General features: G+C 39.3%; 5 protein-coding genes and 1 long non-coding RNA gene across 9 annotated transcripts in view; 1 reads left to right on the top strand and 5 right to left on the bottom strand.

Annotated features, from left to right (window-relative positions):
• ECB2 (Tetratricopeptide repeat (TPR)-like superfamily protein) overlaps positions 1–1,461 on the top strand; it is a 3,258-nt gene extending 1,797 nt beyond the window's left edge. Inside the window, exon 1 of the mRNA XM_089167498.1 lies at positions 1–1,461. This exon is cut by the window's left edge and continues 1,797 nt beyond it. Within this exon, the coding sequence (XP_089023624.1) occupies positions 1–876 (876 nt within the window). The 3' untranslated portion in view covers positions 877–1,461.
• A 4,380-nt stretch (positions 1,462–5,841) lies between these two features.
• On the bottom strand, positions 5,842–9,276 carry LOC149007399 (uncharacterized). The gene is made up of 7 exons (XM_089167470.1): positions 8,999–9,276; positions 8,575–8,690; positions 8,340–8,458; positions 8,081–8,243; positions 7,741–7,967; positions 7,282–7,648; positions 5,842–7,194 (listed from the first exon to the last, which is right to left on the bottom strand). Exons 1-7 carry the CDS (start codon positions 9,155–9,157, stop codon positions 6,072–6,074), a joined length of 2,274 nt encoding a protein of 757 aa, XP_089023596.1. The 5' UTR covers positions 9,158–9,276; the 3' UTR covers positions 5,842–6,071.
• Positions 9,277–58,935: 49,659 nt separating this feature from the next.
• On the bottom strand, positions 58,936–60,707 carry LOC149007400 (molybdate transporter 2-like). The gene has a single exon (XM_089166302.1). The coding sequence runs from the start codon at positions 60,587–60,589 to the stop codon at positions 59,183–59,185; it is 1,407 nt and encodes a 468-aa protein (XP_089022428.1). The 5' UTR covers positions 60,590–60,707; the 3' UTR covers positions 58,936–59,182.
• Positions 60,708–66,686: 5,979 nt separating this feature from the next.
• LOC149007401 (uncharacterized) lies at positions 66,687–70,551 on the bottom strand. 4 transcript variants are annotated; one of them, XR_016175305.1, is made up of 4 exons: positions 69,852–70,551; positions 68,998–69,081; positions 68,299–68,582; positions 66,687–68,015 (listed from the first exon to the last, which is right to left on the bottom strand). It is a non-coding gene; the product is annotated as an uncharacterized LOC149007401 (long non-coding RNA). The 4 variants fall into 4 exon arrangements; XR_016175307.1 differs by lacking the exon at positions 66,687–68,015 and having other exon boundaries at positions 68,156–68,582; positions 70,010–70,551; XR_016175306.1 differs by lacking the exon at positions 66,687–68,015 and having other exon boundaries at positions 68,156–68,392.
• A 1,824-nt stretch (positions 70,552–72,375) lies between these two features.
• Positions 72,376–72,819, bottom strand: LOC149007402 (uncharacterized). Its single transcript, XM_089167055.1, has one exon. It carries the CDS (start codon positions 72,817–72,819, stop codon positions 72,376–72,378), a length of 444 nt encoding a protein of 147 aa, XP_089023181.1.
• A 10,187-nt stretch (positions 72,820–83,006) lies between these two features.
• LOC149007403 (protein argonaute PNH1-like) lies at positions 83,007–92,417 on the bottom strand. Its single transcript, XM_089165535.1, is given in 23 exon segments — positions 83,007–83,331; positions 83,657–83,688; positions 83,763–83,857; positions 83,990–84,063; positions 84,137–84,272; positions 84,348–84,411; positions 84,577–84,639; positions 85,318–85,460; positions 85,540–85,677; positions 85,794–85,915; positions 86,041–86,200; positions 86,439–86,561; positions 86,663–86,734; positions 86,846–86,953; positions 88,043–88,159; positions 88,246–88,384; positions 88,485–88,591; positions 89,462–89,571; positions 89,687–89,820; positions 89,928–90,074; positions 90,213–90,421; positions 90,544–91,051; positions 92,180–92,417. Coding segments are annotated over 22 exon segments (2,811 nt in total). The 5' UTR covers positions 90,892–91,051; positions 92,180–92,417; the 3' UTR covers positions 83,007–83,161.
• Positions 92,418–144,179: the final 51,762 nt, after the last annotated feature.

Genomic DNA, 144,179 nt, shown 5'->3' on the forward strand with positions numbered 1-144,179 from the left:
GATCTGTTTCATAGAATGATAGATGAAGGGGAGCATCCTGATGAAATCACATTTGTTGCCCTCCTATGTGCTTGTAGTAGATCTGGAATGGTGAGTGCAGGCTTGGAGTATTTTAACATCATGGAACAGCGGTATGGTATCACACCTAATCTGAAGCACTACGCTTGCATGGTGGATTTACTTGGCCGTGCTGGGCGTTTGAAAGATGCCTATGAATTTATAGAAAACATGCCCTTGGAGCCAGACGCTGCTGTCTGGGGAGCCTTGTTGAATGCATGCAGGATACATCGACAGGTTGAGCTTGGTGAACTTGCTGCTCGCTTCATATTCAAATTGGATTCAGAGAGTATTGGTTATTATGCTCTATTATGTAACCTCTACGCTGACAGTGGTCGATGGGATGAAGTTTTGAGAGTGAGAAGGACAATGAGAGAAAGAGGGGTTGTGTTTGATCCTGGCTGCAGTTGGGTGGAGGTTAAGGGAAAAGTTCACGCATTCCTTAGTGGTGATAGTTCTCATCCACAAATTAAAGAGATTAATACAGTTCTTAATGGCTTGTATGAGAGAATAAAAACTATTGATCTTAATATGTTTGAGAGAAGTTCTGTAGATGATACTGGAACATCAAAGGCGGATATCTTTTGTGGACACAGCGAAAGACTTGCCATTGCTTTTGGGCTCATCAATACTTTGCCGGGGGTGCCTATTTGGGTCACTAAGAATCTTTACATGTGTACGAGCTGCCATAATACAGTCAAGTTAATCTCTAGGATTGTTCGCCGGGAGATAACTGTTAGGGATACTGAGCAATTTCATCATTTCAAAGATGGAATCTGCTCATGTGGAGACAAGGATTGTTGGGGGCTGCAGAACTAAAAAAATTAGATGAAATCTGGAACCTCTGTTCTCTCCTCTCCAATGTTATCAAGGTTGTGAAGCAAACAGAAAATTGTAAAACAGGAAAAAGGGGGAATCCCAATATTTTTCCTTTAGCCTAGTGAGAGATTACTGGATTTTAACACAATTCCTATGACTCAGTTGAGAAAAATGTGAGATATTATTATGCCTGGCATTGGTAAACTGTGATACCTGGTTCACTTTCTGTTAGTGTGATTGGTGAGACTGGTAAGGAAAGGTTGCCGGTTCCTTATCTCATGTAAACTGCATTGTGTTGTATGATTCTGCCTGAACTTCACTCCCTTTTTGGACACGTGATGAAGGCCATCTTCAAATTACTGCTAGTTAATCTCTGTTCCTGTTGTAAATTGGTATTGTCTTTGGAGGAGAATAAAAGGAAAACAGTACCTATTGTCGGGATGATAGGTTTACTTGTATATGGGAGAAATGAATATACTGATTGACTTTTACTCAGACAATTCTGAAGTCAGCAAGCAGGTAGTTTTGTTATCTCCGCTAATCCTTCTATGATCACAAGTTTGAGAGAAATATTTATCCATGTGAAGACCCATGGGCATTGTTGTGTGCTAAAATATCTCTGAACAAAACTCCTTCCCCTTGTCGACATAGTCTCTGTCATGTTCAACTGGTTATGACCGCATGACCAAACCGGTGGTCTTGCTTGTCAAACACCATTTTTGGTACTCCACAAGTAGTTATTGCTTCCCATCATGAAGGATTTGTGCAATTTTCTACATCCTGTGATGTGTTCTCACTACCTAAACCCTGCAGGCTCTTTACTGGCAAAGAGTAAGTGTTTTCTCACGGATGTTCTACAGTTCTTCTTGGCACAGCTGCAGAGACCCGAGCAATGCTTGGATTGGCTGATCACTTCGAACTATTGAGTAGTCATGATGCAATAAAATGATAAATTACAAGATTATTGGCTATGAAATTAGGTGGTGTGCCTGAGATAGGAGATCCAAGGGTCAATGAAATACTACATATGGTATTTGTAGGCGGGTGGGTTTATGCATGGTTTTATGAATGAGCCATGTTATTGAACAAAATTTACTATAACGCCCCAATCTCCATGTAAGGAGAAAGTCGTCATTGATCAAGGATCGACGTTGCTTAGATAGTGAACCAAAATACACTAAGAGGGTTTCCACAGATAAGGAGAAAGTCGTCATTGATCAAGGATCGACGTTGCTTAGATAGTGAACCAAAATACACTAAGAGGGTTTCCACAGATAATGTGAATAATAAAATCCACCAAAACTATAAATGATTGCAGCGGAAAATTTTCAAATATAAATCAAAATGCTTCCATGAATTGTCTCATAATTTTAATGAAATCCAAGTAAAGGTCTAAAATTCAAGATTTACAACTAATAGGAAATTTCAATATTTATCTATCCTTAGAGATGTAGTAGACATGATCTTGATCTTCATCCTCTGAATATTCATCATCCCTTTGATCAAGTCCATCATCTGTAGAAATTAACTTTCGGGAAGAAACTTAGCAAGTACAACCTAACACATATCAACAGTTTCCTTTCTTTTTATATTTAATATTTAATTAAACATAATCTTATACAAATAAAATTAACTAACATATATAAATGAGAAAATAAAGTCATGACATGCCCAATGATATAGATGAGACTCAATGATTCTAAGAAGATATAAATAAACCATACATACCCTCATTGGTCTAGAGTCGATAGGATGCCCAATGTTGTTACATGGCCTACACGCGTTACACAACCCAACATCCATCTACCCTAACCCAAATGTTTCCAAACTCAATGTATGTTCCATGTTATTACATGGCCTGCGTGCGTTACACAGCCTTAACATACATTCTCATCTAAAATACACAACTACCATCTCACATGCATACATGGTCTAATGTCGATCAGATGTCCCATGCCGTTACATGGCATGCACACGTTACACAGCCCAACATCCATCTACCTTAACAAAATGTTTTGGAATCAATGTATGTTCCATGCCGTTACATGACCTACGCGTATTACATAGCCTTAACATACATTCTCATCCAAAACATCTACTAACTCAATATCACACATAATGCTAATATGATCATGACATGTCTTGATGAATCATATGCAAACAATGCAAGATCATATGAAAATGATGAATTTTGTATATAGTCCATTATAAAATCGATGCATAATACAATAATAAATAATTCAATAAAACACAAATCTAAAGATACATTCATGTTTATAGAAAAATATTAATAAATTCAAGGGAGAGATTAATTATTGGTAGATCATAATAATTTCATAAAACATAATCTAAAAGAATACATATTTATATACTCAAAGACAAGATACTAATAAATCAAGATAGACAAAATCTAAAATGTATTCATACTCAAAAACAAATTATTAAATCAAAGGAATAAATCATATACTAATAAACTATGTAAATCAAGCATCATCTAAAACGTATTCATAATCAAGATAAGTAATAAATTCAACAAAAGAATCAATCACTAAAAAGTCATGTAAACTACAAATCTAATCGTAGAAAAAGAAAACAATAATATGTTGAAAGTATGAAGATTGTACTTTACTGTGGAGAAATCACAAAAAGAATAATCACCCTTAGATAGAGGGCCTTCAACGCTTTAAATTATCTTCTTATTTTCTTTTCTATTGTTGCTTGACCAATATAGACTCTCAATTCTCTTGTTTAATATACTCACCATTAACTCCACATTCTCATCATCTTTCTTCTCTCCCCTCAATATTCCTCAAGATTCCTCAATATTGTCTCTTCCTAAACTGTTGTATTATTTTTAATATAATAAAATAATAAACGTTTCATTTAAAATTGGATTTATAAGTGCGGAAACTTTCCTTTTTGTTTATTTTAGGAAAGTGTGTTATATAGTCCCACATTGGAAACCGAGATGTCGGAATCCAGGTTAATTAATAGGTACTACCTATTAACTTTGATTTAATATCAAAAGACATGCCATTGCTCTCTCCGGGCTTCCTCAATATTCTGTTTGGCGTTTTGGCGCATGCACTTAGCACTTGTGTCCCTACAGAGAGGTGCACCCATACCAACAGAGTCATGAACTGTTCAGTAGAGACACCTCAATGCCTATAAATCCTCTCTAGTTTCTCAACAGCAGAAGATAAGAAAATCCGAAGTTTTCTCTTTCGAGAGTTTTGTCTGTGCTTTGCAAAACTCGGGAAACAACCTTGAGTTTGGGCTTCTTTGTCTCCCAGTTTGCTGGTACCTCATAGCACCTTCCGTGAGGGGCGAATTACGTCTTAAGGACAACGACATAGTAACGTGCCTAGAAGCTTCAGCTGTCATACTGTTATCTCGTGCTCCTGATTACACAAGGTTTACTTTTTCTAACATAAACTACACCTAAATCCTCCTAAACTCTATGTTTCTTTCACCATCAATTTCTCTATCCTCTCAATATTCCCTCCTCCTATCATCCATTTCTCTCTCCTCAATACTCCCTCCTCCTAACTCCACCAATTTATCTCTCCTCTCAATATTCCCTCCTCCTACCATCCATTTCTCTCTCCTCAATATTCCCTCCTCCTAACTCCACGATTCCATCAACCATCTCCTCCTAAATTCCCACGTTTTCCTTATATTCCCATACTTAGTTTCTCTCAATACTTGATTCCTCTTTTTATTTGGTTACATATTTTCTCTCTCATGCAATATTCAATTTCTCTCTCCTCTCAATATTCCCTCCTCCTATCATCCATTTCTCTCTCCTCAATATTCCCTCCTCCTAACTCCACAAATTTATCTCTCCTCTCAATATTCCCTCCTCCTACCATCCATTTCTCTCTCCTCAATATTCCCTCCTCCTAACTCCACGATTCCATCAACCATCTCCTCCTAAATTCCCACGTTTTCCTTATATTCCCATACTTAGTTTCTCTCAATACTTGATTCCTCTTTTTATTTGAGTACATATTTTCTCTCTCATGCAATATTTGATTTGTCTTTTATTCCCTATTTATGCATATCTCCCTATTTATGCAATATTTTCTTTATCCTTTAATCATTGTTTTATTTATGCAATGTTTTTGACTTCCACGCATGAAATCCCCCAAATTCTAAATTAGATCCGGGTGGGATTAAAACAATATAAAAACCTTAGTTGTCTCCTGGATGAACATAACCTGTCAATCCTCTTTCTAATTTTCTGATATATACCTGTATACTCTCCCTCTTTATCCTTTCTCTCACAGCATGAACAGAAAGCCTGGATCAGAATGATGTCTCCATCATCCATGCTGAAAGTTCTTGACTTTCTTTCTCTCTCTGTCTCTCATACACTTTTTTTTTTGGTAAACCTGTCTCTCATACACACACAAACGCACGTACGCACATAATTGTCCATTGCTGACTGTCCTTGCATATGTATTTCATGTCAACCTTAGCAATTAAATGATTTACCTGGTTTGATCCTTCAGTAATTTCCCTTGTTTGACTTCTGCATGAGTGTGTCATTCAAGTGGGCTATCTATTTGCTTTAATCAAGGTAAGCAACTGGGGTTTTATATCTGCATATTTACATTCTTCTGTTCATTTTTCTTTTTTATTAAAAGGACAATGTGTTGATTCTCTTTGGCAGAGATGTAGACATTGATTTCAGATATTCAGTATTTTCTAAATTAATCTTTTTGAGTTTGATTTAAGTAATTTCCTTTCAATTTTATTTGAAGTTCCATTTGCTAAATGGTGGAGTTTGACTTCAGTAGTTTCAGTACTTTCTGATTTCTCTTATGCTTAGTTAAATATGGAATTTTAGAAGGAGTAGAGCTTCTGAATTCGCAGAGAGAAGTAGAAATTGCTCAACTTTTATTTCAAAAAAAACATGCAGCCTCAGTGTATTTACCAAAAATCAGCAAGTACTTAACATTCTTCTTCATAAATATTATTAAAACAATGCAACATGTGTCTTTCAGGGAAAACTTGAATCAATTGATACAACAAAAATCTTTACTTGCAAATAAAAGATATGAACATCTAAGTTCACAAATAATTATTCAGCTACAGAAGTAATTGAAAAACAAAATGACTATCTACATTCAATACATTCATTTCCACCATATTTCCTGCTTGCTTAGTTGAAAGTAACAAATTCATTACTTTCACATCTTCACAGGCCTCTTCATTGTCTTGATTGATGATTTGATGAAACCATTAGTTGTGAGACCCTCGTCTCCACCTTCATCAAACCCAAATACAATTGGCTTCTTCCGCATACAATCTGTTCCCTTCTTCATTCCCAATGTCACAGAAGGCGAAGATGGAAATGGCCTGAAGGACCTGGCACTTTCACTCCTTACAAGCCCCCTCTCCTTACCACTCTTCTCTCTTCTTTCCTTCCCTTCAAAGCTCATTCTACCTCCAACACCTTTAAATACATTGTCCACTTCTCTAGCATTGGTTTTCACACTTAAGTTTCCATCATTTTCTTTGAAGGAAATCTGTTTTCTATCTCCATCTATTTTGTTTTCTGATGCTGGGAATTGTAAAACTTTTATCTGCTGCTTCTGGGGGTTCCTGAGGTTCAACTTTCTTATCAATTCCTCAGTCTGGGTTGTCCCATTTTCATCAACATTTTGAGGAGGTGAGTTCACGGCCGGTTCATGCTCAGTGTCGTCTAACAGCATTTGAAGCCACTTCTCTACATTCCCCTTTCCACGTTGCTTTCTGCATTCTTCATCCTCCTCTCTTTCAGGGCTCTGAAGATTTGAGATTCGCATGTTTTCCTTACTGTCATCTTTGATCTCTAATTTTCGAAGATTCTCCTCAATAGCTATCTCATCCTCCATGACAGGAATGGGTCTATTTGGATCCTCAGCCTTCTCTCTATTAATTCCTATAATCAGTTCATTTCTTTCCTCGACATCTTCTTGCTTTCTCTCTTCATTTAGTGATAACCCTGCCTCAGATGCCTTCTGCTCTTCCTCAAGGAACACCCGCAATTCCTTCTGTAAATGCTCTCTCCTGGAACTGATTTCAGGTAAATAAAGAAGGGGCTCATCATCCTTTTTGTAAAAGACACTGTCATCATCATCCATCCTCAATCGCTTCCTTGGTTGGTCCCATTGAGGCCTGATCTGTTCTTCAATCTCTCTTCTTTGCTTGAATTTAATGTGGAGTTCCTTCTCTGAAGAATCACATATTGCTTTCTGAGCTTCGAGTCTAGCCATCAGAGAACAAGTTGCAGCTTGGTTCAATCTAATCTGTTCCTTGTAAACAACACTCCTGCAAAACACAAAAAGGACCGTTAATTATTTAACACAAGTGAGAATTGTGATTCTTTTTAATACTGTTTGCCATAATGTATCTTACTGGTGCATAGCATCCCGAATCATCTTCTCTATTATAGCTCTGTACGATGACTGTGCTTCTGCAAGCCGCCTACACTTCTCAGCTCTCCTCCTACGCTTCATTAGCACCAACTCCAAGTCTTGTAAAGCAACCCTTTCTACTTCAGTTTTCTTCATCATCTCATCCAATTCCTCATCGAACGTTTGAATCTCTGCTTGCATACTCTCAGCCTCTTCCATCTGCCTTAGTGAATCCCTAGCCATGGCAATTGCCATATATGGATTAGCAGCCATGTTAGGATTCTCATTTTCCTTTGATATACTGGTTCTGTATTTCTGAATTGAGTAGCACTGCGCCTGATTGTTACCGGGTACAAAATTCCTTGAAGCTGTAATATTCAGAGAGAAGGAAACATAGAGGACATTCTCAGTCATTAACAAAACAAAATGTGGAAAAATTAGTCTTTTGTTCAATCAGTACCAGTTGCAGCGCATTTCGGCCTGAGTTTTCCATTGAGATCGAAAGATATTAATGCTGATGATGCTTCAGATGATTCTCTCCTAGATAAAACAATGGCAGCAGGAGCAAGGCCTATTTTTCGCTTTGCCTCAACAAAATGTTTTGGAAAAGTATGTGACTGTACCGTCTGCGAATCATTTAGCTCTTCACTCTCTCCCTCAGGGAATAAAAAGGAGAAAGCTCTATACCTGAACAACATTTTCATCTGCATTAGTGAATTCTTATGTTGGTCACTTCAAAGTGAAAAGGCATTGGGAGAAACCATACAAATGAAGAAACGAAAAAGCATGAAGAAGCATACCTGAAATTAGAATTCGAAGAAGCAAATATGTTAAGGAACTGGTTTACAGAGATCCCAAGCTGAAGATCCCACCAAGGAACGAGAAACTCCAACTTGTTATGCTTCTTTTTACATACTTGCCATTGAAGTATCCTCAGGTTACCAGGAACAGTCCGTCCTCCCCCTGCAATATCAACAGAAAAGAATGTCAAATCCTTCATAAAAGAGAGAAAGCACTTTGAAAAGTTAAGTTTAGGAAAAAGGTTCACTAAGCCCTTACTTGAGCAAGGAAACCAATGATCTATACTCCAAGAAAGGGGAGAACCCGAATCAGCATGATAATACAGAACATTGCCATACGGGTCTACTCGAAAAATTTCAGGATCGAACCCAGCATTCCTGGAAGAAAGAAAAAAATCCGAATTAGATTCAAAGTTCAGATTCAGTTCCATCTCAAGATTACTTTTTTTTTTCTTCCCCTTTTGAAACTATGGATAAAGAGTTCAGTATATTACCCGAGGTGGTGGAGTTGCTTCCAAAGAAGACTGGCATAATTTCTAGGCTTCGCTGTAGGTCTCGTTTCAGGGTAAACTATTGGGAACATCTCATCTAACTCCTTCGCTCTCAAATCCTAAACACATGAAACAAAATAAAATTAAATAAGTCAAAAAAAAAATCATTCTAGTTATTGAGTTAAACCCACGATTAAACTGATCTGCACCAAATCTATGTACAACTGAAACATCAAAGGCAAATTGACAATCGAAAAATGCACTATCATGATCCAATTTAAGTTTAATTTCCAAAGTAATTGTGCACTGAAATGCAATTCCAAGCAAAACCTAAGATCGATCCACCATTTGCACTTTACTCCATCGACAATTATCTCCTCCATGAATTTCGAAATGAAAATTAAAGAAAAAAGGGAGCTTTACTTACTTCTTGATGCTGACAACTATATGGAAAGAAAGTGAAGGGAGGGCCATGACAGTGTGGATTGAGAGTAGGGTCTTGACAGAGCTTGGCATATGACTTAGGGTATCCGATACCTTCATCGACCACCATTTCTTCTTCCGTAAACGCCGATCTGGCCGCCATGGTTTCTGGTGATCGATCAACTCTTCGTGGAAAGCCTAAAACTAACGAAATGGCAGAAAGAATATAGCTGAGCCAAGAGACGCGCTTGCTGTGTTGAGTAGCAGAAGATTGTAACGGTCGATTCGTCTTTTGAAGTTGAAGAGCAAATGATTTTTATTTTATTCATTTAGGCCAGGACAAGAGCATAGAGGTGTAACGGCTAGTCTGTAGACTACATTCATTGACCACATTTGTATTTGGAGTTGTATTCTATCACAAAAATGTATTCGGAGTTCAGGAGTTGTATACAAAAAAAATCCAACACACAAAAATCAACCTTGTATGCAAAGAGGTTGTTGGAATATAGTTGGGATTCTCTACCTTCTTGAGTTGAGGATTGTGTTCTTAGCTCTTCTATCACATCTTTAAAGGCAAGGTTTACTTTTGGTCTAACTTGTCAATGCTAAACTTCCACCCAAATTTATGATGAAAGAGTATATAAGAAGTATAATCCTCTACCTATTGAGAGGTAGAAGATCCAAACTCAATCGGGGTAGACCAAGTTTTTAAAAACGTCAAACTTCACCAAATCTCTCTATTTAAGGTCCAACTTTGATCATAATTCAAGGCTTGAAAAATCTAGTCATGAATAATATTTAAGATTTATGGATCAATCATTTGCACAATACAAAACCACTCTTCTCCTGCCATCAATATAAGCTAAAAAAGATTGGATTGGTTCGGTTTTCTATACCCAAGTTCCACCCTTAGTCCTACTATTAAGCTTGTAGATTCAATCCTGAATCAAGGCCTGGAAAATCCAACCTTGAACCCTATTCAGAAATAGGGTTACGTTGTCCCCGCTTGACCTTGACCAAGTATAGTGAATCCCTACCCTCATCCTCATGGGTGTAAGTTTGGACTTGGTAGCCCTGGCCCATCCTGAGTACGAACAAGGCCTAGGCTTAAAATTTTGGCCCTAAGGAAAGGTAAGGGGCCAGAATATTTTGGCATTGAATTATGGCCTAGGGTTGGCCTGGGATTAATGTTTGTCCCTCTAGACCCATTTCAATGTGTTCTTGATTTTGGCCTTGACTTTTCTTATTAACTCAATAATATGAATTTAATTTAATTATTTATTATTATTTATTATTTATTTTGATGTTGTTGTTGTATAGAACCTTTCTAGTTGTTGAACCAAACACTTTTTAGTGAAGAGGTCATGGGTTTGATTTTCGAGACATATTAATATTCTATCCCCCGGTTAGTAAAGCTCATTTGAAAAGAAGAAAAAAAATTAAAAGCAATATTGAATTTGACTTGTTTTATATTAAATTTTAAAACGCTATTAAACTTTAACGCATCTCTTTTGTTTTTTTTTTTAAATGCATTTCCATAAATATTTAGTGATAAAGACAATACTTTGTAGATTTGAAGGGTTTTATCATTTCGTAATAAATGGTTTATATGCTTTCTTTTTCTTTAAACAATTTTGTTTTTAATGAATTATGTGATAAATATTTTTTTTTAATATATTTTTCTTGTTTATCTTAGATATAGAGATCTAAGATGAAAAATTCATCAATTTAGGTTTTGTCAATTGTTTTTGTCATAGAAAGTTGTTTTTTTATTTATGAAAGTATAAAAAAATTTAATTAATTGAAAAATAATAATTTACTATTGATTTTCAAAGAGAAAAAACCCGCTTCCTCCCATATATTTTTTCTTTTGGTACTTATTAAATAAGTCGTATCAAAATATGTATTATACACGTAAAGTATGATTATCGTATATGACTTATTGAAAATGTATTATTTGTAGTATGTATACGTATGTATAGATTTTGTTTTTTTGTTAGGTTATTTTAGATTTTAATTTTGATATACTTAGAATTCAAATTAAAAAATAAATAAATAATAAAAAAACGAATCAAAATGAAAATGAAAAATAATAAATAATAAAACAGAAAACAAAAACCCCACCGTCAAAAAGAAAAGAAAAACTTTCTCCAATAAAATCTAGTGTAGAGCCAAAAAGGGATTCCACCATTTCATTTCCTTTTGGCTTCAAACCGGACTCGCATCATAAGATTTTGTGACCGCTAAAAGCTCCTTTTGGGGGGCGTTTGAATTATAAATGAAAATGGGACTCATCACGTAAAGGTGGGTCAGGGGCCGGCCCAACTTTGAAGCGGACCTGATTGGATTACTCGAGGAATAAGCAGCCTATTTTTGGAATTTCAAAAAAAAAACCGTTATAAAACAATACATGCAAGAACCGTGACCAAGCGATTCAAATGAAAATGTAGTCTGAAATCACATGCCACATATTATTCGCCCTAAAAACCATTTTAGAATCACTCCGAACACGGTTTAATGGATATTGTTCTAGTTCTGATCTTCTATACGCATTGGATAAGTATGCAGATGGGAAAAAGAAGTTTGGATCAACTCTCCAGTCAAGGCCTAAGACTCTTAAAACACACAGTATGAGGTTAGACATACATGGATTCCCTTGAGACTTATTTTTTGGGTAAATATCACTTACCTCCCCTCTTAACTGGACAAATAGCACTTACACCCCTCTTAGTTATATAATATCACTTACCTCCCTTCTTACCTAGCAAATATATCAAACACCTCCCCTCTTTTAACTTCTTGGTTAAATTTAACTTTTACCGTTAAATATTGTTCTAATACCCTAAACTACCCTTGACTACAAATATTTTTTATTTTAAATCCTAAATTACCGTTATCACCCTAAGAGTTAAACTACTAAATTGCCCTTAATTAAAATAATTATTAAAAACCAAAACACCATATTTAAAATCTAAATTATTTTTAATTATTAAATGTCCAACTGAAATAATGCAAAGAAAAACTCTGATTTTGATAAGTAGGTTGCTTACCTTGATGGGTAAGTCTTATGTATTTATAAATAAACATAGTTGTTGTACAAGATTCGTTTACAATATTTAAATTTGAATTCAAAATTAAAAACTTGAATTCAAAAATTGAATTCAAACCATAACAGATCCGTTATGGTCTTTCATCCCCCTTCAAACTCTGCATTGGCAGGTGCAAGAGTTTGTCTCTATGCTTAAAGAAAGCTTGTGATGTTAAGCCCTTAGTAAACACATCTGCAATTTGATCATTTGACTGAACAAAGTGCACTTTTATGGTGCTGTTCTGAACCACATCTCGGACAAAATGATAGTCCACTTCTATATGTTTTGTGCGAGCATGTAGCACTGGATTTGCAGCCATTTGTGTTGCAGACACATTATCACAATAAATGTCCATTCCTCTTGGAAGTTGTACTTGCAAATCACGTAGAACATAAGAAATCCATAGTAATTCAGATACTGTGATAGCAAGGGATTTGTACTTAGCTTCCGTACTTGATCTAGATACTGTAGGTTGTTTCTTGGAAGACCATGATAACAAATTATCCCCACAAAAAGTGCAAAACCCACTAGTTGATCGGCGTGTGTCTGGACATCCCGCCCAATCGCATCGGTGTAAGCGACTATGAAAGAAAGTTGGGTTGGTTTCAAGAGAACACCAAAGACCAATAGTGTGCTTGACATAACGTAAAATACGTTTTGCTGCTTGTAGATGATCTTCACGTGGGAGATTGCATGAACCGACACACTTGATTGACTGCATAGGAGATATCTGGTCTAGTGATCATCAGATATTGTAAGGCCCCTACTAATTGTCTGTATGGTGTTGGATCAGGTAGGGGATAACCTGTTGTTGATGATAACTTTGTTCCAACAGCAATTGGGGTTGTGCATGGCTTTGAAGTCTCCATTCCTGTAGACGTTAATAAATCAATGGAGTATTTACTTTGAGTGAATAAAAGACCATCTGAACTTCGATTAGCCTCAATTCCCAAGAAGTAATGCAAGTGTCCCAAATCTGTCATTGCAAATTCTTTGCTCAGGCTTTGAATAATCTCTTGAATTGCAGCTTCATTGGCTCCTGTTAATATTATATCATCTACATATAACAACAATACTATCATTGTACCTTGGGTTTTGCGTGTAAACATGGAAGAATCTGCCACACTTTGCTTGAAACCTTCTCCTTGTAGGTATGTTTTGAATCTGTGAAACCAAGCTCGTGGAGCTTGCTTGAGACCATAAATTGCTTTTCGTAGATGACAAACATGGGTTGGTTTAGATGTGGAAACATACCCCTGTGGTTGTTCCATGTAAACATCTTCTACTAAGTTGCCATTCAAGAAGGCATTTTCCACATCAAGCTGATGTACTGGCCATGACTTTGAGAGTGCAACGGTTAATATTGTCTGAATGGTGGCTGGCTTTACAACTGGACTAAATGTTTCATGAAAGTCCACTCCTGCCTGGTGGTTGAACCCCTTGGCAACTAAGCGTGCCTTGTATCTCTCAATGGAACCATCACTTTTTGTCTTGATCCTGTACACCCACTTACAGCCTACAATATTCATACCCTTGGAATAAGGCACCAAGTTCCAAGTCTGATTTTCTATCAAGGCTTTGTATTCTTTTTGCATTGCATCAATCCACTTTGGGTCTTTTGAGGCTAATTTGTAGGTTTTAGGTTCAGTTAGGATGTTGGAGATGGTGGTAAGAAAGGTTTGAGGTATTGGGTGTCTAATAGTGAGTAAAGAGAGAGGGGGTTTTGGTTTGGCGGAATTGGTTTTACTCCTAGTAATCATAGGATGAGATGGTTGGGGCTGTGGTTGGTCTATTGTTGGTGAGGATTTGGGTTGGATTTTCCATTGATATGGTTGGTGATGATGTTGTAGGGGTTGTTTGTGATGGTTGGTTGCTTGAAATAGGTGAAGAAGAATGTGAAGTGAGTGGAGGCACATTTGGTGGGGGTGTGTGGGATGAAAAAAGGTAGAGAAATAAGTTCGACTGGTGGTTTGTTTGATGATTGATGTGATGGGGGATTTGAAAAGGGAAATTCCTTTTCTTCAAAATAACATATCTGGATAAATATACATTGCCAGTGTCCTTATCTAAGCATCTATAATCCTTGTGATAGAGACTGTAACCAAGAAAAACACAAGCCTTAGACTTTGGCGATAATTTGTCTTCTCTATAGGGTGTCAAGTTGGGGTAACAAAGGCAGCCAAAAACTCTCAATAAACAATAATCTGGTTTGAAGCCAAACAGTGCTTCATGAGGAGATTTTCTCTGCAATACTGGTGTTGGTAACCGGTTTATTAAATAGACAGCAGCAGTAAAGGCTTCTAACCAATATGCTTTGGGCATGTGAGCTTGGAATAGAAGAGATAAACCCATCTCTGTAATATGTCTGTGTTTTCTTTCTAAAACTCCATTTTGTTTTGGAGTATGAGGACATGAAATCCTGGATACAATGCCACATTCATCAAGATAGTTTTTGAAAGCTCCCCTTGTTAACTCTAAGGCTCCATCACTTTGAAAAAATTTAATAGAAGTAGAAAGCAAGTTTTCAGCCATATTTTTAAAATGCTTAAAACAATGAATTGCATCAGATTTAAATCGCAGAGGATAAAACCAAGTAAATCGACTGAAATCATCAACAAAAATAATATATGAATTGAATCCACTAATTGACAAAGTTTTAGTGGGACCCCACAAATCACAATGAATAAGCTGTAATGGTTGAGTAGTTCTACTAACTGAAATACAAAAGGGTAATTTGTGATGTTTGCCAAGTTGGCAAGCGTCACAAATTTTATTGGATCTAAGTGTTTCAAAGGAATTAAATAAGACACTATTTCTCAAATGAGTAAGTACTGCAGAAGAAGGATGACCAAGCCGGCGATGCCAAATATCAGAAGGAGCTTTATTTCCATAAAGAGCCAAAGGAGGGACAGCATTGGTCGAGAAAGAATACAATTTATCTTTGACTGGACCCTTCAGTAGAGTGATGCCTGACTCCAAATCCTTAACACAGAAACCCCATGCAAAAATTCAACAGAACAATTATTGTCAGATGTAAGTTGAGAAATGGAAATTAAATTCTTTGACAATTGGGGAACTATTAGTATGTCATTAAGAGATAAATGATTTAAATTTGTTTTCAAAGTTGAGGAGCCTATATGAGTTATAGGGAGTTTCTTACCATCACCAACTGAAACCTGATCTTCTCCTTTGTAAGTGGCAGATTGCTGTAGCATGGCTGGATCAAATGACATATGGTTGGTAGCACCTGAATCCGGTATCCACTGTGCATCATTCTGTAGTGTAATGTGTTGGGTATTTTGGGTACCATGTAAGCCAGCATAAGGAATGTGAGGTAGTGGATTAGGATTATTTCGGCGCTGGGCATAACAGAAATAGCATCTATTGGCTGAATGGCCTTGCTTAGCACATATTTGACATTTGAAGGAATTAGTATTAAAGGTGTTTTGGTTTGGTCGGTTATAGGAATTTTGAGATCTTGGAGGGCCATTTGATGAATTTCGGAAATCAGATCTAGGTGGGTTTCGGTTGTTGGGTGGATAGGGATTAATACTATTATTAGGCCGATTAAATTTAGGTTGATCTGTAACAAGTAGTGCAGTAGGAGAATGGGAATCAGTTAAGATTGATTGGGTGTTCCCATAGCCACAGCGTAACCGTTGCTCATGAGTAAGTAGTTTGGCCCTTAGGTCGGTAAAGGTAACGGGTGGGGTAATATTTTCCACAGTAATGATGAAAGTGAGATAATCTGAACCAAGACCATTTAATGTATATGCTACCAAGTCAGAGTCATTTACCTTGTCATTGATTGCTGCTAAGGAATCAGCGATGGACTTAATTTTGTGAAGATAGTTCATAATTGTGCTTGTTCCTTTATTGATCATCTGCAATTCACTGCGAAGATAAGTCCTTTGAGCAGTGGACTGTTGTTGGAAAAGTTGTGCAAGAGAATCCCATACATCTTTCGTTGTTGGAAGACCAAGAATATGAGAAGAAAGAGACGGTGTGAGGGTGGCATTGATGCATGCTCGAACAAAATGATCATTCTTTCTCCAGGTTTGAAATGCTGGATTCGGCGTTTGAGTTTCTCCAGTAGTGATAGTTTGATTTGGCATTGATCCAGTACCATCAAGATGATGCATAAGATCACAGGTAATAAAAATGGATTCTAATTGTTCTCTCCACATAAGATAATTTGCTCCATCAAGCTTGACAGAAACAAGGTTGGAGAGATTGGTAATGGGGAATGGAGTGTTAGCAGTGGCCATTGAAAATGTAGTGTTTTGGGAAAAAAAATTTTTCTCAAAACCTTAGCTCTAATACCATGAAAGAATGCAAAGAAAAACTCTAATTTTGATAAGTAGGTTGCTTACCTTGATGGGTAAGTCTTATGTATTTATAAATAAACATGGCTGTTGTACAAGATTCGTTTACAATATTTAAATTTGAATTCAAAATAAATAGATAAGAATGTCATAGGGTTTAGATAAGAATGCTCTGTTTCGTTTGTCATCTTGCACCTTCCAGAAATCACCATGAAGACTAATTGCTCTGTTGACAACATCAATTGGTGTATGCTTACCAAAACTGAAGATGAGATCGTTTCTTGCAATCCAGATCTCCCAAATCAAGAAGCAAAAAAGGCTGAATGTCTTCCTAGCTTCCAGCTTATCCAGTGGAAGGATAGTCTTCAGATGGTCAAGCCAAGTTGCAAGCTGGAGAGGTTGCTGTATCTCTGGTGGTTTGTATGAGAAGGGGCTAGCGAACCATACTTTACGAGCAAAAGCACAATCTAGGAAGAGATGACCACCATCTTCCTCTTGGTTGCAGCCTCTTTGACACCCATAATCACCAAGCATTTTTCGTTTTTTCAGATTTTCCCCTATAGGCAAACCTTCAGCACAAATTCGCCACAATAGATTTTTTATTTTTGGGAGGGTGTGTGATTTCCAGATCGAGTTCCATGTATTACTTGAGATGGATTTCCACCGTGGTGTACTAGATGTAGAAGTCCTCTACTGTGCTGCATCTTCTATTTGATTTGTCAAGGCATGGTAGGAAGATTTGACAGAGAAGGTTCCATTCTTATCAGCTCCCTATACGAGTGTATCTGGCATTGGAAATAGACTAATTTGAATTCTTCTAATTTCATCTGCATTAGTTGAATGAAAGAACTCAGTTTGTAATTCTTCCTTCCAACATCTAGTGTCTTCTTCAATTAGATCTGCCACATAATTGATCTGACACCTAGCTGGTTTTTCATGTCTGATCATACCCCCCCCCTTCACATTGAATAGCCATTTATCTTCCCAAATTCGGATCTGATCACCTCTTCCCAGTTTCCATCGTAGGTTGTCTGTAAGGACTTGTTTACCTGCGAGGATGCTTCTCCAAGCCCAGCTTGAGTTGTGACATAACTTGGCATCCAATAGACTAGTATTCGGGAAGTAGATATCTTTAGTGAATCTTGCCCAGAGAGTATTTGGGTTGCTCCATAGTTTGTAGGCAACTTTTGTAAGAAGTGCTAAGTTATGGATTCTCGTGTCACGAAAACCCAGACCCCCTTTCTCTTTGGAACAACAGAGAAGTTTCCAGCTTATCTAGTGGGTCTTCTGTTTGCCTTCTTTGTTACCCCAAAAGAAATTTGCTGAGTTCTTCTTCAGATCATCATGGATACTCATCGGTAGCTTGAAATGTGCACTAGCAAACTGGGGGATTGCCATGGAAACTGATTTAAGCAACACTCTTTACCTGCTTGAGACGACAACCTCATTTTCCAGCTTTCAAATTTCCTGTTTACCTTCTCTTTCACAAAACCAAATATATTTACTTTGGAAATTCCAATATCAGGTGGTAAACCTAGATATTTGGTAGGCTCTTTTGTATAGGAAATCTTCAAGATCCGAGAAAACCAACATTTGAAACGAACAAGCGTATTGGGACTGAATACAAGGCTTGACTTGTCCATATTTATTTCTTGTCCACTTCCTTTGCAATAGACTTGTAATGCTGATTTGAAATTGTGTATTGCTCGCAGATTGAGCTCGGAAAAGAGTAGTGTGTCATTGGCAAACAACAAATGTGATATGGATGGAGCTCTATTTTTGACTGCTATGCCTTTGATGCAACCAACTTGTTCCTCTTTGGTTATGAGAGCACTGAATCCCTATGCACATAGTATAAATAAAGTCGGAGACAATGGATCACTTTGTCGGATTTCCCTAGTAGGTGTGATATGGCTATGTATATTTCCGTTGATTAGTAGTTTATAAGAGACAGAAGATATACATCTCATAACTAACGAGATCCAAGAAGAGGTGAAACCCAATCTAACCAATAATGCCTCAAGGTATGACCATTCCACTCTGTCATACGCCTTCTTCATATCTAGCTTGATCCCCACTAATTTCTTTTGTCCTTTTTTTTTCTTCTGTGCTTGATGTAGTGGAACAACTCATGAGCCATGAAGATGTTATCTGATATCTGCCGAGATGGTATAGAAGCTAACTGAAAAGGACTGATAATATTTGGTAAAGAACATTTGCAACCTTGAAGCCAGAAGCTTGGATACTATCTTTGATGCTACTCCACCCAAGCTAATAGGTCTGAATTTTTTTGCTGTATCAGGGAAAGACACCTTTGGAAGGAGGCAGATGTATGAAACATTCAGTTTTGGATCCATGACTTCTATAGAAAAACACTCAAGAACAAAATTAGTTAGAGTGGGGCCGGTGTCTTCCCATAGCTTCTGAAAATAAATGGGAGGAAGGCCATTAGGGCCAGGTGCTTTTAGTGGGCTCATGGCAAAGAGGGCTGATTTGATTTCTTCAGGGGAAGGGGGTTGACACAATTTCAAGTTCATCTCAAGAGTAATAAGAGGCTGTGTAGCAAGTAGAATTTTTTCCATGGCCGAAACATCTACAGGTTCTGATGTGAAAGTAGTGGTAAAATGTGAAGTTAGGATACCTTTGATCTCAAGAAGTTCGGTAGTCCACTCACCATTTGCTTTTTTAAGCTTGAGAATCTTGTTAAATTGTCTTCTCTGTAGTATGGTAGCATGAAAAAAAGACGTGTTGCAATCACCTTCCTTCAACCATGAGATCCTTGATTTTTGTAGCCATAGTTGTTCCTCTCTGGTAAGTTCCAATTACAGCAAGTCAGATAAGCTGTTTACTTTTACCTGTGAATAGGGCTGCTGGGAGCTTTTGAGCTATGGCTAAATCTGTTATAAACCTCTTTATGTTGTCCTGAATTTTGCCAAAAGTGCTCTTATTCCGTTGACTGAATTTTGCTTGTGTTGCTTGCATTTTCTTATGAATTTATGTTGCTGCAGATCCATGGTGAGTTTTTCCCCAAATTTCGGATGTCATTTTGTTGCTGTCCGGGTGACTCAGCCAGGCGTATTCAAAACGAAAGGGCCTCTTTCCATTGGTTATACCACCAGCAAAGTCTAAGAGAAGAGGTGCATGATTAGAGCAAAAAATCGGATGAGTAAATATATTTGCAGCAGGGTATAAAAGTCTCCACTGCAGATTGCATAGTCCACAATCAAGCCTGATTCTAATTGAAGCTGAACCCAAGCGTTTAATAATCCAAGTATAATTTGATTCTTTACATCCTAGATCTAAAAAACTACAGCAATTGAGCATCCTTTTAAAACGATCGCAGTCACTGGAGATTGTTCTTGATCCTCCTACTTTCTCTCTCCAGCCCAGATGAGCATTAAAGTCCCCAATGCAAAGCCATGGAGATGATCGACTTGCAGCTAATACTTCTAATTGTTCTCAGATAATGTCTTTTGGACTTGATTGGGTCGCCATAGACAAAAGTGGGAAAAAAAAAGGTTGTTCCTCCAATATGGAAATTTCGGTGTCAATAATCCGATTTGTTGCTGATAGGATATTCACCTTGAGATGAGACTGCCAGAAAAGTGATAGACCTCCTGCTGTCCTTACTGGTGAAACATGGCATGAAGATGAGAAGGAATTGGTGGCTGTCAGACTTTGCACATAAGCATTTGATTTTCGCGTTTCCATAAGGAAAACTAAATCAAGTTTATCTTTGATGATCATCTTCCTTAGAAAACTCCTGGTACCAGGGCTGCCCAAACCCTGCGCATTCCAAGTTAGAATTTTTGCAGGTGCCCGTGGGGTGCTTTGAGAGGCGCCATGGGTGTTTCCATTAAAAAATGCTGGGTCACTACATCATGATCCATAGGGGTATCGGGAGATGAAACTGGTGAAGAAGAGGAGGAGGGTATAGGTGAGGCGGCAGTTGCAGGAATGGTTGGAGACGATGAAGAAATGGATGTCTTCGGTGTGATGGAGATGTGCTGATCGAAGTCTGATTTGAACGAGCCCTTTTACCTTTTTTGTAATTTAGATCTTGTAGTTGGAGCTGGGAGGGAGAAATATTGGGCTGTGTGGGCTGTGTGGGTAGGGCTGCAGCAGTGAGTAGGGGTTCAAAGGTGGCTTGAATTTCTGTATGGGTATGTTTCTCTTGATGGGCCTGGGCTTCCATAAGTAAATTTGCAAATAACTCTTGACTTGGGGATGAGTTGTCGGTGGGCCTCAATTGTTGAATAGGCAGAGTGGGAGTGTCTTGGTTAATTTGGCAGCCAGCTAGATGGGGTAGCAATTGGAACATCTGTTGTTGCCACAAGACTAGGGGAGGTGGGTGTGTGTGTGGGTGAGGGGGGAAAGATGAGTCGAGTGATGGGTGGATCAGATTATCTGGATAGGGCTGAGCATCTCCATTAATCCACGGTGATATCTGAGGTGCATTGGATGGAATATGATATAGGTGTGGGTAGTACGGGTATGGTGGTATATGAAGAGGATGGAGTGACTGTTGTGATCCAGGTGGAGCTGTGGGAGGGTAAGCCGTTGTACTCCGTGTGGGGAGCAATTGGTAACCGCTCGGTACAATGGGCGTGGTTATGGACTGCTCATTTGGCCTGGAGAGTGGCTGTGCAGGGTGGTTGGCAGGTGCCGTACAGAACTGCCTCTCTTGCTGACAATGTTCATCTCCACCGGCTCCGTTTAGTTGCAGAGTTTTCATGGCGGTTTCTAAGAGCCTAGCCAGAGGTGGGATGCCTCGTATTTGATCACCAAAATGGATCAATTCAAACTCTTCACAAAAATCATGAATACCATAGCCGTGTTGTAGTTGATGTGCAGTTTGAGCTTCAAACAGGGTATTACATCTAGCATCTTTATGACCGATAAAACCACAATAGTCACAGTAAAGAGGAAGACGCTCATATTTAATCCTCACCTGCGATGTATCTCCATTTCGCCTTTGCACATTCAGGGAGCATTTTAGTTGGTGATTGATATTGATAGAAGTACAAACCCTCTGATATCTAAGTTGTTCACCAAATTGTAAGCCAGCAATGGACATCGCCTTCTGAGGATTGCCAATCATGCGTGCCAGTTTCAGGGCAAGGCTAGGTTTCGCGATTTCCTGCGGAATGTCATGTAGTTGTTTCCAAAAATCACAGCGAGTAAAATCGCAATGCTTCTCTGAATTCCACCGTTCTAGCAGGACGAGATTGCTAGCGACCGTCCACGGACTCTTGTTCAACACATTCTTCAAATCTAATTCATGTTCAAATTGAAACAGAAATATGGAAGAAGAGTATGGTATTACCTCAACATTAGCCACCGTGTTCCAGGCTTTTAGTAAACCCTCGGTAATGGTTTGACTGCAATACCATTTTCCTTCTAGGATCTTACCTGCTAGGGTATTATTTGCAGAGAAACCGAGTCTATCGTCTTCCTCATCATCAAGAATCAGAGTGTTATCCTTTCGATCATGTAACGGTGGTGGATCCCTTGAGGATGAAGCCATTTTTGCACACCGAGCGATTTCGCAACAAAATAGGAATGCCAGAAGTAACAAGGAAGGAAGGATGGTGATTCTCAGTTTCTCAGAGCAAGTAGTCTCTAGAAATCGAAACTAGCTCCACAAACAGGACTAAAGCACCGGAAAAAAAAAAAAAAAAAAAAACTCTCAGGTGAGAGGAGGAACACTCTCAGGGGAGAGGAGAGACACTCTCAGCGGAGAGGAGAGAAAACTAACTCAAAGACACTCTTCTAAGCAATAAATGGTTTCTAAGCTTTTTTTTTCCTTACACAATTTTGCTTTTGATGAATTATGTGATAAATATTTTTTTAATATATTTTTCTTGTTTATCTTAGATATAGAGATCTAAGAATATGAAAAATTCATCTCAATTTAGGTTTTTATCTATTGTTTTTGTCATAGAAAGTTTTTTATTTATTTATTTATGAAAGTATAAAAAATTTGAATTAATTGCAAAATAATAATTTACTATTGATTTTCAAAGAGAACAAACCCCTCTTCCTCCCATATATTTTTCTGTTGGTTCTTATTTAAATAAGTCATATTAAAATATGTATTATACATGTAAAGTATGATTATCATACATGACTTATTGAAAATGTACTATTTGTTGTATGACCTGATTATTTGACGTATGTATCCATACCCGAATTTTTTTGAAAAATATTATGACATATTTTATTTGATATATTGAGTCGAGGTAGATTATTTTATTTTCGTTAGGTTATTGTAGATTTTAATTTGATATATTATGTGGAATTCAAACTAAAAAATAATAATAATAAAAAAAACAAATCAAAATGAAAAATAATAAATAATAGAACAGAAAACAAAAACCCCACCATCAAGCATGATTCCCTTTGAAAAGGTTGAACAAAAAGAAAAGAAAAACTTTCTCCAAGAAAATCTAGTCCAGAGCCAATTCCAAAAAGGGATTCCAGCATTTTATTTCCTTTTGGCTTCAAACCGGACTCGCATCATAAGATTCTGTGACCGCTGAAAGCTTCTTTTGGGGGGGCGTTTGAATTATAAATGAAAATGGGCCCAACTTTGATGCGGACCTGATTGGTTTACTCGACCAATAAGCATCCTATTTTTGAAATTTCAAAAAAAAATAATATTCGTTATAGAACAATCCATGCAAGAACCGTTGAACCAAGCGATTCAAATGAAATTATAGTCGAAATCACTTGCCACATATTATTCGCTCTTAAAACCATTTTAGAATCACTCTGAACATGGTTTAATGCATATTGTTCTAGTTCTAGCCTTCTCTAGGCATTGGATAGGTATGCAGAAGAAGTTCGGATCAGCTTCCGGATCAAGGTAGAACAATGTGTTCTCCTAAACTCTTAAAACACACAATATGAGACATTCCTAAACTCTTAAAACACACAATATGAGGTGAGACATACATAGATTCCCCTGAGACTTATTTTTTATTATATTTTTTCAACATTTATAAGTGGGGCCCCACCACTTTTGTCTGACGGATAAGTTAGAAGAACTCATTGTTGTGATCCAAACCCAGGAAAAAGGAACAAGTGTGAGAGACTAAAGTTTGAATTTAAGACCAATTTGATCCTAATATCTTTATATAAGAGGATACCGTCACTATGCTAAAAATATATCTATAGATTTATTTAACCCAACCTAATCAGATTAGAACCTCCTCCTAATACAGACAAATTTATCATAGGTCATATTTTTTTATTATTTTTCATATTTTCCCTGACCCCACCAGTCCACCACTAACCACGCCATGATTTCCTGCCAAAAGATTAGAATGATGAAGACTAGAAACAAAAAGATATGCAGGCATCTCATTTATGATTTTGGTTTAAACTTCTCCATCATAATATCAGTGACCGTTAAAAGCTTTCATGGACGTAGATAGATTATGAAAGGACTCCTCAAGTCAAGGCTGGCTGGAGCCCAGCGGCTACAAAACAAATTTAATTACGGCCCGACCTTAGTTCTCACCTGAGTGGACTACTAGACCCCCAAAGGCCATTTTGAAATTTCAACGGCATATTCTTTTTTTGTGGTAAAATTTCAACAACATACTCGTTACAGAACAATTGATACAATTTTTTGGTAAAAGAATTCATTTGCTAACAAGAAACATGCGAATATGTAGTATTCAATGCTTTTTTTTTTACCCAACAACTATCAATCTTATATTAACATATCTTTGGTAATAAACCTGGGGAGAAGTCATTATTTATACATGGAAAACAAGGTGGGACAAACCACCAAAACCTAGAAAGAGCAAACAGAGGCTCCCCGACCAATAATATCTATAGCAGAGTTTAAAGACCCGCTGATAAAACCTGAAATCAACAAAAGATAATTTTGCAACAAGCTGTTGAATTTATCTAATAATACTCATACTTACCCAGTCAATGGGTTAATTACTACCATTTAAAATAGAAACAATAGACTGACAGTCTGAGAATAAAATCACTCTATCAATATAAGAGTTTAAAGCTAAATAAAGTCCATCTCTAATAGCTTGAGCCTCCACAGTAGTGGTTGATGAGCTATGACAAAACTTGGCCTGGACAGTTACAAAGCATCCAGCCAAATCCCCTAAGATAGCTTCACGACCTCCATGCTTAGTAGTTTTGTTCCAAGCCCCATTTGTATAAACCTATTGTATATCAAGAAAAGATAAATCATTAGGCTGATTGTTGCTCTGAAAATAGAAGTTTCTTGGTGTAGAAGAGACAATATTGTGTTGACATTCACCAATTTCATTAACCTCAGAGGAGAACCAATTCATAATATGTAGAATTGAAATGGCTTTACTAAAAAATAAAAATAAAAAATAAAAAAATAAAAATAAAAATTTGTTTCTAATATTCCAAATACACCAAGACAAGGTGGTCCAAAGAACATCTATAATATGCATCTCTTTGTAAGCATGAAACTTGTTGTAAATAAAATTGAATCAATCTATCATAGAAGAACCATGAAAATTAGTGGTATCAATTCTAAGGGGGGACAGACACTTTTTTGTATAAGGACATGAAAATAAAGAATGACATATAGTTTCATTAGAAGAAGCACATACAAGTAGGGGTGTCAACAGTGCGGTTTGGAGCGGTTTCGGGCTGGGCTTAACGGTTTTAGGCTAAGAAACCCCAGCCCAAACCAGTCCATTTAAAAGATAATGGTTTCGGTGCGATTTGGGTTCGGGTTGACTAACGGTTTGGACTAATGGTTTGGATTTGGTTTGGCTAACGGTTTGGACTAAATTAAAAATCAATATTGAAATTTATTTTTATTTTTCCTCAACTCCAAATCCTAGTTTTTCACACACAAAACTACAAAAGAGAGATGATGAAGACTCCAAGTAGATCCAGTGATGGTATTAGCTTGATCCAAACCACCCTCCTCCCTAAAAAATTAAAGGTAGAAAACAATCAAAACATCAATGGAGTTTTCAAAATCTTTAGAAGTAAGGTACCAAACCATCACAGATCTCAGAATTTCAGTGAACGACACAAACAGAATTATAAGTTAATATGAAAACTAAAATTCGCGTTCTCTATTTAAGGTTTATGACCCACAAGGCAACACTGACACACAAAGGTTCCCAATTTCCCATGATGGGTTGTGAATCTATGATCATCCGCAAGAAGAACCTTACCTGGAATAGTCGAAGAGATGAAGTGCGAGAGAAAAATGTTGAAGACTGAAGAGTAGTCAAGCACAATCGTTGCCGCTGCTGGAATCGTTGTTAATGGACAAGGAGATGAAGGGCGAGACAAACATAAATCAAGAAGATGTAGACTACCAAAGCAGTTGAGCACAGTTGTTGGCGCTGCTTGCTTGCTACTGCTGCTTACTTGCTGCTGTTGGAGTTGTTGTCGCTGAGAAGATGAACAAGAGAGAAGTAAAAGAAACAGGGAAAGTGAAATGCCCAGCCCTAGTGAAAGTGAAACGGTGAAAGTTGAAACCCTAATTTCATTTAGTGAAAAGTGAAATAATGAAACTGAAACACCCCGTTAACAGTTAAGACTTTAAAATAATAAAACAAAATGAAATTTGAAACTTACAAAGTTAAAACATAAAAACGTGTTAAACACTCAAAGTCTCAAACACCGATTGAATTCTGAAGTGACCTATTGTGTCAAATTCAATGGGTCATTAATTTCATTCAATATTTTAATTTAATTTATGTAAAAGACTAACGGGCTGTAGTTCGGGCTAGCTGGCCGCACACGGGCTGGCTCGGCCTAGCTCGAAACCCTCAGCCCAATTACGACACATTAAGGATCGGTTAGGGCTAGTTTGGGATATAATAGGCCGGTTCGGTCTGAGTTTAATGGTTCGGGTTGAAAATTGACACCCCTACATACAAGGCACATTGTGGATGGGGAGCAATTTTTATGAAATAAAGTATCACACACACCGATAAAGCTTCATGGGATGCTTTCCAGATAAAATGTTTTATTTTTGGGAGAATGGGGATGTTCCATATTTGTTTCCAATGAGAAGCTATTGTGGATGATGATGCAATGTTGCCATGATAATCATCAAAGGAGAGGCATAGAAAGTAAGCAGACTTAATACTAAATGTCCAATTTAAAGATAGACTCCAAATCCACTTGTCAGGTGTGTTTGGGGAAATGATATGTAAAGTTTTTATTTGGTCCACTTCATCATTGGAAAAGAAGGAAAGGAGGAGAGGAAAGTTCCATTGCAAAGATTACCACTCAATTAATTCATTGACTTTTGTTGGACCATTTACAAATGGGGTGGAAATGATTTTATGAAAGGGGAGCTAGGTAACTGTGAAATCCAGCTCTAAACCTAGCTTGGACACCCTATCTATTTTGGGATAAAGAAGAGACTTGTGGATATTAGATCTATAAGTGGGACCCAGAGTTTAGTGTGGATAGGTTTAGAAGACCCTAAAAAGTCATTTAAGACCTTTCCCTAAGTTGGCTATAGGCCCAAGTGTCGGATTTAGCCCCAGAGCCCCAAAATTCACATTTTTGAAGAAAGAAGACCCTTTGGTTGATCCTCCTTCGTCGATCCCATTGACCAAAGCATCGACCAAAGTTGCCCAGATTTGCTGAATCTCTTATTTTTGGAAGTTTTGATCTTAAGACTCTCTATATAATGCAACCTCGAGTTAAACCCTATTGTTTGGCCTCTCAATTGCTAGTGAACGTGGGAAGAATCCTAGAGCCTCCTCCTCAAGCCAAGGAAGATCCCCAAGCATTCTTCTTTCTTTCTAATTTGGTTTCTTCATCAACAAGGTTAGTAATCTATCTTCTTCTTCTTCTTACTATTCTAGCATGATGTTTTGATTATGGAGAAGGTGTTACACTACTGTAACTACCTATTCTCTTGCCTCCTTGTGTCTTAGAGTGAACCCCAATCACTCTATGCATTCCTTGAAGCCATATGGTGAATCTCCTCAATTCTTCATTCGTTTTTGATTGAGTTTTGGACAGCATGATCATCTTACTGTAGTTTCCTTTCTAATCAATGTCTAACATGTTTAATCTTAGTCTCTACTGCTATTCTAATGTATCTCATCCCTTTGAATGATTTCCCCTTTAATTCTAGTCATTCTAGCATGATATGTTGATCATTGATTTAGGAATTCTAGCAAGTTTCTATTTTTGATTCCTTTCATTCAAGGATTAGTATTCTTTTGATTTAGTAACTCTTGTTGTGATTAGGAAGATGGTATTGCATCCTTGCAAACACCTCTTCTACGATCTTCAAGGTTATGAATTCCATTCAATCCTAATGATGCTATAATCCCCTTCTTTGATTTTTACAAGGATCATGGATATCTTCATGGTGCATGTTTGATTTTACTTTTCTAGCATGATTGATCCATTCTTATGATGATTCTTATATCTGACATGTTATTGATATTCCATTAGAGTGAAGTGATTTTCCATTAGAGTGAAGCCTTGTTCCCTCTAATTCCCCTTTGAATCCATGGTGTGTTTTGCTATGAAAACCATGTTGTTTCTAATTTAGAAACTCATGTTCTCAAATTAGAAAGTGCTGATTTTTGACCATGGATGATATCCAATTCATGCTAGATAGTCTTAGTATGTTTGTGTGAGGTTCCCTTTCGAATTTCGGATCAATTGGACTTTAAACGAAGAAGTTATGACCGATTTAGTGTTTGTTGTTGAACATTGTTTCAGGTGGTCGATTGGACCAAGCTACCACCCAATCGACCAAGGCAGTCAGCAACTCCAATTTCGCTCTGTTTCGACTTCTATCTCTTGGATTTGCTTCTTATGACCTATACATGTTTTGTCAAGCTTGTTTAGGTGATTTTGTGTAAAACTCAGCCCTAACCTTGACCCGGAAACCTTGTTATTTGTAGGTCCGAAGTAAAGTAAGAAGTCAGCTTTGGGCCATCCCAGTGGAGGACTTGGTGTCTGGCTTTGAATCCATGAGAGTTGAAGATGAAGTTCTATTTATGGAAACTGAATCTTGATGAAGATCGGATTAGTTGATGGACTTGGAGTGCTCTCTATCATGGTTTGAAGGCATTTCTACCTATTAGGTAAGTCACTTGTTATGTGTGCAAAACCCCTTTAGGATTGGATTTGATCTGGGCCTTCAATTCCCTGTTTTGGAATTGCTATCTGCATTGGTCGACTGATTGGTCGACTGGACCAGTCAACCAATCCACTCGACCAATGGGTGCTGTCTTTGGCAATTAGGTCTTGCTTGCTCTATTTAAGTCCAATCTCGAGTCTACTTCGTATTTGTTGCCTCCAAACTCTTTGGAACGAACCAAAGACCTCTGCAAGTCATCTCCCTTGCATCCTTGGTGATTTTCTTGACGGATCTTCGTCAAAACTCTTCCTTTTGCATCAAAGGTATGTCTACACTCTCTTCTTCTCCTCCATCTCTGTTTTTCTTTCCTTTTTGAGTTAAGACAGTAGAGGAGATGCTGCATTCTCTGTTGCAAACATCTCTGGACTTGTCTCTCATGATCATCCTAAGGATTAATGGCTAAAACAATGATCTTAACCATGATCATTGCAAGCTTTTGAAGGAATCATGATCAAACCATGATCTAGTCTTTGTTTAAATTTTGATTTGAATTCTGATCTCCTTGGATCTTCTATATTGATCATGTTAGTAGTCAATTGCTGTGTTTTCTTTTCATGATCCATGATCTATCAATCTCTAGTTGTTTCTCTTCTACCATACCATGTTTTCTTCATGAATCATGATAGTTACATATATGGTAGGTTTTGTTTCCTTATTTAGATTTATGCTTTTAAGCCTATTTCCTTGAAGATCTAAGTATGCTTTTCATGATACCTTTACCCGAATCAATGATTCATTCTCCTATTGTTCTTGTCTTTGATTTCTATCTTGAATTCTTCAAGATCCATGATTGATCTAATTATGGTAACTTTTTGTTTCCTAATTTGGATCTTGATGGCTTGATTCGATTAGTGTTTTGAGGTCCCCTATATATTAGGATACTACCAATGTAGTTTACCCCTTGATTAGTACCCTTTTGAACCACCAAATTCGGATTTTATATCTCAAAACTCTAATTTTTAGGCTCTGTCTGCCTTGGTCGACTGACTGGTGGACCGACCAGTCGACCAATCCACTCGACCAATGAGTACAGCAACTCCAGAATTGGTCTGTGTTGGATGTTTTGGTATCTTTTCTGTTAGGGATCTTTCCTAATATGTTGTATACACTTGTTTAGGACCTTCTTCTCAAGTTTGCCAAGATCTTACTTGATTTCTTAGGATTCCTTTGCGAGTTATAAAAGGTAAGGATGGTTACTTCTTTAACAACATAAATTGCATATCTTAGTTTCTATATTTGAATCTTGTTAAGTTATTTCTTTAATTAGATTCTTATAATGTTATACTACTGTGGTACTGTCTTGATATCAGTAGCATTACTTATTCATATTGAATTGACTCATGTATGATTTACTTACCAAGTATATACAAAGTGATTGTAATTATTGATTTCTTTCCATATATGAAGTTACCATATATGTGATGATATGATTTGATGCATGTGTATGCTTAAGTATGGTTTGGAAAGGAGAGGTGTCCTTTTGACAATTCTGTCCTTCGACTACTACGGGAATATTATGGGATGTTTCCGGAGATGCCCTCTGGACACCTTCCTAAACTGTTGGGTGACATATTTAGGACTGTCTAGTAGTGTTTGGCTAGGATGTCCTGTTATGTCAGACCCTAATCGGAGGGGTATTGAGACCGAACGACCCGTGGTAGCAATGGGGATTCATGGGCGCTCAAGACCGGTAACCAACCCGTGAGAGGACAGGAATCACATTGTGGGGGCCATTTATTGGTAGGGTTGCATATGGATAGACTTGGGCTCATGGGCGCTTAAGACCGGTAACCAACCCGTGAGAGGACGTGAGAGCTTCCCGTTTACCATATGTGGATGACCAATAGGGTTGATGAGTCCGTAGTCAGGGACTATGAGGACTCTAGTGTGAAGGATACCGGAAAGGATCGTCAGGGACGAGGAATGGACGTATCTAGATCTGACTTGATGTAACTAAGTAGAAGACTTGCATTTGGCTAGGCTTTACCCTGACATGCGCCGGTACTTAGACCAATGGTGATGTGAGAGAGTGGTGACCTATACCCCCAGCCATGGAATGTCCCGAGGGATGCCGGACCCATTACCAACTGATGATGAGTGATTGAGACCTTCCTAAAGAAGTACGGTGCTATGACTTAAAGCATGTCTGCCAATAGAGACCAGCATACATAGAGTTAGATTCATTCATTCATTGTTTGTCTCATACCATATTGCATTTATGTTTGTTCTAAAATCCTGCCATTTATGTTATTATGGATTTAACTGCCTTACTGAGTTTCTTTGAAACTCATTCCTTTATTGTACAATGTTTGTTAGACTATTCTACAGTTACTGAATATTATGACGGCCCCTATGAAGAAGCGCAAGGAGAAGAGGCATATCTCCAGGAAGGTGATTGCGGTTACAACAATTACACTGAAGATCCCGCGAGTGGTTATGCTCCGTACGATGCTTAGTCCGACCATTGAGTGGAAGCGTCCTTGTGTTGTTTATGAGATCTATACTTATAGGGATGTTGTCTATAAAGTTGAGAACAATTTAGTTACCCATTGTACCTGCTACTGGGATTAGATTCTGTCTGGCTTATTCTCTTTTAGAACTACTTTTCCGCTGGTTGTAGAGTGGGATTTTGCCTCACTTTACTTATCTGTTTTAGACACTCTGATTATATCTAGTACTCTGATTTATATATGATTCATTCTTTCCTTATTTGGATCTATGGTTTATCTTCCGCACTTTTATTATTATTGTTCATGATTATGTTATTGTTTATGTGGGAGGTTGATTACTCGATACCTGATCTTCGCGCTGTGGATCACACTCTCGGGTATGCCAGATAGGGTACCGGCTGGGAGGATGTGACAAATTGCATTTTGGGGATTTTGGTCCAAAATGGGTCTTCCGGGGTTCGGATCGATCCGAAACTTGGAGGGATGATTAATAACAATGTAAGAACACTACCTAGCAAGTATTATCACAATCCAATGGTCCAAATGAAAACTCCCAAATTGAGGTCCTATGTTCTAAAGACAAGAATCCTAGCATTCATGAGAATTTGATGTAATTGAAAGGGAAGCTAGAGAATTAGTTGGGGAATAGGTTAGGAACATGATTACAATCATTTGCAAGGCAGAGAATAGACTAATCATACTCCACATCTCAGTTTAGTATAAGAAATCAAGTTGTTAAGCAAGGAATCATGGTAATGTATATGTAAGGATCAAGATGCAAGTGAGGCATAGCAAGAATGAAGGAAAAACAAGTATAAATGGGAAGAGACATTCATGGAAAGGTGTTTGCAAGGTTGCAGCATCTTGGCCATGGTCTCATCAGTAAAAAGAAGAAGAGAAGTGGGTAGGATAGAGAGCAAGAGAAGGAATCATACCTTGGAAGATGATAGTTGGAGAAAAGAGACAATGATTATTGTAGAAGATCATCACCCAAGCCAAAGAGGAGCCTAAGAGGAGCCTTCCCACGTTCTCAGGTGTTGAAATGAATAAAATATCGTTCTAGGTTCGAGGTTTCACTTAAATAGATGAAGGAATATCCAAAAAGCATCTCTTTCTCGATTCTGGGTAACTTGGTCAATGGTTTTGGTTGATGGCATCGACCAAAAGGATCGACCAAAACAGGTAACAGGTTTCAGCAGAAAATCCAGAAATAGTTCAGCAACTTCGAACAAGGATTCGGAGGGCTATACAAGGTCAAATTGAGTGAGGTTTTCTCCTACAAGTCAATCAAGAAGTCTAGTTTCCAGAAATACCTTTGGATCAAGCATGTGAGGTCATTAGATCCACAAAATAAGCTCACCTTCTTCAATGCGCAAGCAGGATTTGCCAGACATAGTTCAGCAACTTCGGACAGGGATTTGGAGGGCTATATGGGGTCAAATGGAGTGGGATTTTCTCCTAAAAATCCATAAAGAAGTCTAGTTTTGGGGAGTATAATCAGATTGAGCACAGGAGTTCATTTGGTATTTCAACTAATTCACCCCTCTTTGGTGCGTAGATTCAAAACTAACAATGACAATGCTCTCAAGTGAGGGGCATCATCATCAATGTTCATGGGCTTGGGTTCCGACACCAAATCATCAACAAAAAGGGTCCACAAGTCTCATTTCCCCCACTTCGGATTTTCGGACCTACAAACATAACAGGTTCTAGACCGGGCCAAGGTTAGGATAAGGCCAGATATTACAGGTCTACCCTAATGGAAAGGTCTGACATGGCTCCCTAAGGTTTTCAAAGATAATAATATTGAAATTAAGGTCCAACTTGTAAGGTCTAACATTGAACAAGTCTTTCTTTATCCTAAAATAAATAGGGTGTCCGGGCTAGGTTTGGGCTGGATGTTACATTCTCCCCCCTTAAAATAATTTCGTCCTCGAAATTGGGAGAGTACTAGGCTTCTAAAGAGATGGAGGACGTTGCTTTTATCTTGACCTTTCTTCTCCCAAAATCTTCGGAAAACAATTAACAATAATTCTTTTGTAAGAAAACAAGAAATAAATCTAACATGCTTTGAAATCAAATTGAAAGTATGATCATGGCTTCATGTAGACTTCACAAGGATCATGGCAAAGATCAATATGAAGATCATAAAACCTTAAGAATGACAGGAGATCATAGAAGAGATGGTTGCAAGGATGCAGCAACTTCTTCTAAATCTCAATCACAAAGAATAAAACATAGTAAGAGTAGATCAATACAACACAAGAGAGATTATTAACCTTTGATTGAGGAACAGGAGATGAAAAGCTTGAAGTTTTGAAACAATTAGAAGGGATAACAAATCATGAAGATCACACTTGATTTCTCTTAGAAATCATCATGTGGAGAGTTCACAAGGTTATAGGGTGTATGGAGGTCCACTCTACAATAGCAGGGGTAGAAGGGTCATTATAGGGTGCATGGAGATCCTCTATACAATAGCATGTATGGAAAATCAATCATGGGAATGACTTAAGATCACTCTCTCATCAAAGGGAAGAAATAGAAGGGGAAAAAGATCAGCTTCGAGATAAACTTCCACCAAATGAAACTAGGCAACTCATACAACAGAGAATAAATCTAATAATGCATATGGTAGGTATGGATTTGGCACAATAGCAAGGTTAGGATTAGGCGGGATTTCACAGGAAGGGTATTAAGACCGAACGACCGGTGGCAGCAATGGGGATTCATGGGTGCTCAAGACCGGTAACCAACCCGTGAGAGGACATGAGAGCTTCCCGTTTATTGTTTGTGGATGACTAATACGGTTGATGAGTCCGTAGTCCGGGACTATGTTGACTCTAGTGGAAAGGATACCGGAAAGGATCGCCCGGGGCTAGGAATGGACGTATCTGGACCTGATTTGATATAACTAAGTAGAAGACTTGCATTTGGCTAGGCTTTACCTTGACATGCGCCAATACTTAGACCAATGGTGATGTGAGAGAGCGGTGACCTAAACTCCAGCCATGGAATGTCCCGAGGGATGCCGGACCCACTACCAACCGATGTTGTGTGAATTGAGACCTTCCCAAAGAAGTATGGTGCTATGACTTAAAGCATGTCTGCCTTTAGAGACCAGCATACATATATAGAGTTAATTAACTGTCCTTACCTTCTAACTTGGATGGGATCTTAAAGAATCAAGTATGATCTTGACTAAACCTGAGAAGACAGTCCTAAACAAGTGCACACAACATGTTAGGAAAGATGCATAAAGGAAAAGATCATAAATCAATCGAAATAGACCAAGATTGAGGTTGCTGTACTCATTGGTCGATTGATTGGTCTGCTGGACCAATCGACCAATGAGTCGACCAATGCAGACAGTGGCCTGCAAGAATCCAAATTTTGGGAATCCAGAGCCGAATTAGATGGTTCAAAAGGGTACAAATCGAAGGGGAATTATTATGGTAGTATTCTAGGGTATAGAGGATATCAAATCATAAATCAAAACAAGTTCTCAAGTTACAACCTAGAAATCATGAGGTTAACCTATTTAGGTTGAAAAATAGGTTAGGAGGGAAAAATAGAAAAATTAAAGATAATGAACTAGGATATGAAAGAATTCAGATCTAGTAAAGAAAACATAATAATTGGGTTAACATGATCAACAAGGGGATTCCTGGGTTTGATCCAAGAAAATTAGGGTTTCACCCTTTTGGCTCCCTGGACAAATAATTGTGAGATCTGGATGAACAAAGACAAATCAAAACAGGAAAATATAGATGATTAAGTTTTAGGTTAACACAATGTCACCCAAAAAGGATTTCCCTTTCACAAGGTAGGTTACCAAAAGTTCTCCAGACAATCACACAGGTTAGGGTTTCAAAGGATTAGGGTTAGGTTTTCAAGAATTCAATAGGTAGGGTTTAAGAACATGATGATGATCATGAATCTTAAAGAATATGGTGAGATCAGAGAATTGATGATTACAAGAATGCTTCATCATCTTTCTGATCTCAATGAAAAACAGAATAAAAGAAAGAAATTCAGAGATAGAAGAGAGAGTGAGTGAAATCATACCTTTGTCGTAGAAAGATGAAGAATTCTTCAAGTCTTTGTAAGATATCACCAAAGAATGCAAGGGAATGGGTTAGATTAGGGTTCTAACTCGTTCCAGAGGCTTAGGAGGCAGAGGAGGCAGAGTATTCCCGAGATTAGACTTAAATAGAAGAGACAGGATTCAAATTTCAAAAACAGAATCAATTGGTCGATTGATTGGTCGATTGGTCCAATCGACCAATGAGTCGACCAATCAAGACAACAACTTCAAAATAGGGAATTGAAGGCTCAAATCAAGTCCAAACATCAAGGGGTTTTGCACACACCTAGAGTGACATACCTAGGAGTTAGAAATGCCTTAGAATCAATACAGAGACCACTCCAAAACCATCAACTAATCCAATCTTCATCCGGGTGCAGTTTCCACCATTGGGACACTAGCATCAACACTCATGGATTCCAATCCAGCCATCAAGTCTTCAACATAAATGGCCCAAAGATGACTTCTTGCCTTACTTCGGGTCACTGGACCTACAATTAACAGAGTTTCTGGATTAGGGTCAGGGCTGGGTTTCACATTCTCCCCCCCTTAAAAAATTTTGTCCCCAAAATTGAAAGCGTACCTGTGCTTCCAAAGAGGTGAGGAAACTTCTCCTTCATATCTTCTTCTTTCTCCCAAGAAGCTTCTTCAGGGGTATGGTCCTTCCAACGAATCTTTACCAAAGGGATGGTGCAATTCCGCAATTGCTTGTCCTTCTTATCCAAAATTTCAGTGGGCTCTTCATCATAGGTAAGATCAGCACTAAGTCCTTCAGGTGCCTGCTGTAAGACATGTTCCTGATTTTCAACATATTTCCGGAGCATCGAAATATGGAATACATTATGTACAGCAGCAATAGCCGGAGGTAATGCCAATCGATAAGCAACGAGTCCAACCTTTTCCAAAATCTCAAAAGGTCCAATGAAACGAGGGCTAAGCTTCCCTTTAACATTAAATCTCATCACGCCCTTCATTGGTGAAACCTTCAAGAAAACTTTCTCTCCAACTTGAAATTCCAGATCAGTCCTTCTCTTGTCAGCTTAGGATTTCTGTCTTGACTAAGCAGACTTAATCCTTTCTCTTATCATATCCACCATTGCGCTCGTAGCTTCAATCAATTCAGGACCTAAGACTTTTCTTTCACTCGTCTCAGTCCAATGCAATGGTGTTCTACAAGTGCAACCATACAATGCCTTAAACGGAGCCATGCCTATCATTGCTTGATAACTATTATTATAGGCAAACTCAACCAAAGCTAAGTGTTCATCCCAATTTCCACCCATATCCACCACGCAAGATCTGAGCCTGTCTTCCAAAGTTTGAATTGTCCACTCAGATTGTCCATCTGACTGTGGATGATGAGCTGTACTCAAGTTCAATTGGGTTCCCAAGGCTTTCTGTAGACTGTTCCAAAACCTTGAGGTGAACCTAGGATCACGATCGAACACAATACTCATCGGCACACCATGTAGACGAACCACATTATCCACATAAAGTCTAGCTAGCTTATCCAAAGTATGAGTGATCTTCATAGGAATAAAATGGGCTGATTTGGTCAACCTATCAACAATCACCCACACAATGTCATTGCCTTTACTTGTCCGGGGCAAGCTAGTCACGAAGTCCATGGAGATATCTTCCCACTTCCAATTAGGAACAGGAAGGGGCTGAAGCAATCCAAATGGAGGTTGATGAACGGCTTTCACACGCTGGCAAGTCTCACACTTGGCAACAAAGTCGTCAACATCGGCCTTTAAACCAATCCACCAAAAATGTTCCTTCAAGTCCTTGTACATCTTGGTGCTTCCAGGGTGTACTGTAAAGATTGATTGGTGTGCTTCCTTCAATATTTCCTTCTTAAGATCTTCATTTGCTGGCACACACAATCTACCTCTAAACAATAAAGCCCATCCAAAGATATACCAAAGTCGGGATCCGACTCAGGATTCGAAGAAATCTTCTCAACTTTGTCCTTAAGTTCTGGATCAGAACTCGCAAAGCAACAATCTTATCTCTAAGGCCGGACCTTGCCGTCATAGCGAAAAGAACAACAAGCAGAATTCTCGGGAACAACTTCCAAATCAAAACTCTCAATAGAAGACAACAAGGGTAGACTCAAAGCATTCAAATCCAAAACCTTCTTCCGAATCTTCCTACTAAGAGCATCAAGCAACAACGTTTGCCTTACCAGGGTGATACCGAATATCACAATCATAATCAGAGACTAGTTCCAACCATCTTCTTTGCCTCATGTTCAACTCTTTCTGAGTAAAGAAGTATTTCAAACTCTTATGGTCCGTGAATATGGCAATTTTCTCACCATAGAGGTAATGTCTCCAAATCTTCAAAGCAAAAACAACAGCGGCAAGCTCTAAATCATGAGTGGGGTAATTCCACTCATAATCCTTCAATTGCCGAGAGGCATAGGCTACAACCTTACCGTGCTGCATCAGTACACAACCCAAACCAATCTTCGACGCATCAGTATAGACTATCATACCACCAGAACTATCAGGTATAGTCAAAACCGGGGCACTTGTCAGTCTATCCTTCAATTCTTGGAAATTCTTCTCACAAGCGTCAGACCAAACAAACTTCTCTTCTTTCCGGGTTAACTTAGTCATAGGAGCAGCTAACCGAGAAAAGTTCTCAATAAACCTTCTGTAGTAACACTTTGCGGACCAAGGAAACTTCTTATTTTCGTTACAGTCTTCGGTCTTTCCCAATCAGCAACTGCTTGGACTTTCTCAAGATCAACACGAATACCTTCAGCAGAAACCACATGGCCGAGGAATACTACACTCTTTAGCCAGAAGTCACACTTGCTAAACTTAGCATAAAGTTTCTTTTCTCATAGTCTTTGCAAAGTGAAATTTAGATGCCTTTCATGCTCTTCTTCACTTTTTGAATAAATCAGAATATCATCAATGAAGACAATCACAAACTTATCGAGCACATCATGAAAGACTCGGTTCATGAGGTCCATGAACACAGCAGGAGCATTAGTCAATCCAAAAGGCATGACTCTAAACTCATAATGGTCGTACCTTGTTCGGAAAGCTGTCTTGAAGACATCACTTGACTTTACTTTCAACTGGTGATATCCCGACCTTAAGTCAATCTTTGAGAACACAGCTGCACCCTTCAATTGATTAAAGAGATCGTCAATCCAGGGTAGCGGATATCTATTCTTGATAGTCAACTTATTCAACTCACAGTAATCAATGCACAGACGCATACTACCATCTTTCTTCTTGACGAACAAGACCGGAGCTCCCCAAGGTGACACACTAGGTTGTATGAAACCTCTTTCAATGAGCTCATTTAACTGGTTTTGCAACTCTTTTAACTCAGTTGGAGCCATCCTATACAGAGCCTTAGATATCGGAGCGGCACCAGGGACGAGATCAATAGAAAACTCAACATCCCTATCTGGAGGCACCCCCGATAGATCATCAGGGAAGACATCAACAAAGTCATAGACAACCTTGACTTCGTCAACTCTTTTCTCCACTTTTCTCTTGCCTTCAGAAGAAGCATCATCACCTTGAAATTCAAAAACTGAACCTACGCAAGTATTGAATTGAATCTTTCTCGAGGAGCAAAGAAATACAGCTTTGTGGGCTGTTAACCAGTCAATTCCCAAAATAACATCGAAGTCTTTCATATCAAGAAGTACCAAATTAGCTTCCAAGTTTATCTTACCAACCAACACCGGACATTTAACTAATCCTTTATCTAGTTTCACAATAGGACCAATAGGTGTACTAATCAATAAACAACTAGACAATTTCTCAGGGATTAGGTCAGTCTTCTTAATGAATGCAGATGATATGAACGAATGAGATGCACCCGTATCAGATAAAACAAATGCAGGAAAAGAAGCGACTGACAATGTACCTGTGATCACATCATGGCTTCCATCTTGCTCAATACTGGAGATACTGAACACTCTACCAGAGGGAGGAGCAGGAGCACTCTTCACCACTGGAATAGGCTGTTGGACAGGCTTCTTCGGACAATCGCGAACAAAATGACCGGACTGCTTACAGTAGAAGCAAACAGGATTGCTCGGTCCTACCGAAACAGCTGCAACAGGAGACTTCTGAACAAAAGGCTTAGGATTCGCATTCACTGGCCTAGCACTTGCATTCACTGGTGGTCGATTCCCGCCATACTGAAACTGACCAGGCTGTCGAAAACCAGGGCTTTGACCTATACTCCTAGGCTGAAAAGCGGAGGTGGGATAGGGTGTAGGTCTCACAAAGCGCCGATCATTACGATCCACCAAACCAGGGTTTCTAGACTGCCAAGGCCTTTGCACGCGAGCATTCTCCTTTTCATTTTCTTTCAAGTTCTTCGAGTTTTGCACCACTTGGGCATAGTTCACTATAGGCTGGACAGTGAGATAGCCTTTAATGGCAGGGCGTAATCCCTTAAAGAACTTCTTCGCCTTAGCAATATCAGGCTTCAGAGAATCAGGAGCAAAGAAATGAAGTTCCTCAAACTTCGTTGGTACTCTAACACGAGACAAGGATCCTTGTGCGAGAACCATGAACTCGGCTTCCTTCGCATCCTTTACCGCCTCGGGAAATAATTCATGCAAAAAGCCTCTTTGAATAAATCCCAAGTTACAACACCTGCATGCAAACCTTCTAAAACAGGCCGAGTGGAAGTCCACCAAGCATCGGCTTCATGCTGCAACTTCTGCTCAGGAAACAAAATCTTTTGAGCTTCGGAGCATTGCAGATGACGAAAAGTCTTTTCCAACTCACGAATCCACTTGTTAGGGAACAAGAGATCCTTGGTAACACCCGATAAAGTTGGGCACCCGCATCTTCGTAAAAACTCTCCATCGAGGGAGTATGAGGAGTTCCAGCAAGGCCACCCGCATTCGGAACTGCGGCATGAGGATTCACATTAGCACCAGCACGAGTCTCATTATGCAGTGTCATGAAACCCGTCAACATCTGATTAAACTGAGCTGCTTGCTGTTGCATCATATTGCCCATGATGTTGGCAATATCATGAAAGCTTCCGACATTCGGGGCACCTGGTATGTCCTGGGTACCTTGGTCACCAGTCTGCTGATCATGACCGCCTTTAGGTATCTCACCACGACCACTTCCATGACCACTGGATTCGCCACGCCCACTTCTCAGAGTAACCATTCTGCAAGAACCGGAAACGTCAAAATACCAAATTTCGAAGTTTCAATGAAATCAATATGTCCAAATGATTTGAAATTTTTTTTATCATGCTCAAATACATCCATTTAGTCATCCAACAACAATTCATAGGACGAAAATCACATTTTCCAACATTTCAACCAAAATTGGAGCTATTGGGTCCATTGGTCGGTTGATTGGTCGATTGACCCAATCGACCAATGAGTCAACCAATGCTCACAGAATACGAAAATTCGCATTATAAGCCTCATTTTCACATTCAAACTTCATTTTAACTTCTTCCACAAGTGAGTGAGCTCTAGGGAAACATCTTCTAAGGTTCTTCCAAGCATCATTGGGTGATTCAAGTGCTTTAATAACAACACCACAACTCACATTCATCAAACACAAGGTAAGACTAACATTTTCTCTTTTACTTTCATCTTCTCATGCTTGCATTTCAATCAAAACCATGTTTTACTTGTATCCATTGTTAGAAATCATGTTTAGGAATACTTAGAAACATATTCCCTAGGTCTTAAACACAATGCCATACATAGACAACAAGTTCTAACACCTTCTTGCACTTCTCGCAAGGTTTTCGTAACGAAATCGTTATCTTTAGAAAAATTTTGAATTCTCACAAACCGCTTGGAGTTTTCGCATGAAATCAATTGCTACATGCTCAAAATGATACTGTAGATATGTCCTTATAGTTTGATTTAACCAATTTCAACTTTTCAAAATTTCAATTTTGACCTAGAATGCAAAATCCCCAAATTCTTTCTTGATGAATTTTTTTTTTTTTTTTTTTGCTTTAGATCAAGTTTTCGATCAAATTTCATCAAATGAATTTCATAGACATGCAATTCCAATATTATGCACATGCTAGTATCTTCAAATCAAATTTCCCCCAAATTTGAAATTTTCTGAAAAATTACGAAAATACCGTTTTGGCTTAAATCTTGAAATAGCACTTAACCAACAATGTCATTGTCTCTTCTACAGATATTCACTATGCCGAGAGGAGTACGCGGATGAGGCAGAGGTCGCATAGTAGGGGCACTCAGAGGTAGAGGTCAGGTTCCTTCAGAGCCTAGACAGTATGTCCGGAGACCAGATCACTTCGACACTCCACAGGCCGAGTTCCTATATGAGGCCTACTTCAGCTACTGCCAGATCGAGCTAGGACGTCTATTACACCTTCGCCAGCTCCGAGTCTTTAGGATACAGCAGAGGCTCGACACCTTGCAGTGGACTCATCTCTTCACAGATGATCTGCCTGTATATCCTGAGCTAGTGAGGTTGTTCTTCAGCAACCTTACTTACACCGAGGAGGCTAGAGGTCCAGGGCATCCACTTAGGCTTGTCCTCAGGAGCAGGGTCTTCCAGACTCAGATTCGCTTTTCCACTAGATCATTGGTTGAGATCTTGTGGGCCCCTCACTACCCAGATCAGTGCGTATGGATACCTGCAAGAGCAGCTATAGATAGCTACTTGATGCCATATGAGTTGCGCGAGATATGCAACACACTATGGGACAGCCGCCGGTGCTTCACTCCTAGGAACAGCGAACAGATGACAGATTCTGCACGAGTTATCGGTCGCATCGTCGGTCGAAACATCATGCCGAAGGCTGGACATCACCATAGGATTACAGTGATGGAGGCCATAGTCATCTATCAGATTTACATGGGCTTCGAGATTGACCTTTCCTACATCATACAACAGGTCATGCTGGATCTAGTTCTGCGGCCTAGCATGCGGAATCTTTGCTATGGGAGGTTACTGACTTTGATCTTCAGGCATTTCGGGGTCAGTTTCGAGGATACACCAATGGACACTGGTCCACGAGGATACGTCATGGGGACTAGGATGGTACGTCAGATGGGACTGACACAGACAGTGAGATCTCTTGGTCCAGAGGGTGAGGAGGATGATGAGACAGAGGATGAGCAGGAGTCAGAGGATGGTGGAGAGGATATCGGTCCTGACAGTGATGATGATCAGGCCGGAGATGATACTGAGATGCACGAGACAGTGCCGGAGCATCACGATTTCCCTTCCTCGCACTTCGAGACAGGTGGTCCTTCTCATGCGGTTCCAGAGACTTCGGATCTCAGTGTACAGATGAGATCGATGACTTCCATGCTGGAGAGGATGGAGGTTAGACAAGAGCAGCTATATGAGAGGATGGAGTCACGACAAGATAGGATAGAGTATCAGGTGACTCAGCTTTCAGAGGAGTTCCGAGCTTACAGAGATCAGGGGAGATCACCTAGATAGACTATACTAGGATTTTCATTTATGCTTTTCAGATGTAATAGTTGTAAAACTTTTCTTAAAATTAATGAAGTTCTCTTTGTTTCACTTTATTATTGTGTATTATGCACTTTTCTTTTATTGCATTAAGTGACAATTGTTTAAATATAATTATTGTGCATTATTCAAAAGTATCCATTTATGCTTCATTAATAGTTTCTAGTCCGAGTGTTCTATTATTCACTTCTAAGAGTAGATGAGTCACTTCTGGATCTATGACTCAGGAATGTTCTGTTACTGTTTTCTGTGGTTAGGATTTCCTTGAACTTTGGGCTTTGATACCATTCTGTCACATCCTCGCAGCCGGTACCCTAACTGGCATACCCGAGAGTGTGATCCACAGCCCTGAAGATCAAGTATCGAGGAAATCATCCTCCCACATATACAGTAACATAATCATAAACAGGAAATAAATCAAGTTTTAATATTATAAACAAGGTTCAAAACAAGAAATGAACAATCAGTATAATCAGAGTGCAGAAAGATACCAGATATCCAATGATATCAAAAAGGAATAAAGTGAGGCAGAAACTCACTTCACCAAAAATAGCGGAACGTAGTATGAAAATCAAAAGGGATTACAACTGGAACAAATGTACTAAGAAATAAACTAAGATCAAGCGTCTTCAAGTTTATAGATAACGTCTTCATAAGTATGGACTTCATCAATCCAATGAATCCGTTCTAACTCTATGCAGTTCTCAATAGTAGTGCGCAGCTTGATCCGCCGGGGAATCATCAAAGAAATCTTGATCGTTGCCAGCACTTTGCATGTGATACGCTTCATTGGCTTGCTCTTCACTGTACTGCTCGTCATAATATTCTGTACCTGCAGGATAATCTAACAAAAAGAAATATACAACAGGAATGAGTTTCGAAGAAACTCAGTAAGGTAGTTAATCCATAACATCATAGATAACATGTCGCAAAACATAACATGATGCAATGCAGTATGAAACAAGTAATGTATGTATGCATCTAACTCTATGTATGCTGGTCTCTATGGCAGTCATGCTTTAAGTCATAGCACCGTACTTCTTAGGGAAGGTTCGCTCACACCCTCAACCATATAAGATATCTTGGGTTCCCTCAACCATTTAAGGTATCTTGGGCAGCCGGTTGGTAATGGGTCCTGCATCCTTCAGGACAAACCATGGCAAGGGGTTTTTAGTCAACACACTCTCTCACAACCATTTGGCATAAGTACCGGCGCATGTCAGGGAAAAGCCTAGCCCAATGCAAGTCATCTACTTAGTTACATCAACTCAGGTCCAGATACTTCCATTCCTCGCCTCGGGCGATCCTTTCCGGTATCCTTTCCACTAGAGTCCTAATAGTCCCAGACTACGGACTCATCAACCCTATTGGTTATCCACATATGGTAAACGGGAAGCTCTCATGTCCTCTCACGGGTTGGTTACCGGTCTTGAGCGCCCATGAGCCCAAGTCTACCCATATGCAACCCTCCAATAAATGGCCCCCACAATGTGATTCCCGTCCTCTCACGGGTTGGTTACCGGTCTTGAGCGCCCATGAATCCCCATTGCTGCCACGGGTCATTCGGTCTCAATACCCTTCCGAATCGGGTCTGATATAACAGGGGTATATCCTAGCCAAACACTGCTAGACATCCCTAGGTATGACAATCATTGATTCGGGAAAGCGTCGATGGGCAACCCCGGTAACATCCCATACTATTTCCGATAGTGTCCAAGGACAGAAGTGTCAAAAGGACACCTCCCAATCCCAAACCAAACTTAATCAAACACATTCTCAGATTAGTCATGACATACACAACCAGTAGTTCATCATATAAAAGAGAATGTAAAAGCAACATCAGATTAAGCAGTAATAAGTAATTCATATAACATAAATAATGAAAAAGATGATATAAACAAGTGCTACTGTTCCCACAGTAGGAAATTAGAATTAAAGTACAACAACAGTAGGTAATCTCATAGTTTCATAAAGTAGAAACCAGAGAACAAGTAATCTATGTAGTTAAGGAATTAACTGTCCTTACCTTCTAACTTGGATGGGATCTTAAAGAATCAAGTATGATCTTGACTAAACCTGAGAAGACAGTCCTAAACAAGTGCACACAACATGTTAGGAAAGATGCATAAAGGAAAAGATCATAAATCAATCGAAATAGACCAAGATTGAGGTTGCTGTACTCATTGGTCGATTGATTGGTCTGCTGGACCAATCAACCAATGAGTCGACCAATGCAGACAGTGGCCTGCAAGAATCCAAATTTTGGGAATCCAGAGCTGAATTCGATGGTTCAAAAGGGTACAAATCAAAGGGGAATTATTATGGTAGTATTCTAGGGTATAGAGGATATCAAATCATAAATCAAAACAAGTTCTCAAGTTACAACCTAGAAATCATGAGGTTAACCTAATTAGGTTGAAAAATAGGTTAGGAGGGAAAAATAGAAAAATTAAAGATAATGAACTAGGATATGAAAGAATTCAGATCTAGTAAAGAAAACATAATAATTGGGTTAACATGATCAACAAGGGGATTCCTGGGTTTGATCCAAGAAAATTAGGGTTTCACCCTTTTGGCTCCCTGGACAAATAATTGTGAGATCTGGATGAACAAAGACAAATCAAAAAAGGAAAATATAGATGATTAAGTTTTAGGTTAACACAATGTCACCCAAAAAGGATTTCCCTTTCACAAGGTAGGTTACCAAAAGTTCTCCAAACAATCACACAGCTTAGGGTTTCAAAGGATTAGGGTTAGGTTTTCAAGAATTCAATAGGTAGGGTTTAAGAACATGATGATGATCATGAGTCTTAAAGAATATGGTGAGATCAGAGAATTGATGATTACAAGAATGCTTCATCATCTTTCTGATCTCAATGAAAAACAGAATAAAAGAAAGAAATTCAGAGATAGAAGAGAGAGTGAGTGAAATCATACCTTTGCCGTAGAAAGATGAAGAATTATCCAAGTCTTTGTAAGATATCACCAAAGAATGCAAGGGAATGGGTTATATTAGGGTTCTAACTCGTTCCAGAGGCTTAGGAGGTAGAGGAGGCGGAGTATTCCCGAGATTAGACTTAAATAGAAGAGATAGGATTCAAATTTCAAAAACAGAATCAATTGGTCGATTGATTGGTCGATTGGTCCAATCGACCAATGAGTCGACCAATCAAGACAGCAACTTCAAACAGGGAATTGAAGGCTCAAATCAAGTCCAAACATCAAGGGGTTTTGCACACACCTAGAGTGACATACCTAGGAGTTAGAAATGCCTTAGAATCAATACAGAGACCACTCCAAAACCATCAACTAATCCAATCTTCATCCGGGTGCAGTTTCCACCATTGGGACACTAGCATCAACACTCATGGATTCCAATCCAGCCATCAAGTCTTCAACAGAAATGGCCCAAAGATGACTTCTTGCCTTACTTCGGGTCACTGGACCTACAATTAACAAAGTTTCCGGATTAGGGTCAGGGCTGGGTTTCACAGATGGCTTAGTCAAACGGTGAAAAAATTAAGGTCTCGTGCAAGAGCTACACAAGACTATGTTCAGAATGTATTGGATGCTTAACGAAGGGGTGAATCCTTGCTTTTATACTGTATGTATTACCTTTTCTGGATTTGGTAAGTTTTCTCGACGAGGGTTGTTGTCTCTCCTGAGATTGTGCTTCCCTATCGTTGGTCCAGCACAATTATCCACTGAGTTGACCTTCCATCTTGAGTGTTGTTGCCAAATAAGTCTAGCGTATGTAACGCCCTTTCCTAGAAGGTCGGCAATTGTCCCGACCGAGTGTCAATCCATGGCTGGGGGTATAGGTCACCGCTCTCTCACATCACCATTGGTCTAAGTATTGGCGCATGTCAGGGTTAAGCCTAGCCAAATGCAAGTGTTCTACTTAGTCATATCAAGTTAGGTCCAGATACGTCCATTCCTCCCCTCTCGGGATCCTTTCCGGTATCCTTCACACTACAGTCCTCATAGTCCTGGACTAAGGACTCATCAACCTTATTAGTTATCCACATATGGTAAACGGGAAGCTCTCATGTCCCTTCACGGATTTGTTACCGGTCTTGAGCTCCCATGAGCCCAAGTCTATCCATATGCAATCCTCCCAATAAATGGCCCCACAATGTGATTCATATCCTCTCATGAGCGCTCATGAATCCCCATTGCTACCACAAGTCGTTCGGTCTCAATACCCTTCCGATTCGGGTCTGATATAACGGGGTATTCCTAACCAAATACTACTAGATAGTCCTAGGTATGAAATCAATAATTTGGGAAAGCGTCGATGGGCATCTTCGGAGAACATCCCATACTATTCCCTCCGATGTCCAAGGATAGAAGTGTCAAAAGGACACCTCTCAATCCCAAACCATACCTAATCAGTCACAATCATCAGTCAATCATATCATACACAATTCTAATAATTCCTCATATAGAAAGTATACAATAACACGATCCATCTCATATACAATTGACAACTAAAAGACATTCATAAACTAAAGAATACAAGTAACTAGTGCTACTGTAATTGAAGTAAGTGCATCAGTAGTGTATCCATAAAAGAATCTATTTATGGTAACAAATCCAAATGATTCTAATATAGAAACTAAGATCACACAATCTATGTAATTATAGAAATAACCCTCCTTACCTTATATAACTTGAAGAGAATCCCAAGAATCAAGGAGAATCTTTCTAAACTTGGCAAGAAGATCCTAAACAAGTATACATACCTTATTAGGAAAGAAGTCTAAAAGATAGAAGATCAAATGAATCAGAACAGACCAAGAAAAGGGCTATTGTCTTCATTGGTCAATTGATTGGTCTACTGACCCAGTCAACCAATCAGTCAGTAGACCAATCAGTCGACCAACTGAGTCAGTAACAAAAAAATAAAGAGGTTTCTGATCAGAAAATAGAATTTTGCGATCCGAAACACCACCATACAAAAAGGGAATTACTATGACAGTGTACTAGTACTAAAGAACAAGTCTAACACTATCATTGATCAAAACCTAAAGATACAAATAAGGAAACAAAACTTACCATAAAAGTAACAGTCAGGGTTTTTGAAGAAAACATGGAATGAGTGCGAAGGGAAAACCAGAGATTGATAGGTTACTAATCTAGTAAAGAAAACATAGAGATTTTACACTAATCTAATCAAGAAACAAATCTAAGAATATAAGAATTCGAATCAGAAGATGAATCAAAGAAGAAGATCAAAGAGAAGATCATGGTTCCTTCAAAAGCTTGCAATGATCATATTTAAGATCATTATACTAACCATCAATCCTTAGGAAACCATGAGAGATGAGTGGAGAGATGTTTGCAATAGAAGATGCAGCATCTACTCTACTGTCTCAGTCCAAAAAGAAAAGAAAAACAGAGATGGGGAAGAAGAAGAGAGTGTAGACATACCTTTGATGCAAGAGGAAGAAGATTACTTGAGTTCTTGCGAGAAATCAACCAAGGATGCAAGGAAATTGATTGGAAGGAGCTCGGACCGTTCCCAGAGGTTTAAGAGGTAGAGGAGACGGAATAACGTCGAGTGTGGACTTAAATAGAGCAGCCACAACATAATTAGAAAAACCCAATCTCATTGGTTGATTGATTGGTCTACTGGCCCCAATCGACCAATCAGTCGACCAATAGAGACAACAAGGCCAGAATGCATTGTTTTGATCATAACTTCTTCGTTTGAAGTCCGATTGATTCAAAATTCGAAAGGGAACCTCACACAAACATACCAAGACTATCTAGCATGAATTGGACATCATCCATGGTCAGAAATAAATACTTTATAATTTGGAAACATGAGTTTCTAAATTGGAAACAACATGGTTTTCGTAGCAAACTCACCATGGATTCAAGGGAAGAATTAGAGAGAACAAGGCTTCACTCTAATGGAATATCAAAAACATATCAGAGGCAAGAATTATCATAAGAATGGATCAATCATACAAGAGAAACAAGATTAAGCATGCATTCATGAAGATATCCATGATTCCTTGTAGAAAATCAAATAGGGGAATCATAGCATCATTAGAATTGAATGGATTCACAACTTTAAAGATCAAAGAAGAGGTGTTTGCAACGATGCAATACCATCTTCCTAATCACAGCAAGAATAACTAAATAGAAAATCAAAAGAATACTAATCCTAGAATGAGAGGAATCAAAAATAGAAACTTACTAGAATGCTTATATCAATGATCAACATATAAGGCTATAATGGCTAGAAAGAAAGGGGAATTGATTCAAAGAGATGAAATACATTAGAACAGCAATAAAGGCTAAGATCAAGCATGTTAAACATTAATTAGAAAAGAAGCTACAGTAGAATGATCATGCTTTTCAAAACTCAATCAAAATCAATGAAGAATTGAGGATATTCACCATGTGGTTTCAAGGAATGCATAAAATGATTGGGGGTTCACTCTGAGACATAAGGAGATTAGAGAATAGGTAGTTATAGTAGTGTAACACCTTCTTCACAATCAAAACATCAAGATAGAACAGTAAGAAGAGGAAAAGAGAGAAGAAGGAGATAGAACACTGAAATCAAGGTCTAACTTCAAGGTGTAACGTTAAACTAACCTTTCTTTACCCAAAACAGATAGGGTGTCCTAGATAGGTTTGGGCTGGATCTCACATGGAGACTGCTTCCATATGAACCTATCACTACCATTATCTTCTAAAGGGGGGAGGGGCACATGCTTTAATCTGTTGATAGATATTATCGGGCAGAAAGTTAATAAATTTTTTGTTCCACAACCTCTCACTAGTTTGCACATAGGACTATATATTCTCTTCTAACCAATCAACTAGAATAGGTTTCATAGCCATATCTACAAGAGCAAGATTAGTTCCTATCCAATTGTCACTCCTGAAAAGAATAGACATGCCATTCCCAACTACTGATTCACAATGTTTCTTGACCGTTACGACTTCTTTTGTTATTGCTTTGTGAAATCCAGCCCAAACCTAGCTAGGACACCCTATTTGTTTTGGGTGAAGAAGGACTTGTTTAATGTTAGAACTTGAAGTTGGACCTTGATAACAGTGTTGCCATCTTTGAAAGTCTTAGGAAGTCATGTCAGACCTTTCCCTTAGGGTAGATCTAATGTCCCGAAGTGAAGAAAGAAGTCTCTATGGGCCCTCTCAGTAGAAGACATGGTATTTGACCCGAAACCCATGGAAATTGATGATGGTGCTCCATACTTGGAAGCATTGTCAGTGTTTGATAAGAAACTACACCTTGATGAAGGGGAGATTAGTTGACATACCTAATGCACTTCCAGACTTGGTTCAAAGGTAGTTCTCTGACCTAGACTAGTTGATTGAGTTATAGGAGAAAGCCCAAGTGAATTTGAGTTGACCTGGCCTTCCATTTCCCTGTCTAAAGTTGCTATCACTGCTTGGTCGACTACTTGGTCGACTGGGCCAGTCGACCAGCTGATTATTAAATGCGAAAATTGTGATTTTTGGATTATTTTGTGACCTACATAATGGAACCTCGTAGTTAGAACCCTATTCTATTCCTATAGCCTCCTGAGAACATGGAGAGAGCCTCCTAAGACCTCTCCTTGGTAGTGGTGAAGTATTCTATCAAAAATCATTGTCTCTCTTCTCAAGTTTCTTCTACAAGGTATGTATTCTCTCATTCTCTCTTTAATCTACTCTCACCTCTTCTCTTTCTTGCTATTGAGATCATGAAGATGGTGCTGCAACCTTGCAACCACCTATTCTTGTGTTCTCTCCTTGCGTTTGTATAAACCCCTCTCATCCCACCAATGCTATGCTCCCTCTATTGATTCTTAACCTTACATTATCATGATTTTCTTCATAGCAACATGATTTCATCTCCTAAACTGATTTCTATAGTATGCTAAGTTTGATTTCTTATTAGTATATGATTCTAATCTATTGCTTGTCATTCCCTTAATTGATTCCCTAATGTTCCTTGCATTTACAATTGATTTCATTGAAGAACATGATGTTTAGCATTTAGAAGCTAGGGTTTCAAATTGGGAATTCTTTAGACCATTGATTGATGTTAAATCTTTGCTAGATAGTCTTCATTTACTGTTCCTAACATTCCTTTCAAATTTCTGAGTGATCCGAGTCCTGGAAGCTAGGTTTCGGATAAAAAATCCAAAATCTGTCCCGTTCTTGTTCACTTGGTCGACTGCCTAGTCGACTGAGTCAGTCAACCAAGCAGTCAACCAGCTGAAAATCAATTTTGACGCTTTGTCCTATTTGATCCGTTTGACCTCCGATTTGCTTGATTTCTCTTCTAATATTGCATCTATGATTGTCTAGGGTCTAAGTGCTAACCTTGGGACCATTCTAATTGATCTTTGGACTATCTTCAATTCGAATTAAGGTAATGACGGTTGTTACCATAGTTATATAGAATATGTGAATCTTACTTCGATGTTGAAAACTTAGTAGATTCACCTTCTTTATTGTATTTCTTACACTATATGACTGTTGTAAGTACTTCAAGTACAATAGTGTCATGTTTATACATTCTCTTGTGATCATGAATATTCATTTTGTTATTTACATATGCGATTGATCATGTTATATTATATATCTTTCTATATGATGAAATACCATATTGTGTATGATATGATGGAATTGGGAATGCGATTGAATAGGTTTTATTTGGGATTGGGGAATGTCCTTTTGACATTTTTGTCCTTGGACATCAGAGGGAATAGTATGGGATGTTTCCGATGGTGCCCATTGACGCTTTCCCGGATTATTGGATGTCATACATAGGACTTGTCTAGTGGTGTTGGCTAGGACGTCCTTGTTGTATCAGACCCGAATTGGAAGGCCATTGAGACCGAACAACCCGTGGTAGTAACGTGGATTTGTGGGCGCTCAAGACTAGTGAATGATATCCGTGAGAGGGCATAGATCACATTGCGGATACTCGTTAGAGGCCATTTATTGGTAGGGTTGCAAATAGCTAGACTTGGGCTCACGGGCGCTCGAGACCGGTGAAATGATCCTTGAGAGGATGTGAGAGCTTCCCCTCTATTATGTGGATGACCAATAGGGTTGATGAGTCCGTAGTCCGAGTTGGTTGTAGCCATAGGATACGCTGCCTCTAGTGTGAAGGATACGGAACCGAGTTGGTTGTAGCCATAGGGGAAGTATCTGGATCTGACTTGATACGACTGAGTAGATGACTTGCACTGGGTTAGGCTTTACTGTAACATGCACCAATACTTATACCAAATGGTGATGTGAGAGAGCGGTGACTTAGACCCCAGCCATGGATTGTCCCAAGGGATGCAGGACCCATTACCTACCAGAGCCAAGTGACTGGACTTACCCAAGAAAGTATGGTGCTATGACTTAAAGCATGTTTACCATAGAGACTAGCATATATAGAGTTAGATTCATATATGCATTGTCTGTTTCATATCATCTTACATCATGCTATGTTTTGTATCATGTATTTATGTTATTGTGGAATAACATGCCTTGCTGAGTTCTTTTGAACTCACTCTTTTTTGCAACATCTTTTGTTAGACTTGCCTGCAAGTACTACTATTGTTGACTATGATGGTCAATACTATGAAGACCAGGTTGATGACCCTTGCAGTACTGGTTATGGTGACCACGTCGGTGAAGACTATCAGTACGAGATTGATGGAGCAATCCGGCTTTTGCACTTGTGTGCTAGCGATGGGATATCGTCCCATTCTCTTTTGACCTTTTATTTGATTCGTTGAGACCATAGTTTAGTTTGTTCCCCTTTCATTTGGGAATCAGTTGTAACCTTTACTTTTATTCGATCTACCTTCCAAAGCTTTTGTAGAGTGGGTTTCCGCCTCATTCCGCATTTTGACTATTTATTTTATTGGTATCTTTTCTGCACTCTGATGTTCTTTTGTGATCCTTCTGAGATCCGTTCTTGACGTCTATTATTAAATTACTTGAAAACAATGATTTGTTCTTGCTTTTGATTATATTATTGTGCTAAGTGGATATGATAGTTCCTAAACTTGATCGTCGGGATCGTGGATCACTGATAACTCTATGAAATAGAGTTAAGATTTATAACTTTTATACTTGAGATGGCTTGATTTAGGAGTATTTTGTCTTTGTTTTAGTGATAGTATTCATTAGGTGTTGTTTTATTTAGTCTCAACATGTTGCATTTTGTTTAGTTCATTTTTGTCACATTGCATGAATTTCCCTTCTTTTTATGGATGAATTTGACTGTTTCTCTTTCTCTTGAACATGTAGGTGAAGATTCATAAAGAACATGTCCTCTAACTTTGTTGTAGAGTTGTTGCTGCATTGCTACAACAACGGAGCAGAATATTCTCAGATCCAATTCAAATGGAATTGACCAAAAAGGGCTAACTTAAGTGGACTAAATTCTTGTAAATACATGATGGTTTTCAGCCCTTGATCTCAGGAGGAAGGTTCTAATCCTATGGCCAGAATCTAACCTAATGATTGAAGACATTTATGGAAGAAAGAGAAGAGAGGCAAGGAGGACAAGAGGGGAGATTCGACCAAGGTGTGGATGAGAGACTTGGCTGAGAGGAAGGAGGGAGAGAACGAATGCTGGAGCTCTTGTGGAAGCAAGGAGCTGCTGGAATTGTTGATTTGCTGAAGAAGAAAGCTGGAGCTCATGTGGAAGCATTGAAGCCTTAGTTTATTCTTGTTTTTATAACTCTATCTTCTTATTTTCTAGTCTCATGTCAACTATACTTGGTTTTATGCATTTGAATTCTGTTATGGGCTAAATCTTAGCTGTGTTAGGATGATAGTAGTACCTAAACCTGAATTTTGATATGTAATTAATCATGTGTTCTTTAGTTTTATTGCAATCCACTTTATTGTTAATGAATTCAGCATGTTATATTGACTAATTTCAGTTCTTGAATGATCTTTCTTGAATGAATGTTATGATTTCATTAATTGGAAAATTAATGAAGTCTAGGTGTTTGTTGAATTGTGTGAGTTAGCATCATCTTTAATTAGGTTGTGTTAATTAGTAGGTTGGGTAAGAATACCCAATTACCTCACATTACCATTGATTGGATTGGGTTTAAATTGCATTCTTAATTCAATTCTTCATAGGAATATGCTGATGTTGATTTAGGATGCTAGCTTATGTGTATTGGAAAATACCATATTGCCATTCATTCCAAGTTCTTGATTTATCTTGGGGTTGTAGTATTGCTTTAGTATTTGTGTTTTAAAATTCAGGGGAAGGGAAACTTGATTCCTAACACACTTGTCACTCATTAAGTTTCTTCCATTGCTCAAATCTACATTTTAGTTCCTTAGTTTTCTTTACCTGTCAATTGGTTAATTAGTTAGACAAATACCAATCAACCTTGTTAATTTCATTTAAATCAATTCTACTTTTACATTGAAAGTTAAGGATATAATTCTCCGTGGGATCGATTTTGTACTTATCATTTATTACTTGACTGCGATACGTATACTTGCGTAATATCTTGAGATACAAGCAACAATCACTCCTCCAGGTATTCCCGATAGGGTACCGGCTGGGTGGATTTTGGCAGGATGTGACAGCTTTCCAAAGTAGAGAGTCGGTCACTAAAATGTTTAATGGGTTGCTCCTCCTTGTAGAGCCATACTTCTCCCTTAAAATTGTTGTCCACATAGTATCTTGGTGGAGAACCCCCCCCCCCCATGCTAGCTTCATGATGAAACCTTGTTCATAATAGATAAATTTTTTAAGCCTAAACTTCCATTTTTCTTGGAACTGCACAAACTTCCCCAGTTAACTAGATGAGTTCTTTTTTGGTGTTCAGTATCTCCCCAAACAAATGCTCTAGTGGCCCTTTCCACCTCCTGCAAAATTCCTTTTGGGATGAGATTTTATTGCACTATGTAGTATGGGATTGTTTGGATTACTAATTTAGCTAGTACAACTTGGCATGCAAGAGATAAAGAATTTGTTTTCCAAGAAGACAGCCTCTCCTTCATCTTGTTGACAATATAGTTGTAGTTAGCTTTCTTGGTTCTTCCATTCCAAATAGGGACTCCTAAATAACAACCTATATCATCAATTGTAGAAAATCCACTGATATGTGTTATTTCCTTGGCTTTTTGTCTATCCACATTTTTTTAGAAGTATATTTGTGTTTTCGCCACACTAACCTTGCTTCTTGAAGCATTGTAGAATTTATTCAAACATTGTAGGACTGTTGAAACTTGATCTTTAGAAGTTTTAAAAAATAAGACAACGTCGTCCGCAAACATTAGGTGGGAGATCATAGTTCCTCCCTTTCTGATCTTAAATGGCTTCCACCTTCCTTCTGCAACAACATATTGAATAATATGAGTCAATCTTTCTATGCATAACATGAACAAGAGGGAGAGAGAGGGGGTCCCCTAGTTGACTTCCTCTAGAATGCTGGAAATACTCCATCAATTCACCATTCCAAAAAACATTGAGCTTAGAAGTTGTGACACAATTCATAATGACATTTATCAAACTTTTAGGAATTCTTGCTAGAGAAAGTGAGTCAACAATAAAATTCCACTGGATTCTATCATATGTTTTTTTTAGATCAATTTTTATAGCCATGTACTGGATTCCTCTGCCCTTCTTTTTCATATCATGAAAGATCTCCTGCGCTACAATAATATTATCCTGGATGTGACGTCCAAGAACAAAGCTAACTTGATTAGGGGCAATAAGACTAGGCATAAAATCCTTAAGTTTGTTAGTGATCATTGTAGTAATAATTTTAAAGCTCACATTGCAGAGAGATATGGGCCTAAATTGGGTGATTCTCTCAAGATTGTTAACTTTGGATATCGGAGCCAACAAAGTTTCATTTAGCTTATCATCCATATTAGCAAATGCTTCTTGTACAGTCTGATGTACAGACTCTCCAATTAATGGGACTCGGCTCATGGTGTTCCCCATTAAATAAACTCCTATGATAGTTCATTAAATGCACCTTGAGATTGGTCTCTTCGTGGATCCACTCACCTCTTTCATCTATTAAAGCATCCACTCTATTCCTTCTTCTCCTTGTTATGGTAGAGGTATGAAAATATCTTGTATTTCTATCTCCTTGCAAAATCCAGTTTTTTTCGAGATTTTTGGGCCCATAGAATCTCCTCTCTGCTTAGAACTTTTTCCAATTCTAACCTCAAATTTTTTTCAAGAACAACTAGAAAGGGATTCAGAAGGCCGTCAACTAGTTTTTTTTTTTTTTTTCTTTTCAATCCCTCCAAGTCTAGCATTCAACTTCTTTTTCTCCTTTTGTAATCTTCCAAAAGTAGTTCTATTCCAGTCTTGTAATTTTTCTTGCATGTGGGATAGAGCCGCAAGAAGACTAATAGTTCTTTGCCAGCCTTTATTAACAACATCATCAAATTGCTCATGAGTAAGCCACATGGCCTCCATACGGAAAGGTCTTTTGCGGGAGTTCCTCTTGGAAGGATAGAAGTCGACCAAAAGAGGGTGGTGATCAGACTTTATTCTAGGGAGAACTTTGACCACAATGTTAGGAAATAATAACCTCCACAAGTCTGTACATAAACCTCGATCTAATCTTCTATAAGTGCGTCTCAAGCCCCTCCATTTTGACCCCCTTCGGTAAAATTTTAGGTCCAAATGATCCCGATCTATCAAGTTGCAACAATTCAAATTTTCCCTGAACTTTTTGCATTTTCTTTTTTATACTGGCACTCCCCCTTTTACTTTGGATGAGTTTAGAACATCATTTAAGTCTCCTATAACCAAACAAGGCTAGTTTGAGATGCTTAGAATTGTATGGATATCATCCCAACCTTTTTGCCTCAATGTATCTGATGGATTTGCATACATTACTACCATATTCCATCTAAAACTACCCATTCGATCTTCAACTTCCATAAACAAATACTGATCATGAGTTTGAATCAATGATGCTTGGATTTGAGGATTGAAGAGAACGAACCAAATTCCCCCAGACATGCCCACAGCGTCACTTCTAAAGTTAACTTCTCTATGAAGCTTTTTAATCACATCCTCAGCTCTTTTACCACTTATACGAGTCTCCATAATAATAATAATTCCATCAGGATTGTATTCCTGTTTGTAAAATTTGAGCATTGAAATAAATGCTTTACTTCCCGTTCCTCTACAATTCCACACTAAAGCCTTCATAATTAATAAATTGAAGGTTGGACATCCTCCTACATAAACTCATTGTCTCCAAGGGGATGGATATTCTTCATTTATGATCAATTTTTCCACATGTGTCCTATTTGCAGGGTTGATATCTGGCGGTTTACCCACCTCTATTCTCAATGCCAGTTGATCGACGTCCATTTGGTTCTCTATACTAATAGTAGCAATGTTTCCCAATATGCGATTTGGATCTTGATTTTCTCTTTCTTATATTCTGCCCATAAAATTTTGCATGCATTCAACTCTTCCATTATCTTTCAATTTACCTATCATGGCATGTGCTTGTTGGATCTCTACTGCCAATGTGTAATTTCTGCAAGCATCAGTTACTAGATTTGTTGCTCTTAGACGTGGATCCATATTGTTAATTGATAATTGTCTAGAAATTTCATCCTATCTATCAGATCTTGGAGTTCTTTCCTTATTGAAACTCTGCTGAATTTGCCTAACTTGACCAGTTTCTGGACCATCGTAGCATTTGAATCCAATTGGGACTCTAGTGGCACCTCATTAGTTTCCTTCGACATGAGCGCTGCGAACCTAGAGCCCGAAACTTGTACGATAGTTCTATTTCCCAATTGTTCTCTGTTCTGGTTTTGCCCTCTCTGATCTTCGTTTCCTTCTCCGACCATTCCTCCGATAGTTTTCCTGTTATCTTTCTTGTATTTGGTTTTTTGGGCATGCATCCATGAACCATATGTGGCATCAGGAGGATGTTCTTCAATCTCCTCTTCCTTTCTGTTCAAGTTCACGGCTTCTCCTCCCGAAGGAAAAATTGCATGTGGCTCAATTTCTGTAAGAGGTATAGCTGTGCATTGTTCTTGGAAATGTCCAAATTTACCACATGTGTAGCATAAAAGATGTAATGATTCATATAAGATTTGATGAACTCGACCATTTAAACTGAATTTAGAGGGTAGAGGTTTAGTAAGATCCACTTCTACACAAACCCTAACATATTTACCTCTCAAGGCTTGCATTGTTGTTGTATTAATTTTGATAATTTTGCCCACCCTATTCCCCAACCTATGTAGGAATAGATGGCCAAAATATTCTATTGAAACACCTAGAATCGAACCCAAACAATCAATTATTTCAATACTTCTTATTCTGAGATGAAATTAGACTCCCATCTTCGAATTGATAGATAATGATCAGATATAATTCAAGGTCCATTGGTAAGGACCTTTAGGTATTCCTCTTGCTATCCAAATTTTGCAATATAGAATGCATTGCCAATATCAATAAGATCTAGGACTCCACAAGGTATTCAGTTTACTAGAAATGGTTTTGAAACTTATCGTCTTTCCCATAAGCTTAATTATTAGTGACTATCTCCAAGGTTTTCAAATTCTTTCTTTCTTTGCCTTTGAAAGCTTGATGGTTGAGTAGAATCTCTCATCACCTACACCTACACCTTCCTCTCCGCCTTCATCGGCCTCCGAGTCCCTTTCAAATTGTTCACCAACTAGAAATCCATTATGATCAATCCATCCAATTTCTTCCATAGTTTCATATCTGTCTCCTGCAATTTGAAAACCAGCCAAAAAATGCAGCATTGGTTCTGGTTGGTGGGGATTCCTGCGGTTCTGCATCACTAGCCCACCGTTTCATCTTCTTGTTGCTCCGGTGAATCTGATCGAATTCTACCACCGACACCCCAAAAATGTCCTTCCCTCCTCATGGTTGCATCGTTCCCTAAAATAAGTGCTTTTTTTTTTTTGGTAAGAAAATAAGTGCATTTTTAAGCATTTTTAAGAGGCCCCAAATAAATACTAGAGGGATTAAAGATTGACTTGTTTCAATGTTTATTCGTGATTTTTTTATGTCCGTTTTATTAATACTATAAAATACAAAACGAACTCGAATTATATAATATATAATTGACTTTCTTGTAATGAACTCGAAAAAAATATCTTTTCGCAAAAAAAGAATAAGCTAGCAAGCTACCTGACATCATCAACAATAAGTGCTACATCGAGAGATGGCTGTGTTCAGTGTCCATCAATAATATAATCCAATAGGTCTTGTAGGTGGTGATAAGCTGCCTCAAGAGCTTAAAAATCTGTTTTTTAAATGAAGAAAACTCTAAAATTATCCTTTTAATTTTTAAAACTAAAACTGAATTGGTCTTGGATCGTATTTTGCACAACTCCGGCAAACTTTTGTTCCATTTAAAACAGGATGGTTACAGAGGGACCTCGAAAAGATAACTATTAAACCCAATTCAATATCATTTAGTAAAAATTTAAATATCTATTTACACTGAGGATTCTGGAAGCTTTTATCAGTTTTAGAAAATGAAGAACACCTGTATCTGACTATTCGGAATCGATCTGTTTACGACCAAGTATCTTAAGCCTGAGATTGCTTACCCATCTCATCCCCTAAGGAAGGAGACCAGAATTAAGATCTGTAGAATCCACGGATTTGGTGGAGCTTGAAGAACAACAATTGAATTCCCTGAGCTTCAAAAGCGAAAACAGAACAATCCCGCAGCCGAAACCCAGAGCAGCACTTGAACCAGTCATGGAAATAGCAGCACATAGCAGCATCACGAAAGATTCTTCCTTGGTATTCATGTCCTTGGAAGCCATTGCCAATTCAACCCCAGAGAAGAGCAAGAGAACCCCCAATAACCCAATTGGAAACTCACCCAAAATCTTCACAAACGAGTTCCCAAAAACAAGCCCCAAAGCCAGTTTTCCAATTCCCAGAAACAACACCGAAGCTCCACTTCTTCCCCCAAAACGGTACTGCCCTGCTAATCCACCTGCGCCATGGCAGACCGGCATTGCTCCGAACCAGCAACCCACTAAATTCATGGCTCCCACACTCACAGAGACTGCCGTGGCCGATGCTTCCTTCTCGGGAAAGAGATCGGCTGATAATTTACAGACGGCAATCACAGAGTTGAGAATAGATAGAGGAATTTGAGGGATTGCGGCTCGAACGAATCCAATCTTCCAATCCTCCCAGGAGATCTTAACCACGTGAATCTTCGAAGGGCCGAACTTGAGATCATTAACAATGGAAGGATTACGAAGAAAACAGAACACCAGACCCAAGAGGAAAACCAGAAGCGCAGATGGAATTGAAGATAAGATACGAAGCCTTCGAACCGCACGACGGCGGCGAGGATGAGCTTCTCTGGATTGAAGCAGTGGTTGAGGTTCCTCAATGGAATCCCCAGAACCGGTTGTGAGAACGACGAATAGGAGAGCAGAGAGGGCAAGGATGAGCCCATCTAGGCCAACCCAGGAACGACCAGAGCCGGATTTTGAAGTTGAGAAGTCTTGATTGTAACGGATGTATTTAATGGCGGTGAAAGCAAAGGAGAGACCTTGAGAAAGCTGAACGCCACGAACGACGGGTAAAGGGATGAAGCGGTAGAAGAAAGACATGAGGCCGGTGACGCCTAGAAGGAAGAGAACAGAGGCGGTGGAGATGCCGGCGGCCATGATTTGGGGAACGGTGAGGTGAGTCTGTGACTCGGAGATGGCGACGGCAGCGATGGATTTCATGGGTTGAACCGGCATGGGGATTCCAAAGAGGAATCCTGTGATGATGTTGTAGAGAGCTGTGAAGATCAGTGTGGTGCCCAGGTCGAGTTGGTTGACTAGTGTGAGGGCAAGAACGATGGGGATGTAAGTGCCGAGATCACCAACAGAGCCCCCAAGTTCCGCCCAAAATGACGTTTTCAGGCGGAAGCTGGTTGCGCACGAGAATCGAGGAATGTAGCGGCGCCACCTCTCTGAGTGGTGGACTGAGGGTGTCTCGTGTGGTGACTCCATTGTTGGATGCGCTCTCTCTCTGTCTCCGATTCTGTTGATAAGAGAGAGATATTTCGATGATTGGGGTGACCCTTGGTGTCTGCAAAAGGTTTTTCAAACCTACAAGTCAAGAATCCAAGAACGAGAGTTGGAAATATCTTCTACATTCCACGTGTCACAGTTATATATGGCATATATGAATTAGAAACCGTTGGATGGGACTCATTCCGTTGGATGGGACTCATGAGTTTGCGTTTACGTGGACGGAACGACCTCTCTCTATATATATATATATATATTTATATACTAGTAATGATGCACTATGATGTTGCTTAGTGCAAATTTCTTAATATTGAACTATAAGTATGCGTATGGTAACGTTTCCTTTCCAGAGGACCAGTTCTTATGTAAAACCATTTTTACATGTTTCTATGCTTAAAGAACATTTTCTGTTTGAAAATAGGCGTTTGATAAACATGTTCTAAAAGTATTTTCGAAACAATTTGGTGTTTGATAAACTCGTTCCAGGAATGGAAAAAGAACGCTTATAGAACAAATGGATGTTTGATAAAAATGTTATAGAAAATATGTTCCTATTACAAAATTTTATGATTAAATCAATAAATATGACTAAATTCATACCCTACATTAAATATGGATACCAAATTCGAATGTGCATGAAATCAATTAAAAACTTGGATTAACAAATAAAAAATAGAGTTTTTTACGTGTGGGTCCCTTTAATGGGTCATAAACTAATATTAGGTCACCTTAATGCAAACTAATGTTGGGTCCCTTTGGTGAAGATTTGGTATGTATTTTTTATAGTTTTCTCTGAAAGTCAAATTTTGAAGCAAAGCCTTTATGTACATGTTATCATTACAAGAAAACGGGCCTATAGCAACGTTTCCAAAACGCTGCCATAAATCTAAAAATGCCGCTATAAACCTTTTCCGACGCTTCACAAACGCCGACAAAAACAGTGCCGTATTGCAACAATAGCACTAAAAAAATGTTGGTGATGGTGACTTACGACGACACATTTACCGGCGTTTAGAAAACGCCATTATAGTTTCTAAAATGCCGGCTTTTATACAAAATGCCACAACATTTATATTTACGACGTTTACAAAACATCGTTGTTGGAAAGCAAAGTGTCATTTCATTGCTGGCGTTTCTTGTTTTAGTGCTTTTTCGCGACGTTTTTGAAACACTGCCGTAGAGATGAGAATAAAGTTTATTTGCTAGCGTTTTTTATAAACGTTGTCATATGTGATTTATGCCGGCGTTCTAAAAATGCCAGAAGTTTTTATATTTAAAATTTTTTTTCCCAAAAAGCCATATTTTAATGCTGGACCAAAAACCATACTTATATTGGATTATTTAATAAAAGAACAATGGATTATCTAATAAAAGAAAGCTCACTACAATCAGTCTGTTCCCTCCATCCAATCAAAGACATACATGTGGTAGTTATAGGACTTATCGAAATGTGGGGATTGGGCTAAAGAAAAAGTATCAAATATAAACCCAAGAAACTCATGATATACAACCATAGAGTTTAGTATCCCAGCATCAATGGGTTCATCTCTCAAGTCAATAACATCCATCTTTTCTCTGATACATTGTAGAGCAGCTTCAATACATAGAGCAGCAAGATTAGCACCAACATACCCATGAGTGTCCTTACTGTCGGATTATGAAGAACCCACCGAATAGAACAATCAGCAAATAAGAGAAAAAAAGAACACAATAATAACAACTAAGAGAAAAGAAAGACACAATAATATATGGGCAAGAGAGAAAACTCCACTATAAATAAAGAAATATCCAAGAGAGAAGATATTTGGGATGATTAAAGAAGAAGGAAGAGGCATTCTTTTATAGCCTCTTCCTCTCCACATATTCTCCACATCAGTCGATGTGGGACTAATATTACAACAATCTCCCACTTGGAGATTAGATTGAGAATCAATCAATCTCCACACCAGTCTCTATCTTGCCACCACCATGTTGTCTATGTCTCTATCAAGCCATACAAGGATCTGCACCAAATGAACTTGTCAGTATTGATTGCTTTTGTCAATGCATCTGCTAGGTTCTCTTTCGTGTGGATTTTCCCGCATATCCACCCTTCCGTCTTCCACCACTTCACGAACAAAATGATATTGTACTTCTATGTGTTTTGTCCTGGAATGAAAAGTGGATTCCTTGCAATGTGCAAGGCACTCGATTGTCACAATACAAGAGAATCTTCTCGTGTTTGTGCCCAAGTTCTTCCATGAATCTTCTTATCCAGATTGCTTCTTTACAAGCTTGTGTAGCTGCCATATACTCAACTTCGTTGTAGACGATGTACTACAACTGTCGTAGTTTAGATACCCAGCTCACGGCTCCTTCTGCAATTGTAAACACATAGCCGGTAGTGGATTTCCTTTTATCAAGATCCCCTGCAAAATCGAATCAACATATCCTCTCGACAAGAAATTCAGATCCTCCATAACATAGAGCGACATCCAAGGTTCCTTTAATGTATCTTAGGATCCTCTTCACTATAATCCAATGCTCTTGTCCTGGATTCGCCATATGTCGACTAATCACTCCCACTTGCATGTGCAATGTCCGGTCTTGTACATATCATAGTGAACATCAGACTTCCCACTGTCTTGATGCATACGGTACTCGAGACATCTCCATCCTCTCTGCTTCATTGCTAGGACACATACTTGAGGATAACTTGAAATTAACAGGAAGAGGAGTAGAAATTGGCTTACAGTCTTGCATATTGAAGCGGCGCAAGACTTTCCTTAAGTAACTCTTCTGAGATAGCCAAATCTTCCTGTTATTTCTGTCTCGGTGAATTTGCATCCCTAGAATCTTGTTTGCGGGTCCTAGATCCTTCATTTCAAATTCCCTAGCCAATTGAGCCTTTAATTCTACGATCCGATCTTTGTTGGGGCCTGACACCAACATATCATCGACATACAACAATAAAATGATGAAATCATCATTACCAAACCTCTTGTAATACGCACAAGGGTCTGAAGCAAGTCTGTTGTATCCAAGGCTCAATATGAAGGAATCAAATCTCTTATACCAACATCTTGGCGCCTGTCTTAAGCCGTATAGAGATTTGTTCAACCTGCAAACCAAGTTCCCCTTTTCTGGTTCTTCAAAACCTTCTGGTTGAAGCATATAGATTTCTTCTTCAAGATCTCCATGAAGAAATGCAGTTTTTACATCTAACTGCTCAAGATGTAGATCAAACGTAGCACAAAGTGCCGAAACTATCCGGACGAGTAGTAAGTCGAACCACCGGAGAAAAGATTTACGTGAAATCGACACCTTCTTTCTGAGCATATCCTTTGATCACCATTCTTGCACGATACCGCTCTACTTGATCATCACTGTTTCGTTTGATCTTGTAAACCCATTTGTTACCAATGGGCTTCCTTCCGTGCGGTAAAGGTACAAGCTCCCACGTCTTATTCTTATGAAGAGCTTCTAGTTCTTCTGCCGCATAGCCGCCATCCAAAGTGACGCTTCGAGCTATCAATCGCTTCTCTGAATGTTGATGGCTCACCATCTTCTGTTAGAAGACAAGTATGCAATGTTGCTCTCCATAATATAATCGATTGCCCAAGTTGGTGTATGTCTTTCACGAGGTGACCGTCGAACTTCTACAATTGTAGACTCAACTGGTACTTGTTCCTCATTTTCTGATTCTGCTCCAGAAGAATTTTCTGGATTGGACTTCTCTTCCTCCTGAACTGTTGTACTCTCCGGAATTTCTATTGAAATGCTACTCACATCTTCCTTTTGCAGCTTATCTTCTGCAAAAATGACATCTCTGCTGATGACGACCTTGTGGGCAATGGGATCCCACAGTCGATACCCCTTGACTCCATCAGCATTTCCCAAGAATCTGCATTTTCTGGATTTTGGATCCAACTTCGAAATTTCTTGGGGATGATACATCGCGTACACAGGACTCCCAAATGTGTGCGGCGTGAATAATCAATCCGGCTTGCCGAGTCCACATCTCCATCGGTGTCTTCAAATCAATCGATCTTGTTGGTGATCGATTAATCACATAGCAGGCAGTGTTTACGGCTTCTGCCCAAAAGGACTTAGCCATACTTGCAGTTCTCAACATGGCTCTCGTTCTTTTGAGTAAAGTTCTATTCAACCGCTCTGCTACTCCATTCTGTTGAGGAGTGTAAGCCACCGTGAGTTGTCTCTTGATGCCTTCTTGATTACAAAACTCAAAGAAGTCATCCCCTGTATATTCACCGCCATTGTCTGTCCTGAGGCACTTGATTTTCTTCTCAATTTCTCATTCAACTTGCGCTTTGAATGTTTTGAAAACTGAAAACACATCTGACTTCTTCTTAATAGGAAACACCCAACATCTTCTCGAATAATCATCAATGAAAGATACATAGTACCTTGCTCCTCCCAGAGATGTAACCGGTGCTTGCCATACATCAGAGTGAACTAATTCCAGAATACTTTTACTCTTGGAATCAGATGCATTGAACTTCAATCTATGCTGCTTGCTTGTAACACAATGCTCACAAAAGGGTAATGAAACCTTTGTGAGACCCGGGAGTAATTTCTGTTCTGCGAGAACCTTCAACCCTTGCTCTGACATGTGGGCCAATTTTCGATGCCACACTTTTGTCATCTCTTCTGCAGTACCGGTTGATGCAACTGATGCTTCTGCCTCCAGACATGTTTCTCCCATTACTTCGTACAAATTTGCAGCGCCCCTTTCAGCTTTCATTACAACTAGCGCTCCTTTGACGATCCTCATCATTCCATTTTGGATGCGTGTCTTGCACCCAATTTCATCCAATTGTCCCAAAGACAATAGATTCTTCTTTAAGCCCTTCACATGCCGCACATTTTGAATAGTGCGTATCATACCATCGTACATCTTCAACTTGATGGTGCCAACTCCAATAATCTCCAAGGCATGATCATTTCCCATGTACACAGACCCTGTAGAGATAGGTTCATAAGTTTGAAACCAATCTCTGCGAGAGGTCATGTGCCATGTTGCTCCCGAATCCAAGATCCAAGCATCACTATGTTCCAATCTATCCTTGGCTGCCATTGTTGATTCGCTGTAAAGAATATCTCCTTCATCAATGCACCCTTGAGATGTCTCTGCCTTATCTACACCCTTTTTGAATCGACACTCATTTTTGAAGTGTCCCCTTTTGCCACAATTGTAGCACTTGAAATTCTTCTTACCCCTGGATTTTGACCTCCCTTGATTGTGACTCCCACTGGAATCACGTTCCGTTGACCTTCCTCGAGTCATAGACAAAGCTTCGCTTGTTGTGAGCTTGCCTGTCTATCTTCTCTGCCTTTTCGTCTACTTTCTTCTTCAAGAATTGTAGCACGACTTTCATCAAATACCAAATAATCGGAGAGGATATTACTTGGTTAAATTGATGATGACTGGGTCATATGAATCGAAGACTTTGGAGTAGAATTTCAAGCACGTTCTGTGGTGAAACATTATGTCCCAATGTTGAAAGTTGAGAACATAACGAAATCAGAGTATATAAATGCTCTGTAACTGATGTAGATTCTGACATCCGTAAGGTATACAACTTTCTCTTCAAGAAGATTTTGTTGTGAAGTGATTTGGCTTCATACAATTTGATGAGATGATCCCAAACCTCCTTAGCAGTTTTCTTCTCTTCTATGCCCGCTAAAATATCATCTGATAATGCTAGATGCAAATCAGAAAGAGCGATCGCATCTATTCTGTTCCACTTTTCGTTGTATGTGAACTCCGCCGGCCGAACACTGATGGCTTCCAGGCAGTTATCCTTTATCAATAATGCCTTCATCTTCATTTTCCATAATGAGAATTTCGAGCCGTCAAACTTGCCGATGTCGATTTTTGCCGCCATTGCTTCTATCACGAATCGTTGTTGGCTGCAGAATAACTCCTACTATTTCACGTGAAACTTGTCTTCTCAGGTTATCTCCAACTGGTATATGGTTGAACCAAAATGCACTAGGAAAATTTCCAGGAAAGACTGGAGAGACACAAGCGATCCGCTTAAAAACCAGACTCCTTAGACAAAATTTTCCTAGACATGCACTTAATCACCCAATACACCTTTCGAGGATACCCGAAAAGAAACCACGTGAAATTGCGACTTCTGCAGCACCTCCGTAGGATGAAAAACAATATCTTACTTATTTTTCTGATGTGAAGGATCCACCTAAGTGGCAATCACAGAGCATACTATAAGTAGATACTCACACCCTAAACCAAACAAACAAACCCCCTAAGGAATTTTCCTTTTCTGATGTGGAAGCTCAAACTATGCTGCAACCACAGAGCATACTTCAGAAAAACCTCGCTCTGATACCACTGTCGGGTTATGAAGAACCCACCGAATAGAACAATCAGCAAATAAGAGAAAAGAAGAACACAATAATAACAACTAAGAGAAAAGAAAGACACAATAATATATGGGCAAGAGAGAAAACTCCACTATAAATAAAGAAATATCCAAGAGAGAAGATATTTGGGATGATTAAAGAAGAAGGAAGAGGCATTCTTTTATAGCCTCTTCCTCTCCACATATTCCCACATCAGTCGATGTGGGACTAATATTACAACACTTACCTGCATAAATGGAACATAGGATTTGTTAGATTGACTAAGTATCCCTTAAAGATGGAGTGTTCAAAGCAATATGAATATTAATGACTAAAACATGTATGAGCCCAACGTTTACGTATTCTACTTGAAAATATCAGAGTTACAAATGGATTCAAAAGTATAAAGGTCACTGCATATATTTTTGTGTGGAAGATGCTTTGGAGGACACATTCATGGGTGTACTTACCATTTATACATGTTAATGCATGCATCTCAAATGCTTCCTGTGTCTCCATGTCAAGCAATTTATCTTCAATGCATCTAATGTAACAACATATTTGAAAGGCATGTGTGAGCAGTGACTAGATAAGTTTTGTGGCATTTTTTGTTCACCCATTATTTCACCCACCTTTTAAAATCATTTCTTTATGGTAAATATATCATCTATCAATCAATCAGAAAAGCAAAGGAATTAAAATCAAACTGGGTTCTCAATTGGTGAAATTCAATGACTGTCTAGGTCACCCACAGGCCAAGCATTCACAAACAGATTATTTCGAGGAATCACCTTCTCAAAATATGTTGAAAGTGGTGGAATTACACCTCCAAAGACTCATTACAGGCACGGCAATGAATGTAGCAATCGAGATTTAGACATATGAACGATCAACAACGTAACATCTCTTGCAAATATAAAGAATTCCTATTGACATGGGGTGATATCCGAAGCAACTACTATCTCTAGTCCCTCCTTAAGTATAAGATTCTCCAAATTATATGTTAATTTAGTGAAAAACTCCTCCTCCGTCTCTCCTGGAACACATATGAACATGTCTCTCAGTAACAAAAGAAATAAACTGAGGAATCAATACTAACATGAGTAAGAAAACAACTTGGTAAATGATACCGCCAATAATGTGGGCAACAAGATGCAAAACAAATGGTGCGGAAGATCAAATTTCTGATGAAGAACTAGAAGACTCTAGGGGGAGTTTCTCAGAAGTGAATTTAAAACATTCCGATAATTACTCCGACAAAACATAAACTAACTTGATGCTTAAAATATCATAGGCCAAATTTGCAAGAAAAAGCGCACCACTATCAAGATTAACTTCCAAAGTTACATTCGGCAATATTGCTTCCAGACATACCCAGAAAGGCTAGCTGATATCAAAGTTGACCCATGGTACCTGTCAAAAAATGCAGAAGAAATAAAGCTATATCCTTAATAAAAAAATACGATGACTCCTAAATTAAACAAGAACATACGACTTTGGACTCCTAAATTAACTAATTAAGAACATATGACTCTTTCCGTGCAATAAATTTCTTCTTATCTAGCCTTCCAAGTGCATTGTTATAGTACCAAACCAATTTCACCTACAAGAAAACAGAAATATACCCGAAAGAAAGCATCCCCACCTTATTTCAGCATCTTTGTTCAAATTCATACTTATATTTAACCATGTTCCACTTAACTAGTCTATCATGTCTTGGCTGTATAAGAATTTCTATAGGATGAGAATTAGCAGGAAAAAAAAAAAAGAAGCAGAAATTACTCTTTTTGAAACTGGTTTGGGAGGGGTACTCAACTTTCCCCTTCAGCAAAGATTGAAGTGAGTTTCGTTGATCTGTTTGTGTTTGAACTGTTCTTGGGTCTAATTTGGTGTGAGTTCATCACAACAAGGTAACTCTCAAATCTAATTCCACCCGGCAAAAATGAGGTTCAGGTAGATAGACATCACCTGGTATGATAGATACTAGAAATATAAATCCACAAAGCCCTAAACCATACCTCTGCAATTTTTAATTCTGGGTAGTAATGAGCTAAGCCTGAGAGAGACTATTCAATCCAAAACTCCAAACGCTTTTCTGATCTCTGAAACAGGGCACCAACCTCAGTCATGACAAATAGAGAGAGTGATAACTGGTTACTTAGAAGACTAGAGAAGACTACAAACAAATGAATAACAAATAAATGAATGGATGGATGGATGAAAGGATGATAGATTGGTTGCCTCTCCTTATCCGCCCTTTTTCCTTTTCTGACTCTAGTTCCCAATGTCACCTTCATCATTCCATTTTTATGAGTCTTTTAAATTCAGTTCTAACTTCTACTCTTACACAATAACCCACAACTGTTAGGAAGTCAAAAGGAGCTAAGAAAAGAGAATGGAAAGAAAAGAATGAAGAAAAAAGAGGCAATAATGAGTCATGAATTAATGAATTTGAAGCTTGATAAAGATGGAAAGGGAATTTCTTTCATGGTCTTGGTTCACAAATGTTTTCCTTGTTTATCTTAGAGAAGATAAAAGGATGGGAGCCTCCTAGCTTATGACAAAAAGATATGGATTCAGTAGGTAACAAAACAAGATTTAGGGGATTTTGATCCTCTGCTGCCTTAAGGCCCTACTTCCCCTGTTGTTGATCATTGAGATAGCATCCTGTCAGCTCGAAAATATGTCCAACACTTCTGAGTGTTTTTTATTAACTAAACCGAGTTTGAAAACAAGCTATTGGATGTATTTTGTGCTTATGAGTTGCAATCTCAACAATCAATAGCAGCGCAGCAGAGGATCATAATCCAGGATTCAGGCGTTATCATAAAGTAAATCTAAAGTTAGGAGAGGAATGGATATTTTATTTTACCTATGGATTGAAGACGGTTTGATGAGAAACACAGATAGCTCCTGAAAATCTACTTTGCCAAATATAATCTCTAAAAGATCAAACTTGCATCGAAGAAACAAACATGTATCAACGCATATTTGAAAACCGAAAAACATAAACTTCAATTGATTTCTCACATTACAGGCCGATATTATTTCTTCAATCGAAGGTCACACGCAACAGCAGCGAGGTGAGCGGCCGATGCAAGGTGAGAAGACCTAAGCGTATTAACTAGTTACTCGTGAGAATTGAGAATTCAGAGTTGAGAACACCATTGAAATTCAGATGCTAAAACGTCAAGAGAAACATGAAAGATGAGTGACACGGAAAATGGCTTAATAGATTTCAAGATAGATTACTTACGAAAACGTCGAGCTTGTCTGATTAATTTCAGTATTTCTTTCTCAAAAGTCGGAACAGTTCTTCATCTTCCATCGAAAACCAAAAAAGCAGATTTGCTTACCTAAATCTTCTTTTCCAGAGACGAAAGGAGAATAACTTTGCAGCGAGCAGAAACAGAGCGCATAAACCCTAGACGACTTTGCAGCGAGCAGAGGCAAAGCGCATAAATCCATATCGACTCTACCTGCAACCAAATCCATGGAGGCGACACCGGATTTGCAGACCTTCGAACTTCTCCGAGCTATAGAGTAGTTGAACCCTTGCATGAACACAAATGAGTTTTATCGGGAACGATTTATCAGTTTTGTTGTTGTTATTTTAGTAAAACATGTTTTAGATGTTCTGTAAAGGGTGTTCTTGGGACCAATTTTATGCCGGTTCGTTCTTTAAGAACGGAAGAACGAACCGTTTTATCAAACGCTTCAAACCTATTCTTCCGTTCTTAAAGACTAAAAGAACACAAAAAAACATTCTTTCAGAGTGTTATCAAACGCGCCCTAAGTGAATAGAAGACTTATGGTTTTCTAAGGAAAAAGTATGGATTTTCATGTAAAGTAATATCCTCTACATTATATTTGTTTGAACTTATTTAATTATTAATATTTAAAATCAAATAAAAGTCTAACTCATAATTTGAAATTAGAGCATGCTATATATTCTTAGCCCAAATTATAAAGCATATAGTCCAACTTTAGTGGCATATAATTCGGTTACGAAAATTTATTTTTTTTGAAAAATGAAGAAATTTAATTGAATGCCCAATTTAATCTTTTGCCTTTTCAAATTTGTTTCTAGAAAGCTGGATAAGTAAAATTATAATTATAATGAATTCAAAGTTATATCCATAATTACTTAGGTACGTGTAATTAATGACGGAAGGTAATTTGAAAATTAAAGGAATTTGTAGGGAAATTAAAAAAAGAATAGTTGAAGAAAAAAATAGGAATTTCAATAGATTTAAAAAAAAAAAAAAAAAAAAAAAAAAGAAGAAGAATTTCAAGAGATTTGAAATGTTGAAAAAAAAGAAAGATCAAACTTAAGGAGAAATAAATAAAGAAATTTCAAGATCTTGGATATCGTTGCATTATTTATTAGATCCATAAATATTATTGTTTTACCATAAATATTGTTGCTTAATAATAAGTCTAAGAGATATACAAAATAGTCAAGCTAATTTTTTTAATTAATTTTATTTAATTTGTGTTTAAAGATTATTTCGATTTCCAATAGAGTGGGGTAGAATTCAAAGGAGGTAGTGGTATTAATTAATATTAATCCACAACTAATTATATATTACATTATACTTATCATTAAAAATTATAATTTTAGACATCATTTATCAGTGATTTAAAGTGTTAATTGATTTAATACATAAGGGTATTTAAGGAAACAAAAATATAGTCATGTCTCTTAAGTTCATGCTTTTATAATAGTAGTATGATAGTATAATAGTATTTTATGCTTTTTGGGATATGATCTGATTGATGGGCTTATATTTTTTGTTTTTTTAGAGTAATAGATGGAATCCGGATCATCCCCTTCTCTGTGCTCCCTGACGGTTTTACAACCACAAAATACAGTAGGGCCTACAAGTAAAAATAAGAAATATATTTTTTAGGCCCCATTATATTTTGTGGTTGTAAAACCATCGGAGAGAGTACTCTCCTGATGGGGAGATGATCCGGACTCATGTAGATGGGGCTTGCATTGGAATTACAAGAGAATGGAAAACGATCTTAGGAATTATTCTATGCTTTTATAAACCCGAAAGGTAATAAATTTATGGATTTTATTTATTTTCTTAACCATTTTTTTTTATTATAGACCCTTAGATTATTCATGGTATATATATTTTTGGATAATATTCATGGTTACTTTATTAAAGATTTGCAAAGCAAAAAGTTTACCTTACAAGTATATTCCATTAATGTGTGAAGACTCTATTCTATTTAAAAATAAATAATAACAGTCTATTTTGTCCTTTTCACAAGATTAATAGTGATGTTAACATGCATCAATCAATAATTATAAAAATAAAAAATCCTAGATAATTTTTTTTTTTTGGAAAAAGGTAGATGTGTATTAGAAAGAAAAGAAAAAGTTACAATCTGAAATAAGTCTTCCCTTCAGCGTCATCTTTTATAATACGAGACAACGCTTTAGGTAAAGAATGAGGAGAGAAAGAAATTTCATGTACAGATGGGTAAAGCCCAGCCAAAAAATCAGCTCCAGCATTAAGCTCACGGACAACATGATGAAGCCCATATTGGCATAACCGTCTCAATGAGTCTCGGATATCACAGACATCCTCTGTTGCATACCATGGTATGGTAAACCGACCTAAAATCATCGCAATAGCACTCGATGAATCAGAGCGAATCTGGACTCTCTGGATAGAATGTTCCAAAGCTAGTACTAGTCCTCGACGAATGGCCGTGAGCTCCATGCAAAGAACATTTGTTTCCAGACATCTACCAGCAGCAGCGAAGATAACTGCACCCATCTCATTTCTCGCAAGAATCCCATATCCTCCTTGATTCCCCATGACAGAGCCGTCACAATTGAGAGAAACCCATTCTGCAGGTGGTTTATTCTAAGTTAGGGCATGTGGTCTTGAAATCCTATATTGCACCTTGATCTTCCAACGATGAAACAAAGACCGATTGCGATCATTATCTATGACTGGAATTTCTGTCACAATGAATCTCAACCTCGTATCATAAATAATACGGTTTAAAACATCAGTGTGAGTCTCTGACTTCCCCTGAAAAATGCGATTATTCCTCTCTATCCAAAGACGATAGAGAAAGCAACAAAAACTGAACCGAAATAGTTTACCCATCAAATCCTGGTTGTTGAAATGAGAAGCTACCCAGGTCAACTCTTCGCCCCAGCTAGATCTATCACTTGGCTTAAAACCATGTAATCGAAGAATCGAATTCCAGATCTGCTTTGAATATACGCAGCAAAAAAATAAATGGTCATGTGTCTCGTCTTCAGCAAGACAGAGAACACATGTTGGGTCGAGCAACACCCCGGTTAAACAATCGACTTCTCACAGGGAGCCGATGATGAGCAGCCATCCAAGTAACAAACATGAACCTAGTTGGTGCTATGGACCGCCACACCAGAGACCACCAATTTACGGTTGGAGCATGAGGCCGGATAACTTCATGTGCACTTTGCATAGAAAAATGACCAGAGGAAGTATGTAACCATATGAGGGAATCCTGTTGAAGCCGCTGCCATTTTTTGGTTGTCTTGATCTCCTCCCATCTATCACATAATAAAGGATCATTGCAAGGGTTGAACCACTGATTGGCGGCAGAAATGATTTTAGATACTGCATCATGATGTCCACGACCAATGGCTTCCACAATAAGGTCATTTGGCTTGGCAATCGGACCATTTGGAAGCCATGGGTCATGCCATAACATAACTTGATTCCCATCTTTAATCAGAAAACGACTGCAAAGTGTAAGAGTAGAACGAAGGTTCAGAATAACCTTGAGGGTATGTGAACAATCCCAGGGAATATGCATAGACCAACTAGTATTCTAACCCTCAGTCCATACTTTGTCCAACGACTGCAAAGTGTTTTTATTTTAACGAATTAATTTTGGCTAATCAATTCAAAACCAACTAGTATTCTAACCCTCAGTCCATACTTTGTCCATTAAGCCTCGACTTGAATCAACTTGGTCCTAGTAGTTCGGTTGCAAAATTATTATCCTTACTTCGTGTAAGGGTGAAAATATTGAAAATATAGTACTAAAATTGAATAATGAAATCGAAACTGCCTATCTAAGGTTGTACCCTATCAAAAAAAAAAAAAAAAAACCACTACAAGAAGGATATATGGTTTTCTAAAACGGTTTTGAATGTGGGTACGATACAAAAATAGTTTTTGGCTGTAGTTGTCAACATATTTCCAAAACAATACCATCAATTACATTTACCAGCATAATATTTTAATTAGAATAATTTCACTGGCATCCCAAAATGAAAACCCTACATTGACACCCCACTTTATGTTTAAAAAGCATAGAGACCCCAAAATTGGATTTTTATTGGATATATTTGTCAAATTTATCACTGAAAACAGTTAAATTACTGTTTATTTTTTTTTAAAAAAAATCTCCTTATAATAAACAGTGTCTGAAAGGTTTTCAATGTGATGTGTCTCGAATCTGTTTAGCCTTTAGATCATTGATGATAAACTTGCAAAACAATGTCAGACGTGGCCCGATCGTGGGGATCGGGAGGCCACCTCCGAAGGCCAAGTCAGTTAAGGAACTGATCACAGAGTTCTAGCTAGATGCAGAGCCTAAATTATATGTAAAATGTAAAGGAAACTATTCAAATAGCTCGTAAGGGCGTAAATCATTTGTTTATATAGGTTTTACCTCTGATTCCCGACCGTTGGATGCGTTTAGGATCCTTCTTGATGATCGTCCGATTGTAGGGTTTTACCCTAGATATTAGGGATTGTGGTAGTTACCAACCTTAACACGAGTCCCCTCTCCGCCTCAATGGCAGTTACCCCCTTTAGCTCGGTTGCATATCCCCTAAGATTCGGGATCACGTTCGTGGCTTCTAACCGTCAAACGACTCTTTCATTATTGATCGTGAGAACTAGGTCAAGATTGGTCCCGATCATGGCTTGACCAGGACTTATGGCTCGAACCCTGTCTGATCGGGTTCTGTTTGATTTTCTTCGTCTCACTTGCCCTGCAGGCCAAGCTTTTGGGTGATGCCTCCTATTCGGATGCTTGGCTTGGCTTTCTTTATCTTGATCGTGAATAAAGACGAAGCATCTTGTCAATTGGAGATAACTCCGCATTTAATGCTCTTGTCACTCGTGCCCAATGGTGTGCCGTCGAGCCATCTAAACTCCCGTTTCCTGCGTGTTGTACGCCACGTGGTCCATGGGGAAGCATTGCCATTATGGTCCCATTGCTCGAACCATCACTCATTTGAACATTGCTATCATTGTCTCGTTTCTCGAACCGTTAGTGACTATCAACCGTTGATGGCATTTAATCTTGTTCGTCGATCCATTCTACTCGAACCGTCGCACGATCTTGTCCGTTGAATGACCTCAATCTCGTTCGTTCATCTTACTTTCAAATATATAAAAGGGCCTCTCTTTTTCATTTCTTCTTTTCACCTCTGCGAATTCATTTTTGTTCTAGAGATTTTGTTCTGAAGATTGGCTCCTGCTTCTGCTCCTGCTTTTGTTTCAGCAATTCAAAGTTTTTCACCTCCCAACTTTGATTTTCTAAGATCACAAGTAAGTTCATTCTCCTTTCTTTTGTTATATCTTCATTCATGTTCATCTTTTCTGCATTCGGCCTACTTGCTTCGTTTATGCTAGTTTTCCTTTTCCTTCATCACCCAAATCCTTCATGTTATTTGTTTTCTTAAGAAATGGGTAGTGACGAGACTTCTAATGATGACTCCATCAATCGTTTGATTAATGGAGTAGGCTCTGCTGAGGTAGCAACTCCCACTGCCTCTATTGAACTTTTTGGCGATCGGAATGATACGGTCACCAATCGCTGGTTGCGATCTATTCCTGCTAGCCCTAGGGATCCACCCGGTAATGCACCTGAAGTTCGGGGAACTTCCTCTAAGAAGAGGAAAGCCCCTAAGAAACCAATGGCTGGGAGCTCTCGATCGTCAAAGAGACCCTCCATCAGTCCTTCATATTATGTGTCCCAAGTTTGTCCCAATGAGATTGAAGATCTCGCAACTCAATATTTTGTGCCTCCTTCCTATACCTTTCGGTCCCGAACCCAACTGAAAGAGTCAATTCCCCTATTTCGGGGAAGTTCGCCATTGATAAACATGCATTTATCATTATTTATTTGATTTAATTCCCCATACTTATTTAATTAAAAGAGAGGCAATTGAGTATTTTTGTGTATTTTTCAGGAAAAAAGGTGATTTTGGTTATTAGAGATAATGTGGAGTAAAGTTGGCAAATATATTAGATATTGATGGATTTTAAATCATGACATTCAATCTTGCTACCCAAGAAATCATGAAAAGTGAGATCTTAGCCAAATTGGAAATAGGTGGAGGTCTAAGGAACAAAATTGGTAATAAATCTGAAAATCGGGTAAACAGACCTACCTTCATTTATCTCTCTCACATGAGCTCGGATTGTAGTGATTCAAGATGCTATGGAATGATATCGAAAATATCTACAACTTTATAGTTATGAGTTTTTCCAAAATCCAAACGAATAAATATCGAATCGACGGATAAAGAGAGAGGATTCATTGTGTGCAGGAGATATAAAAGAGAAGCTAGCCACCGAGAAGAGGAGAAGACGGCGAACACGGATCTTGGCTCTCATCTCTCTCATTGATCAAGAAGAAGACCACATCTCTCTCTCTCTCTCTCTCTCTCTCTCTCTCTCTCTCTCTCTCTCTCTCTCTCTCTCTCTATGTTTCATCTTTATTTGTCTTATGAACTTTGTGATAATGAGTAGCTAGTTCCTTTTCTTTGGGATGTAGATGAACCATGTTTATTTGATTAATTTGATTGTTCTATATCTTCTAGTTGATTGTGTTTGAGTCTAGCTAAAGATGTTCTATAGCTCAGCATGCTAAGCTTCAGCGAAAGACGATAGTCTTGCGAAGATAGAGCATACCTAGGTAGACCATCCTTAATTTGCTTTGAAGTGTAGAGTTATATCGGTTAGGGAAAAGCATTGGGGATTCGAAATCCCAAAGATCTTCACGTATCATAGTTAAAGTTTTTGCATTAATTAATAGATTTATAGTTTAAATTTAGTTTTTTTGAATTCAATCTTAGTAACTTAGCCTTTTAGTTCCCCATAGTTCGACCTCGTACTTTCTGCTAGCTAGATTAGTATATGATTTTATTTTGATTGATTAGTGACACGATCAGCCATTTACGTCGAAACTCTGAAGAGTGGAGTTTGACTTCCTTTTAGATCTCCTCTTTCTTTTTTGTAAGGGTTGGCCCTCCCTTTTGGGTCTTTATGTTAATGAAGTTCTTTTTTTGTTAGTTTTAGAGTTGAACATCATAAGACCGAACGCAATCAATTTGAATGTTGAACGTAGCCATTCCCTAACTTTTAGAGGACTCCTTCGTGCCCCCGATGCATCGTCATAAACATACTTAAGAGGAATTCCGTAGAATTCATAAGCTTTTGGAGGACTCATTCGGGTATGCACCCGATGCCTTGTCATAAACATACATAGAGGAATTCCGTAGAATTCATAAGCTTTTGGAGGACTCATTCGGGTATGCACCCGATGCCCCGTCATAAACATACTTAGAGGAATTCCTTAGAATTCATAAGCTTTTGGAGGACTCATTCGGGTATGCACCCGATGCCCCGTCATAAACATACTTAGAGGAATTCCTTAGAATTCATTAGCTTTTGGAGGACTCGTTCGGGTATGCACCCGATGATGCCTTGTCATAAAAATACTTTAAGGAATTCCTTAGAATTCATAAGCTTTTGGAGGACTCATTTGGGTATGCACCCGATGCTTCGTCATAAACATACTTAGAGGAATTCCTTAGAATTCATAAGCTTTTGGAGGACTCATTCGGGTATGCACCCGATGCCTTGTCACAAACATACTTAAGAGGAATTCCTTAGAATTCATAAGCTTTTGGAGGACTCATTCGGGTATGCACCCGATGCCATGTCATAAACATACTTAGAGGAATTCCTTACGAATTCATAAGCTTTTGGAGGACTTATTCGGGTATGCACCCGATGCCCTGTAATCCACACTCTATCGAAGCCTTTTGAATTGAAGATTTGATTGTTCCATATATGCCCTCCATTTGAAAGGATTCAGTGTTTGAAAATTTGGATTGATATTTGAAAAATTCGATGCGTATTACAGCCAAAACAGAGAGTTCTGTCAAGGGTAAAACTTCTTAAGATGTCTTGCATTTCATGATCGACTCAGCTCCCGATTAGTGGTTGGATCATTTAATTTATAAGCTCCCGAACCTACTGGCTTCACGATCATATATGGTCCTTCCCAAGAAGAAGAAGGATCCAATTCTTTTGGTGGCGTGGATCTGAGGCTAGAGTATTTATGAGAACGAGATCTCTCGATCGATACTGTCGATACTTTACTCTGGAATTGTAGTGAGAAGCTATCCGTATTTGGTAATGTTGTATTCGAGAGATTGCCTTCGCTCGAACCTCATCAAATAGCTCTAGGCTGTCCAATAATCCTTGCTCATTTGCCTTTTCTTCAAACTCACAATCTCTGATGGTTCCTACCATTACTTCCATAGGAGCCAGAGCTTTTGATCCATAAGCTAGCTTAAATGGTGACTCCCCCATTGATGTTCGAACTGTAGTTCGGTAATGCCTAGAGGACATTCGGGAGTTCTTCTACCCACAAAGCTTTGTTGGACTCCAATCTCTTTTTAGTTCCTTCTAGCAGAGTTCGGTTGGTACCTTCAACTTGGTCGTTGCTCTGAGGATACGCCACCGAGGACATGTGGTGCTCGATCATTTAAGTATTGTAGAAGAGCTTGAACTGTGTTCCATGATCTTTTACGAGAATCTTTGGAATCGCGAACCTGTGGATGATTGACTCCAACACAAACTTCTCCATCTTTTTCTCTATAATTGAAGCCAAATGGACTACTTCAACCCATTTGGTGAAGTAGTCGACCACTACAATCAGGTACTCCCAACCTCCAGACACTTTTGCAAATTTTCCCATTAAGTCGATTCCCCACATTGCAAATGGAATTGGGTTGAGAATTGACATTAGGGTTGTTGCAGGCTGCTTTCATACGGTCGAATGAACTTGGCATTGATTGCAACGCCGAACGTATTCCATGGCATCCTCTTGTACTTTGGGCCAGTATAACCCGAGCCTCAAGATCTAAAGTGCTAGCGCTCGACTGCCCATATGTGCTCCACAGATTCCTTCGTGAACTTCTGCTAAAGCAATCTTCGACCCTTCTGGTCCTATGCATCTGAGTAATGGCCCAGCAAAGAACTTTCGGTAGAGCCTCCCGTTCTGGATTGTAAATGTCACATCCACCCTGCCGGTACTCTATCTGGAATACCTGAGTGTGTGATCCATAGCCCTGAAGATCAAGTTTAGGAACGATCATATCCATTTAGCACAATAACATAATCAAAAGCAAGAACAAATCATTGTATTCAAGTAATTTATTAATAAATGCCAAGAAAGGATCTCAGAAAGATCACTAAAGAATATCAGAGTGCGGAATAACATGATACCAAATCTGTAACAACCCCCGTATTTCTAACCCGAGATCCGTATTGCAGGTCTGAGAACCCGAAGGTCTAGTCGGGTAATTGTGGAGTGTCAAGATAGAAGTCCATGATCCATACCCTGAACCCATGGATCTGGATCCTCTGTTTGAAGAGCCTACCCTGCTTGGTAGTTGGTCTTCTGGAAGGCAAGTGATGTCTGGAGATGTCCGGAATGAAGGTAAGATCTCCCCCATCTCTTCTTTAGGGCTAGGTTGTACTTGGATATCAACCCCTTGGCAAAAGCACCCTTGTATGGCAAAATACATGGGGGCGGTTGCTAGTGGTGGTCGATCAAACCAAGCGACCGCCTAGAGCAACCGCCCAGTCTGTTTTCGGGGTTTTGCCCTATTTCGCCCCCTGACTTCTATAAAAGGTAACCCTCATCCAATTTACAAATATTTTATTCGTGGTTACCGTTTTTGAAGGTTTGATGGCTACGGAGAAGTGCCGAAATCGGATCTGAAGTGCTGGCAGTGATCTGGAGATCAATCCTTCCTTGTTTCTGGTATTCTGGAGTGAGGTAATGGATTCACCCTTCATCCTTTATCTCCTTTGTCTTTCAATTTCGTGTTAACCCATCCCCTCATCATGGTGGTTACCCTTTTGATCAATCGTAACTCTCTTTCCAATCTTCTTGATGTGATTCATCCGAAAACAAAACCCTGCTTTCGTGAAAAAGATAATCCAGTCAAGGGAGAGTTCTGGATAATCCAATGATGGTAATTGTTAGGTTTCCTTTCACCAATTGGCTATAGGAGTGTTAGATTCGAGATTTAGGCCATGATCACTCGAAATCCGAATTGAAAACGGATGATCAGAAGCCTGAGTTTCGGATTGAAACTCTCTGTTTTTGGGGCGGTCACTAGTGGCTGTCGCTCAACCTAAGCGACCGGCACGAGCGACCGGCTGGTAAACAATGACCAACTGACTTTTGGTTTTGATCCAAATTGATTCAATTGACTTATGCATTATTTTAACCCTATATATAGGTGTTCTCTGTTTGAAAAGAAAGTCTTATAATAGTTTATGGATTCCATTTTACGGACAATTTACTTATATGCAGGTAAAGACATTCAATCCTATCTTTTTGAATAGACTTGAACATGCTAGTCCAGTGTCTGTTAGTATTAGTCTTTCATTATGTATGTTGCTGTAATCATATTTTATATACTTATCTTGTCATATTACTGTTGTTCATCTTGTTTACATATATACTTTGTTGATTATGAATGTTATATACTGATGATGGTTAGTATGTGGTTCTGATGGATAAGGTATTCCTTTGAGATATCTTAGCTTGGGATATCAGAAGGCCTTGGAATGGGACACATGCCTGCTGATGTCTCCAGCACTGTCATAACTATTGGATGACATTGTTAGGTAGAGTCTAGAGTTGCATGGCTAGGTACCCCACATGTTACTACCCTTTCGGTAGGGGGATTGAAACCGGATGACCCGTGATGACAGTGATGTGACGTTGGTCCAATGTTAGTCATATAAATGGTAGGGTTGCATATGTTAGGGTTGGGCTCATGGATGTCCAAGGAACGGACCGGGTTTCGTGAGGAGTCATGAGAGCATTCCGCCCCAACAATATGTGGATGTGAAACCCGGCCCTAACCTTAACCCGGATACTCTTTTGTCTGTAGGTCCGAAGACCCGAAGTAGAAGTGAAAGTCAACTATGGGCCATATCAGTGGAAGACATAGTGTTCAACTCCGAATGTCACATCCACCCAGCCAGTACCCTACCTGGCATACACGAGTGTGTGATCCACAGCCCCGAAGATCAAGTATCGAGGTAATCAACCTCCCACATAGACAATAACATAATCATGAACATAAATAATCAATGTATTACCGTCTAAAATCAGACTGATCTTCGTTTGCCCAGATGAACTACCGTCTCACCAGACGGAATTTTCGTCTGATCATCTGTGATCAGAAGGAAGTTTGTCTCATACGAGACAGCACCTGGTCGGGACGAAAAAGTCCCTCTAAAAATGAACCCAAACGCCCACACAGGACTAGATTCTTGGAATTTAAAAAAAAAAAAAAAAAAAATACTATTTTCATGGATTAACAACTTCATGCAAATTAGACAATCCTACTAGGCTTTAGATAACGATGGTCTCATTTGGATCCTAAGAAACGGAAGGAAAATCACATAGGATCCTTCCTCTTGGATCATTCAAAAACAAATTATCGAGTTTTCATTTAGAGTTCCAATAAAACCTTGGATCCTCCCATTTGGATCCAATCCAAGATGTTAACAATCAAATTCAGAAGGAAAACGAATCAACCATCCAAGGATTCGGAAGGAACAAAAAAAAAGGTGGAACCTAGCTCCGATGCCAATGTAGGTTATCTATCTAATAGGGAGATAACATGATATTCCAGATTTATTATTCTATAGAAGGAGATGATAGAATCTTACCTGGATACACTAATCCCAAAATAGAAAAATTGTAGTGGAAGAAAATAAAGGATCCATGGAGTTGTTCCTCCTAAAATTCGTCACCGGTAAATCCTCGATCTTGTGGAAAGAGAATAGATCCACAACCCAAATACCTTTGTGGATTTATTGGTAAAAAATGTGAAAGCAGATCAAAGAAGAAGACCTCCAAATATCTACGTTTCTCCCTTTCGTTCTTGCATTTCTTAGAGAGAGAGAGAGTGTGTCCAATGAATCCCGTATCTTACTTGTGAGAGAGTGGGACGGCAGTTACCAAATATATCCTCATAAAATTGGAACCACGTAATAATGCAATTCCAAATTTCCCTTGGGCATAATTAAAAATTTCAACATTGTTAATTATACATTTACTCCAACATGTGCTTTATTGTATTAACAAGCTGTATTGTATCAATCAAGTGATTTTAAGAAATGTATCAAATTATCGGCTAGTATCATATCGTAGGATACTTTAAACCTTGAACAAGACTACTCCAGGTCTATGGATTGATTTTGGATTGGCAAAATCATCTTATAAATCACACCCATTATGGGATCTATGATAGAGAAGTCCTGAATCAGCTCTTACTCTGATTGCATCACTGGGTTGTGGTGGTACATGATTTAGGTTAGCAGCAAATGAAAATCCAAAACCAGAGAAGCCCTCTGTGATAATGACTCAAATTTAATTCAAGTGTCAAAAAACTCTGTGTTGAAATACTAATAAAGTTAAAGAACTTGTTAGATAGTGGGAGCTCAACATGACACCTGATCATATCAAAATAACAGACACTTTACCCTTAGTTGATAGGAAGGTAACCTATAATTAATCCAAATTCTTCAACTTCCAACTTCGCTCACGTCTACGGATATAGCTGCCAAAATCTGATTTAAGTACAGAATTACTATGTAGTATGTATGAAAAGCAGGATTGGAACACCTAATAATCAGGAAATGCACCTCATATATTTCACATTCAAGCGAAAACACCACAGAAAACCACTGATATTTCTCATAAACATTGTTAGAAACATTAGTATTTGAGATTTCATTCCGGAGAGCTGAAACATTTACTCCGTAATATTTACACAAAACTACTTTACAATGATTCTTCATCCTTATTTATCTCCTAGCAGTAGAACATTACCTTTTTCACCCTTTCTTTCAGTGCAGGTAGAGGTCGGACACGAGATCCATTTGATGAGTTCTTGCTTCGTGTCATAGGATTCTCAGGCATCTCTGGTTCCATATAAAATCGAGCCCGAAATGCAGCCAGATGGGCATAGTAAGCAGGAGGAACTGGTCATGTTGGTTGTATAGCAACCACAAGGAATCCATCAAAATACAAATCAGTATAGTTGAAGTGAATTCAAACTAATACTTGACATGGCTGGGTGATAGTATTAAGTTAGAGGTGGACATTGAGCTAGGTGAAGTGCGGGCTTTCAGAAGTCCTATGATACAGGACCAGTACAGTTATCAAGTGCCATAATAAAAATTTATTCAGATCAACTAATATGAGTAGACGAAAAGCAAGAAGAATGAGAACCATTTCAACACATGAAGTTCGTTAAAATAATTCAGGTGTATATATTTTTTGAAATTATAGATAAAGGATGCTTACCCACTGAAACTGATCGTGTGCACCGGGCATACCTGCAACCCAGTCAAACAGATGAGGATGTCTAAAGATTGTACTCATAATTACAAGAGTTTCATCCAGGACTTACGTATAACATAGATTGTTGGTAAGTGATTGAATTTCATCTGCAGTGAATTTGTTTTCATCCCAGAGAACATGATAATGAGCTGGTCGACTTGTTCCCTTTCAAATGCCATATTATGCACAGATTTTTCAACATAATCAGATTAAGAGCCGTCCAACTCAAAAAACATAACTCTAAGCTTGTTCTCCCAAGAGAGAGCGCATTAGTGTTCTGAGATGATAAGAGTATACCTGGATTCCAGCATGACTGCATAGGTAGAAGTCGAATTCAGTAGGATGACAGATCTTGGTATCCACCACAGTGCCTGCCATAGTGGCAAGTTAGACAGGATAATTATGGAGGGTGTCCTTGATGGAATGAGAAACTGATAAAATTACCAGGTAGGATGTTTCCACTCTTATCAATGCTACTTCTATCCTTGTGGTTGTTAGCAAACAATTTTGTATGGTGACGCTTTTGGACTACCACAAAGGTTACTGGAGGCTGGTAATTCGGCTCCAAGGATGCACAAGCCTAAAGCAGAAAGATATAAAAACATTGAAGCAGTCAAGCTTGAATTAATGATGGGCAGATAAGGTACTTGCATACCTTTCTGATTGCATCTAATTCATACAGAAGAACCTGATAAAACTGCCCTTCACTGACACCGTCTCTGAAAGTACATAAAAACAATCTGTTGGAATAAAATTTGAAGTCCACGAAGTTCACTAACATTCAGGTTTCACTCAAGCAAGGCTGGTCATAAATAGCAGATAATTCCCAAATCACCATAAAAGGTAAAATAAGAGAAAAAAAAATACATATCAGATAAAAATACCTGTAAAATATTATCCTCAATGGCTTCTGTCCAGTTGCCTTCCTAAAGGAAATCAAAAGCTCCCTGCAATAGCATGGAACCAGTCAAACTTTTTTTTGTTGGTTGAGGGGAAAGGGGTTTTTTTTTTTTTTTTTTTTTTTTTTTTCTTCCTCCCCCCCCTCCCCCCCCAGAGGAAAAACCACCCCCCCAACGCCCTGGTTTTGGGTTTTTTTGACTGTCTTTGGGGAATCGTCCAAATTTTAGTTGATCAAACATTGGTACTCCAATAGGAGTTTCCTACTTAGAAAGACAGAAATCACAGCAGTCACATTGACTGAATTGTTATGACAGCTGGCAAGTGAATTGAGCAGGCAACCAATTATATGAATTAATGATAATGAAAACTTGAAGATATTTTTGACATTCAATAACCAAATGAAAAGAAAGTAAGGTCTGACTTTATGAAAGCCTAAACGCCATCTCCATTAAGCAAGACAAATTTCAGGTTACTGCATATTGTATCACCTCAATGCAACCTTTTCAACAGTGCTCTTAGGGAATGTCAGACCAATTTAACTAGAAAAAGAAGGTAACAAGTGCCTGCTAAGGGGACAAGCTTGAATAAAGAAAGCGTTGGAGAGACATAATCAAACCAAGGTCTGCAGCTACTAATTAATCATTCAGTAAACAATTATCAGAGATAAGGTAATACACAGCAAGAGTAACCATTACATATTAAGGACACAGGAAGTATACATGCACCTGATCATGCCCCCACTAACTGTACCCTGATGTGGATCATGCCAGGTTCTGAACAAGTCCTGAATAAGCTCTTGCCTGTGAGCCTGAGCACATACCAACCCAGCATATTTTGTAACTTCAGGCCAATCTTGGGAAGCTACAACCTGCATTCATAAACCATCAGTATGGACTTTATAGTTTCCCACTAGTACCACTAAAGTTCACAGTAAATGATGTCATTACAGCAGCAATAGATGGACTAGTGTCCTCCCCAGTCTCTGGATGAGTTACATCAGCTCCAAATATGATTGTGGGGATGTCACTAACCAAAGGAATTCTCCAACTCAAAGCATCTAAAAGTACCGTATTTCTTCCCCCCATCTGTAAAGAAAACAGAGGGGGAAAATGTAAAAATTTGAGTAACTAAATGAAACATTTAAACAGGAGTGGATTAGGGAAAACAGAGAAATAGAACAATAATTTCTGTAAGTATTTACCTTGACATTGATTTTGAGTGATACGTTTGCCAGATACTGTTTGCTGATCTTGAAAACATATTTTGTTAGACAGCACTGGGATATTAACCCCAAATCTGTTTCGCAAATTCTCTTTAAATCACCTGACAACTTGAATCATTAGTTCTTCCATCAAAGACAGCCAACAATATTTCAGAAGGTACCATAACCAAGAAAAAAGAAAACAAACCAGAGTGTAGATAAAATATCACATGATACAGCCACATACCATAAAGAGAACCATTGTTGTCTGGAAGAATAGCAATAAGTAGCTCCAACTCTTTCCCCCTTAGTTTGTTCAATGACGTGTTATATACATATCTGAGTGCTTTGTGAACTTGATCCGGCCTTGTTGAATATATTGGAATAACAGGTTCATGATTGAATTCCTACAACAGGAGATCAAAAATACCAATATCCATCTGTTAATCTAGTCAAGCAATAGATTCAGCATGCTCAGGAGACTTCAATATCTCCAGGGGAGCAATTGTAGACATGAGCCTGACATTGAGGGAAAAAAACTCAGTGTATCATGACCTACTGAAGATAAGAAGAACCCTGATCATGAGAAATGACCAAGTACATCAAGAGCCACTAAAGATTAGACAAGCAAAAATGAAAATTTACCATGCCAGAGACTTGACACATTTGAACGAGCTCCTGACAAAAAGTGCGAGCAGTGCTTTCTTGAACACTTCTTGAGAAGTTGATACAAGCCCAGTAATTAATGATACTCCCATTTATCATTTTCTGCATTTTGAAGCAGATTATAAATTCATCCTCATTTCATAGAAAAGGTGACAAAAGATAACTGTAAAATAGAAGTTTGTATCTGTAGAAAGTGAAAGTACCTTATTCACCATATTCCACTGACCAACGTGAGGCAAACAATCTTTTTCTTTCCCAGTATCATGATATTTCAGCTATTGGGGTGGGGAACAAGGGAATACATGACCAAGAAGTAATCAGTTAGCACATCAGGTCATGCAAGTAAATAATACAATGCAAAGAACTAATGTTAATTTTCACATTACCCATGGCGCAGGAAGGACCCGAGCTTTGACAGACGTAAGCTTGTCAGTGATTGAGATGCTAAATTCCTTTGTATAAGGATCTTGATCATACTCATTTTGGTGAAATGTCTGTTGATCAATAGAAAATAACTAACTTGACTGCTTTCTTTTTCAAATAGTATAACTATCAAGGGAATTTATAGTTTCCTAGATTTGATGTGGAAGTAAGATCAGTAATTACTTCCAGTATAAGATCTCATCCACAATCTGTATCTTGTATTTGCGAAAAGAATCTATTCAATGAGGGCACCTCGTGGTGCAACAAGGTCTGGGAATGGTGGTGCTGTCACCCTCTCCAGCACCTCCTCTTCCAGAGGACTTTGGCCTGGCCAGCCTGCCACCAAGGAAGTCTCTAGAGAATTCAATTCAGAAGATATTGCAGAACTATCATAAGAATCAGATATGTATGCCATACCAGCTCTTCAGCATAAAATGCATCAATAAGTATATGAAAACAGCAAATTTTTAACTTGGGAACACACACCTAAGTTGGATTAATAATGTTCATCTCTGAAAGATTTATAGTGCTGATGTAGGAGGTGGGGCTCTAAGGATCTCTCCTAGCTGTTGTTGTCTTCCAACTTAGATCTATCATGTTCATGATTCTGGAATATTTCTATTCCTGAAGCAGGAGCTGGGAACAATCAATGACAGTTTGCATTGTTAAGATCTCTCCTGGCTGTTATTGTGTTCCAAGTTTAGTGTCGTACTACTCCCTGTCTACCAAACATTATTTTCAGAAAAGCACTAGCAGGAGTTATATAGAACCTAAGGACTCGATGGACCTGTTTTCCTGGTATTTGAAAAAGGATTAGTCAATTGAAAGGGTCATCCTCAGCACTTTCTTCTCCTTCATCCCCTCTTCCACCTCCCCTCCCCCCCCCTCCCCCCCAAAAAAAGTAAAAATAAATAAATATTTCGCTAAATATTTGAAGAATGCTCGAGCAATCCAACTTCAGAATTAACAAGAAAGGGGACACAAACATTATGTGTTATTTTTTACACTGTTTTAACTTGCTCAAAACAATAAAAGGTTTTCCACTTATTGGTTTTTCATTTTATCAAGTTCTACACTTGTTTTAATTTTGCTTGTAGCAAGAAATAATCTCTCCACTTAAAAGCTTCTCTTTTTGTTCCTGGGTAGAAATTGGGGTTGACCTGCAAAATGTCCATTTCTTTCTCCTGTGGTCTCTGGCAGGTAATTTTTAGCAAGGACGTTATCTGCTTTTCGTTCAAGTTCTTGGTGCACCTTTGTCCCTCAACAATTTTGCATGCCTGAATTATCATGAACAATGGCAGGGTTAACTAAGAAAAAGTAAGGACTTCTTATGAACAAAAGATACAGTAAGCATAGGTTGTACCTCCATTGGCAGATAATTTGCTTTTCTCTGGTTTCCTACTTGAAGGCAAGGAAGATGGGAATTCAGAATGGTAAACCCATACATCTCCTGAAAGTATTCAATGACTGATTTCATGTTCTTCTGTTCATCTACTGGGAAACTGTTGGTGAAAGGGAGGGGAAAAAGATAAGAGAATCAGAAACAACTGTTATAATGGCTTAAAGTTTTTCAAAAAATATATTAAAAGGAATCTGTGATACATTAGTTCTCTTGTTGGCTGTGAAGTTATTCCTGAAATTCGGTATTTTCATCGTACATTTCCTCGGTGAGTAATCTCAACTTTGACTCCTCTAAGGGCTTTCTTAACCTGCTCATATTAGTCAAAATAGTAATCACTTTACTACGTTTTATATCAATTCCAGGAAGAAACTTCAATCTCAAAAGGCAGTAAAATAATTCCGGGAACAAACAAAAAAACCAAATGCTTGGCTTATTATATAAGTTAATTCAATAAATGCTCTACAGAACATCATATCTATCCATAGAAATAGAATCCACTCATCAGAGGGAGTGCCCAATGCACGAGGATACCGCTTCTGTTGGCTCTTGAGAGGGTCACAATAATGTACTCAGCCTTAACCCTATTTTTCTTGCAAAGTTTATTCCTAGGCTCAAACTCATGACCATTTGATCACAATGGAGTACCCTTTACTGTTACACCAAGGCCCACCCTCTCAATATAGGACCAGCTCAGTTGACCAATCAAAAACAACCCATGGTTCATTAGATCCACCAATCAATGAACTGCATGTGGAATAATTCTTTTCATTTATTATTTTTGGTATTCCATAAATTCAATGCTGAAATAGTACAATGTAAGGTTCCAAAATTTTTGAGCCTTTGAGAGCACACAACACCCCCCCCTCCCAACACACACACACACACACACACACACACACACACACACACACACACACACAGAGTGTGCATAGCAAGTTAAAGTTTTGGCTGGAGGCCTTGTTTCAACTTGACACAAACTTAAAAATATAGGCCTCGAAAACAAATCTGGAGCCCACACGTACTAGGGATAAAAAGAAGTCCTCTTCTTTCTACTATATCAAATAAAGATGGAATGTGCAGCAAAATGAAACTTATATTGATACAAGATTGCTTGCACCTCTGTTCTGCTGACATGCATTTGTTGTTATGTTTCCTCAATAACTGAATGTGAATATACCTTAACACGATCTGCATCAGATAACGGTCTTGACAGAACATCTTTGCCCAAAATTTGACCTACAAAATCTATCACTGGGAGTGGTTCAATGAATGCAGTTGTGGACATGTCTGCAAAATGAGGTCAACATAAAAAGGAAAAAAAAATTAGTGCACTGGAGGGACTAATAAAGCATCCCTGCACTTTAGAAATAGAAAAAAATAAATGAAAAACAAGACCAGATACCAATATTAAGAGACAATCCCATCTGCGTTGGTCTTATACTCTGGTAGAATCCACACCAAGATTCTAACCCACCACCCAGCTGCTGTGGTTTTCTAATATTGGGGGAATAGAATGATTTTCCTATTGATATGCACCTAAGGACACATTGGCAAGAGAAAACAGGGTTATGATATGAGACTTCACTTATTAAAGCATTTGGTACGAAAGAGAAAAATGACAATAGTAGAGAAAACTAAGTCACCTTTGGCTAGACAATTCTCTCAAGACTATGTCAAGAACCTGTAAGGTATCTTGTGGAGTGTCAACTTGCTTTCCCGCAAGAAATTGGCGTAACTGGTGCATATCCGACTGAGCTGCAAATTTGATTGCCACTTTATATTCTTGTTCCCTGATAAAAGTATGTTACAAGGAATAAAAGAAATTATGGAAGAAATAACGTCAAAATAATCTACAATTCATATGCCATTGCAAAAAAAACAACACGCTTGGAGAATGGTCTGAAATCAAGTAAGAACAGTGAAAATACCTGGTTATGCCCAGATCCTCATCTTTACTAACTAGTTTTACTTTGAACTCCTTTGAGGTAAAAGGCAACGATCCAGCTGTGTAAAGACTCTTCCTCCCATCATAAGCTGGGAGCCTCAGACCCAATTCAGTCTCTCTGTAAAGTTTAACTAACTGAGACATTATTTCTCTGTTTAAGCGACGGGAGACCACCTCAGGAGTTATTGTTACCTGCAGAGAGACAATGTTTAATAATTGTATTCAATGTCAATCTGGGTTATCTAGCTTTCGCATGATGTATATCATATACTTCCACAAATGAAAACTGCAAAGATGATATAAAAATAGCTTACGTCGTACTGATTCAGGTCCTTGTCCGGCAACTCCACAAGGAAATGGTTGGCCTTGACAATGCATTTAGTACCTGCTTGACCAAAGCCAGGCCGGCATTGGAACATGAAACCTTTGGCCGAAACAGGGGATCCCATATCAACATCAAGCTCCGCTTGCGTCAGCTCCTGAGCTTGGGCACCTTTACCTCTTCCTCTCATTCTTCTCCTACCACAACTCTTCTTTGGATTTTGAAAGCAAATGGTACAGTTCTCTAACGACTGGGAAGCTGGGTTCTGCTGATTCATAGAGTTCTGGAGCGGTTTTCTTACCACGTTTCTCTCTTGGGGGTCCATCTGTATGTGAGACATCTCTGACAGGCAAGCTAGGGACAAACTTTTCAGGAAGCTCTTCTATGTTCCATATAGCTTCGTCGCTGCTTGCAAATAGAATGATAGAATTAGCTCATATCCTTATTTTCATATTCTCCTCAACCATCATCAGAAGCTGCAGCACCACCAGCGCTTATTGCTATGAATAAATGCAGCAAAGGATCGTATTACTGACAAACAGATTTTCTATAAAACAAGCAATTTATATCTTCATTCAATGGCATTTAATCATCGGTTCTTACATGCACAGTTAGGTAGAACCGTAGAACTAAAACGGGAGAAGATGTGGAGAAGACAGTGCTCGCATAGAAATTAGGTGTTGCAAATTTCATGATTATTCTGAAACTCCTTGAGAATACTGGATTTCTCTGGGAAAGAAGTGGTCATCCCGGTTTTCATGAGATTATCAATCCGTCAAAACTTGATTATGGTCATGCAACAAAACTCGTCTTCTACTCGGATCGCCAAGAGGGTTCCATCTAATCGAACCATCGCAGATTAAAATTGAGCCGCTCTGTGAACTGGTTGAGCCTAATGGGACTCTCAAGTACTCAAAGCTGCCCCCACGTAATCAAATGAATGCCCAGCGTTTTATAATTTACTAATTTTCAGATAGATCTCTTGCTTTTAGGGGGAGAGATATGTGAACAATGATAGAGTTTCGACTCGATTCGCAGAGTTGGCTTTAACTCTTTGTCGTAAACGGACAAGTTGCTGAAAAATATTCAATACCTTGGACTGTTCATAGTCTTTTTTTTTTGGCCAAAACTGTTCATAGTCAGTGTATATACGATATACTCTGTGAGTGATGATGTTGTTTCCAAAACCATGCAATGATTCAGTTTCAGACCAAAGGCTAGTTAGTTTTATTTGAGATCACCCATCGTGAAACCCTAGCAACATCCCATGCACTCCTGTTCAGAGAAAATGCCGAATAACAGCAGACGACAAAGCAAAAGCAATAACCATAGACAAAAAGCCAGGCAAATGGTCCTTTTCTCTCTCTCTCTCTCTCTCTCTAACTGATCCTCCAACAACCCATCACGTGTGAGTAATCAATGCACACGAGAATATGATACACATACACCATGAAAACGATACGGCTGGAAGGAAACGCCAAAACTCGAAAACAGCTAGAGCAATCATGAGAGAGACAGAGGGGAAAAAAAGAAAGAAAGAAAGAAAGAAAGAAAGAAAAAGAACTACAGTTACGATTACAGAACAGAACTACAGAAGAGAGGGAGGGAGAGAGGCTGAGAAGACGAACCTTTAGCTTTACGTTTTCCTTACTAGTTGTTAGCTGCTGCAACCGTACATTAACGCCACTGTGTCTCTGGCTCGGTGTTCAAGAAGAAATCTCCGTCTTAATTGCTAATTTCAGACTTCCTACTAACACAAAGTCCACCTAACCGATTTTTAGAGCTCTGCAACATTAAAAACGAGGATCAAAACGCAAGCCAGCGAGCTTCTGCAAACAATGCAAAATCTACTCTTGCTTCAAGAGTATATCTGTCAGACCTTTACTGTAAAACGACGCTTAGAAAATCTTCGAGATCTGATACTCACAGAGTGAGATGGACATCACCGAAACGGTCTCAGCACGGGGTGCGTATCCATGCAATCAAAGGTCAGCTTCAAGCAAGAGATATCTCACTAACAGATCGATTCCCGGTGGAGAAGGGAAATCCAAACTCGACTCTAAAAAGAGTTGAACTTAAAAGGATAACATGAAAGAAGAAACACTTAACTCCAGAAAAGCAGTTACAGCTAAATTAATTCAAACAAATGCCTCTGTGACTGAACGGACCTCTGGTTTCATCAGAGATCGAACTTCAAGTAGTCAATGGTGGCTTCAATAGCTACAGGAATCCAGGCAGCAAGCATTTATCTCAACGCAAAGCTAAACAAAGCAGGGAAACTGTTTCAGATAAAATGAATTTGGGGAGAAGCGAGAAGTTTAGACGCAGTTACAGCTTATTCTAACGTTATTTTCGATCTAAAATAACTATATAAAATGAAGCGGAAGCTTTATGGAAAGGAACTTTAAACAGTAAGCTTGAGATGAAGCTTTAAGAGACGTGAAGCGTGCGCTCATTGAGAAAGCCGTCTTCTCTCTATTTTCTTGCACAGAGAGAGAAAAAAATAGTCTAAACTACAAATAAACAAATAGAAAAAGCTCAGATTCCATACGGAAACGTCTCTGCAACTCTCTCAGTTTGATTCTACTCGAGCTTTCACAAACTTGCAGGAGAGAAGAGAAATGATCGGCTGAAACCGATGAAAAAGAAACTGTTGCTGTGAATGCGAGGTTTCTTGCCAAAACTTGACCGGATATAGATACCACGACGAAAAATCCCAACGAGAAGAGCGGCACGAAAGAGGTGTGAGTTGAGAAGGATATAGCAGAGAATGTCAGAGAAAGAAAAGCATCGAAAGCGAAAGGAGACATGAGTCCACTTTGAGAAAAGGTATGGTGGCGCAGTACTGGCGATGGCATTACCCCCAAGGTTTAGGATTTTATATGTGCGGTGAACGACGATGTCATTTTTGGGGAAATATCAACGTAGAGCCGCAGAAGATGCTAGGAGTTACCGACACCGGAGTTTTTACCTGTTGTTTGGTATCTTATGATATAAGAATGGTGGATTCCTCGTTAAGAAGTGTTTCGAAAATCCAAATTATTCCAAAACACCTCAATAGATGATTTTCAAATAGAATCACCAAATTTCAAGCCATAGAATAAATTCATGTGATTCTGTGCTCGTGGGAGCCCTAGAAATTGTGAGAACTCGAGATTTCGACGTGCCTTTTTCAAGCACTACAAGGAGCCTTCTTCCTGATCATCTTCCTCAATGACTCTTTGAACCCAAGAGCGTCTTACAAATATGCGAGATGCTTGCCTTCCTCCATGAAGTTGCAACTCTATGAGCCGTTCCTAGAGCATTGTTGGCAAATCACTCGTCGCAAATCGAGCTTGCGTCCTCTATCTAGTGTGAATCAAGAGGTATGTTATTGGGTCTATGTTCTGGCATTTCTGTGTGTAGTATGGAATCATTTCCTGGTTAACTTTTGAATTCACCTTGATGATTAGGGCATTAGTTTCTATTTCCTCCTACTACTCTTGCTACCGCTCCTATTCTGCTACTCATTCTTGCTCCGTTCTATATATTTCCTGAAAACTCACTTCATCAACGTTAATCGTCTCGAGTATTTATGGGAAACAAGAAATTTTTATATGCAACTAATGATTTTAGCCATCTAAACTAACATCTATCTGGGTTTCTTTTTGCATTTTTGTTTGACCACTTTCTGCAGTTCGTCAAAATTGAAGGGGAATATATTTGGGTCTCTTTCTTTCTGTACTATCATGTAAATTCTTTGTATAAAAACATTTGATTGAATGGATGATCGGATTCACATCTTCTGTAATTCCTTTCCCTACAATTCTATGTAATTCCCTCCTAAAATTGTGCCACATGGCATCAGGTAATCAATGGTCATCCAATTCTAAACCCACCCATATATTCATCTCTCCTCTCTCCTCCCCAAATTCAAAAAAAACCTAAATCCTCTGATATTTCTTCGTCTCAAACTGTGTCTCTTTGTGCAAAATTCTGAAAATGCCCTCTCCTCCTATTGGCGTTTGCCTCTCCTCTTCTTCACGAAATTTAGAAAAGCCTTGAATTACAGCAATTTTCTTATCCTTCATAAGGCTCACGGCTCACTCACTAGGGCTGCAACTGGGCCGGGCTGGGCCGGGCTTTTGCAATCCCAAGCTCTGCCCTATATATTCTAATCTGAGCCCATTCCTGCCCTGACCCTAGTTCAGAGCCAAGGATTATTGTCCTTGGCCCTAAGCCCTACAGAGCCAAGCCCATTCTCGCCCTAATTGGCCCTAATTTGGCCGGGTTGGGATGGGTTGGCCCTGATTGGCCCTGGCCCTGACCCTAATTGGCCCTGGCCCTAATTAGCCCTGATTGGCCCTAACCCTGACCTTGATTGGCCTTGATTAGCCTTAATTGACCCTGTCCCTAACCCTAATTAGCCTTGTCCCTAGCCCTAATTGACCCTATCTTGGCCCTAGCCTTAATTGGTCATATTCTTGGACCTAAAATAACAAATGTAAATTCATAAAATAATAATAATAATAATAATAATAAAAGTATCATAAGCAAACTAAAAATAAAATTCATAGAAATATAGATGATTCAAGCTCATACAAAATGATAAAATAGTCAATAAGTTAATAGTGTTGCTTTAAACATAAATAAATTAATACTCCATAATTTTATATTGATCTCTAAAAGTCTCTCATTGCTTTGATGATGAAAATTAAAAACCTCTCCCATTACTTTGGTGATGGAAATTGAAAACGCCTCCCATTGACATCTTTATTCAACCAAAAAAAATTCAAAACTTTGTTAACAAGTAAATCAACAATTTTTTTTTTTCGTGGTGAAAGAAAATTATATTTTAGTTACAAACATAGCTATCTGTCTTAATAAGTTTTTTTTTCTTTTCTTTTCTTTGAAATATCACATTGGAGGCAAAAGAAAGATGTCAATATTCATGATGAGAAGTTGGAGTGTAGATTTGTTAGATATAAATTCTCTATATACTAGCTTTTATTATTTATAATATATCATTTGGCTTTAGTCAAAAAAAAAAAAATCAATGATTTTTTTGAACTAAAAATGACATAATTCAAAAAATAAAAATTATCTTAAAAATAATATAAAAAGTGAACTCATAGTCTAATATTATCAAAATGACTGAAGGTCAAAGTCGAGACTTATAGTTATATCAATGTTAATGTGAAGATTAGGGTAAAAATCTAATATATAATCATGATCAAATTAACATTAAGACTAGAGCCAAAATTAGGGTCAAGATCGGGCCAAAATCAGGTAGATGCTTACTACATTGGTAATGAAGATATAATTTATGACAGGTGTCAAATATTCACCCATGTGAATTATAATTAATTCATCTCTATATGGGTGGAGGATCCAGACTCAAATCAGGGCCAAAATCATGGCCTAGATTATGGCCAATATCAGGGCTAGGATCAGGGCCAAGATCAGGGTCAGAATCAGGGCCAAGATCAGAACCAGAATCAGGGCCAAAATCAGGGCTAAAATCAGGGCTAAGATCATAGCCAAAATCAGGGCTAGAATCAGGGCCAAAATCAGGGCCAATATTTGGGCCAAAATCAGGGCCAAGATTAGGGCCAAAATCAGGGACGGGCCGGGATGGGCTGGGCAAGCCAGAGAGTAATCCCAGGCCCACCCTTGGCCCTAGTTCAGAGCCAGAATATTTTGGCCCTAACCCGCCCTTAGGGCCAAAATCTTTAGCACAAGCCCTATTTGGGCTCAGGGCGGGCTTAGGGCGGGTCAGGGCCGCTAGGGCCAAACTTGCACCCCTATCACTCACTCTCTTCACAAAATTATCTAGAATCATCCTGATTTTGAAATAAGATGATACAAAAGCCTAGAGGTTGAAGTTCTCCCAATGGGAACCGGGGTTTAATCAGCGGTCCCATTGGTCGGTCAATCTTCTTGAACAAAAAACTCAGTATCAGATTCTTTATTGTCCAAATTGAAGGAATTGCAGGAAATAAACACGGTTCTGGTTACGAATCTTGATGTTTTTCCTTCAATGTGAAGTATGATTAAAGGGCAGTTTGTGAAAAACTTATTTTGCCTTCCTTCTCTAACAATATAATCAAGAACCTAAAAGTAGAATCCAGGATGGGGATCATGGGGATGAAACTAGATCTCGCCCTCCAGTTGTTCTATTTCTCCGGAAGACCCAACCCTCAAAATATCCCTTCTTTGCATGGTAGAAGAGAAAAAGGGAAAACAAACATATTTGTCATATGCGATTTGTAACTTTCTGAAGCTCCTGAATCCAACAAATAGGAAGAAGTCTGAAACACACTTGGCTTTCCATTAACAAGAGTGTGGGGTCAAAAGAGTTAATCTGCATAACTCAATAGGGATTAATAGAGAATGGTTCACAAGAAACGATCATAATAAATGCGATCCACTACATTTGTTAGAAGTCGATTCATACACTCTTACAGTCATACTCATCCACTGCATGCTTTGCAAAACTAGTCATAAACGAATCTCCTTTAGTTTCTTTTCACGAGCAATATGTTCGTGAAGAGGAGGAGAGGGCTTTTTGAGAATTTCGCACAGAAGAGACGAAAAATTCGCAGAGGATTCAGGGTTTTTCTAAATTTGGGGAAGAGAGAGGAGAGAGGAATATATGGGTGGGTTTAGAATTGGGTGACCGTTGGATTACCTGATGCCATGTGGCACAATCTTAAGAGGGAATTACAGGGAATTGTAGGGAAAGGAATTACAGAGGATGTGAATCTGTGTGCAAGACTATAGAAATGAGTAGAAGTTGACTACTATGTACTCGAGAGACATTAGAGCGACAACATGTTCTTATCCAAGTTTATATTCTAGATTTTGGATTTCATTCCTATCATGCCGAGCACCATATTCCTTCTATATCTAAGTGCTTTGCTTTTTAAGAGTGATATACGACATCATTAACGATATTTTTCGTATATCAATTGTTTAGTTATCAATATTTTTTACATAATGTTGATAATTGGGATACATCAAGTATTTGGCTTTTGTTCTGTTTTTGGGTTTGTTTCATGTTTGAATTCTACATACACATGAATGGATATTTAATGTTGATAAAAGGAGAAGATATAGAGATGGATACATTGTACATTTATAAGTACCAAAGAAACACTTGGGCTAGAGGGTATGTCTGTATTCATATGATTTTGGTTCCTGATCACAACATTTGCATGGTGATGATATGTGTCACATCCACCCAGCCGGTATTCTATCTGGCATACCCGAGAATGTGATCCACAGCCCGAGGATCAAGGATCGAGCGGCCATGCCTCCCACATACACGATAACATAATCACGAACAATATAATCAATGTTTTAAGCAAGTAATAATTAGATCAAGTGAATAAGAAAATATAATCAATCAGAGTGCGGAAATTATCAAGTATCAAATACATATCAAGAAAGTCTCAAAAGAGAAAGAGAGTGATCAGAAGTCACTCCTTCTCCAAAAGCAGTGAAAAAGTGGTTAATCAATTCAGTTACAAATCCCAACATCAAAGAGTAAATCCAAAGAGTTATTAAAACATATCCGGGTTCCAAAAAGACATAAGGGCCTAGGCTAGAGTCTCCTTCGTCAAGTATAGAGTATCCTCGTAAGTGTACACAAAGGAGACTAAGCATGGCCTCTCCCAAATCAAGGTCGGACTAACTCTAGTACGGAGGGTAATCACCCTCGGCACCTTTACCATAATCTTCGTAATAGCCAGGACCTTCACCGTAGTTTGAGGGATCCTGCACCGCCTCATAGTAGGAGCCATCAATGTCTTCAGTACCTGCAGATATGTCTAACAAAAACAATTGCAGAAAGGAAATGAGTTCAAAGAACTCAGCAAGGCGAATCGTTCCACAATACACAAATCATACGATACAAGTCACAATATGATGCAAGATGATATGAGACAATGATGAAATATGATTCTAACTCTAAGTATGCTAGTCTCTGAGGTAGACATGCTTTAAGCCATAGCACCATACTTCTTTAGGTTGTCTGTCACTCCCCCTCAATCATACATGATATCTTGGGTCTGCCGGGGTAATTGGGTAAAGTCTTTATCAGAAACCATGGTTGGGGATTAAGTCACCACTCTCTCACATCACCATTGGAATAAGTATTGGCGCATGTCACGGCGAAGCCTAGCCCAATGCAAGTCATCTACTCAGTCGTATCATATCAGATCCGGATGCTTTCCCTATGGCATCGACCAACTCGGTTCCGTATCCTTCACACTAGAGTCAGCGTATCCTATGGCTACAACCAACTCGGACTACGGACTCATCAACCCTATTGGTCGTCCACAAATGGTAAATGGGAAGCTCTCACATCCTCTCACGGATTGGTTACCGGTCTTGAGCGCCCGTGAGCCCAAGTCTATCCATTTGCAACCCTACCAATAAATGGCCCCTTTCGGGTATCCGCAGTATGGTTTATGTCCTCTCACGGGTGGTTACAGGTCTTGAGCGCCCATCAACCATACCCTATGTCACATCCTCCCAGCCGGTACCCTAGCTGGCATACCCGAGAGTGTGATCCACAGCCCAAAAGATCAAGTTTAGGAACGATCATATCCATTTCGCACAATAACATAATCAAAAGCAAGAACAAATCAAAATGTTCAAGTAATTTATAATAGGGTAATTTTCATCTGGACCCCCTGAGGTTTAGTGTATGTCATTTTTAGTCTAAAAAAAACTGAAACTTTGCATCTGCCTCCCCTGTAGTATGGAAAAAGTCAATTTAAGGCAAATTATCTCTTCTTGGACGAATTTGCCCTTTTTTTTTCTTTCTTAATTTAATTTATTTTATTTTTACATTTTACGGGATTAAAAGTTATTAATTTACAAAATCAGACATTTCTCTATTACCCGATTCCCAAATCTCTGTTATCAGAAACGGTTAAAGGTTCAGTCATTACAGAGGTCAACCGGCAATTGCATCTGAAACAGGCCGATGGAGATCTATCGTTTTCATCATCAATAAATGTTGATTAATTTCATTTCCTTTCTCTTTCTTTCTCTTTCTTTGTTTCGTTTAGCTCAATTGAGAAATGATTAATAAGGTTTTTTTCTCGTCAATGAAACAAAGCTAACTCAGTTCATCAGTAATGGATCATTCTTCTCTGTTATCAGAAATGGTTAAAGGTTTAGTCTATTACAGAGGTCAACCGACGATTAGATCTAAAACAGGAGATCTTTCGTTTTCATCATTGGTAAATGTTGATTAATTTCATTTCCTTTCATTTCCTTTCTCTTTCTTTCTCTTTCTTTGTTTCGCTTCGATCAATTGAGAAATGATTAGGAATCTTCAATTAATGAGAATTTCTTTTTTGGATTTGAGATCGCAGAGAGGTTTTCTTGTAATGGAATTAGTTCCAACCTGATTACTTACCTCACGGGACCACTTCAGCAGTCGAGGTGATGGCACCACTTCAACAGTCGAGGTGATGGCAGCGGTGAACATTAATACCTGGACAGGTTTGTCTCACTTCCTCTGTTTGGAGCTTTCGTTGCAGATGCTTTTCTCGGTCGATTTCAAACTATCCTCTTGGTTACACTCTTCTATGTTCTGGTTCCTCTCTCTCGCTCTCGACTCGACTAGTTGGGGATTATGTTCCACCCATTAATTTTCATTTCCTAATCTTCAACTAGGGTTTGAAAAATAAAGATTTAGAATAGGTAGAACCAGGGATTTTGGAATTTGGGAATTAGGTAATGAAGGAGGGTTTGATTTTGTAAATTAATAAACTTTAAATCCTTAAAATGTAATAAAAAAATAAAAAATAAAAAGGGCAAATTCGTCCAAGAAGCGATAATTTGTCCTTAAATTGACTTTTTCCATACTATAGGGGAGGCAGATGCAAAGTTTCAGTTTTTTTGGACTAAAAATGACATACACTAAACCTCAGGGGGTCCAGATGAAAATTACCCTTTATAATAAAAGTCAAGAAAGGATCTCAGAAGGATCACTAAAAAATATCAGAGTGCGGAATAACAAGATACCAAAATCAAAAGACAACTGTAGAGTATAGCGGAATTATACCCTACAAATACATGCGGAAGGTAGATCGAAATCTAAGTAAAGCTCTAAGCTAATACAAGTAAAGTAAAAGATAAGTCTAGAAGAAACAAAAGAAAATCTAATCCACATCTTCAGTCAACTCTTCTTGCTCTTCAGTCTTCATCTTCTTCACCTTGTGCTTCCTCATACATACCGTCAAAGAAATTCGAACCTGTAGAGAAGTCTAACAACAGATTGTACAAAAAAAGGAATGAGTTTCGAAAGAAACTCAGTAAGGCAAGTTAATCCATAACAACATAAATAACATGGAAGCAAACCATAACAAGATGCAATGCAATATGAAACAAGTAATGTATATATGCGTCTAACTCTATGTATGCTGGTCTCTATGGCAGACATGCTTTAAGTCATAGCACCGTACTTCTTTGGGTAGGTCACGCATACGGCTCCTGTTGGTAGTGGGTCCGGGCATCCCTCTCGGACAAACCATGGTAGGGGGTTAAGTCAACACACTCTCTCACAACCATTTGGCATAAGTACCGGCGCATGTCAGGGAAAAGCCTAGCCCAATGCAAGTCATCTACTTAGTTACATCAAGTCAGTTCCAGATACTTCCATTCCTCCCCTCTCGGGATCCTTTCCGGTATCCTTCACACTAGAGTCACGGATATTACTCACCGGACTCATCAACCCTATTGGTTATCCACATATGGTAAACGGGAAGCTCTCATGTCCTCTCACGGATATAACTCACCGGTCTCGAGCGCCCATGAGCCCAAGTCTAGCCATATGCAACCCTCCAATAAATGGCCCCCACAATGTGATTCCCGTCCTCTCACGGATATAACTCACCGGTCTTGAGTGCCCATGAATCCCCATTGCTACCACGGGTCGTTTGGTCTCAATACCCTTCCTAATCGGGTATGATATAACAGGGGTATATTCAAGCCAAACACTGCTAGACATCCCTAGGAATGACAACCATTGATTCGGAAAAGTGTCGATGGGCAACCCCGGAAACATCCCATACTATTTCCGATAATGTCCAAGGACAGAAGTGTCAAAAGGACACTTCCCAATCCCAAACCAAACTTAAGCAAACACATTCTCAGATCAGTCATGACATACACAACCAGTAGTTCATCATATAAAAGAGAATGTAAAAGCAACATCAGATTAAGCAGTAATAAGTAATTCATATAACATAAACAATGAAAAGATGATATAATTAAGTGCTACTGTTCTCACAGTAGGAGATCAGAATTAAAATACAATAGCAGTAGGTAATCTCATAGTTTCATAAAGTAGAAACCAGAGAACAAGCAATCTATGTAGTTAAGGAATCAACTGTCCTTACCTGATTATCGCTGAAGATAATCCAAAGATCAAAGAGAGAGACACCAAACATGGCAAATAAACCCCTAACAAGCATAGATACTATGAAATCCCCCAGATTTCTACCCCTTTAACCCGTGGTTTTAAGACCGAGAACCTGGGCCTTGATTCGGCGACAATTGTGGACCATTCAATTCGAGCCCGAAGGATTGGAAATTAAACAAATGTTGGTAGATGACCCTTATAATGACTCAAAAACTCTCTTAGAGTTTAAGTGAAGAGAGAAGATTAGTCTCGATAGTGTAAAAATGATAATTTTGGAATATCTGTAGATCAGTGATGGACAATTCGATTGACGTACATAAGGTATCAAATTGAAGATCGTCGAAAGACCTTTCCAACGAGCCAAAAATCATCAAAATCGGAGTTCGTTTGGGGGTCCAACCATGAGCCAGAAGTTTGAGCCGTTTATGTGAACCAACCCCCATCCCATTTTCTGTTTAGGGGCAAAATTGGAAATTCGGATTTTTAAACCCTATTTATGTTTTATCTCATCCGTAAACGCATTTTTGGAGGCTAGAAAGAGGCGGAAACTTTGGAGAAAAGGAGAAACGAAAGAGAGGAGCGATTTCCATTCTTCCGAAGGTGTCTATGATCCGAATCTTTGCAAAATCATTACGAAAGGTTAGTTTTCTTTAATCCTTCTCTTACTCACAATTTTGTGAGTATTTTCTCTCCTTTCCTTTTGAGGAATCTTGAAAGGGAAGGTTGTTAGGTATCTTGGATGGTTTCCTTTATTACTTTAATGTCCCTTCGTAGTTTGTGGAAGTAATATCTTTTCTCTTCTATTGAGGGATCGGATCTATGAAAGGGAATAATTATAGGTACCCTAGATGCTTATATTTTCTTATATTAAGGTTCCCTTTGAGTTTGGGAGTAATGGTTTATCCCCTTGCAAAAGATTTTAGAATTTGACTCCCCGGGTCACACACGGGTGATTTATGAGAGTCAAATTTGGGGCTTTTTGAGATGGGTCAAATTTAATAAAATTGAAGGTACCCGTAGGATCCTTTTGTTTCCAATTAGATTTTCCCAAAGTTTTGCTTCATTATAAACTTCGAGTTGGTGGCAAATTAGTGACCATTCACTAGTGAGGTTGAGAACTACCATTTTTAACCTAGTTTTCAGATTTGGGTTTTTGTGGGAAGATTTTAAGATATCATTTGAAACCCAAATTGGCTCTAATTTGTGATAATTATTTCTTTTGCATGAATAGGTTAATATATCTTTAGTCACTAATTTGTGAGAAGGAATTACTGATCATTGGAGGAAGAATAAAGTAAAAGGTGAGGAATATACTTAACTTTATATTACATGTGTAATGATGTCAGTTACTTTTCATTATTGATATCTTGTATTGCTTTAGTATTATCTTGTGGTTATTTTATGTCTTTTGTTAAATAGGAATTGCTATGATTTATGTTTATTATTACTCTGATGTTGCTCCTTGCTTTGAAATCTATTATTGTTGTTATGAAATGGAATGTGATTGTATGTGATATGGAGAGTTTATGATCAGACCGGGTTCATACCTGGTCCTACCCCCGACCCCGGTCGAGACGGAGAAAACCGAATCGCTCCCGAGCGAACCAGATCCGGAAGATGGCTTGCTGAAGAAGAAAGCTTATTCGGCTGCAAGCGTGCCCTAATCTTACTTATGGATTAGGGTATTCACCCTAATGAGGGCAGACTCAAATTGACGGTTGCGGATAATCATTATCGAAGGGATAACCATCGCATAACCTAAAGGTTATCTCAGGAGTCCTCTACTAGCCCAAACTAGTAGAAGTCTATCGCTCAACGGATCTCACTGATAAGATCCAACGACTACCCGAAGAAGGCTCAAGTGCATCCAACGAAGGAGATTCGAAGGTACACTCTATATAAACCTCACTACAATACAAGGTGAGGGACGGATCAATCGATCAAAAAGAATACTATCTGAGACTCAGGTTCAGATACATACTGATAGACCTAAACTATCAGCGATCTGCTATCTAGATCACCTTTCCCAGTTCTTCATTCCTTAGCTCTGTGCTTCTAGCAGAGCCGTTTGTGATTAAGTTCATCAACCGACTTAGCCTTCGGAGGTGGACTCCCGACCCCGCCGGTCGGGCCACATCCGACGCTTTCGTTTTTGGCAGGACATCACGTGGAGATCCAAGGGCTGAGCAGATTTTGGACGCATCATTTGGCGCCGTCTGTGGGAAAGACTTGAAAAGCCATGGTGACTAGATCAGCAGCCGCTGCACAACGCAATTCCGGTGTTCAGATACCTGGAGTGAATAATCCAGATATTCCCCAGGAAAGCCAAAATCCTATCGAAGTGGATGATGGCCAGGGAGGACGTAATCCTCCTCCTGATACAATCCAAGATCAATTGGATCAGGTAAAGATTCAACTCTTGGAGGTGAGCCAAGCACTCCGCATGCTCACCAGGCGAGTGGTTTTACCACAAGAGCCTGATCAACGCGATTCAGGGAGACGTGCATTGCCACGTGACCGAGAATGGATCGAAGACCGGAATGTTGATCAGAATTTCCGTGAAGGAGACCGAGGACTTCGGAGGATCGATGATCAACCGAGGCGAGGTGATCGGTTTGACAGACCGCAAGAGAGTACAACTGATTCAAATACAAGGTTGGATACAGGGGTAAGAACTCACTCACCCACTGTCAGAAGAACCGTTCGTGATGATCGAGCAGTTCGTGATGAGAGGAATGCTTAGGAAGGACGGGCTGTTCGTGATGATCGAGTAGCATGGGATGATCGTGTTAATCGAGGTCGTGATCATATTGCTGAAGATCACTCGACCCAGATTGGTCAAGAATTGGCCAACATCAATGAGAAATTAGGGCAGTTGGCTAAGGGAAGAATAACTGAGGATATTTACTCAGTCATTCGGAAGACTCCTTTTGCTGAGCCAATTGCGGGATATCGGTTTCCCCATAACTTCCGTTTGCCTACCTTCTCAACATTCGATGGCTCCGGAGATCCAACAGCTCACATCGGCTATTACCAACGGACCATGGCGCTTTCGGGTAATTCGATGAAATTTTATGCGTGGGTTTTTGGTTCATCTCTAACTGAGCAAAGACAAAAGTGGTTTTCTAACCTCCTCTCGGAAGGATCGTAAACTTTGACGAATTGGCGCACCAATTCATAGGGCGATTCCGAGTGGGATACAGTCAAGAAAACGGAAGAAACCTTGTTTACTCGTCAAACAAGGAAAGAGCGAATCGATCGTAGAGTTTCCGAAAAGATTCAACAAAGTGACGATGGAGATAGAAAACTTGGATGAACAAGTAGCCAGAACCGCTCTATTCACAGGACTCACTAATCGGAAACTCCTGGAGTTATTACTACAGGATATACCTACGACTTATGCTGAGTTGGTACAGAGATGCCGTAGCAAAGGCTGAAGTCATGGAGATTCTAGATGCGCGCCAAGGAGATAATAAAGTCTCCAATAAGGAACAAAAGGCTCCCGAGCGAAGCCCAAAGAAAAATGTTCGCGATCGGGTTGGAAAATCCCAGCCTTGGCGCCAAAGATCCCCCGTAAAAGTGAGTACACTCCATTGAATGCTCCTCGGGCTGATATTTTGAATATCCTCAAAAGAAAAAAATATTTTAAAGTGGCCGCCTAAAATTCTTTTGAAACCCGGAGAGAGCAACAGGATCGGGAAAAGTATTGCCGATTCCACAAGGACTATGGTCATTATACTAATGACTGTCGTCATCCCAAGGCGGATATTGAGAGATTGATATCTCGGGGACATCTGTCCGGCTTTGTTAGCGGAGAAGGGAGGAGCCACGTGGGCCACGTGCGGCTGCTCCAAAGAGGGATCGTTCGGTTAGTTCGTAATGATCGAGGGAGGCCCCGAAGTCTAAAAAAGGCAAGGAGGTGATTGAAGCTGCTACTCGGTCACCGATCCTTACCATCTTTGGGGGACCAGAGCCCGAATCATTCCGGAGTCTCGAAACCAAAATCCAAATTTGTTGGAGCCGGAGAGGCGCAGAAGCGGAAGAAGCTGAATGGTGAAGATTCTATCACCTTTAGCGAAGAAGACGAAAGAGACGTTTGTTTACCTCATGATGATGCTATAGTCATCAAGGTAGAGATTGCACGGCGGGAAGTGCATAGAGTTTTGATTGATACAGTGGTCCGACAGCTGACCTAATTTCCTACGAAGTGTATCAAAAATTGAAGGTGGATCAGGACTTGATGAAACCTTCATCTACACACCTATATGGCTTTGCAGGGTCATCTGCAGTAGCGGAAGGATCGGTTCAGTTGGATTTATCCATTGGAAGTTTTCCTAAGGAAACAACTGTCCGAATCAATTTTTTGGTGGTTCGAGAACTACCAGCCTATAATATGATTCTCGGGCGACCATCTTTATCCAAGATAGGTGCTATTGTTTCGACAAAACACCTGAAGATAAAATTCCCGACTGATATGGGAATTGGTCAAGTCTCCTCTCGACTAGAAGATCTCTCGGCAATGTTATGTTGCCTATTTAAAAGACAAGGAGGGTCCGAGGAAGGTTACTGCCCTCCCCATAGAAGTTCGAGATGATCGGGAAGAGACAGAGATGCAAAGGCCCGAACCAGTGGAGAAACTGGAGCAAATCCAGCTGTGTACCGAAGATGAGAAAAAGATTACTTATATCGGGTCTGAACATCTGGAAGAGTTTAAAGATGAGTTGAAGTTTTTTCTTCAACAGAATAAGGATGTATTCGCATGGTCTGCTGAGGACATGCTTGAGATCGATCGGGCCATTGCAGAGCACAAACTCTGGATAGACCCTAAGGCGAAACCAGTGATACAGAAAAGAAGAAATTTCTCTATTGAAAAGTATGAAGCCGTTTGGGGCGAAGTTGAAAAACTTAAGAATTCTGGTTTCATAGAACCAATCGAGTGCCCAACTTGGTTGGCCAACGTGGTGATGGTGAAAAAGGCGAATGGGAAGTGGAGGATGTGTACAGACTACACAGATCTAAACAAAGCTTGCCCGAAAGATTGCTACCCGTTGCCTCGGATTGACCTCTTGATAGATGCGACTGCAGGATATGAAACTTTAAGTTTCATGGATGCCTACTCAGGTATAATCGGATCCTTATGAATAAGGAGGATGAGAAGTATACGGCTTTCATGACTGATCGTGAGAGCTATTATTACAAGGTCATGCCTTTTGGCCTAAAGAATGCAGGAGCAACATATCAGAGGGCCATCAACAAGATTTTCAAAGAGCTAATAGGAAAGAATGTTGAAGCTTATGTTGATGACATGCTAGTAAAAAGCTTTACAAAAGCAAATCATATTGCAGATTTGACTGAGGTTTTCTCAGTACTACGGAAGCATCAAATGAAGTTAAACCCAGAAAAATGTGCCTTTGGAGTCTCCTCGGACAAATTTTTGGGTTTCATGGTATCACAGAGGGGAATTGAGGCTAATCCTGCCAAAATACAAGCTCTGATTGATATGGAGGCTCCCAAAACCGTTCGGGATGTACAATGTTTGACAGGGAGAGTTGTTGCTTTAAATCGATTTATCTCCAAGTCCCGAGAAAAATGTTTGCCTTTCTTCAAGGCACTTAAAGACCCGAAGGGCAGTAAGGAAGCAAAGTGGACTGAAGAGTGCCGAAAGCTTTCGAGGAATTAAAAGAAGCACTTGGACAACCACCGATCCCGTCCGGAGCCGGAGAAGGGGGAAATATTACAGCTATATCTAGCGACGTCCCTTTCGGCGGTCGGTGCGGTACTTGTTCGGGAGAAAGATAAGAAACAAGTGGGCCGATTTACTATGTAAGCCACGTGTTGCTAGATGCGGAGATGAGATATTCGCAGATTGAGAGGTAGGCTCGGCTCTCATGATGGCCGCCAGGAAGCTAAGGCCATATTTTCAGTGCTCATCCAATTGAGGTATTTACAACTTTTCCTCTTAGTAAAGTTCTTAACAAACCCGATTTGTCCGGAAGGATGGTATCCTGGTCGGTTGAGCTCACCGAGTTCCAAGTGAGCTTTAAGCCCAGAACTGCAATTAAAGCTCAGGCATTAGCCGACTTTGTAGTAGAAACTACTGCACCAATGGAGCCCACCATTGAGGATCCCATTATACCAACCACTTGGGAGGTATATGTGGATGGTTCGAGTAATAAAGATGGAGCAGGCGCTGAATTCTATTAAAAAGTCCAGCAGGATTTATTATTCGATATGCTTTGAGATTCGCATTTGATGCAAGTAATAACGAAGCGGAATATGAGGCCCCGATAGCGGGACTTCGGTTGTCAAAAGCATTAGCTATTGCAGATGTTACTATTTATAGTGACTCTCAGCTTATAGTCAACCAAGTCCAGGGGGAATATGGCATTAAAGAACCACGCTTGCAAAAATATCGGGAGATAGTGCAGGCATTTCAAAACCAATTTCGGAATTTGAAGATATCTCGATTTCGAGGAATGAAAATTCAGTGGCGGATGAGCTATCCCGACTAGCCAATGCCAAGGAAAAGAATCTAGACCCTTCGGTCTACATTGAAGAGATAACTTTTCCAAGTTATCATGAGAAAGAAATTTCTTATATTGAAGCGAACGTTCTTTGGATGGATCCAATAATTGAGTATCTAAGAGATGACAAATTACCCGAGGATCCAAGTAGAGGCAAGGTTGATCAAGATTCGATCAGCTAGATTTGTCATTCGGAATGGGAGACTATACAAAAGATCTTATGCTGGACCCCTTATGAGATGTATAGGCCCCGAAGGAGCAAAATCAGCTTTGGCTGAAGTTCATGAAGGAATTTGTGGAGCTCACATGGGTGGCCGAGCCCCGGCCCACAAAATTCTAAGACTTGGGTTATATTGGCCTAAGATCCAAGAGGCTGCTATGGACTACGTTCGTCGATGTAGTAACTCACAAATTCATGCTACAAGATCGAAGTGCCCGGCGGAAACTATGACTTCAATTCTAAATCCCATTCCCTTTGCAATGTGGGGAATTGATATCATGGGCAAATTCACCAAGGCATCAAAGCGGACGGGAATATCCGATAGTAGCAATTGATTACTTCACAAAATGGGTAGAAGCCATGCACATCGGCGACAATTATCGAGAAAAAAGTGGAGAAATTTGTGCTTGAATCAATCATATATCGCTTTGGGATTCCAAAGATTATTGTCACCGACCATGGTACTCGGTTCGATCGTCCACAATTTGAGCAATTCTCGTGGAACATATATGATCGAGCATCGTATGTCCTCGGTGGCATACCCCCCAAAGCAATGGCCAGGTAGAGGTTACTAACCAAACGCTACTGGAAGGAATAAAGAGAAGACTCGAAGCCGACAAAGCTTCTTGGGTCGAAGAACTACATAATGTACTGTGGGCTTATAGAACTACGGTTCGAACACCCACAGGAGAAACTCCATTCAGGTTGGCATATGGATCCGAAGCATTGGCACCAGTGGAGATAATGGCGGGGACATTACGGGATCGTGAGTTCGAGGAAAAAGCAAATGAACAAGGACTGCTTGATAGTCTTGATTTGTTGGACGAAGTTCGGGCAAAGGCAATAGCACGAACTCAACATTATCAAAGAAGGATAGCGTCTCATTATAATACTCGAGTGAAGAATCGTCGATACTTAGCCGGAGATTTGGTGTTGAGAAACACCCTAGCTTCCAACCCGCGTCACCAAAGAAAGTTGGACCCTTCCTGGGAAGGACCTTATATGGTTGTGAAACCGGTCGGTTCAGGAGCTTACAGGCTGAAGAACATCGATTCCCAGAAAGAGTTGGATCGTTTGTGGAATGCTAGGCATCTCAAAAAGTTTTATCCTTGAGGATGATTTCAATTTTGTTCGCGATGTAATCATTTTCAACTCAATCAATGCAATTTTTGGCTTTCAACAAACTATCTTTTGATTGGGGGGCATCATACACCACATTCAAGAACAAGATCCAACTATAAGGCATCGGATGAAAATTCGTATGGGTCCTTCAACACTTCAACACTTATGGAAATTTTTCGAACTTTCTTAAGTCGGAGCATCGGATGAAAATCCGAGTGAGTTCCTTTTGCAAGGCGTCGGTTTGAAACCCGAGTGAGTTCCTTCTCAGACTTATTGTATTTCTCCGGAAATCCTTAAGTAAAGGCATCGGTTTAAAACCCGAGTGAGTTCCTTCTCAGACTTATTGTATTTCTCCGGAAATCCTTAAGTAAAGGCATCGGTTTAAAACCCGAGTGAGTTCCTTCTCAGACTTATTGTATTTGTCCGGAAATCCTTAAGTAAAGGCATTGTTTCAGACAACTAAGACCTAATACAACGGCGATTCAAGTGGCTAGCAAAGTTCAAGATAAAGTAATTTCTTATTTCTTCAAAAGATCCAAAGAGGCCAGTATCAAAACAATTACAAGAGCTGGATACAATCTTCGATCAAAGAAGAAAGTCATTACAGGTGACTATTAACAAGTTATACAAGATCGATGCGACTTTGCTAGAACAAACATATGAATCAACCATTGGTGGGGATTCAAGGAAAAGAAGAGAAGAAAGGAGGATTACAAAAATATTTCGGTATGCATAAAATCCTCCGCAATTTCATACTCTTTGTCCAGCTTGTCCAGGAGAAGAATGGTCCTCGACCAAACTCGCATTCAAGACAAGCTCGTCATAATTGACTTCTTCTAGCGGAGAATAAACAGGAGAATCTTCCAGATATTGCATAATATCTCGGATCGGAAGGTGGAGGATCAATCTTATCCTTGGTCCAATCGGGAGGAGGAATACCCGGGTCGGTAAATACTTCAGGATGGCAAACAAGACCTGTAGGGAGTCGTATCAAAATGAGGATCTTTCCTTAATATTGATTCCCATACTTCGTTCTCACCATCCCGGTACGCCTGTAAGTTATAAGCATTCAGCATATCAACAAAAGGCTTACTGTGTAAATACTTAAAGACGCAGGCTCTGCGAACACTAGTTGGAAGGGATTCGGGCAAAGGAACGACAGCTTGCCTTTCGTGTAACGTTTCAGATCCTTTGGCTCCCGACTTTCCAACTGTTCGCTCCGATCGCCGGATCTTCTCCCCGGCATCATCCAAGTCCGACCGAAGACGACCAATCATCGAATTTTTTCTCCCCGCCACCTCCCAAGCTAGATTCCGGAGGCGAGCAATCTCAACATCTTTAGCTTCAGAGATTTCCCGAAGCCTAGAAACTTCATTGCTCAACCTACCGAGTCTAGTAACTTGCTTCCACTTGGTTGTGGAAGTTACCGAAAGAAGACTCCCGCAAACAACTTCCGAGTTAGCGAGGAGCGAGAAAAGTAATTTTTCAGAATCGGAGGATAATGAAGAAAGACTTACATCACCAATGACTTCGTAAAGACTTCATCTAGAAGTTTGGAAAGAACTGCGCTCTCGAAAGTCATTCGAGCAGCAAGTACACCATTCCAACGCTCTGTCAAACTCGTTTGACACTAATTCAGGCGAAGGATGAGAAGGATGAACTACACCAAGAGAAGGATGAGCTTCATCACTTGTCACTCGACGGCGCTTCCTAGTGGCAAAATCCTCCAACTCAGAAGGAGAGGAGGAGGATGCCAAACAAGCACTAGAGTTAGAAATAGGAGCAGCACTGCTGGGACCACACCTTCATCAGACACCAACATAGTTGCCTCAGATGCCCGAAGAGTCTCATTCGGGGGTGCACCAATAGGCTCACCAACAGGCTCACCAGCAGGAGCGTCAGCAACACCATCGGCAACGGAGTGATCAAGATCTTCCTGGGAAAGACGAGCGATCACTTCGGGAAAAGGAGGCACGGGGACGGCATCAATAGAAACTGCGGGAATCGACTTGAAGATTCATCGCCAGCCGATCGCCTTACGCTTGGAGGATTCACTAGCTGAAACCACCGCACCGGCCCCAACCACCACCGACGGAACGATTTTCTTGCAAGATTTTGCTCGATAAAGTTCGGGTTGATCTTGGGAGCCACTATGCAAAACAACAAAAAAAACCAGCCGTATCGATACGAAATAAAAGACAGACAACAACAACGGGAAACCCTAGTTTTCTAAAGCTTCGACAACCCAACAAACTAAACCCCAAGTATAACTACTGTGCAGTTTACTCAGGGGGGAAGTGGGGAAAGAGATGAGTAATCAAAAACTCACTTGTTCAGAAGTGGATAGAGCTGTTGTTGGAGTACGAGGAATACGGAAGCAGGCCGAAGGACGAAAGGTTGCTTTGGCACTTTAGCAAATCTAACATGCGAGAAGTCAGGATAGATGGAGAGTACCCACGAAGGCTTTAAATAGCCTCAGGTATAAGACGACGGTTGAAGGCTAAGGACAACCGACGACCCAGATCGAAATGACGCTTCGAAATCCGCAAAGAACAAGATCAACGGTCAAAGGGATGCCACATGGAAACATGTGGAAGCGAGCACCTGATGCAGAGATACCTCCAATCGTCGCACTGCTATTAAAATAATGGATGTATTTCCGATTCATTGGAAACAGTGAATGGTATACAAAAGCGGAAAACATTTGAACTTCGCGAGAAGGGAAACGTGCGGACTTTGCAATAAATGAAGTAGTGGGGAAGATTAATGCATCTTCCCGAAACGCATCTTCACAATATTTCTACAAGATTATTATTCGGCGAGGAATGAAAAGTTAAGTGATAAGTTTTATCATACTTTGATATTCAAGGCAAGATTCCGGCAGGAGACGGGGAAATTTAGAGGCCAACATGAAAAAAGAAGTGTCTATTCATTAAATTGAGGGTAAATCTTTACAAAAGGATAACTCCCTAAGCCTTTTCTTCATTGTTGCCCGAGGGACCCTGGTCGGGAGGACTTTTCTCAGGACCATGAGAAGAGCCTTCCTCAAGAGTGGCATCGGCTGAATCCTCTACAACAACAACTTGAGACTCGGCCTCGTGATTTCTCCTCCGGAAGTGCCGGCTCGTCATTCGGTATGCCTCATATTGAGGGTCAGCTGGAAAAGGATCATCTTCTTCCTGAGCCCAGTCCGGGAGATCCATACCAACTTTCCCGAAGACCTCTTGGTGGCATACCTCACGAAAGGGAGTAGTGTCGAAGTTAAGGATCAATCCAAGGATTTGCTCCCAAACGTCGTTCTGACCCATGCGATAAGCTTGAATGTTGTAGAGACCTAGCAACTCGGAGAAAGGTACGCTGTTCAGGTATTTCCGAATGCACTCCTTCCGGAGCTCTGGCTTTATATGCTCAGGCTTGCTAGGGATCGCCAGCTTCAGATGTTCTTCGAGCTCCCTACTTTTGATTTCAAGGCTGTCACCAAACAACGTGGCAGCTGCCTTTTGCTTCCTGGCCTCGCGCTCGGCAGCAGTGACACGAATTTTCGAAGCTTCGAGGGCTTCCTTGAGGGAGGTCACTTCTTCCTCATGCTTTTCTGCAGCTCCACGGTAGGCTGCAGTCAGGCTGTCTATTTCAGAATTGGCCTTGGCCAATTTCTCTTCACAAGTTTGCGGCAAGGAGCTGGTGCAACCAACCCGGCTCAATGCTTCCATGTGTTGATAAAAGCTCAACACAGCATTCCCAGGGAAGGCGGAAGATATCGAGAAGAAGTCATAAGAAATTATGAAAACATAAGTAATCAAGAAGACCGGTACCTTGTAGATTGACTAACAAGGGAGGTGTCATCCGGGGCTTCAAACTCCTGGCGATCGAAGGAGCAAGACCGAGGGAGCTCCATTCTCAGCGCTTTCTCGGAATCCCGAGTAACCTTGTCGGTCATCTTCGGGGTCCACTGGGGATGAAGACCTCCTCACCATCCGTCGAAGCTTTGGATTTTTTATTGGAGGGAGCATCAATTGTGTCATGCCTCCTCTTGGTTCGGGCGGAGGAAGAGACATTAGCCCTCTCCACCATTGGTTTCTCCCCTTTACCCGAAGCATCGGCTACAGGCCTGATATTCCTGATACCCCTATAAGAGGGGTCGGGAGAGGGAAGAGAAGCCTCTTGATCTACGGTAAAGACCACGGGCGATCGTTGCTCGGCTGTCACAACGGCCCTAGCGGCCTTCACCCGCAGGCTTTCGGGGTTCATTCGGGAGGCACTGCAAAGAAGAAGGACAAGAATCAGAATTCAAAACATATCACTTCAGTCAAATCAAAGGATGATGGTTAGAAGCTCACAATGAGCCAAGCCCCAGTACTGAAGGATGGAGTTATACTCCACTTCATATCCGTGTATCTCTTGATACCACGGAATGGATTTGGTCTTCCTGATGGCCGCCTCGTCTTCTCTGGATAAGGGAAGGCCCCGGTTACTCTCGGACGAAGAAGTAAACCTCCTCCAGGTGGTTGGGAAGTTAAGATCTGATGGAGGCGCTCGACAGAAAAAGTGTCGTTCGCGCCATCTTTTGTGGTTAGAAGGGCAAGTTCCTTTGACAAGGATGCTGCCCCTCCAATCAAGTTCAGCCTTATTGCGTTTGGAAAGAAAGACCCATCCGTGAGGATGGGAGATAGAAAGAACATGAAAATGTACAAAAAGAGAAAGAGATGGCGTAATGCCAAGCTCAAAACACAAACCCAAGAAGCCGACGATGAGACGCCAGCTATTGGGGAGGAGCATTCTGGGACAAATGTTCCAGTGATTCAAAATTGGGAGAACAAAGGATTAAAAGGGAAAGCGAACCCCGCTTTCCAGTGCATCTATATACAGAGAAAATTCACCCGAAAGGGATGAATCAACCCTCTCATCAGGGTGGGGAGCCCTAACCTGATATGAGGAAGGAAGATCAAAATCTTGGACAGCTGAAAGAAGGGTTTCCTCATTGTAAATGGAGGGAACAGAGCCAGGTCCACCATTGGACCCGGAAGTTTGAGGCTGCCTAGAAGACTCGACAATCTTGGAAGATCCAGGACTCGAGAAGGACGGGAGAAGTTTCGGTTTTCTCTTTCAAAACCTTTTTGAGAAACTTCGGCGAACTCCTGCCAGAGGACAGTTAGGGTTTTGTTATCACTATCCGACTGTTCGGGAGCAGGAGAAGCAAAAGCATCACTGCTATTACCAACATGGGGTACTAAAGAAGCCCTATCGTCCGCCATTACTCATTTCAGTAAACTACAAAAGGAAAAAGACCAGTAAACTTACTGATTCAGTGAGACGGAAGCTTGAGAGCAGGAAGGCGCGAAGCGGACAACAAAGGTTCAAATTCCAGACGGGAAGAATGAAACCTACGAAGACAACGAACCGCTTTTAAAACTCCCTGCACGAGTGTTCGGGAATCTGAACGATCGAGATTGATTCAAAATCAACGATCAAGATTGAAAGACGTTTTGAAAGTTTGAACTCACGAATCCGAAATAGGCGTTCGGAAACCATCGCTTGGATGACGTGAGCCATGACAGATCAACTGCAACGAGATATGTGGCCTTACACTCACAACGCTCGAGAAAAAGTGACCACCGCATTAAATGTGATATGACATTTAATGAAGCACGCAGAGATCATCACCTGACGACGAACCCAATTAAAAACCAAGCCCTCGGGATCGTCTGGGGGGCTCGTGATATGGAGAGTTTATGATCAGACCGGGTTCATACCTGGTCCGACCCCCGACCCCGGTCGAGACGGAGAAAACCGAATCGCTCCCGAGCGAACCGGATCCGGAAGATGGCTTGCTGAAGAAGAAAGCTTATTCGGCTGCAAGCGTGCCCTAATCTTACTTATGGATTAGGGTATTCACCCTAATGAGGGCAGACTCAAACTGACGGCTGCGGATAATCATTATCGAAGGGATAACCATCGCATAACCTAAAGGTTATCTCAGGAGTCCTCTACTAGCCCAAACTAGTAGAAGTCTATCGCTCAACGGATCTCACTGATAAGATCCAACGACTACCCGAAGAAGGCTCAAGTGCATCCAACGAAGGAGATTCGAAGGTACACTCTATATAAACCTCACTACAATACAAGGTGAGGGACGGATCAATCGATCAAAAAGAATACTATCTGAGACTCAGGTTCAGATACATACTGATAGACCTAAACTATCAGCGATCTGCTATCTAGATCACCTTTCCCAGTTCTTCATTCCTTAGCTCTGTGCTTCTAGCAGAGCCGTTTGTGATTAAGTTCATCAATTGACTTAGCCTTCGGAGGTGGACTCCCGACCCCAGCGGTCGGGCCACATCTGACGCTTTCGTTTTGCAGGACATCACGTGGAGATCCAAGGGCTGAGCAGATTTTGGACACATCAGTATGAGAGGAGAAATATTATTATTTCTTCTACCTTGTATTTTCTACTAGGGTTGTGGGTTCACCCATTGCCCTAGTGATATTATATGATTGCTTATATTGTGGTTGGGAATGGGGAATGCCCTTTGGGCATTTCTGCCATAGGATACCAAAGGAGGCGGTATGGGACGCATTCCTATGGTGCCCTTGGCTCTTTCCCGATTACTAATTTACATATTTATGGCATGTCTAGAAGTGTTTGGTTAGGTGACCTCATGAGTACTACTACCCTTTCGGCAGGGGTATTGAAGCCGGTTAACCCTTGATGTTAGTGGCTGGGTCCTGTATGTCAAGCAGGCCCACTATCATCATAGAGAGGTAGGGTTGCATATAATAGATAAGGGCTCATGGACACTCAAGACCGGTGAAATGACCCGTGAGAGGACATGGAGATCATCCTGTCCATTATATGTGGATGACCACTGGGTTAATGAATGGGGTCCAACAAATGCCTCCATTGAGGATTCCATTCATAGGTGGGAAGGTATTGAACCAACAGAGCACTAGGCGTGAGGGGAAATATCCGGACCATATGTAGTACGAGACCATATGACTTTGCATTGGGCCTAAGATTATCCTTGACACGCGCCAGATCTTATACCAATGGTGATGTGAGAGAGTGGTGACCTAATCCCCAACCATGGCTTGACAGGCCTTTACACAACAACCGCGGAGAACCCAACAGACGTGCATCAGAGCCGTGAGGGAAGAGTGATGAGACCGCCCAAAGAAGACTGGTGTGTGACTTAATGCGTGTCTACCATAGAGACTTCATGATAGAGTTAGGAGCATAATCATTCACATATCATATCATTGTCATTAATTACATTATTGATATTTATGTTATATGTGTGGTGTGGAATCTTGAGAATGAATGTGTGATATGATGTTGAGTTGACCTCACTGAGTTCTGTTGAACTCATTCCTTTTATATGTCTTTTTCTATTAGATTATATTGCAGGTTATGAGGACTTCTTCCAAATGGAGGATTCGTTGCTAGTATATCTTCTTGAAGGAGTGACCGAAGAAGAAGTGGACGCACATGGAGCTTCATGCCAGTTTCAAGACTATTCTTTTGGGTGGGATTCCATTAGAGAACTAGTCAAGTTTAGTTTATTTTTCCGCTGCGAATAAAACTACTCTCTTTTCTTTTCAAAACTCTGATGTTATACCTTTTATTTTGAAGTAATGGATGACTGTAACCATTATTTCGATTTTGATAATTTATTACTTGAGCTTGATTTATTCTTGTCCATTTAATTATGCTATATCATGTTTTGTATGGATTTGTCACTGAACCTAGATCTTGCGGTGTATCACCCCCACGGGCATTCGGGTATGACCGGATCCGGCTGGGTGGGGTGTGACAGATACAACATTAGGAAAGATACCTAAAAGATCAGAGAGCAAACGAATCAAATCGAGCGAAAATTGAAGCTACTGACTTCATTGGTCGATTGATTGGTCTACTGACCCAGTCGACCAATTAGTCGACCAATCGAGTCAGTATGGGATAGTGAAAACTGTTTTGGCCATAACTTCTTCGTTTGAAGTCGGATTGATCCGAAATTCGAAGCGGAACTTCCTAGGATGTATTAGAATCATATAGGAAGATAAAATCATCAAGTCATGGTAAAAATATGGGTTCTTGATTTGTCCCAAGAAACTAGGGTTTCAACCTTTATGGCTCTCATGAAAAGGTTATGATCACAGGAAGAAAGGGAATGGTTGCAATCAAGAACATAATAAGAAAATCTTGTTTAGGTTAATAGAAACATTATGGGAAGATAATCATGGTCAAAAGATGGGTTCTTGATCTAACCCAAGAAATTAGGGTTTCACCCTTATGGTTCCCATAAAAAGGTTAAGATCACAGGAGGGAGGGAATTGATGATTGGCCAATTACAACAAGAAGAATTAAAGAATATTGAATTTAGATCAACCTCCACATTACCCATGAGGTTCCCCTCACATGGGAGGTTACCAAAAAGGTTCTCAGATAATCACCTAGGTTAGGGTTTCAAAGGATTAGGGTTAGGGTTTTCAAAGATTCCATTGGCTGGGGTTGAGATCATGATGATGATCATAGATCTCAAGGAACAAGATGAGATCATGGAGTGGATGGTTGCAAGAGTGCATCATCTTCTTCCTGATCTCAGCCAAGAACAGATTAAAGAAAGAAAATCAGAGATGGAGAAGAAAGAAAAGAGAGTAGACATACCTTTGATGAGAGAGGAAGAAGATTACTTCAAGTCTTGTGAGAGATCACCAAGGAATGCAAGGGAATTGATTAGATTAGGGTTCTAACTCATTCCAGAGGCTTAGGAGGCATAGGAGGCGGAGTATTCGCGAGATTAGACTTAAATAGAAGAGACAGGACCAAATTGGTAAATTCAGACACCATTGGTCGATTGATTGGTCTGTTGGTCCAATCGACCAATCAGGACAGCAAGGTTCAAACAGGGATTCGGAGGGCTATACAGGGTCAAATTGAATGAGATTTTCTTCTACGATTCAATCAAGAAGTCTAGTTTCCAGAAATACTTTCAGATCAAGAATTGGAGTTCATTAGGTCTACCAACTAAGCTCATCTTCTTTGATGCGCATGCAGGATTTGACAGACATAGTTCAGCAACTTCGGACAGGGATTTTGAGGGCTATATGGGGTCAAATTGAGTGGGGTTTTCTCCTGGAAGTCCATTAAGAAGTCTAGTTTCGGAAAATATAATCGGATTGAGCACAGAAGTTCATTAGGTATTTCAACTAATTCACCCCTCTTCGGTGCGCAGATTCAGAACAAAACTGATGGCTCTCATGGAAAGGCTAGGGGTAATCAAGATTCACCCTAGGAAAAGAGAAACAATGAATGCACAATCTGAAAAGGTGTTGGGAAGTTTCCAACAGATAAAAGAACATTAGGGTCTCAGATATGGTTACCTCTCATAAGAGTTGGTTACCTCCCATGAGAGTTACCCACAATTAACTCTTACAAAAACAACCCAAGATAGATAAAGGAACATCTCATTAATATTTCAAAATCAAGAATGGAATTAGGAAGGGTCTACCAATGAGAGAAAAGAATGTAAATAAATTCAAAGGAAAGAAATCCTAATATCTCATGGGAAGACTAGGGAGAATAAGGATTCACCCTAGGGAATAAAGATAAAGAATTCATAATAAAGAAAGTCTTGGGGAGGATTCAATGAATTAATAGAAAATAGAAGGGGTTGCCAATTGGTCCAAGGAAAAACAAGGATCAACTCCTCAATCATGAGGACACAAGGGAAAGTCATGGTAATAGTATGAGACCTTCCCCACAATCATAAAGATAGGTAGAAAATTCAGAGAAAGTATCATCAAGATTGTTGGTGGAATCAATTTCAAGAATCATCGCCATATGGCTTCAAGAACATAGAGTGAATTGGGGGATTCACTCTAGGGCTAAAAGAATTAGAGAAGAGGTCATTACAGCAGTGTAATACGCTTCTCATAATCAGAATATCAGAAGTAGAGAAGAAAGAATGAATTAAAGAAGAAGCGAATTGAATATTAACCTTTTAGAAGAGAAACCGATGAAGAAATCTGAACAGATGCTTGAGGGTCTTCCTTGGCTTCGAAGCAGAGGATCTAGGGCTCTTCCCACGTTCTCCAAAGGTTTAGAACAGATTGGGATTGAAAAACATGCAGTTCCCCCTCTTTAAATAGCACACAGAGTCCAAGAATTACTAGGATTTCACCAAACTGACCAAATTGACCCTGCTGATTGATTGGTTGCCAAAGAGGAAGATCTAAGGTCCTTTCCACGTTCCATAGAGAGTTAGAAACCTAGTGGGAATGTTTACCACGAAATTAAAAGAAATAAAGCTTTTAAAAACCTTCAAAACAGAAAATTACCAAAATGCCACTAACTAGACAGCTTGTTCAAAAATAGGGATTTAATGGGCCTAACTTCAATATTTTTGGATGGGCTTCTTTCAACACATCATAATACTTACCTAGTATGGAGGGATGTCTTCAAACCAGGTCCAACTAAGCTTTAGGTCCATCAACCAAGTTCTTCTTCACTAGTGAGTAGTTCAACACCAAATCAATTAAAGTTTCCATAAGGAAACACCATCATCAATATCCATGGGTTTTGGGTCAAACACCATGTCTTCTACTGAGATGGCCCACAAAGACATCATCCCTCATTTTGGGACATTGGATCAACCCTAAGAGAAAGGTCTGACATGGCTTTCTAAGATTTTCAAAGATAGTAAAACTGAAATCACGGTCAAACTTCAAATCAACATTTAAACAAAACTGAAATCACGGTCCAACTTCAAAGTCAACATTTAAACAAACCCTTCTTTACCCAAAACAGGTAGGGTGCCCTGGCTAGGTTTGGGCTGGATTTCACACCCTACCACGGGTCGTTCGGTCTTAATACCCTTCCGATTCGGGTCTGATACAACAAGGATAGTCCTAGCCATACATCTAGACAATACTATGTATGTCATCCAATAACCCGGGAGAGTGTCGATGGACACCTTCGGAGAACATCCCATACTATTCCCTCTGATGTCCAAGGACAAAAGTGTCGGTAGGACACTTCCCAATCCCAAGTCATATGTAGTCATTCACAAGCTCAATCTCATCATATCATACATGATCAATAATTCTTCATATAAACAAAGGTTCATAACATGATTAATCATATACATAATCATAAAGGATAATTAATCATGATATTCCGAATGATATGTAACATACTATTACTGATAAAAACGCATACAACAGTCATACATGGTTAAGGAGTACACATATGAAGTATATCTACTAAGTTTCCAAAGTAGAAGTATATTTGCATAATCAACGTACTTGAGGTAACGACCGTTCTTACCTTAATCGAGTCGGGAATAAAATCAAGAGTCACCAAGAATAGCCCAAAAGTCAGTGTTTGTACCTTAGACAACATATAATCAACATTAGAGAAGAAAGCAATTGAATCGGAGGTCAAACGAAGCATTTCAGCCAAAAATAGAGTTGCTGTCATATCTTTGTTGACTGGCTGGTCGACTGTCAGTCGACCAAGCAATCGACCATAGCTAGACAGTAAGCGGGCATAATTGAGGATTTGGCCTGAAACTGATCTTCCAGTGCTCCGATCGACATGAAACTTGGAGGGCATGATTATGGCAATATGGGGACACTACACACAAAAAATTATCACGATCCAACGGTCCAATTGTGAATACCCAAATCGAAACCCTATGTTTCATATGTTAAACATCACACATTGAATTGAAATTGATTGCAACAGTAAGAATTGATGGGGAATCAATTAAGGGGATGATAAGAATTAAATTAGGATCATGAATCAATAGTAATTTAATCTAGCATACATCTACACTTCAATTTGAACTAAAGAATAGATTGAAATGAAAGGAATCATGGGATTGTAAAGTAGGTGAACATAATCATAGTAAGAATGAATTGAAATTGATGGAATTGAAAGGGGAAGCTCATGGCCAAGTGTTTGCAAGGTTGCAGCACTTCAACCATGGTCCAAAGATTATAAATTAATAGAAGATTGGGTAGATTAGAAGAAGAATAAGAGGAATCATACCTTGAGTTGATGATTAAGATGGAAAACCAAAGATTGGAGTCAAGGATCTTCACAAACACCAAGAGAGGGCCAAGAGAGTGTCACTCCTCGTTCTCTGGAGTGCGAATGATTGGGGTAGACCTTGATTCACGAGTTCCAAAAAGGTAGGGTCAAAATGGTAAGTAATTTTGTAAATTTTTGAATTTCATAACTGCTGGTCGACTGGTTAGTCAACCAAGCAGTCGACCAAGGCTGACAGCAACCTTAGAACAGGGATTTGGAAGGCCAGACTGATCCGAATTGAGTTGGGTTTTCTCCTACAAGTCAATCAACAAGTCTAGTTTCAAGAATTACCTTCGGATTGAGCACGGGGGTTCAATAGGTGCTTCAACTAATTCAATCTTCTTCGATGCGCATATTTTCACTAAACACTGACAATGTGCTCAAGTAAGGGGCATCATTGTCAATGTCCATAGGCTCTGGATCAAGCATCAAATCTTCAACTAAGAGGGCCCACAAGTCTCTTCCACCTCCACTTCGGGTCTTCGGACCTACAACAGTACAAAATTCGGGCCGGGTCAAGGTTAGGATAAGGCCGGATTTTATAATATGCCTATAAGGTTTTTCATAGTTTCTTGCAAGCAGTTGTGTGCTTTCAATCTGTTGAAAGGGTTTCTGTGAAACCCGGCCCTAACCTTAACCCGGATACTCTATTGTTGTAGGTTTGAATACCCGAAGTAGAAGTGAAAGTCAACTATGGACCATATCAGTAGAAGACATGGTGTTTGACTTCGAACCTATGGAGATTGACGGTGATGCCCCATACTTGAAGACCTTGTTGGATTTGGAAAATAGACCGCACCTTGATGAAGAGAAGATTGGTTGATGACCTTAGAGCTTGGTTGGACATGATTTGAAAGCATTCCTCCATGCTAGGTGAGTTATAGTTCATGTTGTGAAAAGCTCGTTTGATTCTAATAGATAGGCCCTCAAATCCCTAATTTAGGCTTTGCTGTCAGCCTGGGTCGACTGGGCCAATCGACCCAAGGAGACAGAATCTGTGCAAGATCTCTTGTTTAGGTCTATGTTGCTATTTTTATATGGGACTTTGTATTTTTAGTTTCCCTAGCCTCCAAAACACTTAGAGAGCGAAAGGAACTTCTCTCCAAGCCTCCAATAGTGTGGAAGAAGATCAACTCTTGCAACTTTCAAGTTTCCTCTCTTGTTCTTCAATCAAAGGTTAGTAATCACTCTTGTATGGTATTAATCTACTCTCAATATGATTTATTCTCTATACTGAGATTATGAAGAAGATGCTGCATCCTTGCAAGCATCTCTTCTACAATCTCCATTTATTCTTTCATGTTATGATCTTCATATTCAATCTCAACCATGCTTCTTATGTTTTCTTCATGAATCTATGATCATACTATTATTATGATTTCTCTAGCATTATAGATGCATCTTCATAGTTGTTCATACTCTTGATTTACTGTGTTAATCTACTAGAATGAGATCTCATCATATCTAGTTCTTCTCTTTCATTCATAGCTTGTTTTCATTGAAAACTTTTTTTTCTATCAAATTAAAAAGTATGATTCTAAATTAGTAAGTATTGGTTTTTATCGTTGTTTGATATCTAACATATGCTAGATAGTCTTAGATTACTATGTTAGACATTCCCTCCAAGTTTCGTAGCATTCCGGATCATGTAGAATAGGTTTTGGACCAAAAATCTGATTTTGGATTCGTACTGTTCACTAGGTTGACTGCCTAGGTCAATTGGACCAATCAACCCAGCCAATCTACCCGGCATGACAGTAAGGGATTTCATCTTCCATTTCGATTCGTTTGATGCTTATCTAGGGTTTGTTTAGTAACTTTGGATCCATTCTCTTGTCCGTCCGGAATATCTTCAAATCTATTTAAGGTAAGGATGGTTGTTACCATATTAACATAGATTGCGTGAATCTTAGTTTCTAAATTGGGTTTCGCTTAGATATGCTACTGATGTTGTAGTTTCTATTATGATATGAATGCTGTAAGTACAATAGGATCTTATTTTCTTATTTCCTTTATGTACTTGATCATGTATGAATACTTACTCATGTATGTTGCTTATTCTTTTGATCTTGTCTTTATATACTCTTCTATTTGATGAGATATCAGTTGTGTGTGATATGACTGAATTGGGAATGCAATTGATTAGATATGATTTGGGATTGAGGAATGTCTTTTTGACATTTCTGTCTTTGGACATCAGTGGGAATAATATGGGATATTTCGATGTTGCCCTTTGACGCTTTCCTGGATTATTGGTTGTCATACCTAGGATTTGTCTAGCAGTGTTGGCTAGGATTCCCTGTTATATCAGACCCGATTCGGAAGGGTATTGAGACCAAATAACCCGTGATAGCAATGGTGGTTTATGGGCGCTCAAGACCGGTAACCAAGCCGTGAGAGGACATAAATCGCATTGTGGATACTCATGAGAGGCCATTTATTAGTAAGGTCGCATTTAGTAAACTTGGGCTCATGGGCGCTCAAGACCGGTAGCCAACCCGTGAAAGGACATGAGAGCTTCTCGTTTATTATTTGTGGATGACCAATAGGGTTAATGAGTCCGTAGTCTGGGACTCTGCTGACTCTAGTGTGAAGGATACCAGAAAGGATCACCCGGGGCGAGGAATGGACGTATCCGGATCTGAGTTGATATAACCAAGTAGATGACTCACATTTGGCTTGGCTTTCCCTGACATGTGCCAATACATAGACCAATGGTAATGTGAGAGAGAGGTGACCAAAACCCCAGCCATGGAATGTCCAAGAGGGATGCAAGACCCAACTACCACCGGCAGAGCCCAAGATACCAAAATGGTTGAGGGAGAGTGAATGACTTTCCTAAAGAAGTATGGTGCTATGGCTTAAAGCATGTCTGCCTATAGAGACCAACATAAATAGTTAGACTCATACATGCATTGTTCGTCTCATGTCATATTGCATCATGCTATGTTTCTGCTATCATGTCATTTATATTGTTATGGAATAACTTGCCTTGCTGAGTTTTCTTGAACTCATTCCTTTTGTACAAATATCTTTTGTTAGATTACTCTATAGGTATAAATGACTATGAAGGCCAATATGAGGAAGCACAAGCTGAAGAAGCGTACTGCATACAAGTTGTTGGCAGTTATGAAGATCTCGATGATGATCCCTCGAGTGATCATGCTACATACCATGATTAGCCCTACCGTGGAGTGGGAGCATCTGAGCTTAATTTGTGAATTCTATGTCTATGAAGACGTTCTTTATAAAGTAGAATAGACTCTAGCTTAGTTTGATTATTTCCTTCTTTTCTTTTGGAACCGATTGTAATCTTCTTTTGACTTTCGAGCTACATTCCACTGTATTCGTGGAGTGAGATTCCGCCTCATTCTACATTTTTATTATATATATGTTGGTATCATTTCCGCACTCTGATGTTATTTTGTTACCTTGCTTTGATCTATTAATTAACATTGATAACCTTGATTTAGTCTTGTTCTTGATTATATTATTGTGAATGTGGGAGGTTGATTTCCTCGATACTGATCTTCGGGACTATGGATAACACAAGTATGCCAGGTAGGGTACCGGTTGGGTGGATGTGATAGTTTCAGCCATGGGAGGTTGGAGTTTGATGTTAGGGGTTTAGATTATAGTTGTAACCAGTTGGTGTTTATTGAAGCTTGGACTATTAAATAGTATTCTAAATGGCTTCTATCTTGTATGTAGTCCTCAATTAGCTACTTCGATGATGTAATAGTTACAGATTAGAGGCATTATGTTCCATATTGTCATCCTTTTTTTCTATGCCTGAGTAATGAAAATTAATTGAACTTGATCCAATTCAATGTTCTTCTAGTATAGTTTTATGGGAACTTAAACTTAAAACTCTGGAGCTCATCCGAATACCACTATTGCATTAAAGTATTATGAATGTGATATTGTCACTAGGGTTTGGAGAATTTGTCATTCCAATCAGTTGCTATTTATTGTGTATGGGTGAAAAGATGCCATTTAAGAAAACATATAAGAAGGTCTTATGTTATGAGCATCAGACTAATTAGAAGATCAGATAAACAATTATTTGTTACTTATAATAGTGTTTGTATAAGCATGTTGTATGTGTCATTGAATTTCTTGGCTAGAAATTGTAATTAGACAAATATTGTTGTTGCTCCATATGTAACTTTCTTTTATTTTCCCCATCAGAGAAAAGGTTCAAAATTGCCAGACTTCTGTTGTCTTTTGTCTAAACTCCCTTTTCATTTTGCTTTTCTGAACTTCAAGTGGGAATTGTCCCTTGTTACTCTGCTCCCTTCGCTATTATATAGTTGTGAATATGGTCATGTATTCTAGGTGTACCAAGCTATTTGCTCTCAGTGCTATGAAAAATGTTTCATGTTATTCCTTCATAGTCAATATCTTAGAGAATTAATTTATATTGTGTTAATGCATGTTACCTATGATTTATATTGCTCACCAAGAGAGGGTGCCATGTTGCTAAGCTACCTTGATGTATGAGGGGTAGGGGAAAGGTTTCATGAGAAAACTAGTAGTGTAGACCCATAGTTATAAACATTGATTAACCTTAAAATTCTATAAAAAATAGAATGTGTCTTGAAATAAATGTTACATTGTAATGAATTTTGAGAACTTGTGCGATTTTTTGGGTGAGTCCTTATCTCAAAATGAATAGCACCTAGAAATTATCCAGAGTATGATGGTTCAATTTCATTAGGATTCAAAGTGGAAGTGGTGAATGGGAACAAACTTTTTCAAGGTGATCCAAGGGTAAATCTAATTTGAGAATTACTCAGATTATTATATGGAAGTGATCAAGCCAAAAAAAACTAGAGTTAATCAATTGAAAATGACTATTTTGAAGTGACTAGGGATTTACTTCCAAGATTCCAAGCAACTACAATAGCTACTATGATATCAAAGACCAACTAATGTTATATTGATCAATTCATCAAAAGAAAAAGTTATATTGATTAATTGAACTCATTATAAGAATCTAATATAATATAAATTGACGGTTCCAAATTTTTTTTTTAATGTAAATTGATTGATAATGATGACATTTATTTTTACATTTTCTTCACATCTAATAAGGTTTGAAAAATATAACTCACTGAACATGAAAAATTAATTAAAAAAATATGTTTAAAGGATTTAGATTAAATCCACTGACAGAATCAAGATTACCAAATGGTTTTTCAAGATGAATTCACTTATAGAATCACGGTAACTAAACAGTTTTTCAAACATATTCATTTGTCAAACTCAAGAGAACAAAATAGTTTTTATTTTTATTTTTTTATTTAATTACAAATTGATGATTCCAATGTTGACTCTAGAGAATTACGGACAAAAGACAACCTTATGGAATCATTTGTCGGTTAACTTTTGTATTCACCTTGATGATTAGCGCATTAGTTTCTATTTCCTCTTACTACTCTTGTTGTCGCTCCTATTCTGCCACTCATTCTTGCTCTGTACTATATATTTCCTCCAATCATGTATTCAAATGCGAAATGAGAAAGAAAACCTACTTCATCAATGTAAATTGTCTCAAGTATTTATGAGAAATAGGAAATTTTTCTATGCAACCGATGATTTTAGCCATCTAAACAAACATCTATCTGGGTTTCTTTTTGCATTTTTGTTTCACCGCTTTCTTCAGTTCGACAAAAGTGATGAGGATTGTATTCGGGTCTCTTTCTATACTATTGTGTAGATTCTTTGTGTAAAAACATTTGATTAAATGGATGATCTGTTGAAAATATTATAGATGAGGAGTTCGACTGTCAAGCTCCTACGTCAATTTGAGAAAATGCCAAAATAGATACATGAGATTAGAGGTGTCTCTGTCATGGGACATCAGTGGAGGTGGTATGGGATAGATTCCTATGATGCCCCTTGGCGCTTTCCACGATTATTGGATGTCATACCTAGGTTGTCTAGAAGTGTTTGGTTAGAAACCCTGTCATATAACACCCTATCGGCGTGGGTATTGAGGCTGAGTGACCCGTGGCATCAATGGAAATTGTGGGTGCTCAAGATTGGTTGCCTACCTGTGAGAGGAGACAATCACATTGTGGGGGGCCATTCTTTGGTAGGGTCACATCATAATAAGTCTGGGCCCATGGGTGCTCAAGATAGGTAGACAAGCCGTGAGAGAACATGAGAGCTTCCCATTTATTATATGTGGATGACCAATAGGGTTAAGAGTCCGTAGTTCGACTTGGTTGGAGTCATAGGATAGGATGACTCTAGGGGGAAGGATACCGGAACAGATTGCGAGAGGCAAGGAAGGGAAATATCTGCCCTAAGTTGATGTGACTCAGTAGATGAGTTGCATTGGGCTAGGTATAACCCTGACACGCGCCAATACTCATACCAATGGTGGAGTGAGAGAATGGTGATCTAAACCCTAGCCATGTTTATAGTCTAAGAAGGATTCCTTGACCCAATAGTCCAGAGAACCTAGAAGATGCGCTTAAGAGCTGTGAGGGAGAGTGACTGAAACCTTCCCAGAGGAGTATGGTGTTCTATCTTAATGCGTGTCCGCCATTAGAGACTAGCATCTATTAGAGTTAGTTGCATACATGCACATTGTCTTATATCATATTGCATCATGTCTTGTTCTTGAATTGGATTGTAATCATTATTTGTATTTGAACTACTCGCTGAGTTCTTTTGAGCTCACCCTTTGGGGACAATGTTTTCCTTAGCCTTTGCTACAAGTGTTGATGACGTTAAGACCCTGGAGTACGAGACCATGACGAGTGATTCGTACAGTATACAAAGTGTTGGCGATTAAGAATATCACAGTGAATAATGTTTGTGTGATGACTATGTGTACCAGGATTAGTCTGATTCTAGTGTTGGAGTACCCTATACTGGATACGAAGATCTTTGAATATAGACATTAACTTTTTGATAAGGAAACATACTATGAGTAGTACTTAGATCAATTTCGAGACTTATTTAATTCATTCAATTATAATACTTTAGTTTGACTATTCTTCTGCACTTAGACTCTTAGAGTTTACTTTGATTATTTTGGTATCATTTTCTGCACTCTGATATTGTTTTGAAAAATCACTCCACAACTACAGCGGAAATGTAGCTCGAACAAAAAGGAAGATTACAACCGATTTCCAAAAGAAAGGAAAGAAAAGAAGTAATCAAACTAAACTAATGTCTTTTCCATCTTATAGAGAATGTCTTCATAAATATAAACGAAAGAAACTAAACAGGGCCGCTTTCATTCCAAAGTAGGGCTAATCTTGGTACGTAGCATAATCATTTGAGGGATCTTCAATGTAATCTTCATAACCGCTAGCACCTTGAGTGAAGTATGCTTCATCGATTTGTGCCTTGTAGTACTAGCCTTCATATTCTTCAGTACCTACAGGATAATCTAACAAAGATATTTGCACAAAAAGGAGTGAGTTCAAAAGAACTCAGCAAGGCAAGTTATTCCATAACAACATAAATAACATGATAGCAAAACATAGCAGATGCAATATGATATGAAACAGACAATGCATGTATGATTCTAACTCTATGTATGATGGTCTCTATAGGCAGACATGCTTTAAGTCATAGCACCATAATTCTTTGGGAAGGTCTCATATCACTCAACATCGGTTGGTAATGGGTCCTACATCCATCTCGGACAATCCATGGCTAGGGTTTAGGTCACCACTCTCTCACATCACCGTTTGGTCTAAGTATTGGCGCATGTCAAGGTAAAGCCTAGCCAAATGCAAGTCATCTACTTAGTTATATCAAGTCAGAGTTAGATATGTCCATTCCTCCCCTCTCGGGATCCTTTTTGGTATCCTTCTCACTAAAGTCAGCGTAATCCCGGACTACGGACTCATCAACTCTATTGGTCATCCACAAAATAATAGACGGGAAGCTCTCATGTCCCCTCACGGATATAACTCACCGGTCTCGAGCACCCATGAGCCCAAGTCTACTATTTGCAACCCTACCAATGAATGATCCTCACAATGTGATTCATGTCCTCTCATGGATATAACTCACTGGTCTCGAATGCCCATGAATCCCCATTGCTACCACGGGTTACTCGGTCTCAATACCCTTTCGAATCGGGTCTGATATAACAGGGAGATCCTAGCCAAACACTGCTAGACAAGCCCTAGGTATGACATACAATAATCTAGAAAAACATCAAAGGGCACCATCGGAAATATCCCATATTATTCCCACTGATGTCCAAGGACAGAAATGTCAAAAGGACATTCCCGAATCCCAAATCATATCTAATCAATCACATACCCAATTCAGTCACAACATACACATCCGATATCTCATCATACAGAAAGATACATATAAACACGATCAATTGCATATGTAAATGACAAAGATAGGTAATCATACATGATTCAAGTAATAAAGAATTACATGAACAGGGTACTACTGTCCTTGAAGTACTTACAGCATTAGCATCGTATTAAGAAAGTATAAGAATGGTAGTGAATATATGAAATTCCCAAAATAGAAACTAAGATTCATGCAATCTATGTTAATATGGTAACAACTGTCCTTATCTTAAATAGATTTGAAGATATTCCAGTGATCAAAGAGATCAAGTCCAAAATTAACAAATAAACCCTAGACAAACATAGATACAACATCAGGAGAAAGCCCTAGAAGATTGGAGGTCAAACGGATCAAAACGAACGAAGTTCGCAATGTTGTCCATGCCTGGCTGACTGGCTGGTTGACTGATCCGGTCGACCAGGTGAACAGTACGCGAAGCCAAAACTGAATTTTTTATCCGAAACCATACTTCTAGGATTCGAAACACTCCGAAATTCGAAAGGAATCTTAGGAACAGTAAACTAAGACTATATAGCAAAGATTAATCATCAAACAATGATCAAAACCATGACTTTCTATTTGGAAAACATGACTTTCTAATTTTGATCAAAGCATGGTTTTTAATGAAGAACAACCATGGGTGCAAAGAAGAATGAAGGATCATGTCAAGAGGATTTAGCAATAGATTAGAGATGAATACCATCATAAACTTAGATTTAATATGCTGGAGAAATCAAATTAGAAAAATGATCATGCTTTTATGAAGAAATCATAAGAAACATGGCTAGAATCAAGTATGATGATCATAGCATCAATAGAATGAATGAAGATTCATTCTAGATCAAAGGAAATTGTAAAAGAGGTGTTTGCAAGGTTGCAATACCTTCTTCATAATCACAGTAGTAAGAACTAGATCAACAAGAGTAAATCAAAGAGAAAACAAGAGATTACTAACCTTGAAGATGAACAAGAGAAGATGAACTATAGATCTTGCAAGAGTTCTTCACAACCACCAAGGAGAGGCTTTGAGAGAGGCTTCCCACGTTCTCAAAGATTTCTAGCAACAAAGGAGGCTAAGAAACACGAAGTCTACTTAAATAGAGCATCAAAAGACCTAAAAGCAAGATATTCTCAGATTCTATATTCAGTTGGCAGCCTGGCTGGTCGACTGGCCAATCGACCAGGCTAGAACAACAAGCCTAGACAGGAAAATGACAGCCTAGATCAACTCAAATTCAAGTGGGCTTCTTCCTACTTCTCAATTGAATTGTCTAGGTCAAAGAAATACCTTCAAATCATGTCCAAGAGTGCATTAGGTCCATCAACTAATCTCTCCTTCAAGGTGCAATTTCTTATCAAACACAACCAAAGCTTCCAAGTATGGAGCACCATCATCAATCTCCATGGGTTTAGGATCAAACACCATATCTTCTACTAAGAGGGCCCATGGTTGTCTTCTTCCTTCACTTCAGGTCTTTAGACCTACAAACAACAGGGTTTCCGGGTCAAGATTAAGGTTGGATTTCACAGATAGGGTGTGATGTGACGGGGTTTCTAACCAAACACTTCTAGACATCCTAGGTATGACATCTAGTAATCATGGAAAGGGGCAAGGGGCATCAAAGGAATGCATCCCATACCACCTCCACTAATGTTCCATGACAAAAACACCCAATTGGCATTCCGCATTCCACAATCACAACCTAAGCATACACATTACAATATGATTTCAATCACATCATCATATCATAATTCATTCACATTCCAACATTCACATATTTAACAAATATGCCTAACATCATTACTAATAACATTATGAAATTATAGAGGCATATCAATCATGATTAAGTCCTAAATCAACAATATAGAACATGCATTCAAGTCCTATTATAAATAAGAAAGTAACTTAGGTTATATGTAAGTGAATGTCCTCACCTTGTTGTTGACTAGAAACCTTTGAAGAGTAGACCAAAAGATGATTTCAAACACGCTGAAAAAGTTCTAGCAATATGATGATTTAATGTTAGGAACAAACCCTAAAGGTTTGAAGATGAAAAGAATGTAAAATAGGGCATTCTACTATCAGCAATACTGTTGGTCGCCTGAGGCTGCCAACCAATCTACCAAGGCTGTGGTGTAGACCAAAAGATGATTTCAAACATGCCCAAAAAGTTCTAACAATATGATGATTTAATGTTAGGAACAAACCCTAAAGGTTTGAAGATGGAAGAGGGTAAAACAGGGCATTCTGCTGTCACCAATACCATTGGTCACTTGAGGCTATGAAGCCAATCTACCATGGCTGTTGTGTACAAACAACAAAACCTAAAATTGATCGGAAACTCATTGTTTGGGTTCCAAACCACTCTGAAATTAAGTAGAAAACTCTGAAATAGTGGTAGGACATTATCTAGTATGATTTAGGCATTAATCATGGCCAAAGGAATGAAAACCTAACGAGTCCTATATTAGGTTTCATCCGAATCAAACCGCAGATTCACGGATAAACTAGAGTGAATGGAGATTCACTCTAAGGTAAAGAGAATGGTAGAATAAGGTCTGAAAACATCATAAAATATGATCTAACATGGATTGGAAGTCAAACTAATCAACAAGAATAAATATCACATAGATTTATATTAGGCCTTTACCGAAATCACACCGTGAAGTTCACGAAAGAGCTATAGTGAATGGGGATTCACTCTAGAACTAAGAGAATGAAAGAATAGGTCATTACAATAGATTTAGACCTTCTTCAAAGTCTCTACAATAGGTAAAAACAATAAAGAAATTAGAACTAGAATGAAGAGAGTGAATGCTAACCTTGAAGAAGAAGAGTTGTTGGATGGAAAACTTCACGGATACTTCGAAATCTTCGTTCCCCTTGGAGAGGGTTCTCTAGAGTGTCTTTTATATTCTCTGACGACCTTAGGACATAATGACACGTTTTAGAATAAAAAAAATTTAAATAGGGCTTTGGAAACCTAATTTCCCAAAAGTGACAATTCTACCCCAAAACAGGCTTGGTCGCCCCATGCTGCCAACTGTCCCCTTTTGGGGCTCCAAAAGTCCTAACTTCCTCTTGGTTCCTTTTCCAAGTTATAGAAGGGTCTTACGTGGTTTTCCGAGACCTTTCACTTGTGTCATTATTGTGTTCTTGATCCATCTACCAAGTCTGTCAACTTTAAAGTTAGTTCTTCTTCCGAAATCCGACAAGGTTTCCAACTTTGCATCATATCTATCTACTTCCATTGGTTCTAAGTCAAATCCAATGGGTTCAATTTGGATGGCCCACAGTTGCCTTCTTCTCGCACTCTAGATTTTTGGACCTACAATACAAATTTCTGGGTTAGGGTTATAAGGGATTTCACAAAAAGAAAGAGAGAGAAAGATACAAAGAGGTAAACCATAGAAAACACCTAACTAGATAAAGGTACAAATAATTCTAGCAAGGGCTGGATAGGGAGTGATCAGCACACGTATCTTCATAGGTGTGCACTAATAGGGAAAATTGAGGAGAGGCCTTATTTGGGGCAAATTTCGGGGATGAAATTTTTATAGGGAGAGGATGCAATATCCCCCATTTTTGTCCTAACTTTGGGCCATTGTTCAACCCGAATTGGGAAGGAAAGAGAGGGAGAGAGTTGCAAAGGGTCAAGGGTAGGTGTAGTGTTCATTTGAGACTAAGTGGGAAAACATTAGGACCAGCAGGTCGATAGGCTCGATCGATCCCTTTGACCGGTGGTCCTAGCTAATCGATGGTTAAAACATAAAGCAAATTTGTAATTTTTGGGGTTCATGACTTATAGGCAACCCTAATATGAGGGGGTGTCTTCATTTCATGGGAATCACACCTGGAGGTGGCTAAGGAGAGAAGGAGAAAAGGTCAAGACCTAGGGTTCTCCAAGATCTATTGGGGTCTAAGAACTACTCATTTCACTTAGTAAACATTGTAGCAGGGTGAATCTCACTCTCCTCTATCAATTCATATAGTTTTTGTAGCATTCAACCATATGTGGGATAAATGGTGGAATCACCAATGTTTGGGAATGGGAAAAACAAAGGTGTTTTCCCTATTAATGGGTTTTGAGTAATCTACAGCCTGTGTTATTGTTAATATTTCAATATTTCTATTAGGGTTTTTTAGGTTTAGGTTTGAATCCCGAATTCGGGAGAAATGGAAGTAGGTGGATTATGATTGAGGCCTTTTTGAGTAGATAATTAGGGCAGTAGACGGCCCTGTGGATGGGGAAGACTCCTTGGGAGTCTCATCAGAATTGGAGGAAAGAAAGCCCCCAACTTCAAGGTGAGAATTCTTCCTGGGTTGCCACCAGTTGGTAGAGTATAGGCCAGCAGCAGTAGCTGTAGCGACTGGTGGGTCTTCGTAAGCTGACTTTGGTTAAATTGGAAGGAGAATCTAAGAGGGGATTGTTTGCACTTGTTCATTGATTTGAATGCACCATAAATAGGAAAGATTGGTGAGCTCTGAGGTTCAACAAATGACATCCGGATCATGTACACATCATATTAACTAATTAATAAGGTGAGGAGGAACTTGGATGCTACATCTAGGATGCAACTTTACTTTCCATCAAAACATGAACATGATGCATATACTATGATATGTTGTGAAGTTGTGAATGACATATTCATGCATCCATGCTATAACATGGGGGTCACATGCCTATCACACACACTATATTATGTATTTGTTACTTTTACTATCATAATGCTTATTGTGGATATATGTGAAGCATGGGTGAACGGTATATGTTCCATATGATATGACAACGGTGGTAGCTATGGTTATTGCTTCCAAACCTTTATGCATCCTCACATGCTCATGCATACTTGCAAATGAGTACACACCATGTAGTTGCATTGCGTTAGGTTATAACCCAGGAATGCAACCACCCTGTCAATAGGGGTATTGAGGTTGGAAACCTGTGGTGTGGAGTAATGGTACCGGTGGGCTCCCAAAAGACTGAATAGAAGTTGTGAGGGGACTCTAGGTACCTTAGTGTACCATTTGTGTCACATCCATCCAGCCAGTACCCTACCTGGCATACCCGAGTATGTGATCCACAACCCCAAAGATCAAGTATCAAGGAACCATGCCTCCCACATACACGATAACATAATCATGAACAATTATAATCAATGAGATCAAGACAAGATTAAAAGAGACAATATAATCAAAGTGCAGAAGTAAAAGATACCAATGCATAAATAAAATCAAAGTGTAGAGAGTGAGCGGAAATCACTCCCTAAATCGCAGCGGAAAGTAGTTCGAATAACAATTAAGGGTTTACAATCCAAGTCTCAGAAAGAGAAATAAAGGGATAAATATCTAAACTAATGTGTCTTCAGTCTTATACAAAATATCCTCAAAAATATAAACCAAAGACACTAGACATGGCTGAATCCGCTCCCGAGAGAATCTAGTCCTGGTATGAAGCATAATCTAATGAGGGATCTTTACCATAGTCTTCGTGGTTGCCAGCACCTTGATGGTAGTGTGACTCATCAAAGGGCACTTCATAGAATTGGCCATCCAGTTCTTCGATACCTGTGGAATAGTTTAACAAAACATTTGCACAAAAATGAGTGAGTTCAAAAGAACTCAACAAGGCAAGTTATTCCATAATACATAATTAACATGATCCAAAGCATAACATGATGCAAAATTATATGAAATAGATGATACAAATATGATTCTAACTCTATGTATGCTAGTCTCTATGGTAGACATGCTTTAAGTCATAGCACCATACTTTTCTTGGGTAAGTCCAGTCACTCGGCCCCGGTAGGTAGTGGGTCCTGCATCCCTCGGGACAATCCATGGCTGGGGTTTAAGTCACCGCTCTCTCACATCACCATTTAGTATAAGTATTGCTGCATGTCACGGTAAAGCCTAGTCCAATGCAAGTCATCTACTCAGTCATATCAAGTCAGATCCGGATACTTCCATTCCTTGTCCCAGGCGATCCTTTCCGGTATCCTTCACACTATAGTCAGCATAGTCCCGGACTACAGACTCATCAACCCTATTGGTCATCCACAAATAATAGACGGGAAGCTCTCATGTCCTCTCACGGGTTGGTTACCGGTCTTGAGCGCCCGTGAGCCCAAGTCTAACTATTTGCAACCCTACCAATAAATGGCATTTAACGAGTATCCGTAATGTGATCTATGTCCTCACACGAATTGGTTATTGGTTTTAAGCGCCCACAAATCCACATTACTACCATGGGTCGTTTGGTCTCAATACCCTTCCGATTCGGGTCTGATACAACAAGGACATCCTAACCAATACCACTAGACAAGTCCTATGTATGACATCCAATAATATGGTAAAATGTCAATGGGCATCATTGGAGACATCCCATACTATTCCCTCCGATGTCCAAGGACAAAAATGTCAAAAGGACATTCCCCAATCCCAAATCATACTTATCCAATCACATTCTCAATTCCATCATACCATACACAAATGATATTTCATCATATAAAAAGATATATAATGTAACATGATCAATCACATATGTAATCAACAAGAATGAACAATCATGATAACGAAAAGTATGTATAACATGGTACTACTGTCTTGAAGTACATACAGTAGTCATATGATGTTAGAAATACAAGAAAGAAGGTAAATCTACTAAGTATCCATCATCGAGGCAAGATTCACATAATCCATGTAATTATGGTAATAACCGTCCTTACCTTAAGTCAAAATGAAGATAAGCCAAAGATCAATTAGAATGGTCCCAAGTTTAGTACTTGTACACTAAACAATCATATATGCAATATCAGAAGAAGAATCAAGCAAATCGAAGGTCAAAAGGATCAAATCGAGCAAACACATCATGTGTTCAGTTGGTCGACTGGCTGGTTGACTGACTCAGTCGACCAAGTGAACAGTGTTAGGGCTGAATTGAGATTTTTTATCCGAAACCTAACTTTCGGGGCTCGGATTACTCCGAAATTTGGAGGGAATGTTAGGAATAGTAAATGAAGACTATCTAGCAAAGATTTAACATCAATCAATGGTCTAATTAAGAATCCCCAATTTGAAACCCTAATTTCTAAATACTAAACATCATGTTCTTCAATGAAATTAATTGCAATTGCAAGGGAAATCAGGGAATCACTTAAGGAAATGATGAACAATAGATTAGAATCATTTACTAATATGAAATCAAACTTAGCATACTATAGAAATCAGTTTAGGGTAAGAAATCATGTTGTTATGAAGAAAATCATGAAGATGTAATGCTAAGAATCAATATAGGGAGCATAGCATTAATAGGGTGAGAGGGTTTTATGCATTTGCAAGCAGAGAACACAAGAAGAAATCATGTTGTTATGAAGAAAATCATGAAGATGTAATGCTAATAATCAATATAGGGAGCATAACATTAATAGGGTGAGAGGGTTTTATGCATTTGCAAGGAGAGAACACAAGAAGAGGTGGTTGCAAGGTTGCAGTACCATCTTCATGGTCTCAATAGCAAGAAAGAGAAGATGTGAGAGTAGATTAGATAGAGAATGAGAGAGTACATACATTGTAGAAGAGATTTGAGTAGAGAGACAATGATTCTTGAAGAAATGCTTCACCGCTACCATGGAGAGGTCTTAGGAAGCTCTCTCCACGTTCTCAAGAAGCTAAAGGAATAGAATAGGGTTCTAATTACGAGGTTCCCTTATGTAGGCAATAAAATATTCCAAAAATCACAATTTTCGCATTTAATAACCAGCTGGTCGACTGGCCCAGTCAACCAAGTAGTCGACTGGCCCAGTCAACCAAGTTGTCAACCAAGCAGTGACTGCAACTTAGATCAGGGAAATGGAAGGCCAGATCAACTCAAATTCACTTGGGCTTTCTCCTATAACTCAATCAACAAGTCTCAGTCAGAGTATTACCTTCGAATCAAGTCTGGAAGTGCATTAGGTACTTCAACTAATCTCCCCCTCTTCTAGGTGTAGCTTCTTACCAAACACTGGCAGTGCATCCAAGTATGGGGCACCATCATCAATGTCCATGGGTTCGGAATCAAAGACCATGTCTTCAACTGAGAGGGCCCACAAATGTCTTCTTCCTCCACTTCAGGTCTTCGGACCTAAAAACATCAAGGATTCAGGGTCAGGGTCAGGGTCAGGGTTAGGCTAGGGTTGGATTTCACAATTCGTGTTGCCACCTCATGGTATGAAACATGAGGGGGGTTGGCATAGGGTTAATGGAGTGTATATCCAAGATAGTAGTGGCTTGAAGATACATGTTTCTAGAATGTCTAGAAGAGTAAGCCAATAAATTGAGGAGTTTAAGGGCCTATTTGTATGCCATGGATGTGTACGAGAAATTGAGATTTGCAATCGGCTTGGTATGTCCTAATGCACCAGTCTATGCCAATGGTTGTGGTGAGGATGTTGAGTGTGTGAGCCTTGGTGTGGACCTACTATTGTCATGGTGAGGAGTGTGTGTAATATCCAGCCCTATTCTAACCCTGACCCTAACCCGGATCCACTGTTGTATTCAGGTTCGAAGACCTGAAGCGGTGGTAGAAGAGACCTATGGACCATTCTGATTGATGATCATGATTCGGAGACCGAGCCTATGGACATTGATGATGATACCCCTTTCTTAAATGCATTATCAGTGTTTAAGGAAAGTCTGCGCATCAGAGAAGATCAATCTAGTTGATGTACCTAATGACCTTCTGTGCACAATCCGAAGGTATTCCCTAAAACTAGACTTCTTGATTGAATTGTGGAAGAAAACCTCACTCAAATTGACCTTGTATAGCCTTTCAAATCCCTACTTGAAGTTGCTGAATTAAACCTGTTTTTCTGCTGAGAAACATTTTGGTCGATCCTTTTGGTCAATGCCATCGACCAAAGTTTCCTAGTCTGCTAAGTTAAAGATTCCATGGAACATTCCTATTCTATTTATTATGACCTCGAGCCTTGAGCCCTTGTGCAATCATTTTCTCACCTGAAATCGTGGGGAGAGCTTCCCAAGGCATCTCATTGGCTAATGTGAAGGGCACCTCATCAAAAACTCATTGTTTACTATTGATTCTTGTCTACATCTTCCACACCAAGGTATGAATCACCATTCCACTCTCTATCCTACCATTTTCTATTCTTTTCTATTCCTTTCTTGCTGGTGAGACATTGGAAATGGTGCTACAACCTTGCAACCACCACTCCAAGTGTCTACACATGTTTAACCTATGATCTTCTTAGCCATCCATTGATGCTATGCCTCCACCTCATGCCTAGCATATGTATTCCTTAATTTTTCTATTAACATCATGTCATTTTGTACCAAACTGAGTTGTAGGGCATGCTATGTTCATGTTTATCACTTTTATATGATTCCAATCGAAATTCTATTAGTACCCCTAGCTATTACATGCCATTTCCATGACAGTGCAATCAATCCCAACTCATGCCATGATGTTTGTCACTTGAACTTATTAGCTCAATTTGGGGCTTTTTGTTTGTACCATTGGATTGGGTAAATTTCTTGACTTATAGTGTCCTACTACTGTTGTTAAGTATTCCTCCAAGTTTTAGATTGATCCGAACACCGGAAATCCAATTTGGGATGAAAACACCCAAAATCCATCATTCTGTCCCGAAGGAAAATTTGGTTGATCCTTTTGGTCGATACCATCGACCAAAACCATCGACCAAAGTTGTTGCTGACAACAACCTTGGCTAGTTTTGATCCAATTAATATCCAATCTTCTTAATTTCTTCTCTAACTTATTATTGGTGTTTGTTTAGGGCCTTAGCAATTATTTTGGACTATTTCTTGGTACTCTTAATTCATCATCAATTCAACCCAAGATAAGGATGGTTATCTCCATAAACATATAGATCACCAACTTATGATTTATGTTCTTGTTTATGAATAGAACCTTTTGATTGCTTTTAAATCTTTATAAGATTGTTATATATGTGTTAGAACAGTAGTATTGACATCTTCATACTTTTGTCATGTTACCTTACTATTCTTGTTTACTTATGTCTATGATGATTCATTTCAATATCATGATTTAAATTTTATGATAAGATGCATTGGATGCATGAAAGATGATGAACTTGAATATGTGATTGCTTACGTATGACTTGGGATTGGGGAGCGTTCTATTGACACTTTTGTCCTTAGGCATCGGAGGGAATAGTATAGGATGTTCTCTGATGGTGCCTATAGACACTTTCCTGGGTTATTGGATGACATACATAGGACTGTCTAGTTGGTTGGCTAGGTTTATCCTTGTCGTGTCAGACCTGAATCAGAAGGGCATTGAGACCGAACAACCCGTGGTAGTGTATGGTTGGATGGGCGCTCTAGGCCGGTAACCAATCCGGTAGGGGACATAAACCATGCTACGGATACCCGAAAGGGGCCATTATTGGTAGGGTTTCAAATGGCTAGACTTGGGCTCACGGGCGCTCAAGACCGGTAACCAATCCGTGAGAGGACATGAGAGCTTCCCGTTTACTATTTGTGAATGACCAATAGGGTTGATGAGTCCGAAATTCGGGATTTTGTTGACTCTAGTGTGAAGGGTATCGAAAAGGATCACTGGGGGTGAGGAATGGATGTATCTGGATCTGACTTGACCGATTGAGTAGATGACTTGCATTGGGCTAGGCTTTACTGTGACATGCGCTAGTACTTATACCAAATGGTGATGTGAGAGAGTGGTGACCTATTCCCTTACCATGGTTTTTGAGATGACTTTATCGAACTTCCCTGGCAGACCCAAGATATCTTGTATGATTGAGGGGGAGTGACTGACCACCCAAAGAAGTATGGTGCTATGACTTAAAGCATGTCTACCCTAGAGACTAGCATTCATAGAGTTAGAATCATACTGCATCATATGTTCCATATCACATTGCATCATGTATGTTTTGTATGTGTGTGATTTCTAATTATGGGATAACTGCCTTGTTGAGTTCTTCGAACTCATTCCTTTTGTACAAATGTTTTTAGATTATCCTACAGGTACTGAAGACTATGATGGCACCCCCTTCGAGATGGACTATGATTCCGCATACTACCCTTCGGGTAGTGGCATCTATGAAGATCCGAGTGTTGGTGCCGAGGAGGATTACTATCCGCACCAGGGTTAGCCCCACGGTTGTGAGGGAGTGGCAAAGCTGGGTTTACTTCATTCGTACCATTGAGGAGACTATTATTAGAGTAGAGGAAACCCTAGCTTAGTGCCCCATTCCCCTGGTGTATTTTTGGAGTATTTGGGCCTATAATTAACTTGTTGGATTTATCTTTCAGATACTTGGACATGTAATTAACGTTATCACACTTCTTTTCCACTGCTCTGAGAGAGTGGTTATCATACCCTCTCTCACCTTTATGATTTTGTTCACACTTTACTATTATCTGTCTTCCGCACTCTGATTTATTTAATCTTACCTTATTCATGATACTTAGTATTAATTGTTTTTACTTTGATTATCTTTGTTCATGATTATGTCATTGTGTATATGGGAGGCATGGACCTAAGAATCTTGATCCTTGGACTGTGGATCACATTCCTGGGTATTCCAAATGGGGTACCGGCTGGGTGGATGTGACAGTGTGACTTTTACCCTTTACCCCAGGCCGTTTATGTGAAATCCCACACCAGTCGTAATCCAAAAATCTATGTTGTAGGTCCGAAGACCCGAAGTCAAGGTAGAAGACAGCTGTGGACCCTCTCTATTGAACATATTGGCTCTGAACTAGAACTAATGGAGATTGATAGTGAAGATCCCATTTTGGAAACCTTGCATGATTTTGGAAGAAGATGTAGCCTTTATGGGAATGGACTTGGAAGATGGACCTTGAGTACAATGTTGACACCTTCAAAAGATCCTATGGAGTCAAGTAAGACCCTTTCTTAAGTTGGTTGAGGACCCAAGTGTTGGTTTTGGCTTTTGGGAACCAAATTCATCAATTTTCAAAGGGAGAACCCTTTGGTTGATCCACTTGGTTGATCCCATCGACCAAGGCCATCAACCAAGGTAGCCTCCTCACAGAATTGTGTATTTTTGGATGTTTTGGGTTTTAAAGTCCTATTTTTATTTAACTTTAGACTAAACCTAAACACTTTGCCTCTTAACTTTTGGAGAACATGAGAAGAACCCTAGAACCTCCACCTCAAGCCAAGGAAGATCCCCAAGCATCGAAGCAAAGTTCCTCCATTGATTCTTTTTCTAAAAGGTTAGTATTCAATCCTTTACTTCATTGATCTATTCTCTCTACTATTCTTACTATTTGTTTAGATTGTGAGGAAGATCTTACACTACTATAATGATCTAGTCTTTGATCCTCATAGTCTTAGAGTGAATTCTCATTCACTCTATGTTTTCCTTAAGCCATATGGTGTTATCCAATGATTTGATCTAGCATGAGACATGATTTACTCTTACTGTAGTTATTTGATTTTAACCTATGTTAGATCTATTCCTAAATGGTTTTCTGTGCACACAGCTCCGCAGTCTCTGGAACAGTTAGTGAAGGCCTCCGGTCTCAAAGTGTGATGATGTGGGGATATCCTGATGACCCTGATCTGCCTCACGCATCTCAATGTCATCTCTTGCCTGGTCATCTGTATCTGGACCAGCATCGTGGTCACCACCATCCGACTCATCATCATCCTCATCAGTCTCAAGACCATCCTCATCATCTGATCTCTCAGTCTGAGTAATCTGCATCTGCCGAATAGTCCTAGTCCCGATGTCATAGCCAAGCAATCGTGTCTGCATCGGTGTATCCTCCAACCTCACGCCGAAATGCCGGAAGATAAGTGTGAGTAGACGTCCGAAGCAAAGGTTCCGTACGCCCGGTGACATCACGACCTCTAGCATGACGTTCTGGATGATGAAGGAAAGATCAATCTCGAAACCCTGGTATATGCGGTAAGTCAATAGAGCATCCATCAATGATACTCTCTCGTGATGCCCCGCCTTCGGGATGATGTTGCGGCCCACAATGCGACCGATGATTCTAGCCGAATCTGTCATCTATGCACTAGTCTGTGGTGTATAGCATCTGTCATCTCTCCAAAGTGTGATGCAAACCTCATGCAGCTCATGTGGTAGTAGGAAAGCATCTATCTCTGCCCTAGTCGGTATCCATACACACTCATGAGGATAGTGTGGTACCCGAAAAATCTCGGCCAGTGTGCTAGTAGAAAATCGAATCCGTGTCTCTCGAACTCGACTCTCTAAGATCACTCGAATGGACCTCGTCTCCGACCCTCCTCGACTGATGTAAGGTTGCTGAAGAACAACCTCACTAATCCGGATAGACCGGAAGATCCTCAGTAAAAAGATGCGTCCACTCCATCGTATCGAATCTCTGACGGATCCGAAAAGTGCTAAGCTGTCGTAGTCTGAGTACTCGGCCATACTCAATACGGCACCGCTCGAAGAAGGCCTCATATAAGTACTCCGCTCGGGGTGTATTGAACAGGTCTCTGCGATTGACTACATCTCTCGGATCCAAAAGTGGAACCTGACCTCTGGCTTTGGCTCTGCCTCTCCTCCCACCCATGTGTCGTCCGCGAGGAGGCATAATGTTTGTATAGCTGTAAAGAAGACAAAAAGAGACTTGACATTAGTAGAATTTCAAAATTTAGCATGAAGGGTATTTTCGTAATTTTTCAAAAAAAAATTCGATTTTGGAGAATTTTCAGATTGAGCATACTAGCATGTACACGGTACTTAGAATAGTGTGTTAGCATGTTTTATTGGAGAAAAACATCTCAATTTGATGAATTAGAGGTAAAAATTCAGCAAGCATAGAAAGGGGGAAAATTCTCGATTTAGGTCAAAATGCGATTTTTGAAGTTTGGAATTGGCTCAATCAATTTAC

This window comes from Hakea prostrata, chromosome 8 (genome assembly GCF_041222555.1).
Source record: "Hakea prostrata isolate BN-2017 chromosome 8, UWA_Hpros_2, whole genome shotgun sequence".
Classification (NCBI taxonomy): Eukaryota; Viridiplantae; Streptophyta; class Magnoliopsida; order Proteales; family Proteaceae; genus Hakea; species Hakea prostrata.

What these genes read in the sequence shown, in the direction of transcription:
- LOC149007400 (XM_089166302.1), bottom strand. Translation starts at nt 60,589, where the DNA reads ATGGAGTCACCACACGAGACACCCTCAGTCCACCACTCAGAGAGGTGG.
- LOC149007402 (XM_089167055.1), bottom strand. Translation starts at nt 72,819, where the DNA reads ATGGGGAATCAAGGAGGATATGGGATTCTTGCGAGAAATGAGATGGGT.
- LOC149007399 (XM_089167470.1), bottom strand. Translation starts at nt 9,157, where the DNA reads ATGGCGGCCAGATCGGCGTTTACGGAAGAAGAAATGGTGGTCGATGAA. An exon ending in AAGCAACTCCACCACCTCGG is followed by an intron (nt 8,459 to 8,574) that starts GTAATATACTGA and finishes TCTTTCTTCCAG; the next exon opens with GAATGCTGGGTTCGATCCTG. An exon ending in ATTCGGGATGCTATGCACCA is followed by an intron (nt 7,195 to 7,281) that starts GTAAGATACATT and finishes TGTGTTTTGCAG; the next exon opens with GAGTGTTGTTTACAAGGAAC.